This window comes from Myzus persicae, unplaced genomic scaffold (assembly GCF_001856785.1).
Source record: "Myzus persicae strain clone G006 unplaced genomic scaffold, MPER_G0061.0, whole genome shotgun sequence".
Taxonomy (NCBI): Eukaryota; Metazoa; Arthropoda; class Insecta; order Hemiptera; family Aphididae; genus Myzus; species Myzus persicae.
This window is the reverse complement of record NW_019101697.1, coordinates 1-144,179: the sequence shown is the minus strand read 5'-3', so window position 1 is coordinate 144,179 and position 144,179 is coordinate 1. Positions and strand designations below refer to the sequence as shown.

The window sequence follows — 144,179 nt, the reverse complement described above, 5'->3', positions numbered from 1 at the left end:
ATAATAAAAGTACTTATCAAACGGTGGAATAGTATATTTTAATGATGAGAGATATTGAATATAGTTCGTCGTATTAGCCTATATAGGTATTTAGTAAATATACTTCAAACAAGTAAAATAATGAGATAAAATAATAAATCGATGAGTAAAAATAATTATATTTTAACTCGGTATAGACTGAGTACCTGTTGTATATTGTTGTATAATCTTAAGATTTTTTAACCATTGTATATCGCACTAGGTGCCTGTTGTTATTGCATTTTACTTGTACGTGTTAGCATATACGTATTTACTATTCTATACTGGTTGCCGATTAACTATCATCAATTATAATGGTATAATATGCGTATTTAGTATGCATATAGATTATAGCCCATAGGTACTGTATTATATATTAAACTACCTGTAGAACTACGTATATTAGTGACATAGGGTCGTACAATTGCCTTGAGCTTTATTAAGTAAGTTGACTCAGAATGATTCATCATTATATATATAAGCAGATATATATTTGCATTTTAGTATTAATAATTATTATTGTCATCTTATAGGTACCATGAATATGTGATATGTTGGTTATTTTCTATGATATATAAATAGTTGTAATAAAGTAACATGAGGTAATATTGTTTTCTCATAATATTAAGTATTCCTAAAATATTGTTTTAAAATATAAACGATACCGTACACAGTTCTTATTGTATCCCCTCGTCATCTCTTTATTATTTAAATATTTTAGGAGTGCATCGAGACCGCCCCTGCGTCGTGTTTCCATCATGCGAGATCAACTGTGGCGCCGTCGAGACTGAGAGCACAATTAAATTGTGCCAAATCAAATTATACAAAATGCCACGAGATAATCCGATGAAGTCACGTTGTTGTTTGGCTATGGCACTGTGGTACCTACCTCACCCCTTCAGAGCTCGCGTATGTAATATTATAATTATATTACCGTGAAAAGAAATGACAAGAACATTTCTGCGAAACCATATATTTTGATGGCGACGTTCGTGGGTGCGATCGCAGGGAGTAACGACGGATGAGGCGGGTATGAGCAGAGGTGACGGACCACGGACGATGAAAAAATAATATTCTCCCAACTGTTTAGTTAACCGAGTCCCTTATGTATATCGTTGGGGCCTTATGTACACCAGCATATTCATTGCGGGCAAGTACATTCGTACAGGGTGTCTTTGGTATCAACTTGAAGTTTGTCAAATTTTCTTACTTGAAAGTTGAAACCTAAAAGTTTGTACGAGTAATTTCTGAGTTAGGTTTATTAAAATGTATATACTGAGGATACTATAGCCCTTAAAAATGGTTTTATAAGCATTTAAAATATAATATATACCTATGTAATATTATTTAATCTAGTACCTATACCTTCTTACATATATTATACTCGGATAATTTTTACAAATTATAAAATATTAATAGATAATAATTAGTAATTACTGTAATTTTCAAATCATCAAGCCTCCATAGTTCAAAAGTATTATCTTTAGTAAAGGTACACTAATTTAAATAACACAAAAACTAGTCTTTCGAATTTCGGTTTAGACATAAAAAAATTTTTATTAGTATACTACCAAGGTATGTATTTTTTTTTATTTTACCATGTAGGTACATAAAGTCATATTAATATATTATATTATCATAAAAGGTGTCACACCGTGATGGGTGTTTGAAAAGTTGGCACTGGGTGCCACTGACACATATTGCCTCATTATAATCAACAATAGGAATTAGCACAGATATAGATAATGTTAGCAACGATCCGTTTATCAAAACTATTACTGATAATTTATTATATTATATTTCTGGCTATAAAGTTTAAAAAACTTATCCCGGTTTTGCTGTGTCCAAATGATATTGAGTCATTAATTAACGTATTAAATAACACAAATGACCGTGCATATTTTCAAAAAAATAAAAAAAGCATTTAATAACTTGATAAATTTAAAAAATCGAGGTGGTCTTCAGCTAGCATCTAAAAATGTTTTCAAAATCGTCAAAGTTAACCGACTAATACTTTAAGTGTGTAATTATTGACAAAGGGCAATTATTTGTAAAAAATATGGATCAAAAAATAATGATAATGGTTCAAAACTCTCTTGTGCTATGTTCAAATTTACTTCCAGAAGCAAATGAATGTTTTGAAGATACTGACATGCATTCACATCCACACAAGATAAATATTATTAACCAAGTAAGCAGCATATATTTAAATATTCGTATACACTCTTACATCAACATTTTAAGCTCTTCAATTTTGAAAGCTTCTGTCCACAAAAGACAAAAGTTACATAAAACAATTTTGTTTAATACACTGTAGTCATAACCTTGTGTATAGCAGTAAAATTAGTTTTTCTATGTTTTTGGCTTTTTGAGATACCTAGATACTTAAATATTTGTCAAGTTTTTTTGATGTGTAAATAAACTATTATAAAATACAAATTCCTTACTCTAGATCAAATATTAAATTGGGCTCATCACATCAGAACTAAAAGATTAGCATTGAATTATCATCTTCGTTTGCTTAAACCCTTACTGAATAATAATTATACCTCTATAAGAACTAAACTGGTTGTTTACAAAACCTTATTGAAACCACTTTGGACCTACGGCCTTCAGCTTTGGGGCAGGTCGAAAAAGACAAATATTTTGAAAATCCAAACATTTAAAAATATTGCGCATAGAAAATGAATGAATGCTCCACCCTAAGTGTCAAATCATACATTCATACACTACACACAGACTTACAACTCACAACAATAAATTATGAAGCTAAAATTGTTTATAAAAGGTTCAATTTTCGTTTAAATAATCATCCAAATCAACTAATAAAAAATTTGGCCACTCCCACAATACCTGAAAATCCTCCGAGACGCCTGAAGTGTAAGTGGTGTCGTGATCTCTTTAACTAAATTAAACTAAATTAAAATAAATATAAATATTATCAAGCTAACAGAAATTATTATCATTGGGTGGCTTCTTTCATCAAAACCTCACGACATGTTAAATTTTATCACATGTTCTTATTGTGTCTAGTATAACGGATACAGATTGTTTAATCATTTAAAAAAATATATATTCATAAATATATATAAAATATAAATAATTAAGTTAATATTGTCAATATTTCTGATTTCATGAATTATGATAAAATGTATCTGTGAATAATAACAACGATACAAATTGATAAAATACTATACGTGATACGTCCATACTCCTCAAACAACACGGCGGAAATTGGCGTCGTCCGGCCCGCTTGTGTATTTATACAAGTTAGAAATCTAGTTTATTATCTATATCTGTGGTAATTGACTGGATTTTGATAGGTTATTTTTTTAATATAATATTTGTCTAGTGAGGTGATGTCTAATCGACGCACTTGTCACAATATAACGTGTTTGCCATTGATCATCATATACACACACCGATCTACCTATAGACCACTTATACTCTTTTACGCATCCTCTGCCTATTTTAAAACGTACCTACATAACTTCGTGATTGTCTACGTTAGTAATGAAAATTAGTAATTTAATTTTTTAAGTATACTAGTTACTTTAATTAATACTTATTATAAAAGAAATCCGAAAACACCAATTTTATTAATTGTTGTATTTCGAGTATCGACTGAGTACAGCTGGTTACCTACTAAAAATTATTATACGCGTTTGAATGTTAGAAATTCGAAGATCATTCCTAATGAAATCACACATTTCACAAAACCATATTTCAAAAATATAAATTAAAACAAAAACGGTGTAACACCCTGTACCTATTGTGCGTATTATATACATAGAAGCGCTGTCCGCTGAAGATCGTGTATACGACGGGACCGACTCGGCGGCGGCAGAGTAGGAAAATAAATATTGCCCTTACTCTGCTTGTGTACGTATATAACGTAAACGAATGTATATATATATATATATATATATTGGTACTCGAAGAGCCGGTAGCGGGACGGGTCCAAGATGCGCCCGAGTTTTGTGTTTGACGACCTCTTGGATTTGTCGGGGCTCCGGTCCGCCGGCGTATCCCGTGTAAATATTTACCCTGCAACCACTGCCCGCACCGCCTTACCATGTGTCCCTTATATATATAATATTATGTATTCTAGATTAATCCCTCCCCCCCCCCTTCCTTCCACCCGGTATATGGTTGGCGAAAACCTTTAAAATTTTCAAAATGTGTATAGTATAACCCACCATAAGTGTGCATATATATATGTACGACATACTCCGTGCTGCTGCTGCTGCTGTTATTGCAGCTACAGTGATCCGATAAATTCATATATTATTATTATTATTTATTATATACAGATATATTCTATACTCGTAGCTGTGCGGGAAAGGGTTAACCTTCGCCAGTCTTGTATATACATAAAGCGCATATATATGATGAGTACTTTATATTATAATATATACTTACATTTATACTATGTCTATAATTATTTATATACACTAATATACCCTATTATTATACGTATGCACACACACACACACACACACGTTGCTTAATAATATATACATAGGTATACAGTAATAGGTATACAGTAGTAGGCATACTTACGGAAAGTAAATTACAGCTAACCCCATACCGGCAATCAATGGAATATTTCATGGCTCGTATTATTAATTAGTTTCAACCCTCGTACACACACATATAGCCATGTATACTGCGCACTCTCACGGTCGTGTACCTATGGACTAATGGACGAGAAACAATAATAATAATAGTAATAATGTAATGATGGCATATCTATATTTAACTATTATTAGTATTGTGTTCAAATTGTTGTGCACTTCTGCGACAGTGCGACACATTATTCAAATATATTATGTATATTTAATTGAACAAGAATCGATAAATTTATCATGAAAAAAATATATTTGACAAGACACTTACGAATTTACGTCAGACATATTATTTAAAAATATATAATTAATCTTTTAATCGGAGCCTGAAAAATTATATTATTCTAGAATTTTGAGTAAAAAATGACTTAATATGCAAATGGCAAATGATTCTGAAGTCCCATTACAATGAATAGTTTGAAATGTTTGAATTATTACAACGCTATAATTTACGTAAGCAAATGTAATTTTTTATCAAGAATAATAGAAAATAATTTTTATACAATATAAGAAAATCTCATGTTAAGATACGGATTGATTACTTCCCTTAGCGATTGGTAAAGAAAATGTTGTAATTTTTAACGTAGATTTAAAATTAATAATAATTCATACTCGAAAAACTATAAAATATAATATTTCGACGGTTGTCGGTTGTTTTTTCTTACACTTGGGAAAAATACCGATTACTGAAAAAATAAAAAAAAGCTCTTCTAAAGTTACAATTATTCACGATCGAAAATAAATAATATATTTTGTATTACTATTTTCTATTTCAATGTGGCTCATTATCTTCTTGAAGAGTAAAAAAAATATATTAATAATAAACAATAGGTGTAGGTACATTTTTAAATGGTTCAACTGCAAAAATCGTAGTTTCGATTTATACACCACTTCCAGGAAATTGGGAACAGAGTATTAGTTATTAATTGCAATAACAACAATGAGTGATTTTTGAAGTAGGTTATGTTCAATTTATTGAGGGCTTCACGATCGGTACAGTAGAAAATATAAAAAATTGAATCTATGCACCTTCAAAGTTAAATTTGAGTATTATCATTAAGATTAATTCTGAAAAACAGTAAATAGTGTACAACATCTGTATTTTTTTTTTCATAATATATATTATAATTAATAGTAATTGTATTTTTTATTGAATAAAAAATTAAAAAAATGCACAAAGGACGTATTGAGGGATTGGTCCATTGGTAGTAGTACCTCTTTTTGGGCATTAATTATTTTTTTTTTTACCAATAACCTACATTACAATATTTTTATTTTTATTATTCTTATTTTTATAAGATTTACGATATCAATATTACATGGAGTACTTATTACAGGAATAATAAAATATTAAGGTTGTATTTTTATATGATTACCATCTATGTTTTTATTATGTATAGTACCTACTGTAATTGTATATAGAAATTAGTGGTTAAAATACTTTTTTGAGTGATAGTTCGTTTTTACTTTTATTAGCTGTAATAAATAATCTAGTAATGCTGTCCAGTGTCCAATAATTGTCAAACTTGAGTATTCTTATAGGTAAAGGGACTTATAAGTATACTCACTTTAAGTCAATAATTACTGTTACAGTGTTGCAGTGCTTTGCGGAGAATACCTGAATACCTATTATAAGAGGATTAATGATATATTATTGGTCGTTTATAATCAATGGTAATGTACTGTAGTATTAGGCTTCTTTCTGATGAATCTAGATTTTTACTTCGTTATTGGTTACAGTTAAAACATTTAAACAACATAAATTATATTTGAGTACATTTTTTAATTTTTCAATAATTATCACCTTTTTTTAATGCTATTACCTACTGCCCACTACCAAGAATCGCACCACTGCACTATTCTCTATACCGTTTTTACATTTTACATATGAAATCATTTTACTCTATTTAATATTTATGTCTGAACGCAAACTATACTTAATCGATTCTGGAATACATTAAGTCAGACTTCATAACGATCACGTCCATTGCCTGCTCTAAATGCAATGTACCTAGTCAAGAGTTCTGTAAACATCCGAGCTGTACATATTATAACGGGTAGCTCCCCTATATTTACGATTTATAATAATAATATTCTCTTTTGCCTGTCAGGGTATCGAATTTAATCCACTAAAACCTACTTCGACACTAAGGATTATTCATTGATATTTTAAGAATAATATCAAATAATATGTAATACTCTGAATACATTATACTAAAATGATTAAAATTAGTTAGGCATAAGCGTTGTTATAAAGTATATTTTGAATATATTCACTTTAAGAAATTAAGTTTATTATTAACATGTAAATATACTATACTGCAGAATGTTAGGATGTACAACTACATTATTAATATATAGTTTGTATAGAAATTAAATACCTATTGACTGTAGCATACACGTAACATAAATATTATTTTAATAATATTATAATTTGGGCTAATATTTAAATTTAAAACGTCAATTGCTTTAGGTGTCATCAACTATAATTTGTTTTAAACTATTAAATGTACTTATTTTTACTGTGAATAAGTAAATGATAAATGGTTTTTTATTTATATATACTATAATAAATATTATCTTAAGTTATTTTAGTGTTGATTAATCATATTTTTTAAATACAATAGTAACATAATATCACAAAAAACCTTTATTTTTGTCACAACTCACGTATTTATAACAAAAATAGTTCCACCAACGATGAAATGAAGTAAGAATAAAATAGATCCCTCGTCCTCTGTTCAAAATCTTAAATAAGTACGTATAAAAGAGCAAGAGAGTAAGGTCAGAGATTCCTGCTGTGGAAATGTGGTTTGAACAAATTATAAGCAACCATCATAATTGTAGAAGAGTTTAATTCAAAATCATTCCTTTGGAAACCATATTGCATCGTTTCCTTCAAGCGGATTCTTTTGGGCCTTTGTCCATTCTTGGTTTTGTGTTATAAATAAAAAAAACATCACCGAGGGTTACGTTATTTTAATCCGGGAATTGGTACGCCGTAGAAGTATGTTGTACCAGTGTACGTACCAGTCTACGCTAACGGAGATATAAGCATTATTTTGATTTTGCTTCATTAAAAATGTATTATATACGTATTATGTACAATATATTTGATAAGGCCTAAGAATACCCATTAGTAGAACTATGAATTTAATAATGTTGTACATATATCGATCAATTTCATTGTAAAATTCAATACTTATATTGAATATAAATAGATTGTATTTAAGACTTATATTTATAAGTGAGGTGCAAATTTGATTCAAGACATTACCTCGTTCTAAATACTAAATTATATTTTATATGTAATGCAATATGTTATAATGCATATAAATACAGTAAATATATATGTACTTAACTGTTTTTTTAAAATATTTTTTTATCTATCTTAAGAAAAAATATGGTTTTGGAGTTTCGTAATAGTACATATTTTTATACATAATATTAAAATATGGTATATTAGAATAAAAAGTTTATTTTTCATAAATAATTTAAAAAAATAGTTTTAGATTCTGAGCGGAGCGATGAACGTATTTTTTATTGTAATTTACAATACACATATAATTTTCAACATTTGGCTTTATACATTTGAAATATTTTACGAATATTATTTATATTCATTCGTACTTTTGTGAAGCCATAAATATAACTAAGCCGCGGTTGTTAGTACTTTTTATAAATAGAAGGTAAATAAATTCTGAATTCCTAATAATATAGGCATTAACTATACCTGGGCACCTGGCTACCTATATTGTATACTATTTTACAGTTTAAAATGTACGGTAAGTTTCTAATATAATGTACAGTCGTATGGTATAGATTTTGTAAAAATATATATCAAATACATTAATACTACTAGTACAAGTTTTATAAATATTTGAATGTTATTATATAGATATTATACTACATTTTTCCTGTATACCTATAAGAATAATAATTTTTTAAACATAATATTCATTTTTTATTCGATGTTTTAAAATCTATTATAATATACAAAAAAGATAATATTGTAGTTGATCTCGAAAAAAAATGTTTTCGCTTATGTACCTACATTGTGCATATAGTATCTACCACTTAAATGTTCATTTACCGTATACTATCCATTTGAGTACAATCGAATTTGTTTACAATTTATGTTTCGTTTAGTACGGGTACCTATAGTATTAGACCGATACTTAGTTTTGTATAGTTATATAGTAAATCTTATATTATTATACCTATAATATAACATTGTGTGTACACGGGGGATGTATCCGTCAAGTTTGTTTAGTCCGCGGACCAGGTGAGTTTGCTGTTTGCCATTATAGTAATCCACGTTCGAAATAATCGATGTTTATCTCTTTAAATTTGCGTTTTATTGGTAAGCGTGTTTCATGCATGTGAACTGAACCGGAACTGATCTTCGGATTGACAATAATCGCTGTGTATATTATTATTAGAACGCACGAGGGTCGTTTTTGTATACGTTTTTTATTATGGTTATTATTATGAATTTTTACTCTTCTCCAAATTTCCTTTTATGTGTCCTATATTGATGCCAAGTTTTTATATAGGCTGAAATGTAGTCAAAACGAAGAAGATAAGTAACAGCGGGCGATGACGAGATGATAATGCTTCGCGTACCAACTAAACATAACGTCATCAGCGTGCAGAAAAATACAAAAATAAAATTGTTTTTGTATTAAAAACATCGGCGGTTGCGCCCAAAATTTGTATAATCATTCGAAGGCCGAAGCGTCAATTATCACGAACGAAAACTCGCGAGTCACACGCGGGGTGCCGCAGTCAGATTTAATTTAAAAAGCATTTTTAAAAATCCTACTGTTTGCTCCCGGTTATTTTTATTTGTTTTGCAAAAACCCTGGCGCGTGTGCTCTTTATTAGTATTTGATTGGTGTACGGCCTCGCTGACATGCAATAATTGCCGCTAGCCCCACTGCCGCCGTGCTACACCCGCTACCCCGTACAACCGGTCGACCGTTCGCCCGCACATCCCAGAACTACCCCTTTTGTTTATTATTATTTCAAAAGTCGCGTGCGTCGTTAAGGCCCACCTAAATCGTTATAAGTCGACAACGCAGTAATCACTAGGGATTATAACTACCTCAATTTTTAATGCAGGCAGCTCCCGTCAATATAATGAAAGAGGAACATTTATTGACGGTATATTTATAATAATATAATAATATACGAGGGGCATACGCCGTGCGCCACGTCTATAGAATCGGAATTCTACATGATGTTAGACATACGAATGGAAATAATAAAACGGAATTATTTTTCAAATGATCATAATTTGCAGTCAAATGGATGTCATTAGATATACGAGTATATTACCGGAAATTTCAATAATTTAAAAATTAGGCATAATGTCACGTGATTTCAAAAAATATACCAAATAACGATTATTTTTAAATTGTAATATGACTATTCACTATGTTCGAAATATATTATTTTTTCAAAATCGAATTTACAAGTATAATCAATGTTTTTTAATAAACTTTACTAACTCACTTTTACACCTTTTTGTTTTTGTTGGCAAGGTGGCACACTAGTAAACATATTTGTACCTATGTCAATAGATATGTGTAATATTCTTATATTTATTATTCAATTATTGATCTCCGTGTCCTATCGGAACATGACATGGCAGCACTCTTGCCACATCACATATAACTCATAAATGCCATAATATTTAAGAAGCAATAAAGAACTACATTATTATTTTTCATAGGATGTGTAAGATTCTTTTTACCTCGAGCTACCAAATCCATCATACATAACAATAATCCTACAGTAGTTACCTATAATTACAACATTAATTTTTCCATAAATGTATAGTTCAATGCGTGGGTACCTATCTGTTATACTATAATTGTGTACTAACACTCATGAAAGTTCTGAAAATCGAAATAAACGTCCTCATAAATTATATAATTAATAATCATATGTAACGATAAAATAATTTTCTAAAATGCTACAAAGTCCCACCAATAGTCGCCGATTAAACACATGTCATGGAATTGTAAACGTTTATCGCTATGCCTAATCGTTAATAATCAATGATTTTACGAGTCAGTAGTTCTTGCAACACCATGGATACCATATGTATATCCGTAAGGGGCATAGTCAAATCCAAATTATAATTATAATTTATCAAAGTAACAAATTTTAAAAATGAAAACTGATGGCATGGGTAGGTTAAATCTATAATTTAACACGAATACCAAACAATTATATTACAAGGGCTTAATATATATGTAAAATGCAAATTATGTCACATCACTATTAAAGCGATTTACAAAAACAATATAGCATACCTACCTATTTACAACAATTTATCAAATTAAAAATAATTCCACATTCACGGTTGTCCAATACAATAGGCTGTTTTTATTTTACCGAAATATTAAGCATTAAAAAAATATATAATGTTGCTTGTAAGCTAAAAGGCATTCATTATTTATTAATTATGATTTACTTTTTCAAATTAACATTGCCACGCACATAGCGTTTTGGAGAATTTTCAGACTATAAGTAACAATTTTTAATGTGGATTTTTTTTTGAAGAAAAACATTTTACTATCAGCTAATCGTTCAATTATGTAAATAATATTCAGACTTAATTTGTAGTCATTATGCTTTTAAGCTTTAAAGTTGAATTTAAATTTTAAATGTATGTGCAATACTTATTAGGACTATTAACTTTTGCTGTGAAAATAATCTCGGAGTTCTTATGTTATAGTATTTATATAATATGCGTATGAGATCTATAGAGTATGATTGCAATATGTTATCCGAATAACTTTTAAAATATTTAAATTGATGTAAACAATTACGAGTAAGTTGTACCTAAGTACTGGTATTATTTGATTAGAAATAACTAGTAAGTTTTAAAATCTACAACGTCTTATATATATGTATAAGTACCTACTCTGCTATACTACGCATTACTATTTTTAATTTTCTATATTTTGTGAACAACGTAACCATATAAATATAATTACATTTAGCATACAATTATTATATATTCATATTATGATTTTCATTTTTTGTTTTAATTAAAATAGTTTTATTACCTAATTATTATATATTTCAAGGTCTAATTTTTCAAATAAATATTTTATTAGTAAATTTTAATATTTTATCTTTGTGTAAGCAATTTCTATACTATGCTTTTACTATTGGCGGTATTATGCATGCCAATAATTGCACATAGACCTATACATACTTCACTATAAGTTGATTTCAATTTGAAGTTTCGTGTAATTATAATTTATAATAATAATGAGTAGTTGTATTTATTACACTTATTACTTATATAATGGTGGTAAAAATTATACAGACTCAATACGTAGCATTATTATTGAAATTACACGATATCTGGTATGTAATTTGGTTTAACCAATAAAAAGGACGAGGTGCGGACTGATCAAGTTTCAAGTAGCCAAGACGGGTTCTTCGAGCAAAGAAAGAGGACACTCAAAGTTGGAGAGGTGCTCAAAAAGCTGCCGCTTTGTTGATGTTTCCGGGCGGAAACGGCACGCTCAAATAAATTTATTTCCTTTTACAAAAACCTCAGAGCTAAGGTGTCAGTTGATGAGAGGCTCTTCTTCACAAAGTACCCTATTGAATAATCGCCAAAGCTGCCATTGCTCGTTATAATACATTGACACATTTTCATCTTGTTAACATTTGTGTATACAGCAATATTTCTATGAATTACTTCGAATCATCAAAACACAAGTGATTTTCATGACGCATATGGAAAACGTGTATTGAATATGAATAATAATTATATAAAACAAATATATGATTATTAATTCAAATCAGTCGTAATTCTACAAATCGTATATACATAGAAATAACATCATACTTTTGTTCTTTCTTATATTGTTTTTACATCAACCGTAATAAATCAAACAGAAATATAATAAAATAAAATAAAATTACAGTTTTATTTTTGCTGGCTTTGCTGCAGGATTAACATGAATGAGATATTTGATTAACAATTAGTATAGTAGAATATAACAACTAATGTGTATAATAATATATGTACGGTTCAGTTGTTTAAAACCAACCTAGCTGATAATTAAAACTTTTTAACCGGACTACATAAGACTGCTTCAAAAACTGACTCATCCAGGCCTGGCTTACTTCTAACAAATGTTTCAAGGGCTAGTTCTGGTTGTCAGGTAAGGTTAGACTATACAGTGATGAATTGATTTATACCATCCATCTGTTCTATTGAATAATAATAATGTATTTTTCAGAATTTGTTCATAAATTGTAATTCCTGTTTATTTATACCTATATAAGTGTTGATGTCTTTTGTGCATTGAATTCAGTAGTAAGTAAAAATAAATTGGTTTCTGGGTCTCTGCTCAAATTAAACATCTGAATGTGATTAGACGTCAGTTCATCGGGACGGAAAATCATAAAAGTATAGGTTTGTAATAATATGTACACACCTATGGGCCCTATAATGGGTACGACACCACTACAACGATGTTTGGCGACATTTGTTTTATATACACATGTGTAATATAGGTAAAATGTAACTATATATAATATACATATACATGTCGGATATATTTATAAATCACCCCTTATATATAATATAGTATATATATATACCCGCACACGGGCAGACAGGTAGATACATATTAATTTCAGTCGGCTGCGATGTAACTGGATACCGATTGAAATGCGATGCGCGAGTCGGGGCGTGCTCCGCCACCGCCGTATAGTCGCGTGTCCCGTGATTATTTTTGACTGCTGTAAACCGGGAACAATGCGCGGGGGAGATTTCGTGTATAATCCGCCGTGAACTCGAAACAATTCCAATATAATATTATAGCGATGCAGAGCAACGGCAGGTGAAGTGGCCCAATAAAACGGTTCAAACGACTCTAATCTTCCTTGCCCCGCGATGCGGAAACAAAAGGTCGGACACGTCACGTATATATATATATATATATAAATAAATAAAATGCAGCGCATCTAATCTACGTATTTATATGGGTCGTGGATATGACTGCTCCAAACAAGCAAAACTAGTTTGACGGATATCGTATATTATTATTATTGTATAGGTTTACATGATTGGATGTTAAAAATAGTATATACTATATTTTAATTTGTCAATAATAAGTAGTTTTAATACGCGATGAAGTGCTGTTTTGTAATATAATTATATTATACAAAATATTATGTAATAATGTAGTTAATAGGACCGGTATTTCAATGCAGTGTTATATTTTGGGGTGCTCTAAACGTAAGTGCATCTTATGTACATCAAGCATGTCTCAGTCAAGCAATCTCAAGCATGATTCGTATCGTGCATATAAAAAATAAAAAATATTATGGGTACTTCAAATGTGAAACTTTTTTTTTTTCAACAGTTTTAGCATTTTTAAAATTGTTAGTACCTACATATTAAGACATAGTGCAAGCTTTTACTGTGAATTAGAATATTGAAGATATTATATCAAGAAATGTTGTTTTATAATCATTTTTTAGGTAATTTTCATCTACATCAAATATCAATCGTTCTATTTATGAATACAATAACGTCTTTTTTTATTTATCTACAGAAATTATAAGATGTGCCGCCTTACCGGACTTAAACAACATTAATAATTAATTGGTCGGTTGAAGTTACATTGCAATCTTATTTATTTCAAGTATACTGCTTATTTATTGCGATTGCCCAAGTTTGGTACTTTTTGTTATATTGTTAGTTTGGATCAGATTAAAAAGTTCAGAATTTAGAAAATTCTGGAAGTTTAACTGTCGTAAGTCGTTGTCCTTTCACTTGTATGCATATCAAATAAAATCTTCTATTTAGGTCGTGATGTTTTAAGGTTATAATTGCTTTAAAAAGTCATGAATAATAGCCCACCGATCAGTCTATGTCATCATAAGACCAACTGAAAAAATAGGGAGCATGAGGATTCTCAGTTTTTCATTGAAATTGCGCCCCTGTTATTATAGAAATACGCATTTCAGTTTATCCAGCTTATTTTCATGATTAATGCCAACACGACATGTTGAAACGGATTTTTGATAAGAAAAACCAATAAGTGGGTACCTATAATTATTGTAAACAAAAATAAATTTATAATAGATTGAGGCCAGTTGAAACCGTTTTATGGCTCGTATCGTGGACCCTGATAATAACATAAAAACTTCATAACTCCCCACTAATATGAATACATGATGTCATTATTTACTCGACGAACCACCCTGTATACATTATTTGAACGTTAAATAAACATCATAGTATAAATATCATAATATACAATAAATAGTTGAAATTCGTTTTTTTTTTATTATTTCCATGTAGATTTGGCAGTTTTAACTCCAACTATATGGTTGAATGGGTTTATTGAAAACGCGAGCCCCCTTGAAAAATTTTTAACATAACAGTGCCACTCGAAAGTCCATTTCTATGTCACCACAATGCATTCCGTTCGTCGATTAGTGATATTGCACCAGGTATTTTTTTTATTATTATCGTTTTGTAGTTCTAACAATAATAATTACACGTCCGGAGGAGAAAATGTATTATTCGAGGGGGGTATTTTGGAGTAGGTACTCTTAAAAACAACGTTCCTTATGCCCCCCATCCGTGATGTAACGGAGTTTTTCTAAAAAATGTACATGCTCGACATTCAAAACAATGGGCTCTCAAATTCTCCCCCCACCTATAAATTATAATACATCGGCATTAAGAAATGATTCTGAATGGAATTCATATACCTACTGAGGAATAAATCATGATGTTTTGTGATAAAAATCTTGAATATGAAAAAAAAGATTGACTTAAGGTTTATATTCTTTATAATGTATGGGTAGTTGAATTTAAGCGAGCATACTACTTGCGTTCCAAATTATTATTAGTAGGTGAGTATAAGTTATTCACAGCTAGTATACTATATATCATCAAATGTGAAAAGAACAGAAAGTTATAATTATTTTTAAATTATTTTTTTAACGCACAATAACTATATTATATAATGATATGTTTATTATTTGTGTAAATAATATTTATCGTACTGAAATAGCTTAATTAATATAATAATATGGTAACATTACTATGAACTATAAATCAAAATAGTATTTAAAATTAAGTAATTAAAAATGTTTTTGTTCACAAAAAAACTTGCTTTAAACATGCTTTAAACAAAGTGGGGAAGTCACTGTAAATATGTATAGGTTTTAAGTGTATACCTAATATACTGTGTTAATTTGAATTCAACATTAAAACATTGGCCATTGCATATATGTATAAACGATAAATTATCCTGAGAAAAAACTGTGTGGGTGAATGTAATTTGCTCCAAAACAAAAAAATTTAATTTGAACGATTTTTTAAGCTTTTAAATTCTTGCCATTTAATACCTAATCCGCCCATAGGTAATTATGTCGAAGAAATACAAAGAACTCAACAATTTTAATTTGAAAAAACAAAACACAAACAAAATATAATATAACCAAGCTGGATAAAATGTCTATAAAATATTAACAAAAGTCGAAAATTCTCGTTGTGCGTGTTTTGCCGTTTGTCCATACCATAAATAAGGTAAAAGGGCATTATGTAATCTGCACAATCTTCAAAAAATATTTTACATATTTTCTGTACACAATTATAAAATAAATTATAAAAGTCCTAACGTGCTCGATTTAAAATTACTTCTATATGTATAAGTTCTATTCAAGTTCTAAATTAAATTTAATAAAATAAAACGTACTATAATTTAATGTTTTAATATGGGTGGGTATAAGTGGTAATTTAGTAATATAACATTTCACATTGTAGAATTACGAGTATGTATATGTACTGAAATACTGTATCTGCGCATTAGATTCGTAACCGGCAGGTAATACATAGAATTAATTAGTAAAGCTATGAAATAATTATTGTATTTACAACATTACATAATATTTTATATGTATAGGTTGAACTCATTGAAGTGTATTACCTTAAATCTAATGGTGTGTATTGTGTACTTAGTACAGTTGTATCTATATATGGCTATGTATCATTGAAAAATAGATATATAAAATAGGTATGTATAATATATTATTATATTAAAATCAGTAATTTGCGTCATAGATATAGACATATGATTACTGTAGTGAGGTATGAATATGTAATTTTAATTGTTGTTGTTGAAACTTGAAATCCGCTTTGATGTTTATCAAGCACCGTTCAGAAATATTTTTTATACAAATCATCCTGTTGCAAAACAACGTAATTTGGATGTAAATCGGAACTTCCGTCCCATATAGATACCCTGCGGCGCACTTCTGCGTGATTTAGGTATAATATATATCATGACATAATAATATACGAGTCGTACGCCTACGAGTATATATAAGTACCTATACGCACATCACATCGACGAGGCGGCTTTCGGTTAACCGATTTTGGATTCTTCATTCTCATATATATATATTTATGTATATAGTTGAAGAAAGTGCAGTAAGCGTCGTATATATGGTGGAGGCGATACGATGCACTTGGCTAAGTCAAATGGTGTTGTCTTTCGTGGCGATAAGTACCTCTCGCCAGTACTCGTTTTGCGTGTAATTGATTACGCTACTTTGAGATGATGATGCTTCTAGCGCGCACGAGAGCCCCCCCCCCACCCTAACTACTGCTATAAAACCCTACTTTTCCCATCGGCCCAGAGTGCCATATCAAAACCAATCCTGTGCCCTTCGAGTATTTATTTTATACATAGGACTGTTATGCCGAGTATGTATACCACGCACCTATATAGATGTATAATATATACATATAAAGGTTTATACACTACCGGAAATATCGCTATTTTTATTGCACCCGGTAACTGTTTTTATCTCCGACCCCCACCCACCCCTTCCAAATCGCTACCGATTGTTATCTACGATTTTTACCCTCTGTATACGTATACGCGCGCTGCAGTGTAAAACTTTTTTCTTTTCTCTCTTTTTTCTCTCTTTCATTTTTTTCATCACAACCTTTCGCATTGTGTCGGCACAGGTACCGCAGCTATTGGTCGCCGTCGGCCACGCCTCCACGCGGTTCCGTCCCACGGCCGGTTGGGTTGCGCGGGGCCGAGGGGTTCCGCCACTCGAGTGCGGCCCTCGAGTCCTCTCGTCGACGTCGAGTAGTCCAGTTTCGAGTGACACTAGTTTCGGGTGGTGCTCCACACACGAGAGCCTCAGAGTTTATTTATTTTGCGCTATTATTATTATTGTTTTTCCTTTTTTTCTCGGCCTCGCCACCACACACGCGGATCGCGTTGAAAAAAATTCGGAAAAACCCGTTCCCCGCGATGACGTGATAGTGCAGTCACCGATTCCGCATTCCACCGGCGTCGAAAAATAAAAAATAACGGCGAAAAAAATTCGGTGCGATCGCGGCCGCACTGTTTTTCCGGGTAAAAATTTTTCGGACAAACCGCGAAAGTGGCTCTCTCGGTGACGGCCGCTTCGTCGGCGGCATCAGCCGTGTTCTCCGAGAGCTCGGGCGACCTGCTGCCGGAGCTCAACAGCGCTGACCTAGCAATGTCGCTGAGCCCCAAACCGCACCACCACCATCATCACAACCATCACGCCGCGCATACGACACCGTTCTCCGTTACCGACATACTCAGCCCAATCGAGGAGTACCGTAAGCTCGAGCTGTGCGGCTCGCCTTCTCCGTACCACAGGTCCAGCACGGCCGGTAGCACCGGCGGCAGTGCCTCCGGAAGCCCAGGAGCCATGTCCGGCGGTGGAGGTAACAACAACAACAACAACAATAACGTCCCTGGAGCGGTCCCGGCCGCAGCCAGCTGGCACGTGCACCCGCAATTCCCGGCGCCGCCGCCGCCGCCACCTCAATATTGTCAGCCGGACATGGTCACGTCGTACGGGAATTCGGCCACGTGGTACGGGGCACCAGCCAACGACCCACGGTTTGCAAGTAAGTTCATATTAAATAATAATATAACAAACATGTATTTATAAATCATATTATTAATAACCGACGATTGATCGATGCTACAGAGGCTTCTATTATTTAAGTTCAAATATTTTCTTTTACCCTATTGACATTAAATGTTATTTCTAAAAGCATATGAAAATTAAATAAATATTTCACAGTCATATTTCAAATTTACTTCTCCATAACACCAACAGATTTTTGTGCATCCATATTGTTACTTTGTTAGAGACTATAGACGACATGCAACATAGGTACAACTATATATATATAAATATATATTTAATATGCAATAATAAGAGACGATTTTAAGGCTTTTTATGCTGTCAATGAGTATTTGAAATCAAAAACAAAAATTGTCGGTAATACAAAAGTATAGATGATACATCAGTCCTGTATATAAATGTGTTACTAAAACTCTTCAATATTAAAACATATCCATTATTATAAGTATTTAATATTATTTTTGGAGTTCAAGGAGTACTACAATTATATATATATATATATTTATTGATGGATTTACCTAAAGCTATTATAAATATTAGGTAATTTTATAATTTTTTTGTTTTGTGATTAAGATCTATTTTTTTTTACCATTTAATGGTAATTGAGACCCGATAACTAAATTGTTAAAGTTCAACAACATAATATACCTACTTATAGTTTTATGAAATAATAATAAAACGATCAATTTACCAACTATTTCTCATTTTAAATTACGTTTATTATATGTAGCTCATTGTTATTACTAAGAATAAGATTTTATAACACTTAAAAATGCATAAAAATTAGCTATAATATTTCTTTAAATATTAAAAAAAATTGACAAATTATGCAAACAATATATTTATTGTATTACGTTAGTTATTTTATTTATTCAAATATTCAGATACAATAGATAAATTATTACTTAAGGGCTAAGCAGTTATAATATGTGTCTTGGTTGAAAATATTAGCTATAAGTCCTAACATATTATTCCTTGGCACCTTATTAAATATTTTTATGTATTCATATTGGACATATTATAGCAACAAGTCAACAAACATGCAAATAAAATGTTCAATAATCATGAATTATGCCCATTTATTACGGTATTAATGGATATAAAATTTAAATTTTGTTCTTAAACATGACATCGTATAGCGATTTGGAATTTGGTTTAAATAACTAAATTGTATATTACATATTTGCTTATCCCCAAGTCTCGAGAAATCATCTTAACGTTAACCCACAACATGGTAAATATGTAGAAAGTTTTTAGACCTGTAAATTATAATTATTATTAATAAGTTACCTATATTACTCATTAATCATTATTCACTAGTAGATACATAATATTTATAACTGCAGCAATGGATTATTTGAAGTTTAAAATAATATGTGCAAATATGATAAACATGTTTTCTATATAAAAAAATAAAAACACAGTAATGGTAATATATTAGTTACGTTAAAAATGTTTTCAAAAAAATGTGTTTTTTCTAATTTTGTTTTATGTCAAAGCTTTAAAGTATAATATACCAATGTAGACTCTTAAATAAATTTGACAATATAAAGTATAAATTAAATTAATAATGTATTTACACATTTTTATTCCAAATTAGACCTATAGAGATTTATTATCGTTAATCGAAGGATGTTTATGTTTTTTCACACAAACATGCCCAAGCGACCGTAAAATACGCTGGGGGTGTGCATTCAGGGTGTCATATTGGATTAGACCGGGATCCGTTTATACGAGAACCCCCTTTTCCGCCAAACATTTGCCGCGGGATGTACACTATCTAACCGGTTATTACAACAGTCGTTATAATGTCATTATCCCTCTTTTTATTATAAACCAACTACAAGAACAGCCCCACCACGCTTAATCGGTCTTGATCTACTGCCTTAAGCTTTTTATGGGCGGCCCTTGTATATACATTCTATAAACTCGCTAACCTATGCAGTGATGATTAAAATAGTATAGGATAAATCATCTGCCTAATATAGTATCTGGTGCATGTGTTTAATACTTATATAGTTATATGTTTATTATATTAGTATCCATCGATCCGTAGGAACTTATATTTTTTTTATAGAATACCCAATTTTTAACGGTAGGATTTTATACATTTTGGAAAAGAATGGATGAAGGATTGATATCAAAGGCTAAGATTTACTTCAGATGTAAAAACTATAACTAACATTATACCTATTAAAATTAATTTATAAAGAATTAATTCTTCTTCATTAACTTCTATTAAAAACTGTTTAATATTGGCTATGCATGATTTAAATACAGTAAAATTTTTTTGCATTATTCATCATGTTACATATTTAAATAATTAATTAGGTAGGTGCCTATCTTATTTTTGTATAAATCTATATGAAATCAACCAAACATATTTTTTTAAATAATTTAAAATTAAAATGAACATTTTGTTACCTACAAAAATGAAAATAATTTCACCTGCATACTTTTTTAATACTTCCGATTAATTACTTTCAAATATATGTCCATAAATATGTATCCATGTAGTATGGCTATCTGCTAGTAGATTACCGAGAGTCTTAGTATATTACTTAATGTCCAAGAATAATTGTACTAAAATATTATAAATAATTCTTAAAATACTGAAATTCGAGTACTTACGTGTATATTTATTAGCGTTAGTTCTATCATCGTTTGGTACTCCTTTATTCCTTTGTAGAATATACTATTTAATATTAATATAATGTAGAAATTAACTATACCTAGCTTCTATTCACAGATTGTATTAATCAATATTTAATAATTAGGTTTAAAAATTATTTTAAATGTTTATAAATTCATTCTAATATTTAATTAATGTTTTTAAAATCAAACAAAATTATATGATTATAAATGCATTAATTTTAAATTCAATAAACAAGTATAGGTGAACAAAAAATCAAATATTTTAAATCTTGTAGTATTGTTTTCTTAAACCATAATGAAATTTCTTTGTAATAAAAAATGTCTATCCAAACAATAAAATCGTGTTTTAAATGTGTGTTTTGTGCGTTTAGACATGAGAGAATATTCTAACAAGGCTATAAATCGAACGTCTAAAATAATACTATGACCTCCATATCATACGAGTAACAATAAAATCGATTGGTATAGTCATAATAATGTATATAGAGGTAGGGAAACCAACTACGTCTGTTGGACGTTACCAAGCACATTTTGTATTTGTGTTTTCCAATGATGTCCATCATATATATTATAATATTATGAATGAACCGTGCCTAAGCACGTTATACACGGACTATTGTGCGTCTCGTTTATTCCGTTCAGCATTAAAATAATATTTGTCACCCTGTATATAGCTTGTGCAGTGTTTGCCTAAGAAATATTTCCAAGGCCTGCTGGACCTGTATAATACCGACCGGCTACTGATGTTTGGCAAATACAAATACGGCGACCGAAACGAATTCCATTCGGGAACGAGTGATGACGACTGCATAAAAGGGGTGGGGGGGGAGACTCATTAAAAATTTTTATACTCCGTGGCTTCGGAAACTTATAAAAACATTGACGTAGTTTTGGTTTTGACAAACAGGTAAAAATATACGCTTCCCGGACGCGCACGCCTGACAATGCGCTTGTTATTGGTTTATTTCAATCGTACATAAACGAACCCTCTCCCTCGTCCGATAGCAATCAAGCTATCAAAATATTATCTTTTCTACCGGGGTTTTTTTTTTTGCTCTCGCTCCTCCTGGACGAGGGACACCCACGATGCTACAGTGATGTAGTAGAATGTTAAGATCACTGCAGCAGGTATACATCTGATGTATAATGCGTTTTAAAAAGAACCTTTCAACGCGTTAGTTCGTGTACACAATAAAATAATAATAATAATATAATAGCCGCATTTCCCGATTTGTCGACCAGATAATAATTTTCGTTCATTCAAAAATCGGTGGCAATATACGCACGTGAAACGCCCACTCGAAAGGTGCCGGATGAGTCAATCGCGGACGAAAAATGCAATACCCGTCCGGATATCCTTTATTCGATCGCGAATCTTATATTATGTTGTATAATGTGGTTTCACGCGCATTGTAAATACTAAATAGGTTTTCAATATCGAACAACGGTTGTTAACGCGTGTCTCTTGTGGTATAGGTATATGCATATATCATATGATAATATAATATATAATATATACCATACGTCTATAGATACCATACCGTACATATTATTACTATGCCATGTTGCCGAACCGATGGAAAAGGAAATGCGGAATTATTGATGTGGGCCATGTACGAAGGGGCGGCCATTAAAATAAATTGTGCTCGTCAAGGTCTGTCAAACCCGACCATATTGTTTTTTTTTTATAAGTATAAAACGTAGAACGGAACTCGTGGGATAATTGTACATTTTTCTTTAGGTTTTAATGTTTTTCTTAATACCGAAATCAGACAGAAAATAACGTGAGAAATCATGGTTTGTGAATAGGTATTATTTATGTTATATAACGGTAACACATTTTGTACCTACCTATGTGTAACAAAAGTGGTAATTTTTTTTATAGACGCACATAATAGTTAGTTTAATTTAAAAAAAAATATTGAACTCATTTAATTTTAAATCCAAATGTATGTAAATGAAATATTTGTTTTGTTATAAATTAGTGCAAGGGATGTCTTGACACTAAACGAATATTATAATATTTCATACAATTTTGTATCTTATAGTATAGGAACCTATATAATATAAATAAGTCAAATATAGTTTCAAAAGACAACGAGTCTATTTTCATAATATCGATATTTTTTATAGTTGTAATATTAGTTTGTTATCTCTTTTACTGTAAACGTTTTAAGGAAATATAATACCCTATTAAATTGTAAATGTAAAAACGAAACGTATACTTGCATAATATAAGGTGGAATTATAGATATAACCATGTTAATTATTAATTTATTATGGTCATACTACTTTTTGTAACCGTCGCGCGTTGGTCGACAAAAATATTGTTATAATTATTAAATAATAGAAAAATATTATCATTTATTCTTATGTATAAAGAAGAAATAAGTTATGAATGGTTGAATAATTTTGTAAAGAATAATTTTTCAATAAGATAATTTGTAAATGGTCTAGCGGTCTAAACCTAAAGAATAATATTGATAGTTACAAGAAGTAGGTATATTTATTATCTTTTGAACTTTTAAACTGTTCTTCAAACTTTTCTAAGTATGAATCCCAATAGTAAACATTAAAACATATTTTAAGCATTGGAAATATTAAAACGATAATCTTACAAGTTTCTCGGAATAACAACAAATTTAAACACTTACTTAAGTATACTCGAGTAAGTATAATATACAGATTTATTATTGTCTGCTGACTATTAACGCTGTAAACAATTTAAAAATTAACTTTAAAATAATTTTTAATAGGTAACTAATTAATTACTAAATCGTTAATTATATTGAATAATATTGCATTAGACTTGAACATTTTGTTGAGCTCGTACCTATTTATAGTAATATATAATTAGCAACTTATGTGAAAATGTTTTGAATACATTAACAATTTGTTTCAAAAATACTCAAATAGGAAAAATTTCAAAAGTCATTTTATTGTCCTTTAGTTCTCCAAATTAGTATATTAAATCCAATTGTCCAATTTGAAATTAAAACATCTAATAAGTGATTAACACAAAATGTAAAATTAATGTCATGTTTATTTACAAATGGGTTAATAATAATACTATACAACAAAATGATTTATAATAAATAACTACCTATGCAATATTGAATATGTTTACGTATTATTTAAATTTCAATGTGGCTTTAAAAATTAATTATTAAAATCTTAATTAAAAACTCATAGGTATTATTTCGTATTGTATAATATTGTAAATCTTTTGAAATCAAACGATTTCGTAATTTTATTAGATAGTTATAGGTAGTATTATTCATAATTAAGCTTTGGGGCATTTGTACAAATTATACTTTATACCATTATTCAATATTTGTATCCCTACAAGTAGATTTTAATTTCAACACATTATACAGTAGGTATACGTAGGATTATAATAATATCGCACGAAAAAGCAATATCACTCATGTGGCTGCAGACAAAAAAAGGTTCGGGCATTAGTTACCATGAAGCCTTATACGGTTATTACGAAAGTGAAAAAATGTCATATGGACATAATATGGTATTTGCTAGCCCCACGTTAACTTATAATATTGTAACTATTAATCCATACCAACTACTTTGGATACGACCTATATATGCGTAAATTTATTTCTAAGTTTATATCGATTATACATTTTTACATATATTCTTTGATTATTTTTTAGGTAGGTATAACTTGTTTTCAGTGTACATGATTAATATATTAAATTATATTATACTTATGGGCGAACATTTATAAATACATGATCATATATTATAATAAATACAACGTGCAATTACAGACGTACATTATACTATACACACTGCAGCGCACTCACACATTTCTGTTCTTATACCGACACGTGTCTTCGAATATATTATTGTTATATGTACAGGGTGTTTATCGATTCCTTAACCCCCTCCCCCTTCGTTTACCGAAAACCTGTCAAAAATCGTCTCTGGATAATGCGCGCACAAAAAGCTCGGAACCCATATCGCACGCTCCATTTGTAGTTGACAAGGCGCGGCTATAATATATATAGTGTTTGCTTTGTGACTGGCATGAACAATGTGCTTGTGTGTGTGTGTGTGTGTGTGTGTGTGTGTGTGTGTGTGTGTGTGTGTGTGTGTGTATGTCAGTGCGTGTGGTGGCTGGGAGGGTACATTAATATATATCGCCTGCTATATATATACGAGCGTACGTCCTGTCATCAAAATAATAATTGGAACCTACAGTACTTGATCAACACTATATTTCGTATACGCTTCGCCGTAATGCAGACGTGCAGTTGCAGTGTAAATTTATTGTACATCATTATTTATTATTATTATACTGAATTAATTTATAAAATAATAATATGATTATAATATACATCTTACTATATTATATGGGCTTATTAAATATTATTTGTAGGTAACTAATATACAATATTGTACTCCCCGATAATTTATAAGCCTACACCTACGTGAAACATATTTTACAGCGTAGGTCAGTGCGAGCAGTTTATAGACTGGTTTATTTATGAATCGTGAGTTTTATACAATATTATTATCATCTTATGTTCTAGCTTCTAGATGATTAGGTACATTTTAAAGTTATAAATTGTCCAATATTATTTTAATAAATAAATATGAATAAGTTTTTATATCATGACATAATATAATATTAAGTATACATAAATATAGTGGCGTAGAGGGGGAAGGATTAATATTATGCCATATATAAGACTAAATGTCAAAACATTTTTGCTTATGTTGTACAAGAAACATATTGAAGTACTCTTTAAAATGTATTTTTGAATCTTTAATAATTTTCTTACATATTATCATGTTTCTATTGAATAAAGTTCTAAATAGCCTGAAATTCGAACATACATTGTGGTGCAATCGTGAACGATTGAGGTAAGGAAATAGCATACCCATATTAAAATCAATACCTACCAAGTATTTTTTTAATGAGATGATAATACGTATCAATGCGATCAATAAAAGTACCCAAATAATCAACAAATTTACTTATTACTTATTTACTTACAATCAATACAATAAATGTCAGTAATCCATGTAGAAAATGTATAAAAAGTGAGTCAAGTCTCACGTAGATAAAAAGGTATTCGCTTGTTCAAATATACATATATATATATATTATACTATATTATATTATAAAATATTCATGAGTCAATAAACGAGCATCTTACAAGGTGGTTTAAAGGGGTGTTGCAGGGATTATTCGCCAGACCCTTACATATTTATATTATAGAGGTATAGACGTAATGAATTCCCAATGAGCGCTGTTTTTAGGCTGGAAAGTCGTTGACCTTTATTATACCATGCCAAAAATTCAAATTTAACAACGATCGTGTATTATTGCAGTATCCAGATTGATGGGCTCGTCAAACACCCCGATGAATGGTATGACAAACATGGAATGCGATATCAAACCACCTCTACAGTTTCCACTTACCCAGAGACGAAAGCGGAGAGTGCTGTTCACTCAGGCTCAAGTACGTAAAACTATATATATATATAATATGATGTTATTCTATATAGGTAAAATCGTGTAATTTTGAATACGTTTCAATTCTTTATGTTTTTTTATTTTTACGGATTCTAATTTTAACAAGTGTAGGGGAATTATAAGACTTTTTATTAGGAAACATTTTAATATTTAATTTTGTTTTAACTTTTATACATATCAATTATCATTATGTAAGAATCATACAATGAATATTAGATAAGTAAATAAATGTGTCTGTGAGTTTATAGTTGTATACAACTATAAAAAGCCAATATAATATACAATCGACAACTTTATAATATTATTTTTTCAATTTGAGCTCCATTTATTTTTTATATAAATTTGTATATGAAGTCGTACTTTAGAAAATAAAACATTTATCTAACATTCCGCCCTGTATAAAGTGTATTATGCTTTTATTTTTTTTAGTTTGCATTCTTATATATCAGTGCATGTATATTATATTATATGATCTTTATTTACGTGCGAGAACCTATTCTGAAACCCAAAACTATATTTACTATTCAAGTTCATAGATGTTTACAGCGCACTTAAACTGTCTCAAAATCCACATTTCTTGTATAAATGTAAACACAATCAGGCGTCACGTCAAATCCACGAAGGCATCGTTTTGACACGAACACATCCATCCCATTTGTACATTGTCCAAATATTCTTCCCCTTAAGGCTTTGGCTTGTGTATTTATTTCCTTTCCAAAATCGATGTCTTATCCTATACATCCTCTACCTTGGATGAAATAACCAATATTATAGTTATTGTATTACTTTTACAGGTTTATGAACTAGAACGAAGGTTCAAACAACAAAAATATTTATCAGCACCCGAACGAGAACATTTGGCTAGTCTAATTCATTTAACTCCAACACAGGTAATTCATAAGTATATTTATATTATAATAAGGTATTATCTAAAATAATAAATAATGAAGAACAAATTATTTATAGGCCTATCATTTAACTGAATATAAGATTAAGTTATTCATTAAAAAAAACATCAAATTAGTCGAATGATAAAAATTAATAATTTATCATAATTTTAGTCTAAACGCGTTAAATTAAAACAAACGTTAAATTAAAAAATTATTAATATCATAATTTTACAGTATTCAATGATATTGTTTCTTTTCAAATGTATTTTGTTTCCATTGTGTACTTATGTATTAATGTGTTTTAGACTTGATACACATTTTTCTTTTTCGAACAACCTCTTATAGCGCATATTTGTGATAAAGTGATGAATTTCCATAGCATAATCCATAAAAGAATCTGTAAGGACTGATGACCCAATATACGATCTACTCCTGAAATGATAAAATGACATACCGTAATGGTTCAATAGTATAATTTATTACTATATATTCGTTTTTAGCTGTTTTTCACTTCGAAATTACATCCACGTATATTAGTACATTAGATATTGTCGATTCAATTTAAATTTATTTTTACGATTGACGCAGTCACAATAATGGTTTTATTCTGTTAGACGCTATTAGGTCATGTTTAGGTTCGATCAATAAATAACAATAGTCAATACAACAATAATTGCTTGTATACATTTTATACTTTATAGTTAACAGTATAACAAACTATACAGTGTGCATAAATACACAATAACTGGCATGTTGTAATTTGCGTACTACATGACTAAACTATATACGAATTAAATGTGTTGGCCGCAATATTGAAACATTTATTCAGGTTGTATAAAGTTACTCTTAAAATGTATTGTTATAGTATTCACAATTACACAGACATAATTTTGGGTATTAAAATAACTCCATAAGTGTCATAGAGCATTCTAGCACCTCTATGAAGTATGAACAGTTAATTTGACTTACCTCAATGGAACAATGAACAGATCATTTTTCGATTTCATCAGTAAAATAAAGTTTTTCTAAGTGAAAATAAAATAATTGTACAGATATCGAAAACTCGTATTCCTAGCAAGTGCGGACTTATCTTAAAAACGATGGATTATTTTTATTTAAGCACTCAATAAAAGAAAATGGGAACGTCTGATAAAATATTTCAAACGTCTTCTAAACTATTTAATATATTAAGTACTGCATTGGATGTCTCTATTGAACTTAGAATCGTTTAGATTAGACGTTGTCGTACTCTGCAGATGTATTTGACACAGTACACTATTATCCTTCTCTGACGTGAGCGAAGCTAGCTTATTATTATAGAATATAGACTTTAATTTTTAGATTATACATCATAATCGTCTATGTTTAAATCTGTATTTATCCTGTTCTGCTGTAATTTATTATCGTGTAATTATTACTTTAGTAGATATAGACGTATAATACCATCTCAAAATTATTTTTGGGATAATATAATGTGAAAAGAACAAAACAGGGTATAATATAGGAAATGGATTAGAGGTTCAAACCTTGTATGTGCAAGGTTATGGGTTGTATATAAATATATAATATATAATTTTAACATTTTAACAACTACAACATTTGATGCTTTTGGAGAGGGTCAATGAGTTTGATTAGAACATTTGTACATAAAATCGATGTAATAATTTTTTGACCCGTAGCAGGACATAATACAGTTAAAATATGTATAGTTAATAAATAATAATATTTCGCGAGTCACGACTCGTACTGTTTCAAATATCGATTCGTTACTTGATGTCTTATAATAACACGATGAATTGAAGTAGTGCGATTTCCTTGAATCGGCATTATAACAACTAAGGGCGGTAATAACACACCCCCACGTCTATACAAAATGGACTGTTGGCGTCCTCATAATATAGTCATATACGATATAGGTACCTATGTAATAATATACACTATACAGGATACACTTGCTGTTTATTTATTATTATACAATTATGGGTAGGTAGGTACGTCTAATAATTATAAGTTTGTGCGTTGTTTTGCATTTGCGTTCCTCTAGTAGATGGCCAAATGGAACGGATACACCAAGGCGTATCTAGGCTCTTTAATAAGATAATGTTTGTTCAATTTATTATTCGTTGCTCACGCCTCTCTGCAGATTCTGCAGCAAATAAAAATAAACTGTGTGCCATAACAAGGTGTATGACTGGTACATATCACGTGCAGCATACAGTGGTACATTTAGCGCATAATATTGTTCACACTATTCGCAGTACATAATAATATTATTTTCAAAATATAGGCAAAAATTTGATTCTTGTGGGTCGATATGCCGTGTTTTGGCACTATAATATCATGAACCTAACGCACACATATAGGCGCGTAATATAAGACTTCGTTGGGCGTCACGCGGTGAGATTATCGCGGATCAAGCGATGAACTACGCCCTATTGTAACCCGGCTTAAACGGTCGGGCTGCAGCGTGCGGTTAATGAGGCTTAAACATTTTCCGGGGTTACGCGTGCGTCGGTCCCGCCACCGCTCCGCCGCCACCGCAGCGATCTCTCGTCGCGCGCGTACATATTATTAAACAATCACGATGATGCAGGGGACCGCTTCAGCGCGTATTATTATTATTATCGTCTCTCTAGTCGAGCTGGTTTCCTCTGTGCGCCACCCGTCGCCGCCCCCATTCTGATCGTGTATATACCATCATCACCCACCACCACCACCACCACCGCCACCACCCATCGCCGAGACACCAGGCTTTTATGTATTTTTTTTTTATTTTTTACTGTACGCGGCTTAATCGTACATATCGGCGGTGGTCGCTAAAATGTATTATTATATAATATTATACACGTATACTCGCAAGCGCACGCACGCGCACCTTATATAGAATGGTGAGCGCGGTGGTGCCGCTGCTGCTGTAGTGCTGCAGTGTTGCGCAGGGGGGGCACAAAAGCGTATTCATCGTGAGCCCTCCGAAAAACGTACGTCTGAAGTGGCGAGAGTATGTATGCGCGGCACCACTCGAGATGATGATCGGTATATACCCGGTGCGCGGTGGCGGCACAGAACAATGGCCGACAGATTGTGCCTGGTATATACACGGTATACGCGCGGTATATACGGGGCCGCCGGGGCGCCAGATGTTACGGCAAAGACCCCGCGAGCCGTACATATATATATATGTATGTGTTATATTTTATATAATCGCAGCGACTACTGTTTAGGTTTTTGAGCGCCCGGGGGAGGGGGGGCAAATCGTGTTTTCGGCGTACGCGGGGCTTATATAATACGCTCGTCGACCCCCTACCCCCCGCTCTGCACAACGCGAAATGTCGGTCGAGAGCTGAGTCCCTACGACGATATAATAATAATATATTTTGTTGTGTTTATATTATACTATATTATTATTTTTATTATCATTATATTATATTATGCACCGGGACCGGGCACAAGCGTCAGCATATACGCATAATAAAATACATTATGTATTATTGTTATAGTATTATAGTTCGACCGATTTCCTATTTTCTTTTGGGATGATGTCTTTTTTTTGGTTCGGTAAGCACGAGGACGTCCTACGCCTATATGTGTATTCTGTGAACACACAGGTACAGTACCTATAGTCATCGCTTATTGGACTCACTCTGGAACCAGAGTACTTCAAGTATTTGAGTTCATTAACCGAATAGGGTGAAAATTTCAAGAACAAGATATTTGTAAAATAAATTGTTCAAAGACTTCAATACTTTTCGATGTGACGAATTGAGGAAAAAGTAATATTATTTATCAAAATTGGTGAAATAGAAATCGGGGTAATTGATACATTTAAAAATACACATTGGCCCCCATTAAAAAAGTGCGGAGTGAGTCAATTAGACTAATTTTTTTCCTGTGTGTTAGGAAATGTATAAATTGGGACCAGTTTGTTATTGTCCATTTATACTTTGTCCAATAAAAGGTGACTACCTACTGTACCTGCAAGCTATATGTATACTAGAATACTATAGATCACAATATAATATTGTATAATATATTATAATATGTTATGCTTACGTCACCTTAGAGTATGGGCTACCGACGACGGTGTAAACATATAACCTGTTATAGGTAGTCTCGTTATTTGTATAGGTACAATATACATATTACATATAGGCTGCCAGGCTGGTACTAGCTATATTATATTATTATGTGTCATAGATAGGTAATATATTATAGAACAGGCCTTGTCCTATATGTGTATACACCATGTAGATAGTATATTATGGTAAAATCCTAAAGATTTTTAAGCATCACGATCAATAATGATAATATGTTGATTTCGTATACCACACCTTATTCGATATCACTTAGATTTGGAGGGAGGAGCTATTTTATTATGATGAAATCCTATAAATGTGTTTCTTAAGGTGTATATTTTTACAACGTGTATCTGTTTTTGGAGGGACTTAACTCTCTAGCCACCATTATTTCTGTCTATTTTCTTAGCTCTTACATGGGGCAATAGAGGTGATTTTTAAGACCGGTACCTAAACATTTTTTGTTTTGATATTTTATAATTTGTAGAATGCATTCAATAATCATGATAAAATTGGAATTGCACAAAATATAATATACCCATCAATATACCATATACGTGCTTATTTTAATTTTATTCTAACTGCCCGTACATCTTGGAACTTGTAAGTCAACCGGTGCACACTAATGAGTATTTCTTGTTGGCTATTGCCCAATACAATTTTAGTTCTATGTAGGTACTAATTATACTACCCGTTGGCCGTTACTAGCGAATATAAGGACATAAATGATAATGTGATTTATTGCGTCCTAGACGATGACTGTCACTCGATAGTCGATGTTTCATAAACATTATTTAATTATATTAATCTTTATGGTTTTTGACTCGATTTTTTATAATTTTAGTGTATCGTCGTAGTGCGCAGTTAAATTATCGTGTCAATATTTTCCGAGTCATTTGTGGGTACACCGATTGTATATTTGTACAGTGCTTATACTACCTATATTTGCAGGTATACATTCTTGTAGGTGAAAGTGGTTTATAAGTTTTTGTTATGTTCGGTCAATACCAAGGTCATAAAATATGTATTGTTTTAAATATTCAAAATAATTAAAAATGTATCTTGATTTGAGTTCTTATCATTTACAAAAATTTTAATTAAATTAAGCGTTGAAGTATAGGTATGTAAAAGGTATATTTGTTGTCCCGATATAAATTACTAGTATTATAATAATTATACTTCTCAATAAAGTATAAAATATCAAAAGTGTTAGCGTAGGTACCAAAATATCAAAAGTGTTAGCGTATGTACCAAACTGATGATTAGATGCTTGGATATCCTTATAGGGAAATAATTGGTACATTATACCTACCACGCTCTTTCATATATTATAATACTATAATTGCGCTGTTTTTGTGGGTTTTAAAAACATAAAATCCATCGCATCGAGTGGTTTATAAATATGTCTATACACTTGAAATTATACAGCTGTTATACTTTTTATTATAATACAATATCATTACGGTTAGTCTTTGGTGAATATTATATAATTTACCTACGCTCAATTTGTATTACTATAATATCTCTAGTACGGCGGTAATTCACGCGTCAAGCACGTACCTATTGAAACAGTGGTACAACAGCGAAGTACACTAATATAATGCACATAATTAGTGTACTCTTATGCAGTATATTTAAAAAACTCGCTGGCATGCATATACATAGATATTGTGATAATAATTAGTATCGGTTGGTATCGTCATTGTTTCGATTATCACCGAACGGCGGGTAATGTACTATAATAATATACACAGTACACAATAATATACGTACCTTGTACACAACTAATATAATATCATGTAATTTGTGTGCTCCTATACTCAGTGGGTATACACGTATATAATACACACATGGAAATAAAAAAACAAGAACCATTTAAATAACTGTCGGCGGCCGAGGCGGCGGCGGCGGCGGTACAGACGTAAAAATCTGCGTGAATGGCGCGCGCTCGTATCGTTTATATAATACACGGACAAGTAGCCAAGTAGAAGCCGAGTACTTTTGAAAAGTGAAGTGAATTTATGTAGGAATTATTCGCAGATACTCGTGGCGGCGGCGGCCTCAAGTATGCACGGCGGCGGCTGCGGATCCCGTTCGTTCGGTCAAAAGAGTTAGTCTTTAAACCGTTATCCAAAAGCCGCGTAGAGTGCACTCGGTTCGCGAGCACTTTTAAAAACACCTCTTCAACTTTATTTCCACTTCGTTCCCATTCACTGTCAATATTAATGTTGGTCATCTTTTGACTTTCAACAGCAACTTATATAAATGCTCAGTTGGATTCGTTTCTATTTATGTAGGTACTTTCCGCCTCGCTTTTGACAATGAAATATTGTAAATATTGCAGTGATAATAACAATTATGTATATCCATCTATTAATATTAACTGAAACCGCAGGAAATTCGAACCAACCGATCAGGCGATAATGTATAGGTATACGATCGCGTGCACCGCATATATTTAGCTTTATATAAGGGACATACAGTTCATAAATTACCCTAACATGCATGTACAAATTTGTTCAATTGTATACAGTTGTAGGGAACTTTAAATTGTTTTTTTAACAATTGGTATGTATATATTATACATTAGATATTTGTGTTGAGAGAGTTTTTGATTGTAGTTCATGTCTTTCGAATACTATACTTGATTGTCTGCAGACACACTAGCCATCTATATAATAATAAAATATGCATAAATTATACTATGCGCTTTTTATACGCACTTAAATAAATATGTGGTGGTATGTTATAGGTGAAAATATGGTTCCAGAACCATAGATACAAGTGTAAACGTCAGGCGAAAGAAAAAGCTATGGCCGAACAGAATGCCCAAAATCAGGTAAGATATTTTAAAAAAGAACATATTTTAATTTATTATTAAATTATTAATTTTAAGTATATTCTGCAAATTATATAAATAATAGTAACTAGATATTATTTATCAATTTAATTTTTACTTCAATCAAACCTACGAAAATGTCAAGTTTAAAGTACTCAAGTATAGTGCTAAGTACACATACTGAATACTAAGAGCACAAGATAAAGTTTTTTGTTTATATAGAAAAAAAGTATTTACAAAAATAAATTTTTTTATTTTAAATAATTCAAGTATAATTATTATATTCATAGTATATATATTCTATTGTGCATGATGGGTGTTTATTAACATATATATATAACTCAGAAAAAATCTTTGAATGAGCCGATTGTAATGTATAATAACGCACGTTAAGTCTTATTTAGTTTACTTTTATTCACAGGCCCAGAGTTCACCACGAAGAGTGGCCGTGCCCGTTTTAGTGAAAGACGGCAAACCGTGTTCGGGTACGTCAGACACGTCCGGCCAACAGCCTGCGCCCGGCGGCAACAATTGCAACGGCCACTGCCCCGCTATGCACCACGGTGGCCACGTACCAGTCCCCGTCCACCCCCATCACCACGGTCACCATCACCATCACGGGTCGCCCAACGTCGGGCACCACCAGCAACAGCACCAACCACCGCAACACCAGTTGCTGACCAACACCGCGATGCCGTACCCAAGACAGAACGTTGGTCAGCACCACCATCAACAGCAAAACATGTCATATTTATCCATTCAAGGACGTGCGTGGTGAGCTGTGGCCCGTTAATAATTACCTATATTATTAATAGGCAAGCATTACTTAGTGTAGACTTTCAAAAAAATAATTTCATATCGTTTTGTTTCAATGCGAATTTTTTTATGTAAAGATATTATAATTTATAATACATACGCACGCGCGCACACATAGAAAAATTATGCTTGTTTTTAAGTATTTAGACAATTTTAAGCATAACAATTTTGAACAAACGCAATTATATAGTGAGATATTAGAAAAAATTCATATATTATACGCGTATATATAGATACCTCTTTTTAAGCTCGTTACGTATAATCATGTGTACACATTTTTAAATTAAATTTTATCTTGGACTCTCTAAGTCAATTAAATTTTGTTTGTACTAGGTATGTGTATTAGTAATTTTTTTTTATGTTTTATAAATCTGAACGTTCTACCTCCAAGCCACGTATATACTTATCGATGTATGAAGTATTTTGAAACTTTCGTAATAATTATTGTAAATCACAAAAAATTAACTCTAAATCTAAGACACTCGACTTGTTTTTTTTGTTGTATCATTCAAGTCATAAATATAGGAATTTTTAGAAGTTTAAAAAAATGGGGTCATTATTATTAGTTGACCTTGGCACGTAGAAAAAATAAAATCCAACCGACGTTTTTATTCGACAAGGGGTACAGAAAGGTTTGCTATCCCTGACATATGCCATACACAAGTTCTTAAATTTTCTATAATATTTAGCAGGATATAATATTCAATATAACCTTATTGAAAAAATTCAATATTATTTAATAGAAAATGGTACCTATAGGTATCAATTTGTCAGTCATATTCAGCCTCTTATGTTTGTGAGAATGAACCTATATATTAATTTGATGGTCCGTGATAGTTTCACTTTGATTTTTTTTTATAGGTACATAAAATAATTTATCTATTTGTTTATTAAGAAGTTTTAAGTATATGTAATATATGTATCTATGCTTGTGTATAAACCTCTATTTTCAAAGCACTATAAATACCATTCTTAGTTGTATATTTGTATATAATTATTAATAATATATAGTTAAGAATTTTGTAAGTAGGTTCTAATATTACATAAAGAAAATAGACTGTTGAATACACCTATAAAAACACCTAACCTATCTACCTGAAGTGTTATTTAAACAATTCTTGTGTAAATTTACAATCGCTAAAGAGATGGTTGAATTGAAATGGGTGCAAAACATTTTATCAACTATATATTATAGTCTCAATAATTGTATAATGTATATTTATATATGTATACTTATAGGTATCTATACTAAGTCAAAGTATAATATTAAAATATTTTCAATGTATAAACTGTTGAGTACTAATCATCAAACGAAATACGAATCATATTCAAAGCTAAGAATCCGTGTTAATGATGACCTATACCTTTATTATATATATATACTATATAGTATATATACCTATATTGCAATATGTATACTTATTTTAGGGTGGGTATAATATATATTTACATTTATATAAGCTTATATTACTATATTATACGAGCGTTGATTGATTGAAATTTCATCATCAAAATTCAAAGGAACATGTCTTTTCTTTTTCTTTTATTTTTTTTTAGTAGGAAACAGGCAATTGTCTAAAATTAAATTATCAAAATAATATAGGTACATATATGTTATATATATATATATAGTATATCGGTATATCATAGAAGTGTATTGAAATGTATGTTACAATTTATGTTTACCTCTCCTCTTTAATATAATATTGTATATGTTATGTTCATTTGACGTTATATAAACATAATATTCTATTATACACGCTCGCATTGGCTTGCAATGAGTATTTCTCATATTGATTACATTGTTTAAAATTTTAATAGGCCCGAATATATACATATAAGTAAGCTGTTTGTATTAAGTGGAAATATCTTTTGCACGACCCCATTAATTACTATATATAATATACATTGCGCTGTAATTATACTTTGTAAAAATTACTTAACTTCTGTATAATTATTACTATTATTTTTTTTTTTTTTTGTAAAATGTGATGTATCATAATATATCTACGTGATTGTATACGAAATAAACAAAAAATATGAAAATAGTAAACGTACCTATACATACATATATACAATAAACGATGCGTATAATGTGATATGATTTGGTCCTTTATGAATATAATCGCGATTTTCCCGCAGCCGTCGTTCAAATATATACATCATATATCTACATGCACAGCGTCGAGTTGTGCAGCGACGAGCAAGAAAATCGTTTACGTCTTGTGTGTTCTGCGCATATCCTTAAGTCGGAAGCAAGCAATACCTGTATAATAATATATACATACATATATATATATATACGTATACATACGTCATACACACGTATATATAATGGATGTATGTATAGAGTCGTTAATGAGTAAACAGTAGCGTTATGCGGCACTGGGTATACCTATACAAATATATAATAATATGTATATAATAAAACACAAGAGAACCGCATATACGGCCAACGAAAATAGGCGGAACCACGACCGGCGGAGGACCGCGCCCCCGACGCCATGACAGTGCCCTCTATATAGTATATTATTTTATTATGTGTGTGTGTATTATTATTATTATTATTATTATTATTATTATTATTATTATTATTATTACGGCGCTGCACGCTCCCGGAACCCGGACGATCGTTTTGACGCACGCTGGAGGGGAAACACGATTTAATAAGGCACAAAATGTGTGTACAATAAAAAACCGATCGACCCCAACAATCGCCGGTGGCAAAAAAAATAAAAAAATGTTCATACCATATATATATATATATATACTGCATATACGAGAGCCCGCGCTTTGATTTGAATCCAATTATTATTGGGTAGCTAAAATATTATATAATAAAGGTCCTGGCAAAAAAGGACAAACATATGCAAATAAAAAAATAAAAAATGTTTGCTTTTTTCGAATTATCGTAATAATATGCAGTGTATATATAGGTAATCACGGACAAAAAAGCAAATTTGAAAACTTTTTAAAATTGACAATATACACATATAGCTCTATTTATGTACTAAACATATTAAGTTTATAATGTTGAATGAATTGAATTGATTATGCAATTATTATTATACATTTTACGGTACGTATGTATACTGGGTGATGCATGAGTGAACACTCATGTGACACACATAATGAATTCCTTAAGTAAAATGTATCACTTTGTATATCCACTTGTGTTAACCTTTTTATTTTTATATTCATGCAAGATCAAAACTAAATTATATATACATTATGTAATGAAGAAAATAAACAATTTTCTTTTATCATCCAGCGAGTGTTTCCGTTAAATAAAAATAATAAATAGTGCCTATACTTAATAATACGCGTTTAATGTGGCAGATATTTTAATTTGAATACCTATAAATAATTATAAGGTATACAGAGGAAAATGTTGAAGAAATTCTAATTAACACTTCACACGTTATACCTATAGTCTATAATAATTTATATTCTCCAAATTGATGTAGGTAAGTAATAAGTTAATATACAAAAATGTAAGTATTGCATTTTTATTTTCTGCAGTATATTATATATACCATGCAGATACCTATATGAATTATAAGCGTATTACTTATATTATATTTTAATTACAATTTTTATATTAGGTAGATTATGCATTATATTATTATAATAAATTACTGGGGGCCATTTGGTATTTTAATACGAATATTTATATACCATATTTATGGCTATGAGTATGTGTATACCTGCCTATTATAGGATATAATTAACTATATATTTATATATATATATATATATATATATACAAATTTAATTACCTACCTAATTGGTGTTTAATGCCCATAAGTAAAGAGTAAATAATAAAATCATTTCACAGCCGGTGAATAATAATAAACTATGTGGTAATACCTACCTACTGCAAGAACAACAAATATTTTATTAACTAATTTTAAATTAATAAAAAAAAGTGATGATGTTGATATATAAACCTATTAATGATTTATGTTCAAACTTTAAGCGATAAAGTTTTTACACACACTTGGTTTATATTTCGAGATTAATTATAATATGTGAAAGCTCAACAACATTTTATGTGAATCACGGCGTATTTAACATATTTATGTTATATATCTATAATACCTATAGTCAATTACTTTATGAGAAGGAAAATAAAGGATTACGTAAATAGGTTATATCGATTAGTATAATTAATGCCATTATATATTTTTACTGGAAGCTCTTCACAGAAAAATAATTATTGATAAATTATAATTAACAGAATTAATAATAATAATGAAAAAAAATACATCAACACTCAAACCGCTGCTATAACGAGTTCGACTTATTGAATTAAAGATGACTATATATATACTATAGTGTATTGAACTAATTTATATACTTTCAAAAAAACAATTAAATTAGAATTCAAAGTTGATCGAATAATTCATATTATTACCTACATAAATCACGAAAAATCTACGAGGCGCAATGTCTATAATAAATATAAACTGTTAATGCCCATGTAAAAACAAATTATAAAATCATATGCTTACACAAAATAATCTACGTTAACCATTATTGATGACAAAATCCCCGATCAATAACTCTCCTTGGCAGTCTTAAATATTGGTATTATTTATTGAAAACGTAGGGTGACCTGATTATAAAATTATGTACTCGTTTGAAGTTACCCTCCCCCATAGTAAAATCTACTCAAACAAATTGTAAATTATAGCACTTCAAAATAATTGTTATTCCATTCCCGGGATTTTTAAGACCTAACAATTTAAATTTAACTTACAATTTGAGTACACGTGATTGTTTTTTTTATTACTATTATATGTCTATCATCAGTCATCATTTTTTGGAGCAGTAAAAATATGTTGACCTTCATCTTCTAGTTTAGTTCCTTGGTTTAGACCTATAGTTGGTACTTTAGGGTGTCAAAAATAGAAAATTCTAATAACTTATTCAATTATTGTCAAAATCATGAATATTTGAATACCTGAAAATTGAATACAGTCGTTGCTTATTATAGGTGGTTTCTACCATCATTAAATATATCAAAAATGAAAATGCACAATTTTTTATATAGGCTTATTAAACTCAAATTTCAATGGATTTAGTATACTAAAACTAAAAATAATATTTTTTGTAGAACTTGACAATTTTTGCCATTACGTATACGGGTATACGCATCATGTACACAATTATATTGAAAAAATATTATTGCAACCTACAGTATTACTAATAGAAAAATATTAATGTAAAGTATTTTAAGGATTATATATTCAAATCATTGATTAAAAACATAAATACTAAAACTAAATTAATATATTGAAATTGTACTGAAATTAATACCTAGGAAAATTTTCTCGGCGTATTTACTCTTCTTATATATGCCTATATCTATATAGGACTCATAGGACCTTATAGGTATTATATAGTTTAAGTCAGCCGTTAGGCATTGGATAACTTTAATGAACTTTTTATCAATTTGTGAATCATTCAAGTTTATTGCGATCACCTTACTTCAAATTTTTGGTCACCTAACTTTTTTTCTCCACCCTTTATCATTTTTATTGGGCACACTGGAGAAATAGTTCGAATCGTGTAATTGTAATGCTTTTTATTTTTGAGGGTTAACTCGTTTCAATACGCAGCTTAATTATTTAATAATTTCGTGCCCATAACATTCAAACTTCAAAAAAGTTAAACAATTTGCTGTAATTATCCTTTTATTTATATCGAAAATCATTGTAGTGTTTCACTTCCTCCCTTCAAAACTTACAAGTATATGGATACATAACTATACATATAAATGAAATACATATCTATGTAATATCTGTGCCTAATGATTTTACTATTTTTTTTTTGTGTCAACAATTTAAAAATAATTATGCACACATAAATTATTAACACACATATATAACAATTAATTTAAATGGTTATAACTGTATACTTTTTTGTTTTATGTACTCATATGACATTAATAATCAATCACTTTTTTTAGTTTAATATACACAACACAAAAATAACAACATCATATCCGAGCTTAATATTTTAAACCGTTTGCTCGGCTTAAACATTACATTTATATTGAGTGGAGAGCATTTTTGAATTTGGAAAACTAATATGCATACATTTTGACTAGATATAGTTGCATACCTACAACAACAGTTTAATCTCCTCGTATACCTGCAGTTTGATTATAATATTGTATTTGTCATAATGCCGCAGTAAGTGCACATAAACAATTCAAACCGTAGGTATACACATGACAGACTTTTTTTTTTTTAAATCACGAAATTCGAAATCAAATGGTATACCTAAGCAAAAACTATTGGAGCGATTCGAGTCAAATGACCGTTACGCGATTTATCGTAAAATCGCATATTATGCATACGACAATACGGTGGGTATACCTACTACCTATATATATATTATATATATATATATATGTGCGTCGGAATTTTGGCAAGTCACGTGAAATACTTTCGCACAGGTCCTCGGCGTTCCCCCGCGGTGGTGCAATCGCCGCGGCCACCACCGCCACCGCCGCCGCAGTCGTCGTCGGCGGCGACGTGCTCGCTGGCCCGGACGCGGTACACATAACGCGCGGCACAGGCTCGCGCCCGGCGGTGGTCCGCCTCTGTACGCGTACGGTGGTGCGCGGGTTCCGAGCCGCCCCATTGTTTCGTCGTGTGAGTCCCACGGCCGCGTTACCAGACCACCGCGAAATCACTGAACACGCATTAAACATATTATACCACAGGTAAGTTAACTCGGAAGTGGGCATTATGCGTACAATAATAATAATAATAATACATATACATACCTATACACGCGTATATGGGTATACTATATTATATACGTATATTATTGTCGTGTTCTTCCCGCGTGTGAGAAATGGCGATGGTGATGCAGTCGCGCGCCCGCGCCCGATCGCGCATATTTTTTTCGAAACAACTCGATCGGAAATGAACAAACATAAAGTTCGACGACGAATTCCCACACGCGTAGAGATATGCAGACGTGAGAACTGCAGCGAACTATAATGTTATACACATAGTTGACGTCGTACACCGCGGCGTGCCTATACGGTATATAATATATATATATATACGGTAAAAGTGGATCAGTCGTATATACTTACGATATATGCGTACACGGTTTGATATGGAGGCAGTACTGCACCACACGTATGCCTATGTCATGGGAGAAAATTGCGAAAACCGAATCAAAACTATTCAAACGAAGCGGCCGTTATATGATGTTATATTAGTCCTGTATTAGGTAGGTACCAACATTTCGCAGATATAGGTAACTCATAAGTATGTGATGTACATGTACCATCTCTACATGCCTATATGGATACATACATATATAATATATATATATCTGCTTTTAAATCAGCTGATAGTGCAAACGTATAATTAAACCAAGGTCTATCTTCGTTCTATATAACAAACATATATAATATATGTACTATTGTACTAACATCACAGCATGGATCTATATGACAGCATCCTTGATGGCTTGATTTGGTAGTATAATATATCAAAATCAACAGATTTCTTGCCGTGCTTATACTATTCCAGTTTCCACCTTGGCCAGTTTCACAGCCAGATCCACAGCTACGTCGTGTGTCGTGTCGTGCGAGTGGCGAGGGCGTAGACGCGTAGTAACTATATGATTATAACTGGTAACCGCAATATGATTTTAAAGTTGAGCTGTAGTCAATTTTTGGTATACCCGGTTGCAACTTGGTTGTTACATAATACCAAAAAAATGATGTCCAATCATAATATGATTTGATCAACACGACGCGACACACGATGTAGCAGTGAATGCGCCTTTAGCCATAATCTGTTCATTGTAACCACTACTGTACGGCTATACCGTAAAATATACTACATATAGGCTTCTATTAATTCGCTTTTTATCAAAATAGCGTAGTACAGGAGAGCCTGCGATCACATTTCATTGTTCTTCTATTTAATGAACTCGTATATATACTATACGCAGTATAATATAGTATTAATTAATATAATTTACAATTCCCCGATATAAACCTTCTTCTCAACTCTGGTTATCTTTAGGCTTCGGGTACACAGACTTTATAAGACACTGTACAGGTTCTTATTCAAATCCATTTGGCATATACAGCTAAAAGTATAGACATTTTGCATCTGAGATACGATATGCAGTGATGGCAATAAAAATAACTCTCTGCTGCCGGGCGTTGTGCCGGTGTCGTCACACAGATTTGATTTAATTATATATATATATATAGGGTAGGGTATTTTTTTTAACATTTAGTGCGAGTGTATAATATTGTCAGTGTGGTATGGGCCACATAGCGCCGACGTCATTACACGCGGTCCGTATAGTCCTGTCCATGCCATTTTCGGCGGAGGCTGTGTGCAGTCATAAACACACGCGACCACGGCCGAGGCTATTAAACACGCGGCTGGTCTGGCGGCTACGTATACATTATATAAGTATATATATATATATATTTTATATATATTTTATACATATTTTTTTGTTCTTTTTGAGTTTTTGTTTTTTATATATATATATGGTAAGATCGGGATGGGTGTACGAGGGTGAGCGGCGGGGGCGGTGGAGTTAATAAAAGTGCGTTTAAACGGGTGCGCGCGCGTACTCGCGGGGGAGAGATATACTGTCAACGGCAGCGGCGGCGGCGGCGGTTGTATTACTGCCGGACAACAATGACGTTTTTGGGGTGTTAAGAATTTTCTGCGCGAATTTATCTTCGACCCCTGTCACGTGTCTTTGGCACCGTGAAATTCGAAAACTGGACTCGGGATTAAAACCGAGCCATTTAAATATGAATGCCAACGTGTATATATTTATGTATAAAGTAAATAAATATACATATATATATATACGGAACCAGGAACATTCGCACAACTGCAGTACGTTCATATCATTTAATACTATATATATATACCTATCTATATTTTGTATTGTGTGTGTATATTATACGTACGCCACCGTCCTTGCGGTCAGTGAACTTTGGAATACTTAATATATTTTATTTAATCATACGGTCCAGTTGCGACAACTCGAAAAAAATTTGACTACACCGACTTTCTTATAATTTCTCACTGTAGGTATATACGTTATCGTATTATTTCCAAAACGATACTATAATAATAGTATAGACTACCGCGTGAGTGGAGTCCATTCCACGTATAATGTAATTGATAATACTTATTTGACACGATTCCATCATCACACCATATAATATTATGCAGTCTGCGATCGTAACGATTAATTAAAGAACCTTAGAACATTTGCTATTAGATAGTACTGCTGATGTATGCTGATTTTCTGTTTTGTCGTTTTGGGTGACAAAAATGACCCAAAAGCATACAGATTAATCTTTTAATTGCAATTCAGAAAAATATAATAATCGCAGATTTTGAAACGGCCGAAAATTAAACCGAACCCCGTTGAAAATCATTTTTTAAACCTCGTCTTCAAATGTTCCCACTGCGCATTATATTAAAATAGTACCTATACAACGCAATAACGTAATATTTTTTTAGTAGTTTAACACAACCACGTATTATTATTATACTATCGTAACACGCTGGTGCGTTCGCAGCACACAACGGCGTGGCGCGTCGTCCGACTGAGACCGCACCGAAGGAAGGCGCCGTCGCGGCGGTGAAAGCGCCACCGCGAACTTGTGTCTTATTATTGTTCCTACACCACCGTACGTTTTGACTAGAGATTGTGGCCAATTTCCGAATAGACCCGACGAACGGCAAGTCATCGCCGTCGTGTGCCCGGTGGGTGGTCGTCCAGCGACGTCTTATATTCGTTAAATATGTGTAGTCGTAGTAGTCGCCGTCGCCGCACGTCAGGTGAATGACGGGCACCGATGGACTGAAGACTGACGTTTGCGTGTTGTCAGTGTGAGTTGAGTGTGTGTGTGTGCGTGCGTGTGTGTGTGTGTGTGTGTGTGTGTGTGTGTGTGTGTGTGTGTGTGTGCGTGAGGCGCTAAACGCTAAACAATAGCGACCAGCCGACGATAAGCGGCGGTAGTCCATTTTGTATAGGTGTAGGTATAACTTCATCGCGATTTCTTGTTGTCTTTGCCGTAATTGTGGTATATGCGTGTAGAGTCAACACCCCGTAGCTCCCTCTAGAAGTGATTACGTTTTTATACGATATTACCGATAATGATTTATAAAAGATTGTAAAACTATTGTTTTGTTCGAGATTCAAAAAAAAGTTGTGACAATGTGATGTCTATTGCTAATAGACGAATACCCAATAGTAATACGATTTACTGTGAACACCATTATATTATACACCACGAGGTAGACCACGATACAGGAAGTCAGGAACTGAGGAACATATATATTGGTGCATTGTATGTTTTTATAATTTGCTTTATGGATTTAACAACGGTACTTACAAAAATAAAGTATAGATTTTGCCAGTAACTGAAAAGTAAAAGCTGCTGTAACTATAAATAATAAGCGATGGTTGGCTAAACTGAAAGTGAGAAAAAAATTTTCAAATAGATGTCAAAATATGATGGATATTAATATATTAAATATATTATATTATACATACCTACTAACCATAGAATATAAATAAGCTGTTTCAAAACTTATTCATAACTTAACACTGTTTCCCAGTAATCAAAATGTTTATATTAAAGATAAGAGTCATACAAAATGGATTTATAAAAATATATAATATAGATGTGATAATATAATATTGGTTCTAGTGTTTATTATACTTGAACTATTTTTACAAATTATAAATGTTGATAGATTAACATTAATTACTAAAATGTTCAAGTCATTATAGCCCAATAGTCCTTTTATTCTAAAGTTCCAAACCCATTATCATGGACCTATAACTAACCTTAGCATATAAAGTTAAATAACTCAAAAACTATTAGTTCGTATTTTGATTTTGATAAGTCAATAGAAACGCTATCCACTAAATAATATACAATGTAAAAAGAAATTTTCGTTTGAAAAACAGAAATTTGTAACTCCATAAGACACTTCTTAAGTAGGTAGAACAAAAATCTCAAGAATTTTAAAATAGAGTTTCTAAGTATATTTCAAAATTCCAAATATCAGATTTTGAATAACTTTGAGGAGAAAAAAGGGGTGATTATGGTTGGTGGATCACCCTGTATATATTCCATAAACTTCATATCAAAATTATTATGATATAATATTACGAACCATATGTCCTAGTGTCCTACAACTATACTAGGTAATTAAATATAATATTTGTTTTTAGATTTGATGTATGAAGTATATTATGTAATTACATTTACAATATTCTATGATACCTATAATACAGCTATACTATTTTTTTTTAATTGTTACTAAATAGCTATCGTATACCTACGTGACATTCGATACCCATTCAAAAATTACATATTATAATGACATTAGTACATTACTATTACATCCACATGTACTTGCGTAGATGGTGCTATTTTTAAACCCCTAACGGACCCTAAAAGTTGTTTGTTGTTACAAAAATTATTATAATATCCCTATTCCTCACGACAACACGACGCACATGTCACGGTGGCAGTGACGCAATTATAGCGGTCGGTTCACTTTCCGGGTGGGAGCGTTTGACAACTAGAGTCCAAGGCGACGCAACGGTAAAATAAATAATAATAGTATAATACTGTATAATATTATATCATGTGAATTATGTGTTTTTTCAAGTACTGCGAATGCTCCTTAATTACGCCACACCACTGTCTACGTGCGTCTATAAATATTTGTTTATTTAAATTGTATATTAATACATGTGCCAGGTAATATCTGCAGGTGCCTACTAAAATAATACTCAATTTGCGAACATGGATGCGCACTGGCATCGTCAATGCCGACTTCACTGTCGGCCCCTCTTTATTTCATGTGCATAAAAATTATATTATCATCCTTGTTATAAATATTACTAATATTTTATACCTGCGTGGCTTTGTATATATTATATTATTGTTTACATTTTAAAACATTTTGTTTTAACTTTTTATTCGTTATTTCAAACCTCTCGTTTAAACCTTCATACATGCGAGTAATTACTAATTATTTTTAAATTATTGTATGCGTGTAGTAAACACACGTTTTTATAATATTTACCAATTAGAATTTTGTGTGTACCTATACGTCGTAAGTCGGTAGTCGGTAACTATAGATATACCTATAATATATTATGACTTGAAGATGCTTTTTTTTTAATTTGCACAGTCATGTACGTAAGCACATATATATATTTTCTTTGTTATCCTACAAAAATAAAATAGTATGAAATTCAACATTTTGCAAAAGTAAAATATCATATATTAATACAATATTTTATTATATTGAATAGGATGTTAGAAATTTCAAGCAAAAAGGAAAATAATTAGTAAAATTGTAAGTTTATAAAATAATTAATGATTTTAGTTTCCATATAAATACTATATCTATGTGGCTATGCAGTATGCACAGTGCACCCATCGTCCTCCTAGTGATCTATTATATTCGTGTACCTTATATTGGCATAGCGAATAGTGATCACTTTTTTGTAGCGTAAAATTGTATAAATATACTATGATCTCGTGTAAGTATAATTTGTATTAATAGCATATAAAATCGTATAAATACTATGATCCTGTGTAAGTATGATTTGTATATGTATTTGATCCGTATATAGGAACTACTCACAATGAACGAATGCGTGTCTCGTGGATAGATCATTAATTTTTTATTATTTAGGTGGCTATACAGTAAAACCTATAAATGCTATAATGTAATTATGTTATGTTTAAATTTTTTTTTTTTTTATTATTTTTTTTATGAAAGTTATTTCTAATGTGTAATATTTTATTTATACTTTACACGAAGCAAATACTCATTAAGCTCTATATTATATTTTCTTTTATGACATATATACCCATATTACCTATGTAGGTATATTAATTATTTAAGCGGAGTCCTTCTATGCTTCCTAAATCCTAATGGCACTTAATAAACTTTACAATATTACAACAATGTGCCTGTTAAACGTATACCTATTGCAATTATATTTTAAACTCAGGAAACTTAACTCACCAGTTGGCGGTAATTAGACCATTGTATCTTAAGACTTTAAACAAAATTGGATTTTGCGTCAGTTTAAGTAGGTATATTGTAAATATATTTTAAGAGTTTTAAAAGTAAGTTTTATCAGAGCTGCTGCAAAACAATTTTAAAACCCCTTTTAGTTATTTCAATCAAATATGTATTGTTCTTGAATATATAATACTATGTAGTGTAAAAATAGCATTTAACAGTTGAAGTACTTCCGAATGTATGATTACCCCTCTTCAGATTTGTATTACATAAATTTTATTTTTAATAAGTTATATTATATATATATTAGCATTTGGCACTATTTAAGTCATTAAATTCTGCGTAATTATGGAAAGGCGATAGAATTATGCACTTACCCAAGGCTAAGGAAAACGTCCGTGAAATAAAAAAATTAAAAGGATCCCGCGCATTGTATATAAGCTCTACGGAATACGGATATATTTATAGAAAAAAGGGGAACGTTTTATTGGCCATGAAAATATCGGTGTACATAAATTTTATCCCAAACACGTCGAAGACAATATTAAATAATTCATCTTGTAAAATATGACGGGTTTATTGTCAACGTCAAAGGTTAATCTGCCGCTAAGTCTTTTATAGATAACAACGGTGCAGTGGGTCTTTGACTGTCGGTCAATATAGGTGTGTGAACGGGTGGCGTGGCCGTATATCTATATACATAAAGGCTTTTCATATATTCATATATATATATATGTGTACACTCACACACCACGTTGGCATGTGAAGGGGTGAAGGGTGGGCAGGTGAGGGCGTCGCAAAGGTCGATCATACCACGGTATTACACCGTGTCGCCTGGCAACCGAAGTCCGGTCACCATGGTGACAGCGATTTATTCGCCGGCCACACGCACGCACCACGGTTCGGGTCAAGTGCACTCGAGTGTCGACCTCTTCCCCGCCCGCCCACGCCGACGCTGCCGCCACCGCACGTCGTTTCCCCTGCAACTTTCTCGGGACCACTCGACTTGATCGTCGTTGCCAATTTCTCTCTTTTCCTTCCACCACTTCTCCTCCCACAACAACCTCCCATCCTCTCTCACGCGTATACACACACACACATATATATATACAAGGTCTTGTGTTTTATTTTTTAATAATTTCACTCCCCTTCTGACTTTTTGTCTAACGCTTTTTTTCTCTTTCTTTCTTTCTTTTTTTATCATCGTCGCATCACACGCATAATAGCCCCGGAGGTCTCCTTGAAAAATGTTTTTGGCCTTGTCATCTTTTTGCGTACGGTATTTTTTGGATTTTTTTGTCGAGTAAGATATCCGAGTACTCTTAAAAAAGAATTTTAATCCAACGCACATCTGTTTTGACATTGTAATTAGGCTTATACATTCGAATACATATAGTAAGTATATAATAAACACATTTTTCATCTCTTTTGAAATGTACCTAGCATAAATGTATGAGAATAAGACGAATACTTCATTTTTTTCCCCAACATTATATGTTATGATCTTATGAGAATGTGCCTATATGCTTTTAAGTTGTATTTAGTTGTATTCCTTTAAAGTATAATAATAGTTAATTTTTTTTTTAGCACCCGTTTATTTTTAAAGTTTCGTTTTTAAATAATTTACAGTATATTAATTGATTGTAGATTTACTACCTGGATTATACGTAGGTACCCAAAGAATAAAAATACTTAATTTAAATATAGAAATAAGAAAAAATGAACGCCTTTATCAAAACCTTAAATAATATTTAATTAATTAATATTAAAAATGTTGACTATTTAATTAACTCAGAGAAGCTTCAAGAATAATGTAAGTAGCATTTTCTTTTTTTACGTCAATAAACTTAATATGACAACAAAGCCGAAATTAAGTTGTAATAATTATTATTGACAAATAAAAACTATTTAAGCAAAATAAATTGTCACGAAATAAAACAATAATTTAACAAAATAAATAATTATTCTACCGAAGTACCGAACACAAGTTATACTCTTTTAAATAAAATATGCAATAGTTATAAAAAAAAGTAGGTGTAGTACTATAAATTTACGTTAACAAATAATACGTAGTTTAATATACTAATCAAATATGAAATATGAAATATGAAATATTTTTTCATATGAAATACAGTATATTTAAAAAAAATGTAATATAGGTATTAGCTATACAATATACATTTCAAAGCGTATACATACATAATATTTCCATTCAATATTTTCAAAATTAAATTTTATATTTCTTTAAAATCAAAATTTTAAGAAATAGATGTAAGTCAATGCTTCGTTTATTATTATTGTGCTACCTAATATAGTTGACCAGGTAGGTATTTCAATATTTCATCTTTTCAGTTTATCTTATTATATTAATTGTTCGTCATTCGATTACTAAAATCAAACGAAAGCTATTTTATTCTATAAATAATGTTTTTGCATAAATACGTTAAGTCTTAATATTAGGTATACTAAAATATTGTTTTATATAATGTATTATAAAATATTATTACACAGAAATTGTTTATAAATACACTAAGTACGGAACCACTATATTCATTTAGAATCTATACCTGTACTCGTTTTATTCAATATTTTCTTGTAATGTCTATGGATAATTCCTATGATAATTCTAACTACAATATGTTTTTTAATGTTTTAACTGAGTTTTACTCAGTTCACAGGTGAAAGAAGTTCATCAATAATAATTAGTGAAAGAAAAATTAGTTAATTAGTGAAATAGTTGAATGACTAATAATCGTATTTCATTCCATAATATTATTATATCAATGTTTTATTGAATTACTATTTTATTAAAAACAATATACACAAAAAGGAATGTTAATTATTATATGATAAATAATATAATAACTTCACTTGGAATGTAATTTTATATTGCTGTTATACGTATACTTTATATGCAGGGTAAAACTGACTGAACTTCGAAAACAAAAACTCCTTTAACTGCCTTTATATAATGTACACGTTTGCATATTTTTATTCGTGAATAGTAAGTAATTTAGTGATATTAGGACTCTAATTTCAAAGTACGTAATGAATAATAACTTTTTTTAATTTAACAAATTTCATCCAAGCCAGGCTATTCATTATTCAACATTTATATCGAACTCCAGCGAACTTAGACAAATTCAAAAAAATATGGTATAGAATTATTGAACACAACATGGTGTTCAATTTCCTAGATAATTCGTATTTATTGTTTTCATTTCTTTCGCATAACTACTTAACACGTTCACTGTAAATCATATTTGAGTACCCTTGTCGTGGTACAAAAAATGCGTGGTTTTTAAAAAAAATTCATAAAAATTTAAAAGTTGAAATATCAATTATCAATGTACGACTACATGCATTGTCTGCATTTACTTATGAGAAAATATTTATAGGAGATGTAATCAAAAAACAATGAATAGATCAATCGTAACGCTGACCAAATGGTAGCACATCCAATAACAAGTTAAATTGACGCCATTCAGCATATATGCGAATAATGTTAAATCATGTCATTTGGCTTCATCCGCAGTGAACTTGCTGTTAAGTACATTTTTTATTAGGTAAATTATATTAAATATGTCATTCAAAATCAAATTGAATAATAAATATAAGATGTAATAAAATTAAACCATACATAAGTTATTAATTCAAACTGAACTATTACTTATTACTTATATTTTGCATTATTGGTATGGTTCGAAAATCGAACAGTCCGTAAGACCAGCAACCATAAGATATCTTCATTATATTTGTAATCTTTGTTAAGGTTTTCTAATAGAGAAGGTCCTTTTCTAAAACGATTCTTCAACGATATATTATTATATAACCATTAAACTCGTGTGATGACATTTTAGCAAAATGTGAATTTGATTTGTAATAAGTACTCATAATATCGTGTTGTTAAATTGTTTGATTTTAAATTATATACTCTTACTAGTGCGAAATAATTAAATAAATTATACGATAATATTTATAAACAAGCAGTACGAATCGAACGTGGGGCTACGTGAGACACAATTAATACATTAATATACGCAAAAGTTAAGTTGGGTATAAATGAAAGTGCGTTATCTATAATATTTCTCAATAATATATTATATCTACGAGTCCACAGACCGAGTAAACTCATATATTATATATTTACACACACATATATATATATATATATATATTTACATTGTACATGAACACTATTTGTATATTATATATTATAATACATATATTATACGCGAACAATGTGAAATGCGGTTGCCTCTATTATGTAAAAACTAAACCACGCACTCTACAAAGTATATATATAAGATATATAATATATATATATATAGTATATATATATACAATGCGCATCTTATAGTATATATATATACTGACGACGTACTTGAAAATATTGGCGGGAAACGCCTGGAGCACTACCACTACTACCGGCTTCGCACCGTACAATACAGCGACTACACAATTTACACACATTTATATCGTAGGTACCTATATACGGTATAAAGTCACGGCGGGGGTGAACTGCAGTGCAAAGGCTCTCGAGAAAGAGCCCAATTATATAAACGCGACGATAGACGCTTGTGTTTTACACGGTTTGTATATTACGTGACTGCCTACTAAAATGCCCTCGGTCACGTACAGCAATAATTAAACAATGCTGCAGCAGTGCGACCCCGAGTGTAATTATTATTATTATTATTATTATTATTATTATTATTATTATTATTATTATGATTGCGTGGTGGTGGTCTCCCTTTGACGGTTTGTCGACTGTCGTGTAGTAGTACGCGACGAGCACCGCGAGGGTTTTTTTTTGTTCTCGCGGGTCACTCGACAGCTGACGACGACGTTGAATACGTATCGTTCTGCAGCAGACGCCGGTGCAGCTTCTGACTTCGTATAACATAATATATATGTATATATCACGAGACGGGTATTCGAGTACCTACTTACTCGTTTTGTGACTTTCCGTTTTCGGAAAAGCGCGAGAACAAAAAGTTACCAAGCTCAAAGGGCGTGTTGTTTAAATTCTTTTAATGTCCTTTATTCATTTTTTTTCTGGTACCAATATAATAATTCACCTAGTGTATGTATAGGAACAACTGTTAATTTGCAGTAGTATGTGCGCTTCTACCTCATATATACAGAAACAATATAAGAGCATTATACGAGTGATGAAATATAAAAAAAAAGTGTCTCTATACGTACAAACGTAAACTGCATGTAATCTACCTTTACAGAAAATCGAACGGAGAAAGTCAGCTACGAAGTCGGGAGATAGTATTTTGCGCCAATTGTATTACTTGCATTTTGTGCCACAATTGTCTTCTAAAAATTAATTTTGGTATTTTGCGTCACGACAGAAAACGAAATACAGTATGTAACCTGCACTACACGTTTAACTTCAATTGTTGGAATTTACTATCATTTTTAATATGACTGATATTTATATATTTTTTTAGTAATCGAAATTTTACTTATTTAATATACATAGAGTACGTATACTTATATACACTTTAATAATTTTTTGAAAATGTAAAAATTAAAATTATTTTGATCGAACAATGGTTTAAAATACAATATGTTAAACTGTTACAAAAATTGTTGAATTATTTTAAAGTGGCACAAATTACGATCATTGACTGTTGTAGGTACAAGGTGGCTCAGATCACATAATAATCCCCTTTTATAATAATTATCCCCTTTTATTAAGTTGTATGTAGTGAAAACTACAACCTTAAAAATGGCGCAAATCATCAAAATTAATTATTAGATGAAACGCAAATTACATAAAGATATATTTTTTTTTTCGATTGTTTTTGGCTCAAATGACATACGCTCACGAAGTCTACCGACACGTCACCTGTACACCCGTAACCAATACGATATCGCAATAATTCATATTAAAGTAAATATATATTATTCAGATAGTCCCCGCCAAAAATACGAATAACCGTTGGTGAAAATAACCACGATGTTTGATGCTGTCCGTTATTGTGATTATCATTATTGCTGTGTGCGCCTAAAACACATTGTTCGAGCCACACGCATACAATCACAATTGTGCATCTACTTCTATATTATATTATATGTGGCGTGTATGTGTGTGTGCATGATGTACGTGTAGTTCTAAGCGCACGGACAAACGTGACTTGCACCCGATTTTTTTTCTCATAAGGGGACCGGCACAGAGCGTGATTTTGACACGTCGTTTTCCATTGCATTGTTCCGTCGACAGGTCTGCGGACACAAATCCCCGTTCTCGTAGAATGTGTAAAAATATATTATACTCCGCGTTTCCGATCGCCCACCGGATATGATATTATTATATTATTATCATATTGATTTTGTTTGAAATTTTTCGATTAACGCCACGCCTAAGGGTTGAACACGTCGTAAATAATGAATAGAAATATACATATGCGCTGCAGTATAATGTTTATATCTACACAATTGTAGGTACCAAATGTCGCACCTGTGCGCTGTACCTATGTAATATTATAACTAAGATATAGATGTTTATGACTTTATTGTTTTTGACTTTGGGACACCATAGACGATGATTTCCTAGCTTAAAATGTGTCTCAATAATATTCGTATACCTATATAACTAATTTTAATTATTACATTTTTTTCGTTTTCAGGTATTTTTTATGGCTTTTAAGGTAATTTTTCAAAGTTAACTTTTTTTTAACAATTGAAAGAACTACCCTAGGTATCATTAGGTTTATAATTATTATATATTTATATTTTCCAAAAATCGAATACACAACCATACATGGCATTAATGCATTTTTAGTGTATTTGTATAGATTTTTTAGGGCATCAAGATCCGGGCAATTATAACAGATAAACATAATATTTTGAGGTGATGTTTTGAAATAAAACATTAATCATTTAACAATACTTGAAGCTTGCATTTTTCATTTAAACATCTTCTGTTTATAATGTACTCACTACTCAGTTACCTATGATGAGTTACAGCCGTCTGCAAGTAAATTGTAAATTTGTGCGACACTTATAAAAAAAAAGTGATTTATTAGAACAAATGTTAATGAATCACGAATGGTTGCTTTTTAAAAGGCTATCGTCTAAACTTATGAGTACCGAAAAGATTACCAAAACGTTTTAAAAGACTGAAGTGTTATATTATTCACTATCATAAATTCATAAATATAGGTTCAAGAATATTTCTATATCTTTAAAAGTTTCAGCATTTAATAACTGTTCTGTAGAAAGGTTTTGTTTGTGATAAAAATAATCAAGAAGTATTTATAAGATCACGTTTTTTAACGCCATGCAATATATATATATAGTTTAAATAGTTTTGCTATGATGGAAATTAGTTCGTGGACGATCAACGTTGCAATATCCATGTTTAGGCTATCACCTTATTTGCAATGTACGAAAATGTTGTATATATCATCAATCAACAATTCTCAAACTTAGACCTACCAAGAAAAAATTTAATAATATTTAGTATTAATACTTATAGGCTATACCTAATATAATCATTATAAAATATTATTATTTCGATAATTATTAATGTACTTGAAATAAACGGCGACGCGCGGTGCGTATAGTTTTATTTATAACACGCAACGTATATTATTATAGTATTATTTTACTCGCATAGACGTACGTCTAATTTTTCTTTTGCAAATCGACCGCTCGCGGTACATACACTTCCGCCCGGAATCAATGGGCCTTCGTCGTGCACCTATACAACACATCGCATAATATGCCGTGTACTATAGGAAGGAACTCCACGAGCGTTTCCTGCATGTACGCTGTCGTTGTCGCCGTGTGCAATACGAGAGCCCTGCCAGCGTTTCCATTGTTCGGCGGCACGTCTCCTGCACACACACACACACACACACACACACACACACACACACACACACACACACACACACACTGCAAATACACGAGAGCGCACTCTGCGCAGCATCCCTCGTGCTCTATTCAACTTCGTCGCCGTCCCGTCGGCTTATCTCGGCCCGGCATCTACGACACGTACGCTCGCGCTTTTTAATTGATCCCCCGCGCCCGGCTGCGGCTCACAGCTATTATTATTTTCCGGCGCACACAACAATAAGCGAATTTTTTTTCTCCCTCTCGTTCTTTAGTGTCTTTTTATTTTTTTACTTTCGTGCCAGCCAGCGGTTTCGCGTCCTTGTGCAGTGCACACGCACCCCGAGGCCCGAAGAGTTTTATTTCTTTCAACGAGCCGCGCGCGTGTAGGACTTACGCTATACATATACGATATACGCGTCGTGGTGTATATTACATATTATATTATATATTATATATATATATGTGTGTGTGTGTGTGTGTGTGTGTGTGTGTGTGTGCCTAGCGTAATATTTGTAACAACGCCGTTTCGAGTGATGTGTATATAGTCTCGCTGCAGATGATTATGTTTGCAGACTGCCGCGCCGCTGAGTCTATCTCACATTCTTGCCATAAGATATATATATATATATATAGGTACATATTATATTATGCATATGACCCAATGTATATTATATTCGTGTACAAAGAACGAATACATTATAAAGAGTATATATACCCCACAGGGACATCCCAAAATTCACCCGCGAGCAGCGAGCCCTGCTTTGTCTTCACAAAAGACAGTCTTTTTGAAGTGGTCGAGCGTAATTGTGGCACAAAACAACTTGACCCGCACGACAAATGTGATATTCTTAAAGAAAAAAAACAATTTTTAGTCCGTAGTTATTATTGATATCGCCTTATAAAGTTATAAAGTTCTCCTGCCTACTATGTAATAAACATATTACACACAACACACAACTGTGTATAGATATACGAACCTATAGTATATACTACTTAATGCAATGCGCAGGGTCGCAATTTTAACTAAATTCTGGAGATGCTGTAGTAGGGAATTTTTTCAGTTAGTCACTATACATATATTCACAGATTTAAAATTAGTGAATTCGCCCCCCCCCCTCCATACACACACATAACTCATACAATATAACCACATATATTTAATAATGTCTATTTGTACAACAGTATGCATGTTAATTTATTTAAATTCAACATAATAACTATAATAACCCATAAATGGCATACATTTTGAGGGTGCTAAACTCAATGCTAGTGGTATTAAGAACAACCAATCCCCTCCACCGAATTAGCCTATATTAATGTGACACATAAACATGTCATTGCCTAACAGCATTTAATTATATTTAATTCGTTTTCACCAACCCTTGAACTTTCAATATTCAATACATAGTATATAGGTTTGTCGTTTGTATCTAAAAGTTTTACAGGATCATGTTATACACCTTGCAGCATGGTATAACATTTTACTTTAAATTTGCATAAGTACATAGGAATAGTTTCTTTGTAAAACTTTATAATTCATTGGTCTCATTGAAATTATATCAATCGAATTTAACCTTTCTATCTCTTTTAAAACCGTTTATTTCTCTTTCGTTCGCTCACTTTTAGAGTAGTTATTTTTTTAAGCATTTTAAAAGAACTGTCAATTTGAGAACCCGATGTATGCCCATCAATGCCCACACGATTATTCAACGATAATACAATTATCTAAATACCTACATCCGCTTTGAGTGTTACTCAGGCGTAAACCCATCTTTTTAATCCAAACTTATGGATGGCAGTGCCCCTGTTTTGCTATCAATATTGAAATGTAGATTTCCTGAAACTAGATTCCACCAAAACTATCGATTCCGTATAGGTTTTTTTTTATAAAATATTCGACCATATGTATAATACTAAAATCGTCCTATTCTACGAATTATGACCCATTTTATACTGATCTGTGATTTCATATTTTAAAAACTTATTTTATATCTCTAAGCTAACTACAATAAGTATCACTTAATTAATGTTATAACTATGTATCATGCCATATTACTTTTCTGTAAACATTGATGAGTTCGCCTTGCAAAAAGTCAATAAATAAATAAATAAATATTATTGAGGTATTTAAAAAATCCACTCTGAAATCAAAAATTATAAAAGATATTTATTTTTAACGATTCTGATAATATAGAAATGTATTGTAGCATACAGGGTGATTCACTGAGCATGCGCACGCCCATTTTTCCTTTAATAATGAATTTATCCAAAGTGTCACCGTGTATTTATACAAATACAGCCGAGTCTCGATAAATTGAAACTCAAAGAGAATAAAAATAAATTCGACTTATATATTTATCGAGTTATATAATATCTCTAACACAACTAAAAAAAACTTCAAGACACAAAAAAAAAATTGAATTATCGAGACTCAATTTGCAGTAAGTTCAATTAAATACAAACAATATTACAACTTACAAGCAAAAAAACAAATATTCTTATTAAGAAACTATCCTTCTAAGATAACCCAAACTACAATAAAAAAAAACATGATAATTTTCCAAAACAATTCATTACATAATATACTAGCTGCCCGACCTTCCTCCGGAAGAAATTATTTTTTTATAATTTAATTTAAAAACATAAGACTATTTTTTGGCTATACAAATAATACAACGATTATAAAATTAAAAAAAAAAGAAACAGACATCGTTATCGGTGAATATATGAAAATAATTGGTAATTAGTTAATTATTATTATTATTATAATGAGGTTTCAAAACCGGTTTCCTTCAACTCCAAAATCAAGTTAGATTCTTATATATATAGATTTTATTAAATAAATAAAATTGTTAAAAAAACATTCACTCATAGTAAGCCCAAAACAGCTAAAGAATATCTTTTTTTTTTTTATTTTTACAAGAAATTTACAATCTGTTCTTAACTAGAACAATAAGCAAATGTGCAAAAGGGTATTTACATATGAATATTTTGATGGAAGAAACCACCCATTGGTGGTACTACCTAATTTTGTGTTCTTAAGTTTTAAGGTAAGCTAGTTTTAGTTATTAGACAGAAGGTCTCGGCACCATCTTCGCTTAAGCCATCTAGGTGGATTACCTGGAATGGACGTTAAAGAATATCAAAAAACAAAACAGCAAAGTTATAATAATAGGTTCCTGCTTTAGAAAAATTAAAAACCAAGACAAAAAACATAGAGTTATGTAACCTTATTATATTGGTCAAAATATGTAGGTATAAACAAAATAATTGAATTTGAGTTATTAAAGATCAAAGAATGAATGGGTGTATATTGCATATTGTATACCAGCGGTTCCGAAACTGTTCATCAGTTAAGGCACCGCGAGCACTTTCCGAGAGCACCACGACTCATAAGAAATGATTTATAACTTATTGTAATGTTTGTTAATAACAAATTGAATCTTGTAAAAAAATGTATATCCTGTAGTCCGATTCGGACAGCTCGAATCAAAACTGATTATCAATGAGAATAAGTGTTTTTATGTACATTTTTCGAGATATTTAAAGCGGGGCACTGTGGCTAAATTTAGTCCAATTAAAGAACCCCGCCGAAAAAAAAAGTTAGGAACCGCTGTTGTGGACCAGCAAAAGTTAAAAATACATTAATAGTATACGCAGTACATATCACTTGTGCTTATAAGTTTATAACATACTTAGTTAAATATATTAACTCTTCATACATTTTCCAGCATGTTAACTATCGAGTGTCTAGAGATGTTTTATCTTATATCTATAGTACCAGTACGCATCTACATTGCAGAACAAATAATAATCATCATCGCAATATCACACTGCACCCGGTAAAATCCTCAAATTGCTGTAATGGTTCACCGGTAATAAATTACTTGATCGATTGAATTGTGTTCTCATGTGTGTATGACGGACGGGTGCGAGTGTCTATGTCTATATATGTATTACCTATACATATTATTACATGCGCAATTCAAGCGGGTGTGAAACATTCATAATAAATGATAAATGCTATTTGATATTTCAATTTAATTTATATAAACTGCTGTCAATCAATGAGTTTTCGAGGAAAAATTCATTTTCAAAATAGATTTACACAAAACATCGTACAAATAAGAAAGTTGAAGGGACTCACTTAGGTATCATTAGGTCAACTGACCCCTAATCCACAAGCGCGTTTAAAAATTTAAGAGTAATAAATCATAACATTATAATGTCACGACTTAATTTATTTAAATTACTTACCTATTATTATTTTTACTCAAAACACAGTAATCTTTGATGTTTTTAAATTAAACTGTTTATACCTCGATAAAAGGCTTACCTACGGTTACTGTGTATATGATGACGCACAAGAATATGGATAAATTGTATTACGGTTTAAGCATCGTGTATTTGAAATATTGAAATAATTATTGTCTATTTATACATTTTTATTTTATGAATAAACTGTTATAAGGTTTTATTGTAGACCTATATTTTGTGTTTTGAAGGATTAAAAAATAATATCGTGACAAATTTATAGTGCCCAATCCCAGAAAATCCTAAAAAAAACAAATTACTAGGTACATTCAGTTTAAAACGTATTTTTGTGCTCGCACTTGCACACTGCACACGCAGACAGTCACTTATCAACGCGTTAATTTTGGATATAGGCAACATTTGAATTCGATATACTAACTATGTATTTATGAGCATCCATATTAATGTATTATGTTAAAGATAGATATAGGTACCCGTTTCCCCTGTCGTCATACAATATGTACGGCTTACGCGCGTATATTTTGCCTATATAATAGTATTAAATAGAATTTCTGGGTTCCCGGTGAAGTGGTGGAAACGAATGTGTATGCAGGCCCGACGAGGGATAATGCAATATTACATATTAATATAATATAGGTACGTGTGTGTGTGTGTGTGTGTGTGTATGTGTACGCGTATTTATATATGTGTTGCACTTCCGGGTGGCCGGACGTTTTCTCTCCCTCAGCAGCAGCGCAGTCGATTTAATTGGGCAAATTCTCCGCGGCGGAGGAGGATTTGGAGTATATCCGCAGCCAATTTATCGACGTGAACAGAATGCATTTCGTCGCGTGCGTGCGTGTATATATATATACTCTAATGTACATATATGTGTGTGTGTGTGTGTGTGTGTGTAGAAGCCACTCGAGTTCGTACCGCGAATAAATCCATTTCTCGTGTGTGTGTGTGTGTGTGTGTGTGTGTGTGTGTGTGTGTGTGCGCGCGTGTGTGTGTGTGTGTGTGTGTGTGTGTGTGTGTGTGTGCCGGCGCGCGCGCGTGTGTGACGTGTGTGCTGTGCTCGGTACTTGCAGCTCACCCACACGTAATCACACACATACGCATGTACGCACACTGGTGTGCGATGAGTTTATAATATATAATATATTATGTATACAGTCGACCCAGCGGCGGCACGTACCTACTAAACTGTAGTAATTATACATACGTGTATATGTGTGACTATAATATATATATATTTTTTTTCATTACTATATCGTATCATTGGGTATATAATTACCACAGTTATTATAATATTATAACTCATAATTTATAGGTCTCTCTATTACGTATGTATAATTATTCTTATTGTGTAACATAATATTATGCTTCCCTTTAGAGGTACATGTTGACTGTTGCAAAGGCTCGGATTGAGAAGTGTGGGCCTCGCTAGTCGCTGGCGATTGGCTTGCAAAAGGCTGTAATTAATAACTACTGATGGTTTCTTTAATTTATCCAAAAATTAACATGACTAAATACACTTTAATGGCAACACTCAAAGCAATATAATTAGTCTACTAAAAAAAATTGTTTTTCATTTTTGTAGATTAATTAATTTTAATATTATATGCTAGTAAGTACGTAGGTATGTATGCCAAATGGGTAATACATTAATTACAGATTTACCTATACAAAAATAATAATATAAAAAAAATAATGAAAGTAAGAAATAAGAAAAATTATATTATAAATAGCATGCCCACATTTTCTTAGGAATTTAATTTAATCTGTTTTTATTGTTGATTCGTGTTTTTGCAGCAATAAAGTATAAACAAAGCGTGTTACGAAAATCGCTTACAAAAAAAGTTTTACCAATGTTAAAATATTTTATTTTGTAAATCACTGTTTAATTTTTCAATAACCTTTCAAAACACATGATAGTTGTTTATCAATTAAATATTAAATGTAAATTAATTTTATAACTTAGTAGCATTTTTTTTATAAATAAATTATAATAACAATGATAACAATATGTTTTATTAATAATTTATATAAATATATTTTAAGCACAACTATTTACCTATAAAAATATTAAAATACTTTCCAATGGCTATCTCTGAGTATAAGTACCTAGTTATTTACAATTCATATTATATTATTATTTATTTTAATTAGATAAATCGTGATTTAGTCTGCCTGCTTCATACTATAAATTCGATTTTAAAAACTCCAAGTATTAAGATATTATTTTAATATTTTGATAATGTTGAATTCAATAATCTTTATTCGTGATAATGATAAATTATATTTTGAAACGAAATATGTACCATTATGTACCGATTGCAAATGTTCACCAGACAATGGAGGTTTTGCATGTACAATAAACATTGTACAGTTCTAAAAATAGATACTCCCAGAGCCCGAAGTTCCAACCGATACGATCATATTTATGAGAACTGATAACACAAATATGTATATTGTCCCTTATAAACCTATCAAAATAAATAGGCACTTGTGTGTAATTGAATATAAATCAACAGTTCATATTTTACGTTTTAAAAATTAAAATTCTGATTTCCCCACACTAGTATAGGTGTATATCTACAGGGTGTTCCGGGTATTCCAAGGCACGCACCCTGCATGATTCGCTGTAGCCTGAATAGGGCCCATATTTGGATACAATTGTACAAAAATTAATTGAATAAAATGCATGTGACACAAGTGCACAAAATACACTTGGTTTCCACCCTCCACCTCAAAAGCTATATGCCTTTGTTTATTGTGGTGATATTGATATAGTTTATACAGCTATGCTTTTTCGTATATATTATATACAAACCTATGTATAATATCATAAATATTTTCATCTTAAATGAGAAGCATCCGTGAATCGACAGAGAGCCCAATTCAGGTATGAGGGCACACTCGGTGCTGAATTCCTATCCATACGAGGAAACCTCACTGGCTATTGCCAGTCTATAGTGTAGGCCACTCCGACCCTGCGCCTATAGCGCGTAATGTTCTTGCTGCAGCCGAGTAATTTATGACGTTTTTTGCTATTGAATAGTATTGTCTGTTATTATTGGATATCGTTCATGTACTTAATGTAACTTAATTTTCAGCTACTTTTTAGAGTTTTCGAAAACATCCCAATATCCCATCACGATATGATATATGGGTAGGTACATAAAGACTTGCGGTGCAGTTTATAATTGACGATGGCACGCGTGAGGCGTGCAGTTAAAAATATGAGTTAGACTTGCTATATTATACATTCGACCGAATTGGGATACATCGATATTCACTACTATTTTATGTTATTATCATTCATATATATTATAATAGGTACTATTCGTGCAATCGTGCATAGTGCATAATATCTACTTTTACACGTATCTCAGGCACATTATACATAGGTATATCGTATATATATAATACATACGAAAAAGCATTGCTGTATAAACGATCGTCTATATAATAATATAGCCCCTGGATAAATGTTTGTACTACGGAACAATACGATATAATAATATTATATTTAAAGGATATACATGCGCGTACGTGGCTGTTACCTGCTGCAGCCCGCACGCACAATATACATACGTGCACATATATATAATATGCGGGGTGTGATGAGTGCAGCGAGTATACGAGTGGTACGAAGGTGTATAGTAAATATATTGTATAATAATTCCAGCCGGATGCGTGTGGTCAGTTTGACGAGCGGTGACAGTGATTCGTGCGAGCACCTGAGAAAACACGCTGCAGATATATATTATTATGAGTGCCTGCCTATACACATCGGTGTACAGAGGCCGTGCGGTAGACGACTACAGGAGTCATGTCCATTTTGGATCGATCAAAAAAAAACACCTCTCACACGGGCCCTGTTTGAACAATATCGGCGTTTGGCCGCAATTCGATTTACTTCTTCTCCTAAGGCATACTGCATATTATGTATATACGATATTATAATAATAATAAGTGGTGCATCATTGTGTCGACCACAATAAACGCGTTATATGATGACGGTTTTCGCACGTATTTGGAATACGCAGTCTGTGGTTTACCCCCGCCCCCCCCCCCCCGACCCTTCCAATCTGAATTAAGTATATATACTTATACGTCCCCGTGGTTTAAATACACCACCGAGTATATACCTACTCGGTTAACACACACACACACACACACACGTCACACCAGCATAGATGAATGTAACAAGGCGATTTGGATGTACACGATTATTATTATATAATATTATGTGAGTGTGTGTGTGTGTGTGTGTGTGTGTAGGTATATACATTTTAGGATAGGATGTACCTATATACTTGTGCGGCGTTATTCGTTGTCGTCACCTGCGGGGCTGCAGGAAACCTCGCGGATTTGTCTGATGGATTACGAGTGGGTTTCATTCATACGGAATAATAATGATGGTAAAAAAATAAATACGTTTCGACGACGATTATTTTTCCTTTTTTCAACCACTCGTAAAAATATATAATAATATATATGGCGCGCCGAAGTTCTCACAGTCCGATAGACGTAGTCCCTCGCGCTCACTGTTCAATAATATTACACTCCTTGCTAATCGTCCACCGTCTGCAGAACGTACCTACATCATGCAAACTGTCTGTATACAGTGGTAGTGTATACAATAATAATTTTCGTAAACGCGACTTTTTTTTACGAGCAAATAAAATACGAGAACGAAGACTAACCTCATACATAACGCGCATGCGATTATACTTTTTATGTACTCACTATTAAATATACCATACACCAATGCCTTCGCGCTCCGTACACGATTGTTTCCAAACATACATTGTACGATAAGTGCCAAGTGGTCTTTATATTATGTGGCATCCAGAATAATATGACTGTAATATTATATTTATGATCACTAGATTTTCACACTTTCACACCTGCATATTTATTACGCAATAAGCTGTATAATATGTCTCTGGAACACCGCAAATCCGTCTAGACCGAATTAAAATAGAAAACAAATTGCACACCTGCCTGGTATCTAGTATTATCATGTTGGGTGATAGTCACCGAATGACACGCATTCAATCGAATTTCGAGTTTATGTCCGAGGTTTACCTTTAAATATTAATACAAATGTAAACGATAAGTAAAAAATGAAATAGTTGCAGCCTTGCCATTTTCGCCCCTGTTAATTCTATGGTTAGCTATGGTGGTCAATCGTCAATGCTGTATTATTGCTGGGTAATAATTAATGCAGTTGTTATGATAAATGTATGCAAATGAAACTAATATCGTAACAACTAACTTCAAAATATTTTCTTCTACGCTTTATACCTACCTAAGCCGTAATTCAATATTAAATTATAAATAATAATAAATTCATATTTTATACCTGCATGCGATCATAAACCAAATTTAAGTCATTCCGTTGATTTTAAAGGACATAAGTTATTTCTATAGAAATATATCAATAAATAAACTGAACATTTTTTTCGTATTTTATTTAACATCTATAATTTGAAGAAATTTTTAAAAATGACGAACGAGTCGTATGACAAATGTTTAGAAAATACGGATACCTCCATAGGTAAAACAGTTTATATTTTTATGAGTAAAAACTAAAATATATACAGACTATAAACATTATACAATAAGAAATTGATATACCTATATGGGCTATATGAATAGTAATATTATTATTATTAATTATAGATCAAATTATTATAATCATCATAGTTATTCAGTTCATAGGAAATCACCTTTCATAATTAATTTTTCCCATATAGGGGTGAACTTAGATGAATATGGAAAAGAATATTTATCATGTATTAAAAATATAATTCATTAGTTTTTCTGTCACAAATGTTATTGATACATAATTTTATTTTATTAACAGGGCTTAACTCGTTTTCAAAAAAATAGATAATCGGAAAGTTTTCGAAAATCTGCTATTGTCATATTTTTATATTAATATATAGGTGAACCTTAGTTGCGTCCTGTAAAAAAAAATATACAAGAATTAAGTCCCAAAATATTAGCTAGGTGGTACTATACCACTGGCATACTTTTTTTAGGGCTCTAATATTATGTTGCGAAATATATTGTACATTAAGATAAACATAATACTGATTTTGTTTCCCGAATAATGTATATCTAGCTCGATATGAAAAATTGCAAAACAAATCAGATTAAAAACAATTAAATGAAAATAAAACAGTAAAGTTGGACTTAGTAAAAAACATAGGTATAGGTATCAAAAAAGTATAAACCTATTTTTCTACTAATGTTTGATTGATTTATGGTTAATTTTTATTAAGTTTGTACTTATTTATTGTTTTTTATTGATTTTTGGTTGGATTCAATACAATTCAAGTGATTTGACGTATATTTTATTTGTTGATACATTCGACTTACGAATATATATTTTATACTTTTTATTTATTCATTACCTACTCGTATACCTATTATATTATTGATCATATTGACATTTGATTAGATTCAACGATAGATTTACTTTTTTATTACATCAAAATGAATTGGATCCAAGATCCAACAGACATATTGTTGTTTATTTAATTATTGATTAATGATTGTTTAAGAACTTTTGATTAAAATATACAAATTGATTCCTGGATCTTTTGGGGCGCAATTCGTGTGTACCTTTTTACGGGACGTGACTCGTGCATAATACTTTCAATGAACAACTCCAGTGAATTTTAACAGATAATTTTCTAAAGCTGCTGACTAATTATTTTGGTTACCTGTTGGCTGTTACAGGTTTTCAATATTTTATTTTATTTTTGATAATTTTTTTAGAAATAAATATTTATTTATTATCATTATGATATAAACATTGGCTTCAAGGTCCGGCGCCTAATGCGTATCACCTTGCTCCAACGATCGGTATGCCTAAGAAAACTGACCCAAGTTTTTGGCAATCTCCTGCATACTCTTTAAGAGGCAAAATCGATTTTCCAATTTATGATTCAAGCCCCGGACCAGTGTACAGAGTGGACCGAACGACACGGCATGGCCGATACACGAACGCCAAGATCGACATTGGAATAATTCTCGATAGAAGTGTGTACGCAAATCTGTTCGATTAACAAATAAATAGTTCATATAGATACACAAAAATATATAATAACGTCGTACAACCCCGCTGTAGAGGACAACGCACAGAGTCCGGGACCAGCTGCCTACCTGCCATGCTATCCGAATTTGAAACGGGCGCCTACTCCAAAGTTATTGTTACCCCTAACAGACAGACAGAAAAATATTGTTCCATCGCCCAACGCGTATATGTTGCGCAACGAGCATCGATCGTCGATCAAGAGTAGACGAAAAGGCTACACAATGTAAGTCTACAATGCACCTAGCATATTATGCACTGGCATCTGCAGATAGTCAATTATACCGCCTACTCGATATAATGCATATCCGAGATGCAGCCGATGCATGTGTATTTACAGTTAACTGCAAAAAAATACAATAATCGTCAATAAGTAGTTGTTAGTGGGTTACTGAATGAGGAATGTTAAGTAGTGTTAGTATAGCGTGAGTGAGGTACTGAGGTTAGGTATCGTTTACGCACCTTTAGTTAATAGAAAGTCGATTCTTCATGTCATCGTGAGCACATTTTTCTTCTTAGGGTGACCACGCGATAGCTAAACAGAAATATAATTTTGGCGGCCTAAGCCTTTCCCACCATTATTGTTACACCAAACTGCGTCTCTCCATATCTATTCATCGTGTACTGGCACTTGTAAGGCATATATAACATCGTTAGATAGATATAAGGTTTAATTTTCTCGTTTCCATAGAAAATGGAGAACCAAAGTTTGTGGCACCGAGTCGGCGAATGCCGGAAGTCCAGGACCCGCGGCTTACAGCTGGACGGATGCGGACGTTTATAAAAACCACTCACCAGCCAAGACGTTCGGCCTACCGCCTGTACCACCAGCCAAGGGCAACAACACCCCACATGCGTACCTCATTGTGTCCGCCGATGGGTGTGTTGAACGTTGCAAGCCGAAGAAATTCACGTTCGGTGTGAGGCGCCCGTATAAGCACCCACCCTACGTGATTCCAGCCGACAACTGTCCTGCAGTATGACTTATTTTGGCAATAATTTATCATATTATATGTAATGCGACGACGCTGATAATGATATGATACTGCTGCAGTTTGCGTGATATTATTGCGGGTACCATCTCACCCTTTTCCGCCAAAATTTAAATTACCACACGCATATTACTTAAATAAAATTGGTGGTATAGGTACTTATCCGTTATCCTTTCGCCACTCGCCAGTACTCCCGAGATTCCTACTCTCTTTTTAAAAATATGAAATTGAAGTAATACAATGAAACATTTAATAATACCAATCATATTTTATAAAATAAAACCTTAATTTTTAAAAAAAACTTGTGAAATATTAACTATATAATTATATATCAATTATAAAATATCAAAACTAATCTGCTAAGACTCGAATAGGACCTTCAAAACTCTCAAGAACACATTTCCGTGATTGGATTGGTGCCACATAAATTCAACTAAGTATACGAGTGAACAATAAGTTTTTGTGTGAATGTAAAAATTGAATTGCTGATTCGTCAATGGTAACGGTATGAAATAATAAAATTGGTATAAATGTATTGTTACGATGTACCTATCATGCATCAACTCCCTATTCGGAGTACGGACATATTATGAATAGGCGCCAGGTATCAGCAAGTAAAGGGAAAATATAACCGATAGATAAACTATAAACATAGACCAGCGTATACCTATACTGAATTGTTTCCTAGCTATAATCTAAATTTATTAGGGCTACTCTAAAATATAGCGATAGCATTGAATATGGATGTTGATGTGAGTTTTTGGATGATGACAACCTAGATACCCTCCCTATTTATAATTATAATACATTATAATACCAAAAATATAATCTTATCGCAGTAGATAGGTATTACAATCATTAATAGTCACTGCAGTCTGTAGGTGAATCGGATCGATTTAAAGGGTATTAAATACGAGTATTGCGCACAATATTGTATGGTTATTATTATAATTATTAGTTGTTTCCTACTAATTGGCTGGAAATCGCCGTGCGTTTTAACTCGGGTGCGGAAATAATTGATCCGAACGCGACCGCACGCCCTTCCCCCGCCCTGCATTATATTATAATATATTATATTGTGTTGCTCGTCGACCTCGCCGGACACCGTGCACGAGATCACCCCTTGGACATAAAGGGCGTTTAACGTTACGGACTTGGACTTAATATAAAATCTCTATATATATATTAAATAAAGTTGGTACACATTATTCTCGCAAAAGCGTCAAACCCAGAGACGACCGGTTGAAGATTTATGCGGCCTGCGAAAACTATACAACAATTATATATTATATATTTATATATATATACATGGAGTATATCACCCATTCGGTACATATTTTTAAAATAATATAAGCCTTATACGTACAGGGTACACCGAATATTATATATATATAAACATATAGGTACATACAGTCCATAAAATTAATACAATTATACACTTATACTTATATAAACATAATGAGGTTACAAACGATCTGCGATCGAATTCATTGTAATACAGCTGCAGAAATATATCACGAATAAGTATGCTATAATACTTTTATTGCTACAGCTATGTGAAACTACATAGGAGTCAATTTACAGTACCTACTTAAAATATACATGCTAATTTATTGAAAAGTCAGTGGCGATCCTATATAGACTAAATAAGTTACCTATATATAATTCATGATTTAGTAAGAATATTTTAGTAAACCTTTTCTTAATAATGCAATATTTATATTTCTGTGGGTCATAGGTATTATATAATAAAGTTAAATATTATATTTTAAAGAACCACACTAAAATATTTACAAATCGCATACCTACGTCCTGAACTATTGGGCCAATGCACTCACGAATTAATTTACATACCTACAGTTTATACAAACATGTAACCTTTACTCTCCCGTCCGCGTTCGAAGTTGCATTTTGGGGACGGGACTCTTTTCGCCCAAATATATTAAAACTATTGAATTTATAGTTTATAATAAATAAATGGCATTGATTTAATAAAATCATACCGATTGATTGTTCCTGTTTTATATTGTTGTACTTTTTGATCATTTTTTCGATGTCGATCTATATTTTTTTTATCTTTGGGACAAGTTTGTAAATGAACACTGTTTAATTTAATGTTGACCTCAGTTTGAATTTCATTTTATAATACTCAACAAGGCACAGACCATGGTAGACATATACTGGACATGAATAATTTTAAGAAAGTGTTTCCCAAATTATGAATTATTAAAATGTGATCAAAAAGTGCTATAATATTTTCGAGCGAAAAGGGAACGTAGTTTTAAAATATTTGGGAAAAAAGCGAAAGGTCGTTTTTGGGCGAACAGGGTCTTGCCCAAAATTAACCATCGTTTCCTAATAATTAAAAAATAACCCTATAAATAGGTGTACGCAAACATTGTCAGAGGGGCAGTCAGTCACAGAATTATTTATTGGACAAGCATCGACATTCGACAACCATGGCCATCAGCACTTAGTGGGGAAAAAGGTTTGTATTAAAAACATATGTTTATTGCCTTATGGGATGGTTTGTCACAAAGAATTTGGGTGATCACCATAAACGGCATAAACTGGAATACAGTAATCACTCTATGGTGATCAGTGATCACCTGCCCATCCAGAAGCTTGCGACGAGGACAATGCACAATCGCAGCACACATTAGTGGTTGTGGCCAACCACTGGGCCACACCAAATTTTAATGACACAATTTGTATGACTAAAATTTAAAAGTTACATACATTAGTGTATTTATTCTTAAAAGTAACAAAATCAACCGAATAACATTTTAAATCCCAATTATCTATGACGTCACAGGACACATTAAAAAAAAATTATTTATTTATTAATGTTTTCATTGGTGTGTTTTTAATCAATTAATTTCTTAGAAATAATTATTAATGAGCTTGCAAAACTAAAAAGTTTCATGCAACATAAGGTACCTGGCTGCTAGTATCCGATAAAGACTTACACGACAGATGAACAATGCCGCATAGTTGACAACGGAACAAAAAATAAAGATATGGATTTGTGGTAGAGTCATTGATGTTATATTATGAAATCAATGGTATCCAGATTCCATAATCTTTATGTAATAGGTGAAAATATCACTATTGATTATTTTAATTTGTTGAGTGGGCCAGTTAAGGTGTTTAAGAACTTATGCTTAAATATGTAAAAATACTTCAAATGTGAGTAATACTACAATTATAAACTAAATATTTATCAAGGTGCAATAATCAACATCAAATAAATAATAATGCTATCCTATGATACCTAAACTAAAAATAACCATATCTCATAGCGAACTTAATATGTTTTATATTTTAATTTATGTTGCAACTTGCAGGTGTTATGACTTAGAAATTATTATTAAGACAACTACAAATTTACAATAAGTTCTTTAATTAATAAATTACAAAAGTTAGTACAAGCTATATAAAATAATATATTATAAAATAACCATATAAAATGAATATATACATACATTAAAATAATTGAGTGCCGAGACAAATTAATCCAAAAAATAAATAAATTGATAAGAGTTGGTCAAAAAATGAAACTTAATAATACATTATACAGGTGTATATTAAAAAGGCTGCTTATCTACATTACCATTTTTCAATTTATATTATCCTTAAAATTTATCGTATGTTTCATTTGCTATGTCGGCTATTGTGGATAATTCGGTTCTAAAAAATAAATTGTTAGATTAATTATAAATATTTCTGTTAAAATATTGTATGTTTATTAGTTGCTTGTTATCACCCCAAGACCAGTCGATTGCACAGCCATTTTTATGTATTAACAAAACTTTCAAATAAAAATAATTAATTAATATTTCATAATTAGTAATTACGTATAATACAAAAAAAAAAAGAAATTTTTAAAATCCTTTAAGCATAATTTCTTGGCCATTTTTATACACATTTTATTTGTTTAAACGATTTGTAAAAATTGACAGTATATAACTTTAAAAATTAATTAGTAGTGTTTTGTTGTAACATAAAGAATAATTTTACCTTGAAACTACACATCATATTAAAATGATTATAATTTATAACAAAATAAATTTTCAAACATTTTAACGTAATAAGTATTTACTTTTTTTCTATCAATAGATCCCATACTAGACTTACCTACATAAAAGATAATATCTAAATATTGAGAAATATCAATGATTAAAAAGACAGCTGACATCATTTCCTGGTGGTGAGGTGACATTTTAAATGGCTTGGCAGTGGAGGGTTATCCCCCAACCAACAAATTACAAATAAATAATAATTTACAAAATACAAGAAATAGAATTATAATCATTAATCATACTAACTTGGGTTTTTTAAATGTTTGGTTCATAACATTTTCTAATGGTTCTTCTTCTTCTTGTATGGGTTCATGTTTCTGTAATAAAACATAAATACATTTTTGTTTAATTATTATAATTTAGTGTTTATATTTAATTTGATACAGTGACACAACTGGCGGAATTTTAAGCATTTTATAAAGATTGACATTTTGTCCCTAAGATGTGTGTGTTAATAAATTATTAATATTAGCCTAACTCTTTTTAAAAAAAATGTCATACTTAAAAACTCATTGCGGAAAATGGTTGATTTAATATGTCATTAGCATCACCTTTATTCCATTTCTTAAATGTCAGATGATAAATTACAAGACAAACCTCAGAATACATGTTTTTTATGAACATTAAACCAAAATTAAATTAAAATGGCAAAAAAACATTACAATATTACTGCATAAATTGTAGAATTAATTTGATTTAAATTAAGAAAAATATTAATCTCCTTATGTTTAATAGTTAAATGAGCAATAAAATATTATCTGAACTCATATGACAAGACTTACAGGTGAATGTCTATTTGTACACACAGCAGCAGAACATTTACAATACTTGGAACATGACAAATTCTTTTTTTGGCACATACAAATATTTTTTAAACAGTTTTTGATACATAGACACATTGGTTGTCCTTCAGCATTCCTTTTTAAATTCAAGCGATTTTCACGTTCTTCAGAAGGTTCAAACATTCTGCTCTAATTGTTTATAATAAATTTAAATTAATTCTATTTCAAAATAATAAATGATCTTAACTTACCTCTCGTTTTAGCTTGTTCAAACGTCGACGTAATGGTGTAATATCTACACAGTTCTCTTTGGTATCATCCACCTCAGAGTTAGTCTGTAACAATAATTATTGATTATGAATCATGTATAAAAATAATCACAGTTTTACCTACTGGAGTTATAGGGGAATTTATATTTTTAGATTTTGAAGATTTTGAACGATGTGAACCAATACCACTGTTTACAACTTTTTGGAGATCTGATATTAGCTTGTCTTTTTGATTTAATTCTTCTCTTAGCTGTTCAAATTTACTAAGTTGATCATCATAAATCCTGAATCGGTCTGTAAATTCACTACCGTTACCTCCATTTAATACTCTCTCTTTTTCATTTAATTGCCTCAATAAAACTAGAATCTAAAATTAAAATATAGTTAATAATTTCTGACGAAATTACATTTAGTATTATATTATTACATTGTCTTCATATTCTTTTTGAAGTTGTTCTACTTGCTTTTGATGTTTGTTCATTAAATCTAATATTTTTTTTTCTCCACTTTTCACAATTTCTTTCTTTTCAAGTAAAGACGCCTAAAATTAAATTATCAAAAATATAACCATATACCAAAGTTTAAATCCAACATTTTCTTAATTAGTAACTACAGAAGTGTTGATTTGAATTCATCAACCAAGTAGTTATCTTACTTTAAGTTCCTCAATTTGATTCTGTAATTCTAACATAGCTCTCCTATTATCAGCAGCCACATGGAATACATGCTTTAAAGCAGTTTTGGTATCAGCAATAGTTGTTAGATGATCAAAACGATTTTTTTTCATCAATTCTGTAAACAAATATTATTTAAAAAATTCTAAATTTATATTTTATTTAAAATTTCAAAGAATAATATAAATATCTTCTACAAATAATTAATAAGATGGGATTGGTATTTTTTTCCAAATGGCAGTGAGTTAATATTTTAAAAACTACAATTAGTAATAGAATGGAAAAGAAGAGAAAAATTTGGGAGCAAATGAATGAGGATTAAGTTGTGAAAAAAACATAAGAAATTTAACAAAAACGCTTTTTTGGCAAAACATTATGAATATAATTTTTTAAAGACAATAATGTACCTGCTTTCAGGTAGCATAAAATACTACTTGTGCAAAGTAAAAAAATGAATGTCATCAATTGGTGCAAACATTGTACTATCAATTATTATTTATAATAATTACAAATGTATAGCTAATAAAACAGTTATTTTCAAAACATGACTAATACCAAAAAATTAAACTAACTTTGAAGTACATATATTTAATTTTAAATATTACCTACCTTCATTACTATCAAATATTTTTTGTCGAAGTTCCATGATCTGAGCATTTCTCAACTGTAATTCTTCAGTTATTTCATTTTTATCCATTTTCAAATCATATTTAAATTCATCTGTGAGTCCAGTTGTTTCTAGTTGTTCCTAAGAAATTATCATTAATAGACAATATAAAACGTTTGTACTTCATAAATATTAAATTTTTAATTACTTCACATCTCTGTATCATTTTATATATTGTTTCTCTGTCTATTTCTAATTGCTCTAAAGTTTTTTCTGCATCAACGGTACTCATTAGCACGTCCAACTCTTCATTTACCCATTTTTGAATACGCTGAGCTTTTGGCATAAATGCTTCATCTCTTTTAACCTCAATAGCTTTACGAACTGCAAGAGCATCCTAAATAATAATTTATAATTTAGAAATATACGTTAATTATAATTATAAAAATAAAAAGACTAATAATTATTGCAAACTTATGGTTATATAATGATCAATTAAATTACTTTAAGCCTTTTATTAACATTTGCAGCTTCCTCTAATTTTCGTTTTAGAGCCGCTTGTTGCCTAACGTGTAATCGTTCCATACGAATCATTTGATTTTTTTGTTTACGTTCATTTTCTTTTAAACGACAAAGTTCCCGATCACGTTCTAACTTGAACTGTCTGAACTTTTCATTTTCACTTTTCATTTGCTGAATCAATTTTACTTTCATAACTTTAATGCTCTAAAAATAAACCAATACCATAAAAGTAAAGAAAGTAAGAAATTTTATTTAAACTTAGTTTCAAATATTATTCTACTCACTTTTATTTCATTGTTTAAGTTTTCTACTTTTTTGTCATTCTTAGCTTTCATCTTAATAATTCGATCTTGTTCTAAACACTTCTTAGTTAAATTTGATATTTTTTGCTCAAGCTCTTGCAACTTCTTACGTCTTTGTTCAGACAACCTGTATGTTCAAAATTTTTTTTTATAAATATCACGATTGAATCATGTAAAATGAATAAAAAACATACTTAGAATTAATATTATTCGTTTGAGCAGCTTTCAAAGCTTCTTCTAATTGATCACGTTCTTGTTTTAATTGTTCAAGTTTGTTTTTTAATTCTTCAGTATTTTCTTCGGGGCAATATTCACCAATATGTGAAACTGATTCAATAAGTTTAGCAGCTAAATGTTCTTTCATAGCTAGTTCTTTATTTAGTTTGTTAAGTTCACGATTTAACTGAATAGTTTCCATAACCATTTGCTCTTTAGTTTGATCAGTTTCATTATCTGGCTCAGACACATCATCTTCATCCATATCTTCAGTAGCAGTAACATAGTCATCTCCAGTTATTTCTACTTCCGTTCTATTATGCTCATCCTAAAGGTACATGAAAACATATTTTCATATTTGTAAGTATCAAATTCCTATTATAGTATTAATGTAACATACCATAATTGAGCCAATTTTATGTTTTATATTATTAAATTCTTCTAAATTATTGCATTTCAGTGCATTTTCAAAATCCAGTTTTAATTCTTCAAGATTTTTTTTCATTGTATCACGTCCAGTTTCAGCCTATTAAAAAAAAAAAAATTATTAATAAAACAAATACCTAATTTAATAAAGTATTCAATATTTACTAATAACGCTTTCATGTTTAGAGATGCACTTTGTGTCATGTATTCACTCAATACTTGACTCATAGCACGCATCTTCTCTTGTAAATCTTTATTAGTTTTTTGCAATGTAGAATGTTCTGGTGGACAACTAACAAAACCATTGGTTTCCATTGCAACTATTTTTAATTTCAAATCGTGATTCTAAAAAAAAAGTACTTTTTAAGTTATTCTTTTTAAATTAAAATTTAAATTAATTACTTCTTTGGAAAGTGCAGAAATTTGGGCAGTAATTGGATCCTGGTTTATAACGGGCTTATTTTTAATCTGTAATGCTCTATTAGCATACCTCAGAGTACTAACAGTTTCGTCCATATTATAGTCAGCAGGACTAATACATGCAATCATCAATGTAACAGAATTACCACCCAAAGAGTCTGTAAACATTAGTTCAAAAAAAAAGAAAAATATTAACACTTTCTAGTTTCATTTAAATTAATATTTACCTTGCAATAAACGGGTAAGTTTACTATCTCTATAAGAAATATGAGCAGATTTCTCACACAAGGAAGTAATAACATTTCCTAAAGACAAGAGACCTTTATTAATATTAACACCTTCTTTAAATCTTTCACCAGTAGCTTTTGTTTTTTTGCTTCTTTCTGATCCAGCCAAATCAACCAGATGGAATTTAGCAGTTGTATTATTTCTAAACAAAGTTTTATTAGTAAAAAATAATCAAATTATTAAGAAAAATATTTTACCCGTTTTCTTGCATTTGACTTATTGTTAATGTAAATATACAATGACTACGAGATGATTGAGCATTCATTGCAGTTGCTCCAGTTGCTCTACCACTAGAACCCTAAAACAAGTATCATAATTTCATAAATATATCAAAATCTAAATCATTAAAAATAATTACCTGTACTAAACATTGGAGTGTTGAAGAAAAATCAGTTACACTTATTTCAGTTAATCCTGGAATACAAATTCCACGGCCATCTTCTCTAATATCAAGAGTAGCTCTATTAGGGGATAAGAGGTCATACACTTGTTCTTGATAAAGCTGTGAATACATTTTTAATTATTTAATATATACAAATAGATAAATTTAAAACACAATATTGTTATAACCAATATAATAGTTATAAATTATACTACCTATAAGCAACTACAGAATAACAGAAACTACAAGATTTAAATGTTTTTGGGTTTATTGAAATTTTTTTTTTAATCTAGCACTAAGTACAACTAATCCTAATGCCACTAGTTAAGTATACATCACTGTGGCAGTATGATAATACTTAAATAATTAATGTAATATGTACAATCCATCACCTGGAAAAGTATAACCGGATCATCTTCAGGCCAACCAAAGATGAAACTTACGGAGATTGAAAAATGTAGCCAGGGATTTTATTCCAAAGTACAAATATATAATATTAAATAAGAGAAGTTTATGTTCAAGCATATGCTAAACAACTAATAAAATCAGTGGTGGGGTAAAATCGGTATTGAAAGGTAAAGATGGGAAAACCCAAAACAAAAATGAAAATATAACAAAAGAATGAGTAAGCTCCAAATTAGAAAAAAAGAGAGATAGAGGAGGATGTGTATGAGATGGGGTGGTCCTTAGAAGCCTAAAAACCAAAGAAAAAAGAATTACAATGAAATCAAAATCATACACCAAATTAGAAAATTATTATTGATTTACAAAACCTTGGGCTTGAAGTCATAAAATTAAAGATATTATAATTTTTAGGGTGCTTTTAGTAAAAACGCCAAACATTTTAAACATCACTACCTATTACAAATAATTAAACTTAACTTTGCAATACTGTAGTCTTAAAAATCATAGGCAGTGCATAATTAACTTTAGCATAAGACTTAACTTTATATTTTTTCCCCATATAATAACTATTCATAATTTATAAAAAAGTTTTAAAAAAAAAAATTAGGTGATCATTTTAAATAGTTCAATTTTCAAGGAAAATTTTTTGGGTATCAAATGACACTTGATAAAACTCAAATAATGGTATAATTATTAGATATAAGTAAATATATTTAAACAAAATAAAATACTTCGATAAATGATGCTTTAATTGAAAATTTTGCTTCTTCTGATTTATTTTGTACTTCATTGAAAATATTTTGGATAGCTCGTGGAATAATACCTTTCTCATCTTCATTTTCATCATCCACAAAATTTGTACCCATTGAATGAGTTTTACCGGAACCGGTTTGACCATATGCCAATATGGTAACATTATATCCTAAAATAAAATGATAATTGGAACTTATTAATACAAAATAATTATATAATATATAAAAATGTAAAAAAATAATAATATACTTACCACTAAACAATTTTTGAACTAAATCTTCAACAGCCAATTGATAAACTTGGCTCTGGGAATGTTCAGTACTAAATACATAGTTAAATGTAAATGTTAGGTTAGCATTATTATTCACAATTATCTGCTGATTAACGGAATCTGCTAGCACACAATTTGAACATCCACGATCCAATTCAGATTTTACAAGAGGACGAACACGAATTGCTACTCTTATGGAATCCATACTATTAAAACAACTGAAAATATTAATAATTTTTTTAAGTTATTTTTTATAGTTAAACAATGACCACCAACTTAGCTGATGACTAACAAAAATGTTTTTTGAACTCAAATGAATTCTTAATTGTAATTTGACTTTATATTTTGTTATAAAACACAAAACCAGATGGTCGAAAACAAGAATTAATACTTAGATTCCTGTGAGCATGCCCCTGCAGATGTAAACTAGTCATTCATTTTCTCTCTGGGGTTCAGCGCATTATAGCAAATTTGAGTTTAGCTAAACCATTTCATGATGTTTGCTTAAATATTTTAGCACCTTAGGCTAATAAGTTTATATTCCTATTTAAATTATAAAATAAATTATGATCATTATATAATTTTAACATATTAAATAAGGATCAATTAAAGCCTAAGAGATGTCCTAAGCAGATATTCTTAATTTAAATTTGATAACTATAAGATAAAAGCTAACAACACAAAATTGGATCTGCTGAACTCAAATTTGATATGTTGCCCCTTGCACATGGATTAGAGAAAAAACAAATAAAGGGCTGACATCGTCTTAACTATATGATAAAAATATGTTGATTGAAATGATTTACTTACGTTTTCAATTATTATTCAAAGGACAGAAACTGATAAATTGTATATATTACAGACGAAAAAACGACACACACGTATTACTTTGTAGACCAAATTTAATGTTAAAAAACCACTACACACTAAAAACCGGTAAATGTTAACTTTAAGAAAAATTAGTTATTGAAATTACGGGAAAATTGATAACAAAATGCAGCTTGAGGTAAGTACACTAAACTGTAACATTATTTTATGGTAATATAGACTTTATTATATGAGTTATAACTTATAAATTGTAAGTAGTAACTAATAACTTTTAAGTTAACTAATGATCACTATATACCTATCATTATTATTTGGAATCGTTAATTTGAATTTTCAACTTTTTCAAGAGTGATTACAGTTTAAACGGACAAATTTAAAATGAAAAGTGTAGGAAACTAGGAAATACTAGGAAATAGAAATATTTAATGTTACACAATTCCAGTATCCGATGACTTTCGTGTTGACGATTACAATTTACAAGTACAAAATACAATTTTCATTCGAATTCGAGAATTGACAGTTACTCCAACAGTGTGACCAACCACACGATCTATACCAGCACAGAACAATACCAGTGAGGCATTGTGATGATGTAAAAAATTGCGGGTTCATTAAATCGTTTTTATTCAATATATGAATCATAGATAATTTTATAATTTTAATGTTAGATTAACAAAAAAGATTTAAAAAAATCACAGATTAGCTAATTATTCTCAGGTTAGGTTATCTCCATATACTTATATACTACAACTACACTCATTATTAGATCATATTATAGTATATAATATATAAATCACTAAGATCTTAGTCCGTGATATAAATGCAGGGGTGAACGCAAGAAAAAATTACCCAGGGGGGGAGGGTGAATTTATTTTAAATATTCCTAAATGCTATACTATTCACACCGTATTATACTATTTCTCTTTTACATATTACAATATATATAAAAATTAATTATTACAGTTAATGTCAATTTACAAACCACGGGGATCTTTTAAATAACTTAAATACATTTTTTTTATTTATTTGTTAGTATTACATATTTTGTAGGTCAGATAATTTTTTTTTAATAAGTAGGTTATCTATCAAAATAACTCTGTATAATAAATTCTGTGTTTATATGGTATTAGGGGGTCTATTCTTACTCTATAGTCTATGGTCTATCATGACTACATATATTCAGTCAACATGGGGTCTATCGTCTATGATATTATTAACTTTAAACTTAGATCATATCATCTATATATATAAGAATCTAACTTGATTTTGGAGACGAAGGAAACCGGTTTTGAACCCTCATTATAATAATAATAATTAACTAATTACCAATTATTTTCATATATTCACCAATAACGATGTCTGTTTCTTTTTTTAAAATTTTTTTTTATTTTATAATCGTTGTATTATTTGTATAACCAAAAAATAGTCTTATGATTTTAAATTAAATTATAAAAAAATAATTTCTTCCGGAGGAAGGTCGGGCAACTAGTATATCATAATATAAAAGTCATACCACGGTCTTAGAAGACAATGGGTCATACGAGTGAACACTGAACGGCCACCTAGGTCCCATGATCCATATGACACAACCAAATTAAACATAGGGACTGGCGGGGAGCTCTTGAGCACTAGCCACTAAGATGCCATTAAGGTGGTTTTACATGACAAGTTAGTGGATATTTTCGTTTATTTTGTCCGAACGCTGAGCAGCGAGCAAATGGCCACAGGGACATCACTAAAATTTCGACCCCTGCTATAAATCGCTAACCATACGTCGATGCGAGGAACACTGATCATTTTATTGCTGCTATTTTTATCTAATGTCATTAAACCCCTATTGTATCTCTCGTACATTATGTTCTATATATATCCCGATAACGTTTAACTATCTAGCATATCCATTGTATTTTCAGCCGTTGTTTGCTTAGAACTACTTCGCCGAATCAACGATTGTAGTATATTTTTGTTCGTTTGTTCGACGAATAGTTATCAAAATATGTTATTTTTTGTTCGTTCATGTGACGTATCATTATAAACATTAAACAATGGTAATTATTTGTCCAATTGGAATAAATGGTTTTATTATACATTTTCTAGATGGCGCGTGAAATATTAGATGACAATGATATAGTGAAGGCACTGGCAGTACTAGAAGAACAAGACAATGAAAGTGAAGACATAGTAGAAGATTGTGAAGACGATAGTGACGCTGACCCCGACAATGACTCATATCCAATCGAAGAAGAAAATTTAGAAGAAGCCATTTTAGTAATTGAAAATCCTTTAGAAAAAAACAAAAAAGAGGTCCAAAGTAAATAAGCCAATCTACTTCTAAGACCACTGCTAAAAACATAGTTCATATTAGACCTGGTCCAACAAAAATGCTATTCATGCATCATAGCCACTAAAATGTTTTTTATTATTTTTCTCGTCTGATATTTTGAATAAAATGATTAATCATACAAATAAAAAAAATGTTCGTCCAAAAACAAAACTATGCATGGAATATTAAAAAAAAAAAACTTTACAAAATATTAATTTAAATGAATTTAAATGTTTATTGGGTATTTTAATCTCATCTGCTGCGATGAAAAATAACCATTTGTTGGCAAATAATTTATTTAACACCTTACTTGTGGCTATAGATATCGTTCTACAATGTCACTTGCCAAATTACATTTTTAATAAGTTGTTTAAGATTTGATTCAAAAGATACTCGAGAAAATAGAAGACTACTAACTAAATTTGCTCCAATTTCTGAAGTTTGAGAAATTCTTATTAAGAATTGTAAAACATTATACCTATAAGCCAAGTTCGTATCTAACTATAGATGAACAGTTAGTATGTTTTAGAGGTCGTTATCCGCTTAAAATGTACATACCATCCAAACCAAATAAGTATGGTGTAAAAATAATAATGATGTGTGATAGTGCGACCAAATATATATGGCAGTTCCATACCTATTGCGGTAAGGCAGCGGTTCTCATACTTTTTTGTTCGCGGAGCCCTTATGTTCCTAAAAAAAATTACGGAGACCCCAAAATTCAGAAATGTCTATTTGAGACAACAATAATTCATAGAAAATGATGTTGATTATAAAAAAATGTGTGGATTTATAAATAGTTTACAGTTTTACACTTTACAATAATACATATTGGTACGGGCCAAATAATAATGAATACAAGTATAAAAATTAAAAATGTAACTAAGAAATAAAATAATAATTTAATAATTTGAATTTAATTTATACAGATAACATATGGGAGCCACGGAGCCCCTAGATTACTCTCGCGGAGCCCAAGGGCTCCGCGGAACACAGTTTGAGAACCGCTGCGGTAAGGGAACTGTTCCGACTAATGAACCTGCTGCTGATTACTTTGTTAATCGTTTAATTTCATCGGTAAAAGAATCGAACCGAAATATTATTATGAACATTTGGTTCACTAGTGTTCCACTGACACAATAATTACTTACTGAATACAAACTTACTGTAATTGGTACAATAAAACGAAATAAACGAGAATTTACAAATGAATTCACCGATCTAAAATATATCAATCGAAAAGCATATACATCGTTATTTTTATTTGCCAATAATTTGGTAGCTGTGTCATACAAAGCAAAACCAAACAAACTTGTTACTTTAATTTCTTCACTTCATGATGATAACTCAATAGATGAATCAAATAAAAAAACCAATTATAATTATGAACTATAATGAAACAAAAGGTAGTGCCGACAGCTTTGACCAAATGTGTCAAAATATGAACTTTGGTAGAAAAACACAACGTTGGCCATTATGTATTTTCTATAACATGATCAAAATAACATAAATTAATGCATATTGCATATGTTATTTATTTACATAATTTTTTGAAAAATAATACCGTAGGCTCGAAACCATTGTCTCGTTTTCAATCCATGATATACGTAACAAGAACAATTAACTGAAGATTGGATGAGATCAAGACTTTCTATTCCTATATTGCCGACAAATTTGGGGGAAAATATTGAAGATAGTTTAGGAATCAAAGACACATTTCAACTTCAACATCGCAAGAAACAGAATGGAACATCAACTAACAAAAGAAAAATTTGCAACTTTTGTAACTATAACTTATAAGAAAAGACGAATGACAAAAACTCAATGTGCAACATGTAAAAAACATATTTGTGGAGAACATCAAATAGTAACTTGTCCAATGTATAATGCAAAATATCCTGTGTATACCTGTACCTACATTTGTATAATTATGTTGTACTTTTATGAAATTATAATTTATGTTGAAATTTAACAAATTTATATTTTAAAAATGAGGAAAAATGTTTTTTTTTTCTTACATTCTTACAATAAAGTTATCCAAAAGTTTAACTATTATGTTTTATTAAATTATTGTTATTTGAATTAACGGTTTATCAAATTTAACCAATTAAAAATCGTTAATTGTTCATAATATTTATAGTATTCGACATATTGACGAATGATTAGAAATAAAGCCGGATAAATAAGGTTAGTAATCTAGCCAATCTAGGGTTAACTGGATAGTAACATAAGTAACCTAAGCCCTAACTCCTAAGGGATCTAGTTAACCACAAATCTCGTCATCTCGATGACGCGGGATCTATTTGTCAGCATACTCAGGGAATCTAGATAACGACGGGATCATGGGATCTATATGTTGATATAATATAATGAAGTTGGATAGTAGGTAGTAATTAAATGTAAAAAATGTGGTAAAAAATAATCATGAACATGTATATCTTAATATATAGGCCTGTCAATTTGTATAACTTTCATTTTTATAAATACGCGTTTAAACGTTTTAAATTATTTTATAAAATAACTTACAGTAGCTAAAAATAACTTATTTATACCTACTTTATAAAAATTATGAATTAGAATATTTTTTTTAATTTTATCATAATCTCGACCAGACTCGACTTACTCCCCTGCGAATCTTGTCGTTAAATGCTATCAATCAGTATAGGTAATAATTATTCAAGCATTGCATAATTAACTAATGAAACACTAAATTCCTAATAAACACATTTTAAAAAATAGGTAGCGATTATTGTATCTTTTCATTAAGGGGGTTGTGGTTAAGTTTGAGTAATATGTGCAGTGTATGTGAAGTGAGGATTCATCACTAAAAACCCAAGTGGTCACCACCCATCCGGGAGGTATCGACTCCGGCCGATGCTTGACACAGATTAGAGACTGAAGCCTATTATTTGTATTTATTCCATAATACATTTTATTTTTATTTTTAATGATAGTGTTTAAAATAACAAATATGAAAATTACATATAAAAACCTTAATATAATTTCAGACCAGTAGCTTATTTGTTATACCTAAACCCAAGTAGGTATTTAAAATTTATATGAGCGGAGTAGAGAAACAACATTTTTGCCTGGAGCACAACATCCGCTCATTAAAACTAGGAATACATATAACTCAACAAGTTAAAGCTCAAATTTGACACAAGTATCAGTATGCAACTTATATGTATAGTATGAGATTTGACTATTTGAGATTGTTCATTAAGCATGTACAGGGAAGTTACCTAATACTTCAATAAAAATTGTTAACATTTCTATTGACCATTAGTGTGTATTTTTGTTTAAATTTTATAGGTACTTTTATTTGCACCTGCCACCTACCTAAATAAAAAAGTAATACAATTTTTTTCTTATCAAAGTTTAATACAAATCAAAAAGAATAATTAGAGTAAATTTCTAGTTACCTCAGAAAAGCAGCCCGGGTTTTTTCGGGCTGGGCTTTTTCATGCCAACCCTGGTTTAAAGTGTTTAAAGTAGCAAGGTGTACGTAGGTATCACGGCTTTAGATACTAGTATTATATATATATAATTCAAATAAAAAGTATTTATCTCTTATCTTTGTCTTGACAATTATTTGTCGTATTATCTTTATAAGATAAAAAAATACTTAATACTTATCGAATTCCAGACACTGGTAATTAGTAATTACATACATTTCAATAGCATTCAGCTAGATTTTATATAAATTCAAAAAACTAAGCTTAGTACCTATCTATCACCTAATTCCAAGCCACGAACACTGCTATTAATGAGTATTATTATTAAGCAATAAGTATACAAACATTATAACTTAGATAACTGCATTTATGAATTATGTTTTCGTCATTAAATGTAAATGTTAATAATTACCAATATTTTCTTGCTTGTATGTAATATAGTCAATAGGTATGTATATTAAAACGATATACTCTATCTCATTCGAATAATACAGCTGTTGCCTCATTGGTTTAATTTATCAATGTTATTGGTAGGTACCTATACATTCAAAACCACAATGAATAACATGTTTGTTCTCGTTTCATAGTTCATACAGTGTACACTTTGAATTGAATTGGTTTAATAATGGTTTCTGTTTTAGAATTACAATACCTATATATATATTTTTTGAAGTCATATCAATGATATATTTGTTATTAAGAGCTTTAAATTGTGTCTATAGAATAAAACAGGTTTAAATACCAATAACAAATAAAATAATTTCCAACAAATTGAACATGAAAACGCAGGTATCCATGTAATTTTGGCCAATTCTGTTGTGGGAGAAGTTTGGGCATTTAATTTCGATATTAATTTATGAGTTGTCGAGTAGGTAGTAAAACACTACTAACATTATTATACGCCGCTGATGGCGAGTGCCATATTTTGTATTTTTGTGCAATGTAAATTTCAATTTGGGACACATGTATTCATGTAAATAGTTCGATTCTTTTAAGTTATTTAAAGGCATAAGACAATTTCGAGTTTTTTTTATTACTGTCGAAAATTTTTTTTCTTAAAATACAATTCAATAAGCTTAATGTTATTTTAGGTAGGTACCTAACAAATTGTTTACTGCATATGACATATCTACAAGAGTTCATTCGTTATTTGATTGAAGTACTCATTTATAGAAATCCTGTGGTATTTGATTTATGTAAAACCCATTGAATTTTTATCCTGTGATTAAAACACATCCTACATAAAACCTATGTAATCTCTATATTTTGATTACACACGGTCTTGAGACTAAAATGTTGTTAACTGTTGCATATAAATGTATACATTAACCATGTTGTAGTAATTTGGAGCAAAGGTCGACGAGCTGCAAAAAAAGCATAATAAACAACTATCTAAAATACTGTGCTGGAAGATAGGTTGAAGGAGAATAGCTGATTGATTTAAATCATTTGTCAGATTTTATCAAACTGTTAAAGTGCTTTAAAATTGTACTGGCACCCAACACATAGGTGGCACTTGGCTGTAGTTGGGCAGAGGGCAACTGCCACATCATGACCCACCCAAAAGCCACTTATGGTCCAGCATATCTCCTAGTTTCTGGTGCCACAACAATTAATATTGTGATTAGTGACTTATATGCTATTTGGAACTAAATTCATATGGTTTGTCAGAAATTAGTTTTTTTAAATCTAAGATTGAAGTAGTCTCTTGATAAGATTATTCTATTAAACTCTGAGTGGAGCAATGAATGTATTGATTTTATAATGTGTCTTTTTTTCAATAAATTGTTATTTTTGCCTATGTTAGACCAAACTACCTTTTAAGTTTTGCGTCTTAGAAATTTTTTAGTCAAACCTATCAAGAGAAATATTATTCACAAATTACTACAATTCTAAGAAGTATTATACTCGGATAATGGTTGTACTCTGGGCTGCTTTAAAGAATTTAACAGCCTGGTATAATATTACAATTTGTCTATATCTAGTGTGAATAATCTACATAAAATTGCAGCCTGGTGCAGACTTACTGGTTGCCTTTAATGGCATAATTAACTGTCAAATATTCTTATAATCTAATTAATTTTAATATATTAATTTGAAAAAGTCTTGATAAAATATTTGATGCCTACAAATAATTCCAATACACATTATCAGTTATTTTTAAATGCTTAGAAAAACCCTCAGTCAATAAATCAAATAATTATGTTTGGCAATGGGTCACACACAAATAAAATATGCATAGTTTTTTTTTATGAACTTCAAGTACTAATCCAATGATTTTTTCAGTTTTGATGTAATTGATTAGGAGAATTATTTTAATACCAGATACCTAGTTAATTTAAAGACAATACATATTAAGAAACCTTCTACAGGAACTCCTTAGCAAATTGAAAATAAAGGAGAATTCATTATTGTTAATGAATTTAATCATTATGTTTGGTTTAAACACGTAAATATACACAGTGTATTTTCAATATAATATGTACACCAAATTTATTTTCTTATTTGTTGACTCTTAACATAATACTAATAACAGGCGCTGATGTATGTAATATTATATATATATATTTACTATTATATATATTTATATATAATATATACATATATATTCAAATACCATTTATTATAATATTAAACAATCATTTTAAATGTGCTCAATGGTTTTGGTCCTACATCAATTGTTTGAAACATTCACTGATAGAGCACAAATTATATCATGCATAGTAACATTAAAAAAAATACTTATAAGTTAAGTCTGGGTCTAAAAATTACTTAAATTGTAAATTTAACTTAAAATACGAATCACGTCAGACATATAAAAAAAAGGAAAAATAGGTTTTTCAAAAGAGAGACAATGAAACACTGCAAGACTTACAGTTGAATATGAAAAATAATGAGGGATCTAAAGAACACAACGTATTTGAAAGGAGTGAAAAAATGTAATGTTACACACACCCAACTGCGGCAGCTGCTGCCGCGGCGGTACTCTTTTTCTTCAAAACTATGTCCTTGATGTTCAAGTGTACCTTTTCTTTGCGCTGTGGAGGTACTGACTGCAAGCAAAACCGCTTAAATTCTTCTAATTCTCGTTCATCATCATCCATTTCCCCATCCTCCGGGTCTATGTCTTTTGGCTCGAACACGCTTTCTGCAAACGGCCACAAACACACTCATTTTTGGAGATTTACTTTCTCGATCTTAATTATATATATATATATAAGAAGCCTACAATTTGTTATATTTAATGAGTCTTGCTGTTTTTAAAAGTTAGATTTATATTCAAAAAAGTCGTAGTTGTGTTCGTATCATACATTCATGATATGAAACCCATCATTTTAGTTTTTTTGTTACAAGTTTCGCAAAAAGGATAATACCATTGGCAGGAACAGATAAAAAATGTTACATTCTTTGGTTTGTACAAGCTAACGATCGAGAAAGCACGGTCCAAATTAATTTGGAATTAACTTAATAGACCCCACACAAGCAATGTGCTTTATGAAATTGTACAAAAATAATATATTTATAATAATATATAAATATCAACACGTGCGAGTGTGAAATCCAAAACCATCAAGCAAATTATATTGTATAAAGGTTGTTTTTTTATTTTTTTTTTTTATTTTTTTTTTAATAGCTGTTAATTATTTTATAGGAAAATGCTTGTAAGTAAAAAAAAAAAGCCTACTAAGAAATAAATAGTAAGAATACTTTAAATAAATATATATAATTGTCAACAATTATTTTCACAAAATGGATAAAAAAAACAAAAGAAAAACTCAACTCGTATCTTTGATACTAACAAAATAAAAGCAGACCTCTAGAGCTACCTAAAGAATAATGATTTTTGTTTGTTTATGTAACAATTACTAAACATAAAAAAAAAAATAAACAAAAAATGTATAAAATAAAAAACAAAATAAAATCATATTTTGAATATTGGACTGTTATAAAAAAACTATTATTTTCTGTTTATTTAAGTACAACAAAAATATAATCAAATAATTATTTTTCTGTCCAATGTTCAAACTTCAAACACTGTGAAATAAAAATAGTATAAATTGTCATAACTCATAGAAAATTACACAAATCATCTAAATACAAATTTGTATATAAAAATTATTTAATTGTTTAAGCAAATCAAAACACGAGTAAAAGCAAAAGAAATATTAATTTAAAAAAAATAATAATAACAAAGCTGCAAAAACAAGCATGCAACAAGTTTGGATCTTAATTATCAGGGCTAAAACTGCCATCACCATAAAAAAGCAGCCTATTTCAAGTATAAAGTATTTACATTTCATTGGACGTATAATTTGTACTCTTTGTTAAAAACTTAAAATTATATAGGTTTATCACATAAATGAGGTAGATATTATACAAAATTATAGTAGGTGTTTATTCTTAGTATTAAATAATTTAGTTATTAGTGGACATTCCATTTTATAAATTGTAACAGTTATATATTAATTTGAATACACTTTAATGCTAATAATATTTTCAGTTAATTGATGGATACTTTTTTTAAGTCGAAAAGCTGTGTTGTGAGTTTAAACATTGTAAACACAATATTTTAACAAACTATAAATTATAATACATTAATCACATAGATCGGAATTTAAAAAGTAAATTTTGTATATTATTATTATAGTAGCAGTTTCATATCCACTGTTTAGTTGTTTTAAATGATATTTATTTATTTTACAACAGAACTGTCTATATAAAATAATTCACATGGGTAGCAAATAAATTATGTACGAAAAACGTTTAATTAACATTCAAAAGTATCGTTTGTAAATTTCTCATGTGAAAACTATAGTATTTAGAAAAAATTTAACATGAAAATATTCTTCTATAAATTATATAATACATTAGGTTGATCCTAACATTGATGTCTTATAGAATTTAAACCATAAGTTGATAATACGAAATGATAATTCAAATTATGAATAAAAAAAAAGGTATAAAATATATTGCCAGATCTATTGAAATAAAAACGTTACGTTAAAGAAAATATTAAACTCTGTTGATATTGAATAAGAAATTTTTTTAATAACATGTGTATTTTAATTATTATGATAATTGTACAGATAGAATGAACTTCTTATGAATTTTTAATTAAAAATATAAACAACTAATAAAAATAGTGTTTTAATAAGTACTTTAGTGCTCAGAATTTCAAAAGAATTAATATTTTAAAATTTCCATTGTCGTTTTAATTGTTGTAATTTAAAAGTTAAGAAATCACATAAACACAAATTTCTTTACAAAATAGGTTAAAAAAATATTTTGGGTGATAACTCTGTTTTATACAAGTGTAATTTACTTTGTAGTCATATGAATTAAATTTTTAAAAAAAAGCTTGATGCTATATATTTCAACATAGGAAAAAAAAATATGATAAAGGATTTTTCATTTACAGGAAATTAGGGAAGACATCAGCAAAGCTCACCCTCAACATCCGTCTGTTTGGAGCCGCCCTTAACCCGACGGCGACGACGTCTTCGCTTACCAGACGGATTAGCGTTGTCGTCGTCGCCACCGTTAACTTGTAAGTCTTTATTTTCTGTCAGAATGGCATCATCATTGCGCTGGTACAGTGGATTTCTTATAGTAACCATACCACCATGCCTTTGAATAATCACTGGCAACGGCATAGTTCGTGGTGTGTTAGTTGGTATTTGTCCAGCGATGGTCTTACCTTCTGCACTACATGGATCTCTTGTTGATGATTTGTTAGTAATTGTAAAACCTGGGTGAATATTTTCTGAGTTTGCGTCATCTAAACTACCATCATTGATTTTCTTACGGCGTCTATGACGTTTACTAGCGGCACCACTCCATTCTATAAGTAAAGGTTTGATTTATATAAAAGCAGTAAATAATTAAAAAGCCTAACATTTGTATTATTTTTCAATCATTATTATTTTCTATTTTTGTGTAAGTAAAAGTGGGTTTAAAAAAATAAAGAATCAAACAAAAATAAGTAACTAATAGAAAATTATTGTTCAACTTATACATTAAAAACTATAATAGTGAAAACAAAAATTATGAAGTAGCTAAAATAAAATGGTTAATTATTAATTTTATTCAAACAATCGAATATGATTATTTGTATCAGTATTTATATTGTTCATGGGACGTACATCATAATCATTGATCTAATCAATCCATCTTTTTAAGCATATTATTATATACACATTAAAATTATGTTAACTTATCCGACGTTTGTCATACCAGTGTATATCACGTCATTAGTCTTATAATTTTCAAGAATATGAAACATTGTTTCACACATTTTTATCAATTTTCTTAAAACAAAGTAATATGTCATACAAGACAATAAAATGAAAACTTTTTACAAAAAGATACTCCCTTATACATAAAATGGATAATATTTATAAAAATAGGAATATTGGAGTTTTATTTAAATGTGTGGGTATATTGTAAGTTGTTATATGTATAAATAATTAAAATATTTAGAATATAAGACACATATTATATATGTTTTAATAAATATTTATGAGGTGTAGTAGTTTTGACCACGGTAAAATTAACAGAGGTGGTTAAATGTTGGCAATTATATATTTCATTGACCGCAAATAATTATCAGACTATACTTGATTATTTATGTTATTTGCTTAGTAAATAACCTACAGAGAAACTTATTAAAATAAATGGCATTTAATTATAATATAAGTGGCATGACTTTTAATATTATATTCAACCTAACACTATGTGTAATGACTAATGAACATATTTTTAAGTCAATTACATAACTTAGAATTTAAATAATACATTTTTATCAAAAATAATTACCAGTTGATCCTTCATAATCATATCCATCAGTCTTAACAACCACAACATTGTTTTGAGCATTTTGCTGCATGGTAAATGGTGTCATTGCAGCAGGCGAGGCAAATGGAAATTGTTGTGACGATGATGCAGGTTTTGACTATAATATTAAAAAACAAATAAATAAATAAAATATTGCATGATTAATATAAATATAATAACACGTGTTAGGTACATAATCAAATGAATTATATCTTACCTTTTCAGTTGATTGTTGAATATCTCTTGGCGGTTTATAATCACATGGGTCAAGTTTAGTAATTGTAATTCCAGGTGGTAACTGTAATTTATCAATATCAATAGGAGCTGATGATGCAGATATTTTATTAACAGCCTCATTTATTTGTATAGCTGTTGGACTTGTAAGTGGCATTGGCTGTGACGGTGGTGGCAGAGGGCGTGTGAATACTTGATTATTATTACTACGTTTTATTAAAACTGTGTTAGGTTTTGGCTGAATAGAATTTGAAGTACTTGGCACTGGTGTGATGTTAACATCTGGCGAACAATACCACTTCATATTTGTTGGTAACTTTGGTGCATTTTTATTGGTAATTAATACACTTTCTACTGGTTTTGAATGAAGTTGAGTTTCATGTTGTTCAGGTTCAGTTTGTTTCTTTTTACGATTCCTGCTTCTCTTTTTACTAGGTTTATCTTCTATTATATTTTGAGGTTGTTTACTTTTATCGCACAATCTCTGAATTGCTTTAATAGCTAAAAATATAAAAGATACAACATATAAGTTATTTTAGATACAAAATAAAAAAGACTAGAGGAAAAATGAATAGTTAATTGTGATATGCAAAAAAGAAAAAAGTATTTATAGAAAGAAAATTATAACTTAAAGAACTACAATTAACAGGACACTACACCTACGTGTGTTGTATCTGCCTTACAAAAAAAAAAACAAAAAATGTACAACATAGCAAAAACTGTTTTGAGTGAAATAGAACCATTCAGGCTATAGTGATAATTACGACTTCAAAATTTATATACAATATAACTAGGAATATTATGTGTGAAATATCTTTTTTATTTTTTGGATATCACTGTTCACTTATACAAAAAGTCTTTTGTTTAAAAATCCATTATTTTCAAAAGTGAATGATATTTTTTTTGTAAATACAATATAGAAAAAAAAAAAAAGATATTTCACAGTCTAAGTTCTCCTTTTTATGGGGTGAAGATTTTGTTTTTTAGTTATGACTATAACCTTCTTCGTTCTTTCCCTCACAAAACAATTCTTGCTATGTATTACATATGTAAGACGGATACAACATATGCCAGTGTTGTTTACTTAATGCAAAATAAAACCAGGGAACTTGATTTTGTGTATGAAAGGTTTGAGTGTACCTTTTTTAACCTACTTGTTAATCTAATACATTTGTTCAATTTGAAGTCAATATTAAACATAAACAGTTATCAGTTATTAAGAAACGTACTAGAAATTTCTCCATTTTTTACACCCTTAAGTATTAGATTAAATTTGCTACCTATCTGTATGCGCCAAAACATACATCATATTAACCTTTCTTTTGATCAGAATCTAAGACTTTTTTTAAAATTGTTATTGTTGAAATAACAAAATAGTTAACTATAGAATAGTAATACAATATAAATAAAAATTGTATTAAAGTTATTACAAACGTTCTCACCTTCATTATCATATAAAGTACATAAAACATCATCTTCTACTGCTCCTCTAAAAGTAATGGTTACTTTAGAACTATCTGAATCTCTCTTAATTGTAACCATTTTTGCACCCTCAACATCATCTTTTTTACATTTTTCATCTTTTTTAATTGATACAGTTTCTTTATTACTATTTCCCTGAGATTGCTTGTTTTTCTTTTTAGAAGGCTGAGTATTCTGCTGTACTTGTTGCTTGGTAATTTGCTGTGTTTTAGAATTAGTAACTTGCTTTTGTTGCTGATTCTGTTTTTGCTGTTTATTTTGATTTTTTGATTTCTTCTTTTCTTTTTTTAATGCTTCCTCGCGCTTCAGTCTTTCTAATTCTTGTTTTTTACGTTCTTCTTCAATTCTTTTCTGTTCGGCTTCTTCTTCTTCTTTTTTTATTCTCTCCATTTCCTCCTAGTTAAAAAAACATAATTTAGATACAGCTGTTTATTAATTTAGAATATTTTAAAACTATACTTTTTTCTCTCTACGTCTAGCTTTTTTCGCAGCTCTTTTTTCATTGGTTGCTTTATTGCCTTCGATAAAATTGACTATTTCATCAATAGGTTTTTCAGATAGTTCTTTTAGAAAGTTTTCTGGTAAATTTTCACTATTATATTTCATTTTTTCGTTAATAACTTTTGTTACAATTATTGGCTCTATTTTTTGTTGTTGAACACCGCTAATAGCACCTAAACATAAAATAAATAAATAATATGATAACTACTTTATGTGACCTTCAGAAACAGAAGAATAAACCACAATAAATCAAATATTAGGTTTAAGTTATATATTAATAGTGATTAGCCAAAATTTAAACAAGTGTCAAGGAAAAATTTGTTTATTTTTCTAAAATACATAAATCATTTTAAATGTTATTTATATTTGAAAAAAAAAAATATTTAATAGCACTGAATTGATAAAGAAAATAAATTAAGTAAGATCTTTTTGATCAATTAACTTTATTAACAGCAGAAGTCCAGAAAATATTCTAATTATCAGTGGAAACCAAAAAATAAAAAATAAACTTCATTTTATATACCAACATAAAAATTGTTTCATTAACTATTCGATATAGAAGCTATAGTTTAAAATTGTTTACATAATATAATATCTAATAATTAAACCACAATTTTCATTTAAACCTGAAATACTTATTCGTGTACCAACACATGTTATTTATAATCAAAAAACCTTAATTCATATTTTTGAATTCAAAGATTTATACTTTAGGCATTAAAGTGCTGATTTAATCCATTGAAATACGTGTGCTCATCAGTCAGTTATTTACGAACTATCAAATTAAGTCAGTCATATTCAAATAAACTAAAATATCATCTATACACGAAAAGATAACATGTATAATTTTTAAATATGGGTAAAATGTTCAAGTCTTAAATTTTAAGTGATTAAATCAATTTTTTTAGAACTATTCTCAAGATTAGTGATTTAGATTAGGGTTGACGGTATTTGGCACCGGTATGAAACAGTATACCGCAATACCAGAAAACCGTGATACTGGAAAACTGAAAAACATTGAAATAATATGCTGAGTTACTGAACAATTTTTATATTAGTATATAATATATATTTTATCATACCCAAAAAACTGTAACTCCACTAATATATGGTATTACGGTTTTCCGTTCAGTGGTATTCGGGCAAAAACCGATGTACCCGTATGCCAACAATTTTTTTTCTTCTAATTTTCTAATTTAGATAAGCTGATAAGTTCATTTTTATACAAAATTATAAAAAAAAATTTATAAAAAGACCACATGTTATATATTACAAGCTAATTTAAAATCTAAGGATAACAAGGTAAAATATAATTAAAAATATAAATAAAGTATGCTTAAAATGTTAAAAAACTTCATATTTTTACTCACCAGTTTTATCAGTTACTGATTGAGGAAGATGTTTGGGTGGATGAACAGGAAGTGGTCTATGCACATTAGGTTCTTTTTGTTTTTGTTTAATAGTTTCATTAGTTTGTTTGGCTTTTTTTAACAAATAAAGATTTCTTAACCGGTCTCTCATTTCTTGATAATTACGACTAACAGGTGCAACAGAAGGCTAAAAAATGTTTATGAAATATTTACTTATGGCATTCAAAATGTACCAATGTAACAGGCGATTAAAAAAACTACTATTAACAGTTTTTGAAATATTTTTTTTTTTTTTTCATAATATTAGGTGTCGTTATAAAACAAGATTTTTGGGTGAGTATTGTATGTTATAACAAATATTTAAAATGAAGGTGAGCACAAAAGTACCCCGAAAAATATTGATGCATTACTCTAATAATCTCAACTTCAAATTATATGATAATATAACTTACTATTTAAATTACTACAAGACCAAAATTTCAGTTTTATATAAAATGAAAAACTCCAAACAATAAATTTGCTTTGGAATAATATGAAATCAAAAATGAATGTTATCATCCAAATAACCAAAAACCTTGAAATATTGCAAAATAATGTTGTTTAATAACGAGTTAAAATTATAAAGAAAATATTTTTAACCAAGTTAATAGTTCTTTGTTAAATGAATCACCTAGTATAATTTATGATAATAAAATTATCCTTAAAAACTTACAACTCCATGCCCAAAAACTTCACAATAACAACAGTCACATTGCCTTGGACTTGAAGAAGAACGTTCTGAGCAGCTATCATCTTGACTTGATCGGCCTGAACTACATTCTGAAGTTTCATCGTGATGATGCATACGTTTTACATGTTCAGTATGTTTATGACATGAATGACCATGCACCGGACGATTGTTTGGTTTAGCTGTTGGTTCTGCAGGTTTACTTACATGAGGATAAGGGTATCGTCTTTTAGGTAACTGTTCTATTTCAACTTTACATGTTACATTTCTATCAATGGTTGACGGACATTTTACATTAACCACAGGTTTTGACTTGATTTGAGCATCTGAATTAAGTACCTAGAAAAAAATATCAAGTATGTTTTTTCATTAGTATAATAGAATTAAACAAAATAAGAAACATTTTTAAAATTGTAATTAAATAAATACCTATTAGTTAAACATTTTACACAGTAGAACACCTTGTGTTGCAATAATGTTTACAACAGCTATATATATATATCTATTTAAATATGTAAATATTTAAGCAAATTTACATTTATAATTTTACCAAAATAAATTGTTATGGATATTCAAATAAGTAGCAAAAGTAAAACTATTTTCAACACAAATAATGAAAGCAAAATTTAAAAATAATAAAAAAAAATATTTTTACCTTTTTTCCAAGATTTTTAGTTATATTTCCTGTAACTGGCTTTTCATCTTCATCAGTAAATGTTTCACCACTATAAAAACATAACATTTTTTCTTTCATATTAGAATATGAAAAAGTAATGGAATTAATTTCTTCAGTTTCTTGTAAATTTGTACATTTTCCATTCTGCACACACTGATCAAAATCCACCGAAGAATTTTTTCGAGTTTCCACCTAAATTTAACATATAGTTATATTACAATTTTTAGTTAAGTGACTTAATATTTTAAATGAACAATAAAATATATAAATTGATTAATTACAGTATGTATGCAATCACAGTAATTAGAAACTCCATCATCATCTAAATCTTCACAATTATCATTGTCTACTCTTTCCCTAAAAATTCAGAAAAATTATTATTATTAATGATTTTGAATTTCACAAAAATATAATTTAGTTAAAACTAACTGATACTCAGGAGCTGGTGATTGAGGTGGTGTTGGGATGGTAAGATCTATTACCAAATCATCGTTTGGTGGCAGTGAAGAAGAAAACAAACCATTTTCTTCTTTTGGCATAGTTTCTTTATACTTCATTGCACCCATTGCCCATACTTCATTACACCTATTCATATAAATAAATATTAAATAGTATAAATTTAAAATATCATTAAATATTTAAATAAAATTATTACTTGATGTTATGAATACATGTCCTTGCTTCTGCCCATTCTGATATATTAAGTTTTACCTCCTTTACAAATTTTGTATAGTCATGAATTAAACTTGCACTCAATAAAGACTTTGACAATATTGGTATTGATAAAATCTAAGAAGAAAAATATGGTTACCATTTTAATAATATAAAATTAATTGTAGGAATTAAAACATACTTGCTCTACAAATGTAGTTACAAGATGATATATTGTCCTATCAGCATAAAGTCGACTGTGATACAAATATTGATTCATCATTCGCCATGATAAATTAAATTTTGATAGATGATATTCTTCAATAGGTTTAATAACATCTTTTAAATGATCAGTAGCAGCCATTAATCTTCGATAGCTGTCTAATAAACCTAGAATCAAAATAAATATGTTGATACAATTTAATAAAATAGTTTTAAATAACTTACAAAATACAAAAACTTGAGGCATTTCTGGTGTTTCTTTATTCTTCTTTTCTAGTATTTGTACTTGTCTTGACCTTGCTTCTAATACAAATTCCATAACAAGGTTTTCGACATTTTGAAATACATGATAAGAATCACAACTTTTAGATCTAGAAAATCGAAAATTATAATTTATTATTTTTTCAATATTATGTATTTATAAATAAGTAAATTTTACTCGTAAGCGGCTTCTTTAAATATATTATGGGGAGGATAGCGTTCTACTTCAACACCATCCATAGCCATTCGATATACAGTACGAATGTAAGACATAAGAGAATTCCATTTTGTTTCCCATTTTTGCACTTCATTTTCTTCACTAGTGGTGAAAAAGTTATATAAGTAACATATTAAACACATTGAAGCATATAATTATCTTATTACTTTGACTCTTTGTTTCTAATAAAATCACGGAAGTTATAGCAACATTCTTTGTCTTTTTGATTTAAAAGGTTTCTACAATCTTTTTCAAGCTGAAACCCAAATACATTCATTATTAATATACTAAAAGAAAAAGTAAAAGTACTTTAAAAACTAATACATAAAAATTATATTAGACACATATCTAATACGAAAAAATGTAAAAAGTACCTAATTATTATTTAATATTAATTGTGTAGGTATTGAATTTGTAGGAAATTGTGATTTTTTGAAATAAGTTTGTTACCTTTCAAGCACCATCAAATTACAGGTATATATGTGTTTCGATCTATTTAACATCAACATATTTTATAGTATTCAATTTGCAGGATTGCAGATACAGTGGTCGCTACTTATCATTATCACAATTAGTGTAATCGATAAGTGTAAGTATAGACTGTATTACGTACATACTTCAATTTTTGTTTAGTATTATCAGTCACTTTATATTATCCATTTTGTTTAGTATCAAAGAGACTACTTTAAGCAACGACCACTATATATTCTTAACGATAACGATAAGTAATAAAAATAACAAGTTAGTTAAGTTATAATGTTCAAATACTCAAACTAGGAATAGGTTACTTTTTTATTTTTTAAATGTTGAAAAAAAGTATCTTCATAAAAATTTGTAACTCTTATTAAATGCAGTTAATTTAATAGAATTTGTTTAATCGAAAGTATTAATTATTCCGTATTTATAACACTACTAATATATGGATGTTTTTTTAAACGTCATTTACCGTCACTTTTTCTAAATTTTATAGTTGAGCAAAAACTAATTTATTTTTAATGCTTTTAGGTATATGATGTTAGATGTGAGGTGTTCTATTTGGTTTTTAGATATAACATTTTATTAATATAAATGTACAACATTTTTGTTTAAAAATAATATTTTTAGTTGTGCACAAAAAGAAAACTAAGTTTCTTAGGGCAAATATGTCCTTAAATCGACCACTAACAATATGTTTAAGTTGTAGCATAAATAATGCCTTAATATAATATATTTATATATGAGCATTGATGGTCAACATGCTGTTTCAAAAACATATTACGGTTTATGAAGTGTGAAGAAAAGAACTTAACCTAAATGATGGTTAGGTATTTTTAAAATCCTAATTTCATAAATATATATATTATATATTATATATATTATATATATATATATATATATAAATAAATATATATATATATATATTTATATGTGTACATAGATTTAATATGTTATGTTGATAGCTATTATGAACCATATTTATTAGATGAAACAACCGTAAAATTAAAAAGCTTAAAGGGCTCAAATATTTTAGTAGCATTTTTTACACAAACTGTACAGGAATAAACAAGCTACAAACACCAAACAAGCCTATAAAAGATTCAGTAAATTTAACAATAGAAATTTAAATTTAAAGTAAGAGTAGAAACATTAAGTTTGAACAATTTGTCCTCATAAGAAAATCATACAAATGTTCATTAAGAAAATACCCTAACTGTGTACTGTTTCCGACAAAAATATAATGGTGCGATGATCACCACCATAAGTTATTGGGTATTGCAAAAATTAGAACACATTATTAAACTTTTATAAATTATACGCATGGGGCATCATCGATAGTAACGTCAACAATCATACTTATTGTTACAGGCCAATACCATGTTATACCGAGGAGCACCTACAAAAACGATCGGACGAAATAAAAAACTTGCACGGTCGCCGATCAAATGTCTAATCATCAGCACCATATAGGCATCACAGCAGTTGTACACGGCACATGGGTAACTCGTTAACAAACATTGTAGCTCACCAGACAACAAGAGTGGACCCCAATTCAACTAACTCGTCATCTGGCTAAAACAACAATTAATAACATCTCAGAGAACACTCGTACCTGTTCGTGTTGTAGTTCCTTGTTTTCGTGGACAAAAACGGCAGTGTCGTCGTCGTCGACGCCGATGCCGACTCCGCCGCCGACGATGCCGATTCCGTTGCCGCCGTCGACGCCACCGTTGTAGTCGCCACAATTGTTGTGTTGCGCCGCCGATTGACAAACGGCCGCTTGCGGACCATTCGCACTGTCGGTCGCGTTCACCGCAACGGTAATGCTCATAGTTTTCTCTTAATTTTTAGCAGAAAAATAAATACTATATCTCTTATAACGAAAAAAAAGGATCTCGAGACTCGTATGCGCGCGCGCGTCTGTGTGTGTGTGTGTGTGTGTGTGTGGTGGTCGGTGGATATGTATATTGTATGATGATGATGATGATATCGCGTCTCGGGACACACACGGCCACACGGGGTAAATGGACGCGATCGGTCACGCACGCACAACAACAACGCGTCGCATGCCTGATAACAGAGACGGAGTTAGCGAGCGGCTCTGGCCTGCGGTGGCGGAGGGTAGTGGTGTTGTTGTTGGAACAACATTACGACTCCTCCTCCTCCTCCTCCTCACCATCATAACGACGGTGCTGCACCGACGACGGCGTTGATATTGTGCATTTCAGGATTTGTGCGCCCGACGGCGTAGTGCAGACGGTGCGCCGACGCGCCGTGCGCGCACGACACTGCACGTCGTCTGCACTGCACTGGCCGTGGCAGACACAGCCACCGCGCTTCGCGCTCGACATGATATTTGTTGTCGTGAGTCGTGAACTCGTGACGCAACATTTGTTTATGGGATTTATTAATTTATTATGTTTATTTGGTTATAAACTTATAACTTATGTCATAAACGACGTAAACTCGTAAGATAGAACCCAAAACAAGGAAGGAATAATGATTATGATATTATTGTTGGACAGAAACTTATCTAGGTATGTGTTAATTTACAATCGAGGTGTAAATGGTGTAATTGCAATCTGACTTTTCTCGTGGATTTCGTACAACATTTCAAATGTTGTAAAAATATGTTGGTCGGCTAGTCGACTCCTGGACCTTTAAATGGTTAAATTAATCAATTAGTTACTAATTAGTATTCCTAGGGGATAGGATAAACCTACGCAGAACGCAATAGTCCTAAATCAAAATAATTATTATTATGAATATTATATAAATAATGGTTATGTTGTAAACATTGAATTAATATCCAAAATGTAGATATCAAGGTTTATCAATTCACCTTGGTAGGTAAAATATTAATTATTTTTTTGAGAAAAATTTGTTCCACTAGCTATTTATGCCACTAATCGACTAAGCAATTGCAACACTTCCAATTTTTTATGCCCATTCTCGCTTCCGAAATACGAACTATATTATTTTATATTTATTCCAATTTCCAATGCTGATTAATACCAATGCCTTTTTTAGGGTTAATATAATATAAATGATCTAACAATAAAGGTAAATATTATCTATAGTTTCATTTCCATACAACATTGTTTTAAAAAAAGTTTGGAACAAATCACCATTGGAGCAAATGTTTTGTGGACAAAGTGGTTAGGTAATAGCATTGATTATAAAATATACTAGTAGTATTTATAATCAATGGTAATAGGTACCGGAAGAAATATTTTTTGGAACAAGTAATGATATTACTGGAAGATGTTTTTATGGACATTGGAATAAATAATATAATTGAAAATCAGGGATTTTAAACAACGTTGTTTAAAACGTTGAAAATCTGTTGGAAGTATATAGCTTTTGTGGAATAAATATATTATATTTACACCTAAAGTGTTTTGGTTTAAAAAGTATATTTTGTGCTATGAAGCACATTTTTAACTTTTGTAGTTTTATTAAACAAATCTATGCTCCATAACAAATTTTACCAAAAATAAGTAATTCCACAAAATATTTCATCCAAAAGACATATGTGTCATGTACTTTGTGACCATCATTCAGTATGGTTAAATAACTAAGCAAATTATAATATTATTCAATTTAGCGGGAAGTATGAATCGTGCCTCAGTGTGCCCCATTTCTCACTGTATCCTGGTTTCTCCTATATTCGTTTTTCCATTTTTCAGCTACATAATTTTTGTAAAAATATTAAAAAATTTGATAGCTAATAAAATTTTACGAAAATAGGTACCTACTACCTACCTATTGGCTATTATAAATGTATATAGTATACACATTGTATAAATCGTTTTCAATTTTCCATTCCTTCAACTGAAAAATCTAATAAAAAAATGTATCCCCCCTTAAAAAATTAAAGTCACTGTAATAGTTCTTATGAAACTAGTCTTATATTAGCTTGTATTCGCTCTAAAGAATTCAAACATTTCATTATGATTTAAACAGTAATTTTCTGATCATACACAGAGAACAGCCAATAAATACTAACTCATTATGAAACTCATTGAAAGTTGTTGGTAAGTGGTAGCAATTATGTAATATAAATAGTTAAAATAATAATAAAATAGTTATAATGATAAAATATTACATTTATTTTTTTGCCATAATTCAATAATTTTAACTAAATAAATTTAATTACTGATTTCTGTCTGTTCGTGTATTAGGTAAGCCAATGTTCTTGTTTCTTGATTTACCTATGTGGATTCCCAAACCTCTTCCAATTTGTTTTAATGGCCATTGAGGCATTAGGTATTTAATAAATTCATTGTTAATTCAAGTTTTTTTAATATGTTAATTGTTTTTTCACTTCTTAAAATGCATTTCCCTTTGTGCCTCTTCCTTTTCATATTTTTTTCATATATAGTGAAACCTATTGATAACAAACAATTGAAGTTGGAACAATGAACCTGTAAACCTACGAATTATGATACCTTAAAGTCGTTGAAGAATCTCATTCGGTTTGATATAAAAAATATACTTTAATGGTGCTTTCTTTGGTATCTCCCAAGTCATTGATATGGTTTTCATGCAGGTATACCCATGACTTAAATATACAAGGTTATTGCACATAGCCAAATTGTTATCAAATAAAAATAAAATGGCAGCGTAAGGGTACGGTCCATATCATAGCATATAATATCATAATATAGCCAGTATACGTCGTCCCCTTACGCTGCCATTTTAATTCCTTAACGTGATAAAATGATATAGTGGGGGTACTATTGCAATAACCTTGTATATTTAAGCCATGGGTATACCTATACTTTAATAATTAAGCTAAAATGCCTTCTAAATAGTCAGTACAATAAAATTTTAAAATTAAAATCTTACCTACCAATCGTTTTTCTCAGTGCGTGTGAGCTTCGCTATTTATAAATCCCACATCAAGCATAAATTACAGAGTTCCTGATGGTGCAGTCTACGCCCCATTGTTTTTAATCTATTCATCTATGATCATCCAAACACGAATCAAATATTCAAATATCCTACCGTTGGTAATTTGCTGATTACAAAGCTAATATAGCATTAACCACCAGCACAGACCATAACTTAGCTTCGCTCTGTACCAGTATATGCAAGACACCTCCACCTTCTTAAAACAAGGTACATGTATTGGGTAGACAAAATGAATGACACCAAGTCTATTCACTTCACTATAACTTCACTCTCCGAGGAGAATATCCCTGAACTTTTTTTCTCATGGGGTGATGCGGGGAACGTGCTTAAAAAATCACCCTGTATACCTGTATATAAAAATTATTACTGATACCTTGATATTTGTTGAGTATTATTTTAATAAATTATGAAGGTATAAGCAGTGTTTATAAATCGTTGGTACATATGCGTAACTTATTGGGATAGTTATAGAAACATACAACCATTTAAAAAACTACTTAAGAAATGTTTGGACAAATAAATTGTAGATAATCCTTGTAAAAGTAGTAAAATAAAGATACACCACGTGACCTAAAAATAGGTGTGTAATTACCAAATCCAAATACTAAAATAAAATATAAAGGTCTAAAATTAATTAATTAATCTGCAGATATGAATCTTCTTTTTAATGATATTATATTAAAAATGTACGGAGTTTCGACTGCGGGATCTCAAAATATGCGCAATAACATTTTTGTTTATTACCCATCATAGTTAATTAAATTTTTCCTTACTATATATTTTACCGTAATGGAAAAAATACTGAAAAATATTATAAAATAATTGTTAATATCTAAAAAGATACACAAATCAGAGATCTACTCTCCCCCTTTTCCAATCACCACCTAAATATAACACTGGCGGACTATGTGATACTCAAACATGATACAGTATATAAAGTATAAGTCGCAGTTACTCGTTAACACAATGTTCTTTACAATAGGCACACAAAAGATTTGTAGATTTTAATATAACTAATTTAAAATTAAAGTTAAATTATTTTACAAGAACTTTTTAAGAACCTACGTATTATTCAATTTTATATTTTATAGCTATTAACCATATAGATATTAGTATATATACTATACATTTAGTACCCATTATAATAATTCACAATTAAAAAATAATAGATCCATTAAAATTATTGCAGTTAATAATTTAATATATTTTATGATATATTGGTATATATAGAGCATTATATCCATTATACCTATACTTTTACAAATTAAAATATAAATTAAATTAAAGTTATCATTGTTTTTTTTTTAATTCACAAGTAAATCTAATTAGGGTATCAAAAACCATAAATTTATCAATGAAATTACCAAAGTTATTATAAACGATAAACGATCTAATAAGATGGCCAGTGTTTTCCAAAATAAAGCATTTTCGTCTCTCTGAGTATTGGGAGTCTCCTCTTCCACGTTTTTTTCAATTAAAAGTTCTGCTCCCTAAAATTTAAACACTATTAATATGGAACTATTATAAAATTTAAAGTTTGATTAAATTATGTATTTTACCTGGGTGTTAAAATTAGTTAGCATAGAAATTGGTCTTTTATTTAAAAGAAATGTCGATACAGACTTGAGCCATTCAGGACCATTACGAGGAAAATCTTCAGTACTATGTTTATACATTTCATTACTAATAACAGTTATAATAATTGCTACTGCTGTTAAAATTAGTGAGTTGCGGTACAATAGAACTGAAATGTAACACATGGTTTTGACGTATCTTTTATAATACACTTTACTTTTATAGGTATATAATAATATGATTAAGATAAGTATCGATTTACCTAAAATATTCATAAGTGTAGATATTTATAGCTTACCTATGAGTACAGTTTGTTTGCCATTATTTGGTAATTTCGTGTCCAAGAATTGTATGTACAGAAATTCGGAAATGAAAATTAAGCATAATAAAATTAATCGATGGGTGGATTCACGTCCCATTAAAAACGTAAACGTTCTCATCAATGATATCACTAAAATGTCAAGTATTAATAAGGAGGCAATTCAAAATATATAACTTTATATTATAACGTATACAAAACATCTAATTATTTATCATACCAATTGCCGGAATTATAATGGACGAATAGTACATGGATGAGAATCGGGCAACATTTATTTCGTATTGTAGGATGCAATGAAAAGAAGAATTTGAATTTGAATTTGAATATCTTATATTCATACACTCTTGATGTATAGTTTTAACTTCCCATTCTCTATCAGGTTTATAATAATCCATATCCTGTAAAAGTAAGTAATAAAAAAAAATGAATTAAAATCGTGTATAGTAACGCGGCTCTGTTCATATATATAATATTTCAATGAGAAATTAGGTATTAACAACCATAAAACATAAAGATTTGGTTTTTTTAACTCTGATAATCGTATGATTTTATGTTTATATAAAAAGATAAAAATTAAATGAGTTAGGTATTATTATTTCTTCTATGTAAATTATATTATTACTATATTTTATTAATCAAAACTACGATATCCTTTTTTTATAGAATAACCACCATACATACTATTTACACTTTGTATTTAAAAATAATGTAAAAATATATACTCACATAATATCCATCTGAAAATGTATAGTTTACGTATGTGTTGGTATATACAGGAGATCCTATGAGAAAAGTGCAGTTATGGGAATCAAACGGCCATTTAGCTATATTGGTTGAACATTGAGCATTTAGAGTTATACGGTGATTATATTTAACCAGTCCTTTATTAGATATTTTCACCATACTTGAGGGTAAAAAGTAAGAAAAATCTCTATTATCATCACCATTGAATCCCCTAAAATATATTTTCATAAATTATTAGAGTATGAATTAAAAAATATTATTTTATTATACATATTGTAAAGATTATATAACTTAATAATAATCGCTATAATACACACTATGTCACTATATACAGTGTAGTAGTGTATAGTTCCGAATCCAAAAATGTAAAGATTATAAGTCTTATATTATTATGTTTATTGAATAAATTTATTAAGTTCTTTATAATTTCCAAACGTTTTACCCTGAAGCGAACCGTATAAACGATCAACTACTATATTACTATAATATTAATAATTATATTATATATACGGAATGGTCAATTTAACGTAATATTCACACATCATTTCAGAATACAAAAATATTTGACATTCAAAAAATAAAGTATAGACATTTTTTTTAAGACCGCTTATTAAGTTACGTAAAAAATATTTTCAAAAACGCTTATATTTTTTGAAATAATGAACGGCACGTTAAATGGATCACATATTATATGATGTACTACTATTATAAAATAAATCTATGGTACAATAGACAGCAGAGCTGCAGAGAGCTTTCACATAAATATATAATGTATTAATGTAAAACAACCAATTCCATAGTACTCCCTCACCAAAACATGTAGTATCTGGTCAATATTACAATGAGTTTCTAGTTGAAACAATGACAAATGTGTTCAATCTCAAGAGACAAGAGTAAAATGGTACCGATAAAAAAATTGCTCTCCAGCCAATTTAATACATATTAAAAATTCAAGGCTTGGAAAGTTTGAACTGAAATTAAAAATACTGTTATTTTAACAGGAACCTTTTGAAAATATTGAAACGGGAAGTTCACTGAAACCCTTTTTTGATTTTCATAGGAATATAACCAGGAACTGATATTTGTTGGAAGGGAATTTTTCGGTTTTTTTCAGTTCCAATTTTATTTAACTATTTTCTACATTTAGGTAATAAATAAATGATAATAATTATACTGTTGATTTATAATAGTGTTGATGTTGTAAATGTATACTTGTATTTAAAATTGTAGTTCCATAAATCTAATAATTCTAGAAAACTTTATAATATGAGAAGTTACCAAAGTAAAAATATATAGATAATAAATGTTTAAAAAAAATAATAAAATGATTATTAAAACGATCAAAATACGCATTCGAATAAATTGTTATCAGATTTTGATTTGTGACGTGGACTAATAAGTAATATTAATTATTAATATACTCGTAAACACCTATTCATTTATAATTATAGATACCTATAGGCAAATAATATTAAATATAATATTTGTAAACTGTTTCTTATAAAAATAAAATAGACATAAAGGTGATAACAATTAAGTTTTACTTCATTGATTGGATTCTGTTGAGCAATAATGGTTATTTTGTTATTGATATTTTGTATTTTGGTTATCTTGTTCAATAAAAAATTAAGTTCCTACTACCCATATATATCAACAATTAATATAAAAAACAGATTTTAAGAGTTTAGGGTAGTATGTCGCGGCAGAGTCACATTAATTCTCAGGTGTTTAGTAAGCAAACAAGTGATATAAACAACTACAAAATTAGTAATTTGGCCACATGCCCACATATGCCAATATAATACAAAAATCTAGACTATTATTTAAATAAAATCAGATCAAAAGTATTGTATTAAACTATACGATGGAACAATGCACTGGAACCACTGACTTTTTCCATCAAGAGTATTTTTTAAAATCTGTTTTGTATGTTTTTAAAACAAAATAGCAAACTTACTTTATTCCTTTTACCCACACAGACAGCTATAATTTTAATCCTAGCTATCCATAGGTACTATGTTTCCAAAAAAGTAAATTGTACATTTGTAGCCTTGTAGGGACCTTACGCAATCAGATTAAAACTCATCTACCCAACTATAATATATTATACAAGCATATTGCATATAGTATTGTCATATCGACTTACATATCATATGACATAATATCAGGTAACCAAATATGGGATGATTCTTCATACACCTTTTCAATATTGTCATATTTTGAAGAATCCCAAACTAAAAATTCATCTTTCCATTCCTATGTGAAAATGTTTAGTGTATTATGTTACTTTTAAACAATGACTGACGCAACTAGGCAAAAATTGTATTTTTATTTTTTTTTGGTTACAAAGTAATATTGTCATAGTAGGAAAATAAGTACCAATTAATAAACTTAGTATAAAACAGTATGCCTAAAGTCACACGGTAAGTGTAAAGTGCAGAGGTGCTAAAATTTGATATACATAAGTACATAATCAATCAGTGGTGTGGAGAAGTTACTTATTTTATCGAGCAATTTATTTTTTGAACCACTTTGACTAATGACTACTTGGGTGTAGTTATAGTATAATTATACTTATTATTGAAGTTATTATTCTTATTAAATACCGTATTCAGATGAAGTTAGTTTTGTAGGTACTACAATTTTTCACTTAATACAGTATTCATACACCTGTCCCCCACCCACCTCTTTGTAATTATCGGATAACTGCCCTTCAAAATCACCACTGAACTTATAATAAATTGTATAGATTTTTTTAAATATGCTTATTAGATCAATAAAACAAATGATAAATATGATTTTAAATTAATGAAAAAATGTTATAAAAACAGTAATCAAAATAATTTATTCAAGATTAAGTTTTCGGTTTGAAATAATGAAGTCACTATATTTCTTTTCAAAGTGATTGAAAATAAAAAAAAACCAAATCCAAACCACAATTTTAATGATTGTTTTTTCAAGTGATTTATTAAACTATTTGGAGAAACTGAGACTTAGTCACTTGGAGTAATAATTTAAAAGCAGGCTCGCTATATATTTACCCGTGAATACATCCAGTATTTAGGGATATCTCCTTTTATCCTTAAATAATACAAATTTTATTAAATTTCTGAATTTTTTTAATTTTTAAGTATATACATTGATTTTATAATATATTATAAAATCAATGGTATATACTAATAACGATCATATTTTCAAATACCTACTTGGATTTTTTATACCACTTAAGAAGTATCTTGTGGCAATACAAATTCCAAACATATTTCTAATGGATATATAATTAAATTAATAATTTATGAATTGTTGATTAAATGATTTGTTTTAAAAAATTATAATAAAATCAAAATTCAATTGAGTGCCTATTTTCAGTTATTAAACATTTGATTTTAATCCACAACAATAATTTTAGAATTTTACGTGATATATATATTATATACAATATAACATGTAACATTTAGTTTAGTATGGACTATAGGACATAGCTTCTATAATAATCCGCATAATATAATAATTAATTTAATATTGTTTAGCCCTTAGGAACTATTGTTACCTATAGCTGTTGCCTGTTACAGTGTTACGTATTATTAAACCATTAACTTTAGATTTTTAGAAAAATTCTAAATTTATACATTTTGGAATTGAGAATATTGAAGAAGTTGTACCTAGTTGCGTCATTTAATAGTACTTATAATTTAAAATTTAAGTTATTATACTTACCATGATTAATTGAATACTCATTTGTAAAATGTCCCATTTTTCGTTCTAAAATAATAATAATTTTAATAATAATTAATAATGATTAATATGAAAATTTTCGGTGGCTAATAAACTATGTTAAGAATTTAGTAACGGGAATATCTAGGAATTTATATACTCAACCAGTGTACATGTTTAAATTACTTATTATAAAAATGTACAGCTATTGCCTTCTGTTCAAGTTAAGAAACGTAGTCGACGGCCGACTTGTGCTCAGGGGCGTGGCAATACTACACGGCAAGTCTACAGATAATTGACTGAAAGGTGATGAGTGATGACAAACGAGCGTTGCCTGACTACGTTTCTCAACTTTAACAGGGTGTAGACATAAATAAAAATATATTAATTTTGTTTTAACTTTGAATTAAAAATTTTTTTTTAAAATAAAATTAAAATCTAACAAAACCGGATTTGGATATCCATATTAGAATAATAAGGATATTAGAATATTGTTACCATCCCCAATAAAGATATATACTGAAAAATACGGATAACTAGCTTAATACAGGTACACATATATGGGACAGCTAGGGGTTCTCCTCTCCCTCTGAAATGTTTTGAACAGAAATATTTCTTGTATAGACATTATCCACATAGACTTTTATGATATTTAAAAATATCGTTGTCATACAGCATTGTGATCAAATCATAATTCGAAACCATAAATAATTATCACCATAATCATTAATCATTAACGATGTATAATTAAATGTATTTTTTTTTTACCTATTAACTCTTCTCCTTGAATTTGTTCTGTATTTATAGTAGGTATATATAGGTACGAGGTACCTGACTAAGGTTTTGCCAGGTAAATAGGTAATATTACAATTAATTGTATAATGTATAGGAGTAGAACATTGTAGGGTATAGGCTTAATAAATTAAAATTAAAAATTGTATTTACCATATGAACATTGAAAATGTAAAATTTGGTCTCGACAGACGTCTGAGACGATTGGTTCATTACAGGTCTTACGTTTCTATCGTAAGAGCAAAACAAATCATTTGAGAGTCTTACAGCAGCAGATGAACCAGTTAAATCATTATTGCATCCTTCACTGTTTTGACTGCTCCCTAAAAATACATAATTGATTCATAAATCGTTATAAATACTATTTTTATAAAAAACAAAATTTTCAAAATGAATGAAATTTACCTAGAAAAAATACCACGCATGTATAAAATAAGGCCACTTTAAAAACACCCATCGTGTTCAACATAAAACTAAGTACCTATACTAACTAAAGCCGAAAGCTGTAAAAGTATATAATGAACGCCCACTTAACATTTTAATCAGTCGTGTTTGGGTGTCTGTGGAGTATCATTATGCATATTATTAATTTTATATTTAGATTATGAGATGTGACAATTTCAATAATTTAAACCTTATGGCTCGGCAGAAAAAGTTTCTTCATATCTATATATTGTACATATTGTGTCTAACTATTGTCAAATGCATGAGTCTGCATATGGTCAAATGTTTTATTTTAGTATATTCATGAACATATATTAAAATAGCATATTTAAAATTTAAATACAAGTATCCCTCACGCCATAAGTACAACTGTTGGGTAGTTCCTTACAACTCATGTAAACTCACGTAAAAACACATAAACACCGCATATATGCCTATTGTAAACTAACCTTACAGATTGCATATTTTCCAAATAAATGTAAAAAAAAAAAATACAAGTATAAAACTTCAAATGATAACAATATAATATATTTTTATATTATAAAAAGATATTGTTTAATTTTTTTTACATCTTTTGTTCGGCGATATCCATCAGGGACATAGCCAAGTGAGGGAAGGTCCAGGCTGGTCCAGCTGTCCGTAGCCAGCAAATGTATTAATATTTAACGAAATTTTAAATTGGAGGAGGAATGGACTCAATTTTCATCCCAGTGTTATCTCTCTCGAGCATAAGACACCACAATGGCTCTTAAGGAAGCAAGTAGCTCGCATTTACATGTTGAAAAACCTTTGGTGTTTTGTGTTAGCACTGTAAAATGTAAATACCGAGGCATTAACGGTATTTGGGCGTTTCCCCATAATTTGTTGTAGCTAGAAATTATAAAAATAAGTTGAGCGTAAATTCACAATACATTTTTAAGAGCGACTGAAGTTCAAATTTTGACAAAATTCGTCAAAACCATGAAAAATAAAAAATAATTTTTAATTAAACCCCGCCCCCCTCCTTAAAAATTTTGGATTCGCCCTTGATATGTTATTGAAACACATTTTAAGCATGGAAATCATAGTCCATCATGTTCCAAAAAAGATACAAAAGTAATGAACATCCGGGCTTGTTACTTTGGTATTATTCAGTTTCTGTTATACTATAATAGACGTCTTAGTAATATTTATTACTCATATTGGCCTATTGCTGTCTAATTTGTTATTTTACAAATTGTGAATCTTTCTGTGAGAAAAAATTACGATACCAACTTTTTTTTTTAATATTCAATCCGTAGATTGATCTACAATAAATGTTCTCTCCATGATTTTATTGTGCTTCTTCGTTGAGTTATTTGTACGAATCAACTCTTGCATCTCTGATTACTTGACTTATATAACACTTTCTTGGCCTACCTCTTCCGCGTTTCCCTTCCATCAGACCTTCCAATATGATGCTATGGAGTTCTTCGTTGTGTCTTATCGTATGACCTATCATAATCCAACGTCTTGATTTTCAATTATTTAGCAATGTTCTTTTCTCTGTGACTAAATTTAGTACTTCTTCGTTTGTCTTCGTTTCCGTGCATTTTATTTTCTCCATTTTACGCCAACACCACATTTCTAAAGTTTCTAGAGTGGTATATTCATTTTTGTTCAACGTCCATGTTTCACTGCCATACAATGCTGTACTGCATGCATATGTTTTAATTAATCGTTTTCTTGTTCTTAGATCTACATTTTTGGCTTGCCCTATTCTACTTCTTATTTCCTTTTTTGATATTCGATCATTACTTATTATGCTTCCCAAATATTTAAATTGATTTACTTGTTCTATTGTTTCTTTTTAGGGATATATTACTGTTTGGTTAATTTTGTTTACTACATACCATTATTTTTGTTTTTTCCGTATTTATATTTAATTTGAAATTTGAAAATACGTCATCCATTTCAATAAGTGCTGTTTATTGTAGATCGTATTCAGATGCAGCGAGTAAAGCTATATCGCCTATATCATCTGCAAATCGTATCATTGATACTAGGATACCTCCTATTACTATTCCTATTCTTCTAGCTTTTGCTTTATATCTCTTGTTCAACGTAGACATTAAATAAAGAGGGTGACAGGTGGGCATCCTTGTATTACTCCTTTCTGTAGATTAGCTGTCTTTATTGTGGAATTAATTTTAATTTCAGCTTCTTGTTTTTTGTTTATTGCATATAGGATATTTCTATCTTTAATGTCTATTCCAACATTGTCCATTGTGATATTATCGTACTGTCAGGCACGTATACAGGGGGAGGGGGTGGGGGTTCAAACCCCTCCTTAAAATTAATAGTTGTGTAATTTATTTATATCAATCATCGATAACTACAATAACTGGTCGGTGATAATTTGCTTATGACCCCCCCCCCCCCAAATTTTTTTTTGTGTACGTGCCGGCATACTGTGATTCATAAACAATTATTTATAATTTTTGTCAATTTCAAATTGAGTCTTGTAACGAAAAATGTATTTCGAGTATTCCGATTCGGACATTGGATTCGATAATAACCACGAAAATTCTGATAACATAATATGCACCACTTCTGGGATTTTTCTAGAAAAATTAATTGATAGAGCCATATGGTTAAAGTAATGTTTACGGGTCGTACCTTTCATGACCTAATCATGTCAGTCGTATTCTGACAAGTTTGAAATACTATATAGTTATGATAATTTTAAAAATAAGTTTTAAGCGAAAAGGCAAAAACATAACTATTACTATTTGCCACCACTTATTTACGTGAATTTGGATTTTTGGCTTATACCTTTTTTTTGGGTTTATCCAACGCGTTTCTAATACAATTTGGAATTTACTCTCTAAAGCACCAGCTACTGCCACATCGGAGCATTTTCACTACCACAAAAGTTGATGGTAGACAAAAAAATTGCATTATTGTAAAATCATAGCTATAGGTGAGCTCAACATTTAAAATCAATTTTGTTGAAAACTGGTTTTGGGTAATAATGTAATATTAAAATATATAGTATTTTATGCTTTAGATACTCAAATTTTAAATAAATTTTAACTACAATATTTTGATAAATTAAATGCAGCATACTCAATAATCAAACAAATTCATACAGAATACATACTTTTGGAATATAGTTCAATAATACATTTTGTTTTAGGTTTGAAAGAATCTTTTTTTAATTATATACATGGAAGACACAAAAATGAAGAAAATATACATTTTCTAATTATATATAAATAAAACAATTTAACATGATATGTATAAAGTTATCTCACAGTAATGTTTCATTAAAATTTTCACTTGTTAATCGTTTTCTTTTCGGTAAACTTTCCGTGGACGAGGTACATTTAGAGAATTGTAATTGGTCATCCTCCAAATCTGAAAGTAATGACTGTGTGGATGATGCACTGGTATCACCAAAACTGAGATCTACTGGACTAGCAGTCAGTACACTTTGACTGAATAAATAATCTCGAAATGAACTGGACAGTGAATCTCCGGAAGTCATTAAATAATAGGGATTAGATGACACAGAGTTTAGACTTTGCCGGCTTTGCAAATTTGAAATACTTGAATCACTGTTACAAGGTTTCATTTTGTGTATGTTTGAGTTTGACAACGCTACTACAGGTTTACGACTCCTCGGAGTCATCATGGTTTCCTGAAAAAAAGTTTGGTGTAATATGTTTAAATTGATTCAAACAATATGAATAAATACAACTTGGAATAAGAGGTTAATTTTAAAAAGCATACATTGGTATTTGTGCATATAAAAAAACACATCTTCACTACCTGCATAGATTTGGTCATTTTCTGTGCTGACTGCGTAATTGGAGACATATCATCATTAGGATGTTGCTGATGCGGGGTAACAGCAGATGGTGTACTAGTACAACGTTTAATACGTTTAACAACATTGGGTGTAGAAAAACAATCCACTGGTGTGTCAAGATCTAGTTTAGGTGAACAATGGTCTTCAATCTTAGAGTACTTCATTTCTTTAATTGGTAATTTTTTTGTGCCTTTTTTCTTAATTTTAAATGAATCATCCTTATTTTCTTTATCTGAAGAAGTAGCTGCGGATGATTTGGATTTTTCTTCTGCAAGCTGAGCACATACCAATGGACACAACATGCAAAGATTAGTATTATCATGCAATTTTAAGGAATAGGAATAGCAAAACACAAAAGCACCATTAACAACTAACATCAATAATTTTATATTGGATTTTTTTTTATAAGTACACAGTACCAACACTTTTTGATTTAGGCAATTTTAAAATGGATTAATTTTATTTTTTTTATTAATTTTCCAAATATTTTTTTTATCTCTAAGCTGTAAAGATTTTGGATAAATGTTGATAAAATTCAATTTAATAATAATTGAAAGATTTTTTTTCTAAACTTAATTATTTTAATAGGCAATCTGTTACTAAGTAATCGAACATTCAGCTTAATTGATATAATAGTTCACTCAAGGAACAAAGAGTGAAGGGGCCTACTAGTGGAGGCACTTTGTAAATGTGTAATTTAATAAATTATTTTTAACCCTTTGAAGAGTTAAGACAAAAAACTCGGTCATTCAATACAGGACTCTGTAGAAGAATGACATATATCTCCGCAAACTGTTAGTAAATATATTCTGTTAATTATTATTTCAATATAATTGATAAAAATATATCCAATTGTAATTCAGAAGTTAGAACTTAAAAAAATAAAATTACGAATTCAATACCCCAGTTCTTATTTTAAGAAGTGTATACATTTTTTACAAAATATAAATTAACTTTTACTTTTTAATACTTGTATAGTTAACTATATTGAATGAATTATTTTTTGGAATAACTCAATAGTTTCTAAAATAAATTCTATGTAAACTTATGTATGCTACCATTATTTAGTTATGCACTTCAGTATGGCACGGTTAATCAAATTATACAAATAATAATAGTCAACAGTGTTGTTACTGTTATACATGTTAGATATATATTCTTATAGTTGTTTGTATTAATATTTCTGTACTTAAGTTGTTATGTTATTGTTTTTAATTTAAAATAATTTATTTTAGTAGCTTATAAAATAATTCAGATTTAAAGTAAAAACATTGAAGACTTTTTGTTCTTGAATTGCCTTCTTTTTTAAAAATTATATTTTAATATGTTCTAATAAATCAAAACTTATTATAATTTAATTTATAAATAATTTTTATTAACACCAAATTATCTTTATTTTCTTTGGTCAAAAAGTAAATTGCATAAAAATATATTTTGTTAGTAACTACTTATTATGTTATGTGGATACGTGTTATATAATAATTTTTACTATTCATTAATAATATGTGACTTATTACTTTTAGTTGCTGTCGTTCTGCAGACTTCATTGATCCTTGTTTAAACTTTGATCCTTTTTTAAAAATGTGTTTCTAAAATATAAAACGTAAATTTTTTTTTAAATATTCAAAGTATAACATTAAAATTACATACTTTGATAGAATTTGTAAGACTTCTATTTGGTGTAATCACTGAATTGTGATTGCTAACACGTTTAATAAACATTCTACGCTTTTCTGCAGATTCTGGTAGATTATGTACATGAGCATATAATTCAGCCAATGCTTTAACTGTTGGATTTTCTTCATTTTCTTTAGTGGTAGTTGTACGGTCAGTGAATGAAAATACTGTTGTAGCAACTGTACCTTCCTCCTATTGATGCATTGTGTAATTAATTATAATTATTTATACACAAAATATTAAATAAATAAAACAAAGTCATACCTTAACGGGTTGTAAAGTTTTTTTGGACCAATAAGCTCTAATGTCTACTGACAAATTTGGTGGGATTTTGAATAAATCAAATCCTAATTTAATCATATAAATGACAATATGTGATAGATTTTGAGTTATCTGATAAAGTTCTTCTGCTGGTAACTATGTATTTTATAAATACATTAAATTAATTTTAATTCAATTTACTTATATATTTTTGATAACAATGTATGTAGATGTATATAAAATTATAAGATTAAGTGGCATTCTATATACCTTTCTAGGAACAATTAAGTGACCAGTAAATAATGTTGCTAAATTGTCCGGTGGCATTCTGTTCTTGTCTGAATGTTTAGCAGTAAAGTGAAGTAATTTTATGATATCTTTTAATAAAACTAAATTATCAAATGGCAATAACAACAACAAAAGTTGTAGAGCTCTTAATAAACGTTGACTATTATTGTTTATCTCCATTTTTTGACAGAATTCTAAAATTAATAAATAAATCATGATAAATGTTTGATGTTGATAGGTTGTTGATTTAAAGGTACCTGATATTTGACAATATGCTGGGTAAAATGCTTCTGTCATTATTGGTTCAGGTTGTTCAGCTAAAAACGATTTCAAAACGGTTGCACAATCATGTACAGTGAACTGTCCATTGTATAAGTCTAATGTTTGTCCTTGGTTTAAAAGTGATTTTAGTTCTTGTTGTCGGGTGATTGAACCATTTCTACGAAATATACCTTCTTGCATGACATCTAAAAATATTTATTTAAGAATACATTATTATGTAGCTAATATTTTAGTAATCAAATGCACAAAGCTAAAATACAAAATATAGGTACATACTTTCTTCTTGAGACAAGAAATCAATTAGTTGATAGACTTGACAAATTCCTTCTTGAGTAATTGGTGCTCCATCCATAACACCTTTTACAGAACATTTGTCTTTTTTCATAAAAGACCATTTAATAGGCTTAATTTTTGATTTTTCTTCAACTGAACAATCCCCTCTGAACATTAAAAAACATAAGTGCTGATATAAAATTGAAATATTGAATGTTTAACTCACTCTTTAAGGTTAGACTCTAGTATAAATGACAAATGCATTCGAACCAAAGTGTAAAATTGCTCAGAATCTTCTATTCTTAGTTTATTAGCTAGTTTCCAATCTTCGTTCATGTCCAACAATTCCATTGCCATTTTGATTTAAATGTAGGATATTAAAACAGAGATGAGAAATTTGCAGTACCTACCTATAATATGTATTTTTCTTAATCTAAACAGTAGAATATGAAATATGAATATATTGTTAGATAACGATGCGAACACAAAATAATATTTAAATACCAGAAAAACCAAAACTTTTAATGGACACAGCGTTGTAATCATAATGTATTCCAGAATAGTAAAAAGCCATATGATGTAATATCGGATTGAAAAAAAAAGTAATTAAAACATTTTCAAAGTTATAAAAAAATTTATTAATCGATGTATTACACATAGCTACACAAGTAAACGAGCAGCATAATTAAATATCTTTAAAAACACTTTATTAAATTCTCTTACACTTCAACAATAAGTTAATCTAATGAACTAATTTAATATTTAGGAAATTATAACGGTTTTTATTCTAATGTTTTCGCTTTTTTCACGTAATGAAAACGGAAGGTAGGAACGGATAATATCGTGTTAGCAGGGACCCAGTGCGGGATCACCATGTGGCGGTAGTGTTCCCGTCATCTGGCCACACTGCTCGCTGCTGGACGACTATTAAATATCATTTTTATTATTATTATTTTTAATATTATTGTTTTTCAATAATTATTCATTATTTTTTTTCCCTAAAAGTTGAGTTTTTTGGTTTTGGTTTTTCGTTTATCTGCAACAGTCGAGACCCACCGCCTCACCAGCGTTTACTATAAACACGTCGTTGCGTGCCGTCAACGCCGCTGCCCGCTTGTCTCCGGCCCAACGACATGTCCTCCGAGACTTCAGCCGCTTGTAACACGTTGCCCGCAAGTCCTTCAGCGGGTCCGGGCACTTGAAAATCCCCTTAAAAGTTCCCAAGTCCTGGTTTTCCGGACACCCCGCTCGGCATTTGGGCCAGACGACCGTGCGCCCCCGGAGGCCAAATCCCTACCCACACGCACATCACTGCGACGACCTGCGTGCCACAGCAGCCGCCGATCCGTCGTCGTCGCGCGTCTGGGCGGAATAGAAAAAAAAAACAGTGGACGGGGCCGCCACAAATCTCGTACGGAGATTTCCAATAAAACATGGTCAAGGACGTCCGGTACTGCTGAAATCTCATCCCACAGAAAGCAGCGTTCACCTTGTTGACGTCATTTTTCACAGGCACCGTCGTCCAGGCGTGGTGAGGACAAATATTATATTGTAGTCTCGTTTTTGTGATATTTTTTTCCATGTTTTGATTTTTCCTACGGTTAATATTTTTGCTGCTTTTTTTCGACGAGTACACCCGGCGATCAATGTTTCATCACACTAGTAGTTACAATCATAATCATTATGTCTAAAATCATTAATAACAATAACAATTTTCGTATATTTTAATTTTTTTATTATAATAATATCATTCGAAAACTACGTTATCTACGTTTCCAATAAACAGGTGCGATAAACCACCCAGGTACTTATTACGTACATCGTCATTGTACCTAATAATAATAATATTAATTACGACCAATGTAAATGTAACAGAGATAAGAAGATATGTGTCATTACTCATTTGTGTAGTGGTTTATTTTTTATGTATTACTCGCGTCGTGTTTGTTTCTTATTGCAATGATTTATGTATATGTGAATAGTTGAATGTGTGCCGATCATTGATCGTGTGTATCGCGAAATTTTTTTTGAATTTTTTCTTCACCTTCCAGTTGCAGGTGAGAAATTGCTACTTCTATATTGTCCAGTACTTATGGTATGTTGTAACTTGCAAGTTAAGCCTAGGATCGAGTATGTTTACACTGTTGTGTGTATATACAGATAAACCAGATATATTATTCTCACCATTTTAGTTTCTATCACCATGTGTATACGACAAGTAGGTATTAGTAGTTAACTCGTTTTACCTAAACCTAAATTTATTTTTTGAATTTCTTCTGACTAATATGAAATTATTGATGTTTTTGTTGGTGCTTAAATCTTTCTATATTTCTCACACTTATTACCTAGGTTCTTATTTCATATGAATTATATCTGATATTTGTTACTTGATTCAAAATGTATATTGTTATCTATTCTACCTATCTCTGATTTATGTTAGTAGGTAAGTTATGTATGTATATACATTTTTAAAGAATTTATCGTAGGTAGGCTTTAGACCTTGAGAATCAATTTTGTTCTAATGTGTGATGTTTAGTTGTCTGTATAATGTATTATACTAGTTGCCTTACTGATTATTATTATTATTTCAACAATACCTACTTAAAACTTAGATATTTTGTACAAACAATAATTTACCTAACCTAATTATGTTAACAATAATATATTATGATACTGATACATACTTACATCAATTGTTGTTTATTAAAATATCTATTTAGGTATGTATGTTAAATAAATGTGTTAAAACATAACCTATATTTCTGACGTACAAATAATACAAATAATATTTGATTATCTACTTCATACACAGAATTTATTTTATACCCATTGAAATGTTCAAAAAAAAAATCAAGAATACAGTAGTGTCGAATTGTTGTACGTAAATTATACTAGGTAAAAAGTTAGAAAATGAAAAACTATTTATATTTTCATAATTTAGTATCTGCATATCAAATTAATACGAAAAACCGAACTGGGCCGTATGCTAAATTGGATTTGATATTAAAAAAATTAAATTATAATGTGATGGACAAACATTTGTTCCAATGATAACACTTGAATCTTAGTAAAAACCTATTGTACATATTTATAATTAATGATTTTTAAATTTTAAATTTAATTTTCTTGTATCACATTATAAGTATTTGATATATTATTTTTAGTTGTTTCTATTGATTAGAATTTTTTTAAACAGACATATAAAACAGGTTAATACTATTTGCGCTAATAGTGGCCTTGAACTTTTCCTGAGCTTAATAGTTTTAACGGTATTATGTATTAAATAATAAACAGTATTTTTGATTAACACTCAGAATGAAAATAACATGTTAAATAAATCACATTATTTGATACTAACTTGGTTAATTTATACTTATATGCTTAATTTATTTAATATATTGTGTTCCTTTTTTTATGGAGCATAAATATTTATTTTAACATTTTACGGAATTTTTGTTTTTGATATGTTAATAGGAAATGCAAAATTTGAGAACTGTTGGGTCATGCGATCCTTACGAGTACATCATCCTGATTGATTCTGACATTGTGTAAAGGCATTATTAAAATGTCGTTTTTGAGTGGCCTCAAGAAAGTGCTTCATTTAGGTAACAATGAAGCGAAAAAGAAGAAAGTATTCAATAACATCCACATGGATTGTGACGTTGACGATTTTTGGGAAATGATTGGTGAACTCGGTGATGGAGCTTTTGGCAAAGTCTACAAGGTAATTTTTTCAAATGATGTATTTACTAAGTATTAATTATCAATAAGAATAAGTTCATGGATTACACAAATTAAATTAACATTTTGCTTAAAAATGTAATGTATATTGTTGTTTGTTCCACTTAAAATATTCAGTTATTACCTAGGTATTTATTATTATTATTATAATATATTATATTTCTATTACAACTATTTCTTTTTTTCTTTTGTTCTATTTTAGAACCTCATGAAATAAATAATTTAGAAATTATTCCAATATAAAACTGAATCTATAATCTTTAGTTTTTACTTATTATTTAAATATTTTTTATTGATTATTGTTGATAGTTTTTTCTAAATACTAGAATTTGTTTGACATTTTAGGTTAATTAAGCAAAATTGCCCTAATTATAAATAAAAATTGTTCCTGTAAAAAAAGTTATATTTTTGTTGTATTATTATGTGTTGTTAAGGCTCAACATCGAGAAACTGGACAGTTGGCTGCTGCTAAAATGTGTATCTTAGAAGGTGAAGATGATTTAGCTGATTTTATGATTGAAATTGATATTTTAGCCGAATGTAAACACTCAAATATTGTTCAATTATATGAAGCATTTTTTGTTAATTCTAAACTTTGGGTAAATTGTTACAATAAGTTATTATTTCTGTTTGTATCTAATTTTTAATATATTCAATAGATGCTGATTGAATATTGTGATGGAGGTGCTTTAGATTCAATTATGGTGGAGCTGGATCGTGCATTAATTGAAGAACAAATAGCTTATGTTTGCAAGTATATGTGTGAAGGATTAGCATTTCTTCATAAATGTAAAGTTATACACCGTGATCTTAAAGCTGGAAATGTTCTTTTAACAACTAGTGCTGGTGTTAAGATTGGTAAGTTTTAAAAATATTGTTGACACATTAATTTCAAAATTTGTATTATTATTACATATTTTACAGCTGATTTTGGTGTTTCTGCTAAGAATAAACAAACATTACAAAAACATGATACTTTTATTGGAACACCTTATTGGATGGCTCCTGAAGTAGTTTTATGCGAAACTTTTAGGGATAATCCTTATGATTTTAAAGTAGACATTTGGTCTTTAGGAATAACACTTATAGAATTAGCACAGATGGAACCTCCAAACCATGAAATGTCTCCTATGCGTGTATTACTTAAAATACAAAAATCTGATCCCCCTAAATTAGAACAACCATCTAAATGGTCTAAAAATTTTAATGACTTTGTAGCACATGCTCTTATAAAAGATCCAGTTCAAAGGCCAACTGCAGATGATCTTCTTAAAGTAATTTTACTAGTTAAATTACTTATATTTAACTTGTTATTAATTTGAATTTTTTATTTAGCACCCATTTGTCAATGGAGATATAGATCCAAAACCAATCCGCGATTTATTACTTGAATACAAGGCAGAGGTGGTCGAAGAAGAAGTTGTCGATGAAGAGCCTGAGGTAAAAATATATTTATTTACATCTTGTGTATTGAGCTTAAGTCTAGCACTGTCGTGTGTATCTTATTATAAAATTGTAAATACATTTCCTTATAATTTGATTATTTGTGTACGCATTCATGTATATTTACATTGACATAAATAAAATGTATTCACATATTTATTTCCATGCTTACGTAGTCTACACGTGATAGGAAGTACAGAAAAAACAGGAACTACTATCAAAGGGTTGGTGGTAAGTTATCCTAACCCTTGTGTGCACAGTCCAGTTATATATTTTATTTTTGGTTTAAGCATTTCCACCAAGTAAAATATAATTTTGTATAATAATGTATTGTTCATATAGTATTAAGATGTAAATAAATGTTGAATACCTATTTTGATATTGTACATTTTCATAGGAATCACCACAATCTACACAGTTACCTCCCCTGGACTTGGATGCAGTCGAAGATGACACTGTATCAATTAAAAGTGATCCTGAAACTAAAGGTAAAAATTTAAATGTCAAAAAAAAAAGCACTAAGTCTTATTTTTAAATGTAATAGTATGGAATTTAATGTTAACACGTTATCTTTTTATACTTAAAATATGAATTTTTCAAGCAGATGTAGCTGAAGTGAAACAAAAAATACAAAAAAAACGAGAGATGGATGAAGAATCATCAGATAGTAAAAAAATCAAAACAGACGAAAAAATCTTAGATGTTCGTGAATCCGAGCCAATTATTTCGTCAAAAGAAATTTCTTCTAAAAAAAATGTATGTTAACTTTACACAGTAAAACCTTGAAACCTTTTTTGGGACTAAACAAAAAATTTGAGATACGAAGCTTCCATTGTATAAATATATATTTAAAAATTTATTATCGTATATTATTATGTAATTTATTTACACTACTTAGATAACTATTACAATTTATTTAATTGTATAGGTTGTAAAAAAACATTCGGAAAACAAAGGTCCAGCACCACCACCGCCACCTTTACCAACACCATCTTCAGTTGTTAAATTAGTGCCAAATGAAGAGTCACTGAATATACCAATTGTATTAAAAGTTCAGGATACTAATCAAGAAAAAGAATCAGTGGTTGAACCTAAAGAACTTGAAGTACCAAAATCTAAGAGTAATGAGTATTCAGAAATGCACGATTCTATTAACAATAATTCTGAAACAGAAAAAAAACCTATTGATATTGGCGTAGAGGAAAACCCTTCTGTATCTATTCAATCAATACAATTACGTAAACATGATATATCCAGCTCTCGACCTATATCAGTAGCTGCTAGTAATAATGGTCCAATTGTAAATTCTGTGGAAGACTCTCAAATAAGAACTAGAAGACGAAGTTCGTCTGCTTCTAATCGTAATCAAAGAAGACCTTCCCCACCATCTTTAGATAAGGTTTTACAAATGAATCAGAATGTTGAAAAAAATAAAGGAAAGATGCCAACTGCTGTTATGAATGAATTGACTGGGAGACTTCAAAACAACCAAGATGAGACTGATCGAATACACAATAAAGATAATAGTAACTAAATTGATTTTATTCAGAGTTCAATAAAAATTAATGTAATGACTTGGCATAAATAATTCATTATTTTTCTTTTATAATTCTAGTTGAACAAAATGATAATTTAATTAATGGCGGTACTTTGGTGAGGGTAGGATCTTTGAATGCAATTGATTCAAAGGTTACTGTTGTAACTACCACACATCCCCCTGTTCTTCAAACACATCCTCCAGGACTACATACCCAAGTGATTATAGTTGCTGATACAAACACTAAGTCACAGGTATATTATCTAAAGTTAATTAACTTGCTCTTGTAGTCTTAAAATAATTTCTAATTTCTATTTTATTTCAAGATTGAGAAAAAAGATGAGGTTGTTGTGATAAATTCGTCACAAATTGACGAAGAAGAATTGGATGCTAGTCATGTGTCTGTTATAACAGTAGGAGAAGAACCTTCTGTTAAAGAATTAGATCCATGGAATAGTAAAGAAGAGGTTGAAGTTTCTAAACCTATTTGTGTACCTGTAAATACAGATAGCAATAAAGTGAAAATGAATGGACGGGCTACAATGGTTAAACCCAGTGATCCAGCAGAAGTATATATTGTCGTTAACAATTCAACAAATGTACATAAATCGGTAATTATTAAAAAAAAAATTTAATTGGTATTATTAAAAAGTATAATTTATAACTTGTAATTTTTTAGTCTAAACATTCTGATGGAATTGTGGTGAATAATAAACACCATGTTTCCCCAACACGATCTACATCTCGTTCACATTCAGATAGTGGATCAGTGTATAGTAGTGGAGGCCAGCGAACTCCACCTTCAGCTGCCAGTACACGTACATTTGATAGATCAGATGCGGAGAGTGTTTCAACTACAATTAGTCATGATAGTCGGAGTAGTAATAAAGAGAATAATTTGCCTCCTCGAGAATATGAAGATGAAGTTGTATTACGTAAAAAACCAGAGTATAGCAGAGTACGTATTAACTCTTTAGAAGGCATCTGTCTTACTAACATATAACATGGCAACTTTTACACTTAGAAAAATTATTTTTACCACGTTATGCTTAACAATAATTAATTTTCTATATATATTTTGTATGACAGTTAGAGCATCACAAAATTTACAATTTTATTTTTTAAATTAACATAGTATAAATATATGAATATGAAATAATTAACTAAATAGATTTTATGGGATAAAATTCAACACGGAATAATTATATTATTGAGTTTACTGCAATCAAGTTAAGACAATGACCAGATAACTATCTAAAGCTTGTTTATCCCATGTTGACTGATCATTGTTTTGAATTGGTATAAATTAACAAATAAGATATACATGAAAATTAAGTTAACAATCATATAAATATTAAGAACTAGAGAGATCTATATGGTAACTCGAAGATATATGGAATATAAATTAATGTTCCGGTTTTGTATCCAATGAACTTTATACTTTTTAGCTAAGTGAATATAATTAAACCTGGATCGGGATTAATAATTACAGAGTAAAATCCAATGTCAATTCACCTATTTAAAACTGGATTATTCTGATTATAAAATTTGCTATTTTATGTGTTAGTAAAATGAGATACACTTGTAGGAACAACGCTTAAACTTGATTCAAATATTCATAATTGTTATGTATCTTATAGAACTTTTGTTTTAACATCTAATTATCATTATCATATTAAACAGATGTTTTCTGTCTTCAAATATGATAGGATTGTTAGGTGTAGGGGAGTTCAAAATTACACGATTTTCAGTAAAATTTTCCATTCAATACTTGTAGTGTGAGCAGTATTTTTTTCAAGGTGCATCAACATTTTCAATAACAATCTGATTAGGATTTAACATGTTATATGAAGTATATTTATTTTGCGAGATGTGATCCTGGTTATCTACGTTTTTACTTGTACTTGAGTAGATTTTCCTGCATGTAAAAATGTTTTTTTCCGCTGTCTAGCTTCTATTGTGAAAAGCAAAGCTTCTTGTGCAAAGCTGGACAATTATTGTCACCATTAAACATATTATGATGTAAATATTTTTTTTTTGGTTTTTTAGTTTTCTTTATTTTTTCTTATCCCCCTGAGTTAAGCTGAATTAAACTAATCAAAAATTCCCTGATATTTTCAGGTTTTTCAGGAGCTTAGAAACTTTTTCAACAATCTGATACTTCTGTTTTAATTTACTCTTTTTCTTATTGTGTACGTCTTTGTGCCATATAAAACTAATTACAAATGATTTTAACTAAACTTATTATTATTGTATTAACAATGTGTAAATAATTTTTAGGAAATGAAGAGGACTAGTCGAAATATAAGTAAAGAAGAACTAGAAATAAGAAACATGAAAAAAAAGACAAGAAAACGAACAAGAAAGTTTGAAGTAGATGGAGTAGTTGTGACAACAACAACTAGCAAAGTAATTTATGGTGATGAAGATTCCAGTCATGGATACAATGATCAGATATTTAGAAAACAAGAACTAAGAGAACTAAAAATGTTGCAAAAACAAGAACAAAAACAGTTTCAAGATTTATCATTTAAGGCAGTGATATCTAAAGAGCAACAAGATAAAAAGTTTGAGCAGGAAAGAATGACTTTAATTAAGCAATATGAAGCTGATTTAGATACAATGGTTAAACAACAACGTCAAGCTGTCGAGAGAGCTGAAACCCAACAAGAGGCAGATTTAAGAATGACTTCTAAAAAAATTCGTTTAGAACAAGTAATAATAATTTTAAAATATAAATTTGTATTTACTTTTGTGACTGATTTATTATTGATTTAGGAGCGAGAATTAAAAGAATTCCGAGAAGGTCTAAAACAAGAGTTACGACTATTAAAGCAAGAAGTAGATTTAAAGCCTAAAGAAAGGCGGAAAAATTTATTTAAGGATAAAAAAGAGAAGTTAGAGACTGAACATGAGGAGAGAGAAAAATTATTCCTTGAGAAACTAAATGAAAATCATGAAAGTTCCTTGAGTAGACTGAGTGATGCTCATCAGGAGAAAATTGCGCTAATGGAACGTCAATATTTACAACAGAAACAACAGGTACTTATAAACTGTGTGCATGTATTTAGCAAAGGTTAAGTTTTATATATTTCATGTATAGATTTATACAACACACATAAATTTTTTTTATGACATTTTGTTAATTTATTATTATTTGTTATGTACAGTAGAGTTTTGCTAATCCGGACTAGATAGGACCGGACTATCAAAAATCCGGATTAAACGAGATGTCTTTTTTTAACTTACTAATAAATATAAACAAAAAACACCTTATGTATCCATACAAATATGAAATTAATTGATTTACAATTTTACATTACACATTATTATTGTTATTATTATGATGTATGTATTACATATATATCAATACAAATTTAAAAAAAATAAGACTGAACTCGCTTGAAAAAATAATACTTACACAATAGATATGTAATCGAAACAATAATATCTTAATCATTTGTATTCCCAAATATAAACATACATGAGTACTAAAGCACGAAATATAGATAGTCCAGATTAGTGATGACCGAATTAGCAAGACTACTGTATTTAATAAAAAATACAATCATAATATTATAATTTATTTTATTTTTGTATAACATTATAGTTAATGCGAGCTAGAGAAGCAGCTTTGTGGGAAATGGAAGAACGGCAAATACATGAAAAACAACAGTTAGCTAAAAGACAGCTTAAAGATGGTTTTTTCTTGCAGAGGCATCAAGTATATTAAAAACTTACTTTTTTAAATTTCTATGACTAATGATTTATTTTCATTTAGATGTTAATAAGACATGAAAAAGAGTTGGAACAAATGAAACGTATGAATATACGTAAGGATGAAGAAATGCAAAAACGTCAAGGTGTTGAAAAACGATCTTTGCCTAAACGTATTCGTTCTGAAATGAAAGCACGAGAGATGATGTTCCGTGAATCGGTTAGAATAAGTATGGCAACTAATCCAAATCCAGATACAGAGTATGAACGTAACCGGCTTAAGAAATTTCAAGAAAATGAAAAAAAAAGATATCGTAATGAGACTCTTGCATTTGAAATGAAGCAGCAACGACAGCTTGAAGAGCTCAGAATTGCAAATGACACCACTATTAGGGAGCTTGAACAGCTTCAGAATGAAAAACGTACTACTTAAATAATTTTTCTTTTAATTAATGTAAATTCAAATAATTAAATTTGTCTTAATAGGTAAAATGCTGATGGAGCATGAAACAACTAAGTTGAAAGAGCAAGAAGAGTTGTATGCTCGTGAGTTGAGAGAATGGAAAGCTCATCTCAAACCTAGGAAACAGGTAATTTGTGAAAGTATTACATTTATTAACATTATTTATGTACAGAAAAGTTAGTACTTTGATATAATATTATTTTATTTTTTACGCCAATGGATGTAGTTTCTTGAGTTTGAATTATCTAATTAATAACTAGTCATTTGCTATTGTAGATTATTTTAATTTTCGTGAAAGTTCTTCTCTTAATATGTTGGTCATCTTATTAAATTATCCAAATAATTAAATAACACTATAAATAACTATTAATTTTTAACCCATTATAGAAAAAGGGTAGAGTAGTTTGAATTTTACATTTAAACGTCCACCAATAGTTTATATTTTTTATCAGAACCTTGAGATGGAGTTGGCGAGGCAAGCCAAAGGAAATTCATGGAACAGTCGCTATTCATTACCTCCATCCCCTGGCAACACGTTGCTCAGGCGCGAATATTCGTTTTCATCACTTCTCTCTTCTCCTCGGTTATCCAGTTCTTCTTTTCGTTCTCCTGGTTCAGGATTTCTCCCTAGGCGATGTGTCAATCAATTTCCTAATCATTCGAACCAATCCACAATGTAATAGTCTTGTATCCCGAATGAGCTCTAACTAAAAGGTGGCATTTGAACAAACATTATAGTACTATTCCAAATGGTGTTTACATGTCATCATTTGGTTAATGGAAAGTGTGTTCCTAACCTGGTTTATATTATTCCATATATTAAGTAATTTTTAATTTAAAATAGATTTATTTTAACAAACATTGTCCTTTAAATATAAATCAGAAAATATTTTTTATTTATTTGTGTGGATTATGTGTTGTACATATGTAAAATGCTTTATTTAAATGTATTAATTGTATAACATTTGCACATGCCATAGATATTTATATATAAGTATACCAATATACAATACATTTCATTTAAAATGTATAAAATTAATTTTCTTATAAATACTTAATATTTTTGTTAAAGTAATTTGTTTCTTATTTATTATGTTGTAAATATTATTTTAATTTTACTTAATTTTATAATACAAAAATTTATCTCAGTGATGTACCAGTTATTTAACTTTTCTTACTTAAAAAACAGAATTTAAGTGAAAAGTATAAAGGCTCAATGGATATTTTCCTATCAATTAATAGTTAGGTTAATAATATCAAACAATCTTAGGTTCAAAAAAGTTTATGATTTTCTTATGGTATTATCTGTTTTCTGTAATAATTATCAGAATTTTATCATCAGTTATTTTAATTATTATTCAAAATATGATAATTAAAAATACTATTATTTTCAATACTTGGTAATATTGTAATAATATATTATTATGTATGTATCGCTGTATATTTTTATTGTCACTAAATTTGAGAATTTTCTATATCAAAATTTAAAGACTGACGTAATTTGCCTGTTATTCATTATTGACAATCATTTTAAAGTCAAGTTACAAAGTGGTTAATCATCAAGGTACTTATAGAAAATATGTAAAAAGTAGAAGATACTTAAATTTAAATTTAAGCATGACAAGGAACAAAACTTTGCTTAGTATTGAACTCAAAAATTATACATTTGAAACACATTATTGCATTTATTATTATTTACTTGCACCGATTATGCTTATTTAATGGTTATAGAAATAATTTCAAGCTTTTTATAATAATTATTTTTTATTGTATACTACAATTCTATATTTTATTATTATTTTTAAACAATGATACTAACTGACTCTTCTGATATTTTATATAATATATTAAAGTTATTATAACCCATGTAATAACACCATAAATTGAATGAAAACACGCTTAATTTATTTTGCATCCTCTATCCTTGCTTATTCCTGAGTGCTGCTACGATAAAATTTTTATGTAAGTAACACTTTATTAATTTGTTTTTAATTAAATTTTAAATTATTAATGCCTGTTTTAAATTTATTCATACATAATATATTTAGCATGAATTATAATTTTAATTTTATATCTGTTGAAAGCCTATCAAGCAAGCAATGTTGAGTTTTGCATTATAAATCAGATTAAATTTTATTATCTGTGTGTGAATTCTTTCTTCTACCTACTATAGCCAGTGTGCTTAATGTAGAAGGAAGAGGTATGCACATCACTATAAACCACTTTACTACACTATCAAATTTCATTTCAGAAACTTGAAGAACAGTTTGCTGTACAGTTAGAAGAACAAGAAGCAATATTTGGGCCGGCAAATAGTATGTTGCCTATAAATTCTAGCCCGCCTTCTCATCATCGTTCTTATCATCACAGAAGCTCCACTCGCAGTAGTCTATCATCTATGTCAGCAGATTGACTCTTCTGTACATACCATTATGTACTATATATTTATTTTTTTGTTGATTTTTTTTTAGCCATATGTGCCAACATTGCCCTCATACCCTGTTGCTATTAATTATTACAATACAATGTATATTTCATTATTCTTAAAAATATTAAGTTTTGTATACACAATGAAGTTAATATATATAATATTTATAGATACTTTTTTAAAGAGTTTATACGCTATAATTTGTTTTTTTTAATTAATGCAAATATTCATTTGCATATTAAACAAACAATTCTTTGTTGTAAAATAAAAAACTGTTACATTTTTTATTTTATTTAATAAAAAAAAATACATAAAAACGTAGAATTCTAACCATTCATATATTCAGAAAAATCATGAATTAATAATAGTTATAAAGAGTACATCATTTTTTTATGGTATATACAAAATGTACAAAAATACATTTGAGGATGGGTTTATATTTTTGTTAAAACATTCAATTATTAATTTAAACAAGTTTTTTAGCTTCAAAGAAACTTTTTAAGTGACGCATTTGCCAGAAACCCATGATCAAAAGTATGAATAACTGTGAAAGTGACCACCAGAAAACTCGTTGATGGGTACTCTCACTGGTTTGACGAAATCTCTCCTCCCGGAACTGTAATTATAAAAATTATTGTTATTAATATTAAAATAAATTAAGATGGCTAAGAACTTATGATAGAGTTTAAAAATAATATATTCATACTAAAAAGATGGTATTGAAAAATATGTTAATTGTTACCAACAAAATTAATTAATTCTGTATTTATATTTAAAGGCAGGTATGTGAATTATTTTTGTGCTGATCTATATCCACTCAGTTCTAAGTTTAACATATGAAGTGTAAAAAAAATCAATACATCAATTTATGTATTTTATATTTTAGTTGTTTCTGTCTTTAACATTTTTACTAAAAGTTTGTTGATATTATCACTATGTGTATGGGACTGAAGATTTTGCTGCCATTTACTAGCTATCAAAGAACATTTTGTTTAATAATAAATTCATAACTGCTCCCTAACAAATAAAATCTTTTTTAAATAATAAGAGTCAATTTATTCATAAAAATATTCGCTTTCTGAAACAAAAACAATGGACTCAACTAAGGCTTGATTTCATAATCTGAACAGCATAATCTATATCATACAAACTCCCACCGCTGGGAAGCTGAATGGGGTTTTTTGGTTTCAATACGTTTTAATTTTGGGAGTTTGGTAATACAGCTTTACTTTGTTCAGGGAGGACACATTGGTTCTGTGTATCTCTATGTATCACCCTAACATCAAGACAGATTCCATTAAGCAGGGTGTTGCGTAAGAACCGATTTTTGGATAAAGTCCCTTTTTATCTCTGGATGAAGTATAATATAGTGTCTATATAAAGCAAAATGGTAGTAGTCTAGTATACTACCTTACAAAAAACTGTATGCAACGTTTTCTATAATATATAATAACTTATAACTATATTATAAAATACTTTACTACAATGATCATCAGTCATCATTGTTACTAATATTGTTGTGAATTTGTTGTTAATCAATAATCAGTAGGTAGTATGCTACACCGACAAAGTAGAAGTGGGTAGCATACTGTACTCCGCAGCATGAGAGAAGTAAACCATGTCCCGACCACATTGCAGTTGAATTCACGCATATTTAAGGGACAAAGTGGAGGAAACGGAGCCTAGTAATGCTCACTGCTGTCAGTCTGCATGAGCAAAACGGAGAATAGACGAGTACCAACAAATGCTGCTATCATGGTGAAATGCAATGTCACTTAACATATTATCTTACATGGGAAATTACTAATAAAAATATGGAACTGACGGCAGACAGTGTAATACACATTATAGAATTAAATAAAGTTGAATATATACAAAGTATAATATATTAAAACCTTAGAGTATGCTATCTCAGTATTTATTTCCTTTCTCAGGCGCAGACTCTTAACATAGATAAAAAACATTCATATAAAATCACCTACAATAATTATAGAGGATTATATTATCTAATATATTTTAGAGTTTTGCCATATCAGTTTAATATATTATTATTGTTTCATTTAACAGATAAGAATTTGTTAATTTAAATGGAATTCAGTTGCTTAGAGGCAATATTTAGACACATTTTTACGTTTACCATCAAAAATATTTTTCATTATAATTTTCTTAAATAATTAGCTAAAATTGTGTACAAATAAATTCCAATTTTAATAATAAAAATTATTCATAAAGATTGCTACAGTAAATAATAGTAGGATATTCACATTAAATTAAGGTAGATAATATCCACTCCATACAAGAATCCCATGTCGATATAGAGACAACGAGAATCAAGTAGAAATTTTTGATGAGGAATGATACTGGTTGTAATGATATACTAAGTGTAATGACCTAAAATTAAAGGTCTCCGCAAAATTCCTGTTGTATAGGTATTCTAATTGGTTATTGTTATGTTTTTTATGTTATAATCACCATATAGATGTTATGAAGTTTATTTTAAGATGCAATAAATTTAAGAATTTAGACAAATATTTTAACGATTATCACCACACAATATATCGGACATACAACTCATACTATCAACAGTTTATGATAAGAATACATTTCAAAATAAGGCAAATTATAAAAAATTCAGCATCAAATTAAAAGGCTATTAATAATAGAAGTTCAAAAACAAAATGTAAAAATAGAATCGAAAATGCAACACAATTTTTATACTAAAAAAAATTTGCTACAATCAAATTTAACTGATTTTTTTAACATTACCTATGTAAATAATAATAATAATATTTTACCATTTAATAAATATACAATACACTTTTTAATTGCATAACATTATTGAAGTCTATGTTTTATGATTATAATCTAGTATTATCATGTAGATGTACCATTTTGTAGAAACTTATTTTTTCAATTTTAGTTGTTAGGATTACCAGTTATTATGACCTATTTATCCTAGTTCTTACCTAATACTTCTATTATATATAAAATGGTTTAGCAATATTAGGTATTCAAATAGTTAAGTACAATTGTCAGTTATAGAAGGAGATGGGTACCAACGAGTACTATCTTCCTAAACTTCAACAATTATTTATAGATCATAATGTAAATTAGGTCTATAAATTGACAGAAATTGCTCAGGTATTTAAATGAAAAATGGTTGATTTCTCAATCATTATTCTTCTAATAGTTTTGGATTTATCAAGTTTCAACTACTTAATTTTTAAGTTCTAAAATTAACTACTTTTAATTTATACATTTAATCATATTTACTCTTTGATAGCTTTGTTCCTTGATGATCTGTTCAACTTGTTCCACTAGTTGTCTGATCCTGAGTTGTAAGTCTGAAAGTTTTTCTTTTTGAGCTACTTGAGCATAATCAATAGCCTGATCACCAACTTGGATATCCAAATGGACTCTCTACATTAACACAACTGATTAATAGTAACAGAAGTATTAAAAACATAGTAATTGTTTACCAATTGTGTTCCTCCAATCCATGCAGTAGTATTGGAATACAAACATATAATGTGCTCACCAGGTATGTGAGATGTAAATGATATTTTACCTTCGAAACTGTAAACCTATAAGAAACAAAATATTTTAGTGTTATAACGACGCGATACTGTTTTTTTTACAATGATTAGCCATTAGCTATGATACATACCCGGGATAAAATTATTTTCATATCTGGATCTTTGACTTCAACGTTCATACCAATGCCAGGGGTTGGTGGAGTGAAACCACCGGTCCTCACATCAAAGAGTTCTACTTTATAATGTGCTGAAAACGAAGTGAGATTATTAATTAAATAGGTACTTATTTAATGGTTCACTAAAATTTAATAGACCAATAATGGGTCACTAAATTAAGGGGGGGCATTAACAGCCACTATTGACTCATTAAATAGCTAGTGGTTGCTTATGCGACCCTGCATAAATATGGAATGTGAATTGTAATATGTTACTAACAGACTACGGTGGTTTCATCAGGAATCTCTTCGATGAAACATTTACGTTCTGTTTCGCCAATATGGAAATACAAACATTGAACTGAACTCAACAAATATGCACTTAATAGGAAAAAGGGATAGTAAATCATTTTCTTTAAGCTTTAAGCCTAAACATCAAACTAGAATAGAATAATAGGTATTTCAACAAAATTAATTTATACCTAACGTAAATGAACGAATCTTAGCTTTGTAGTTTTTACAGTAATTATTATTTCGGCGGTGTGTATACTATGAACTTAGAAACAATGTTGGTTATCGAGAAATAATGAATACGTCATTCAAATATTTTTCGTTCGTAACATTGAACTATTGATAATGTCCGTAATGTTATGGTCGTGGTTCAGGACGTCATCATGGACACGATTGTAGTATTCGTAAATCGTAATCCTGGCAATGTGGCATAGACCTTATACTAAGAAACGGGAGTACGGGACGTTGTTGTAGTTCCGGCGTCCAATCGTGAGGGCGCTGTTCAAGGTGGTACATCGTATACCACACTTGCGCACTAGATGATAATAATAAACTATGTTACTGAACATAATATATTACACATATATGTAACACAAACTTACTGCCATGACCGCACGAGCCACAATTAATATAATTATTTATTTTTGAATTACGGCGAAAAATGGAAAAAATATGGTTTAATAGAACGACAGAACATTATACCATGGAAATATTATCTGTATATGTATTTATGACGTACCTTTGATAAGAATATCACTAATATAGTGATATAATCATGGCCCGTTGGCATAATAACGGGGAATGGTAATTGTAAATTTGTAAATTAGTTGTAATTTGTAATGTTAAATAAAAATAACTTGTGAGACTCGTAAGTAAATGAAATACAACTGAGTGCGATATTACGTCTGTGATAGTGGTGGTACTAAAAATTAAGTTATGAGTTTTATCTATCTTATGAGACTTAACTTGGAAGCGAAGTAAATCGTTAGTATTGAAGTAAATTACTTATCTTAATATTTTTTGTACGATGGATCTGTTTGTTTTACTCTCAATATTCTCCGCATCTGTCATTGTTGGGTTGTTTGGTTTTATATTTCGATATAAATTTTTTCAAAGTGGGTTCATATTAAAGTACACTTGTATACTTACATATTTGAGAGTACAAAAATAATCTTATACAACTGTTTTAGGTGCACCTGAGCATGTTGTACAAGATGATCCTGTGGTTAGACCTAGACCAGGAGTTCGCATGCAAAATCGTAACACATTACGTCGAAACAATCGGAATGTAGTAGGTAAGCCTTGTGATAATATTAAATTATTGAAATATAATAAATATTGTTGCGTCAGTTATATAAATATAAATATGTAAAAGTGTAACCTAAATGATACCTAATTAATTAAATTTAAAAAAAATGTATTTTACAATCTTAATTCAGAACCTAGAAATGAAAATGCTGAAATTGATGACGCTACAGCCGACCCTAGTGTCATAGTTGCTATAGATCCAAAACTAGGAGCTAAAAAACGAGCAAAATTGGAAGCTAAAGCAGAGAAAAAAGCCAAACGAGAAGTTGGTTTCAGTCTATAAGCATATTTTTAATTAGCTGCTTAAACGATGCAATTTTTTTTAGGCAGATTTACAGGAACGCGAAGATCGTAAAAAAAAACAAGATGCAGAAGAATCAGAAAGGAAAGCTAAAGAAGATCACGAAAAGAGACAAGAGCAAGAGCGATTAGCATTAGAAAAGAAAATCGAAGAAGAAAAGGCTAAAAAAGAGCACCTAGAGTACATACAATTGAAAGAGACTTTTGGCATAGAAGAAGAAGGCTATGAAGAAACATTAGAGGATGAAGGAGCTACCTTAACTCAATTCATCGAACACATTAAGGTTAGAAACCTTAATTATTAATTTCATAATAAACAATTTCAATGGTGGTAACTTGCTCAAAATATCTTAGACCTGATGGACATGTGTTGTATCGATCTCCTAATTTACAATGTCAGAAATGTGTGTTTTATATTGCGATCAAGTTAAGACGATGACCAGTCATGGGACAAAACTGGTTTTACCAGCACCTATCTGGTTATCCTCTTGGTCGCAGTATGAAAGAATTCATTTTGTGTTGTTAATTTCAAATTGCAATATTTAATTAGGTAATTGATCTATTAACTAATTTAACATGTTTACTTCAAATAATTTTTATATTCCTTGGTGGGTGGACCAACTAATAAACAAAAAAAATATAGAAAAATTGTGATATCATGCACACAAATTCTATAACATATATATATTGGGTAATGCTAATGATATAATAAGCTTACCTACTACTGGCAAAATTATAACTAGTTGAAAAAATGGGAGGGGGGGGGGGCCACAAAAAAAGCCTAAAAAATTAAATACACAACAGAAAAAAATGTCCCTGCGAGTGTCATACAATTGTACTATTTTATATTTTAAAAATATTTTGTTGATTACAATTCAAAAAACCATAATACAATAATATTAAATAATGTAGATAACAGAATATAATCATAAATAATAACTAATGGCCTATTGGTCGATGTTACTCTGATCAATTAAAAAAAAACAGCATGTCAATTCCCTTTGTATTGAACTTCAGCGATTAACTAATATTATTGGTGCTATCACCTGTGATATATTGACTTATTATAATATTATTTTTATAGTTGTGTAATTTTTGTCTAAATGTAGTATATACCCAAGACCATTGAAATAATAGTATATTATATTCTTATTATTAATGCCAAGACTGATGTTTTTTGACATTATGAAATTCTACACATCATTAACAACCCTATGACTTAGTACACATCCTCGTTTTTTTCCCAATTCATCTTAAACATGAACAACGCTTATATTTTAATGAATTTGAACGATTTTTAATTTTTTTTAGCATTTAACAAATACATGTTTAAAATATATTGATTAATTTTACTGTAAAACAATATTGTCTTATTTAAATTTCTATTATAAAAAACTAAAAAAATTAAATTAACAAAATCATTTGAAAAAACATGAATGTGAACGTGGACAAATTCATTTTTTCAGTTAACTTTCCAAACACTGATTATGTATACATGTGTTCATATTTGTATTTAAATCTTTTTCTCTGGTGTGTTTATTTAATTGGGCTTTTTTTCACGATTTATAAAATTATATCCAGAAAATGTGATAACGAATTATGTAAATAAGCGTTAATCATGTTGGACTAGGGGTTCTTACGTACTTTTACTTATAATTGCTCCCAAAGACAGTGGGTAGCCAATCATAGAGTTATTAGCCATTGCCGGGGGGAGACAATACATCATTCAGACCATTTATTCACAAATTCGGTATACTCTTATTCTGAAGAACCTTAGTACTCTATAATCAACTGAGAAATGAAATTTTAATGCAATTAATGGGAAAAATAACAATGAATTGACTTTTTTTTAATTACAGGAAAATAAAGTAATTGTTTTAGATGAGCTCGCTTTAAAGTTCAAATTAAAAACTCAAATTGTAATAGATAGGATTCAAAGTTTATTAGAAGAAGGCTCATTAACTGGTATGTGGAATAAATGTGTATTATTGTTTTTTAATATCACATTAATTATTATCTTAATTTTAGGTGTAATTGATGATAGAGGAAAGTTTATATATATATCACAGTCTGAACTTAATGCAGTTGCTTCATTCATCATAAAACGTGGAAGAGTATCATTGACGGAATTAGCAGAACACAGCAATAATTTGATTGTTCTTGACAAACCTATTTCTGCATCATAAAATATATAGACAAATGTATCTTGGATAAAATATAAGTCTTTATTTGAATTGTTAATTAAAAAATGTAATTCATTATACATTTGTGATTTTTTTTGTAAAAGTTTCTGTCTGCATATTATTCATTTATTAGTTAAAAATAGAATATTCAAGTATTTTCTATACTGAGACCTATGTCCCAAATAATTCAATATTTGAAGAATGTAAACAAGACTTGGATTATTTTTATGGCATTTTATTTCAGTTACAAATTTTAAAAAAAATACTCAGGTACTACTAGCATCTTCCATTTCTGAATCATCATCACTTGTTATGTCTGGATCATTTATTTGTTCCTCACACTTAATACACCGACAAGTAAATACATAGTTTTGTCTAAGTAAAAGAAATTAAAAGGTCATTCAATTGCAAAGGTAATGTTAATATAAATAATATAAATAAACATACTGTAAATATTTTTGCCTAGTATGCCTAGAGTGGTCCAATTCACACGGAGCAATGTAGCTTATATTGATTTCATCACCTGGTTCAATCGTTCTAATAGCAACCAATCTTAGAACATGATTACCATCAAAAACACTTGCTGCATTTGGAAAACAGCTATGATTGATCGAACTATGTGTTGGAAATAAAGCAGAACCTTCATTATCCAAAAAATCCACTCCAACAGCTATTTAAAACAAAAATCAACACAAAATAATGTAGTAACTATACATCAGACAAAGTATTGAAGAATGCAGATACTGGAGGTAAGGTATATTAGTGAGATAGTGGCCATAATTATTTAAATGTTAGATAATTTTATGGAACATGTGAATATAATTATAGATAACATTTAAATATAAAAATTAAAATACAATAATCCCATTAGCAGAGACCATAATTAATGCATAACAATTTTTTTTAAAAAGAAAAAAAAACTACCTTCTTCCATTGCATCATAAGCAGTTTCTATAAATTGATCAAATAACTCCATTTGATCAGAAGAAAGGCATTTTCTACAATTAATTGCCCATTGATGAAAAACACTCGTTCCAACACCTTGTCCATTTGTTCCAACCAATGCCAATAATGATTTAAAACCAGTCGGAGTAAGCCACTAAAAATATTTTATTATAGAATGAACAGAATTATTAGTTGAGTATTGTTTTATCTTCACCTGGCTAGATTCTCTGACTGGCAGAGATTTGAGAACACCAAAACGAAGTCGTTCAATTTGCTCAACAAACTTTTCTCCAAGCATTTTATGTACTAAATGTTCATTTTCATTTTCTGTTCGATGGCAAAACTATGTAAAAATAATATTGAATAATTATAGTTAAGACATAAGGTAAGTAATAGAGAATTTATTTACATTGGAAAGTGTTTGATTAGCTTGTTGTGGTGATGCAGATAATTCAATTGTTGCCAACAAACGACACAATAACATGATGTTGTGGCTTTCAGGAGGATAATGCATTGTTCTATACATCATAATAAACAAATAAGTAATTTTATAACTGAGACATACAGTTACATGAAGCAATCACCAACATTAAATGAGTCAAAAGTGAACTAATAGTCCTTTAAACATAATCAAGTGGCCCGTGAATGGACAGTTGAATTAATTAATTTTTGATGCAACCCAGCATCAACTACAAAAGTTCAGTATAAGTAGTGTATTATTAACTTTACAAATGTATCTTTACTTGAAATTATATTTAATGAATAGTTATTATACACTTTTACTTATCACAAATGTTTCTTCCTTTTTAGTTGTATTAAAATAAATTGGACATAAAAAAATGTAGTAATTTAATTACCTCCATAATTCTTCTAAAGAATGTAATGAATCATTGCTGTCTGGTCTGCAAAGAAGCTGGTGATATCGATTATATGCAGTTTCCAAACATGTAGAACTGCAATACCAAACCTAATATCCATCAATTATAAGTTTGTTATTTACAACCTGTGCTGTCATGCAGTAAATTAATATATAATTTATACAATTATAAAACACAAAATCAATTAATTTAAGGAAAATATTTAGTGGTAATAATAAAGAAAGTAATCCTCACTTTACAAGATTCACATTGCACATAGTTATGTGTTTTATCTTTTACAGGACAATGTTCCTCAAAGGGAACCTCTGTTATAGCTGCATTTGTTAATCTGAGAATATTTTCTGAGACAGTTTCTAAAGGGCTGCATAATTAATATTATAATTAAGTGTAGAAACACAATAACACAATAAGAATGTAATATTTACCAAAGACAATGATCGCAAGCACGATAACCATATAGACTATTCCAAGAGAATTGACAGGACACAAATGGTTCTTCTTCAAAAATTACATCATCTACTTTAAAGTGTTTTGTTGCAACAAGACACTTACCCTAAAATAAATGTATTGTAATTTAAAAACAAACTCAATTTTAGTTACATTGTAACATATTACAGCTTATGGGTAGGGAAAAATGAAGTTTAACTCTAAATGTAGACGTACAGTACCAAACATAAAATGTCCTTAAGGTCTATTTATCTTTTACATGGTTTGGTCATTATTCATAAAACAGCATCTATTGTGTTATTATTTTCACTTAAGGGCTATGATAAATCTTTGGAACGTTCACTAAAAAAATGAATTGGTTTAAGTTTAGTCTTTAAAAAAGAAACTCATTCAAGTTCATGTATTTTTCAAATGAAGACGTTCAAGCTCACATTCATTGGAAAAATGAATCTGTTCACTACGTCATTCATTATATTCTTTATAATATGAATAGAAATTATAAAAAGACAATATTATCCTATAATATAATTATTAAATAGCAAATAAATTGAGTGTCTTAAAAATTATTCAATTACAATCAAATATAAACTTCATTCTTGTTCAATTTAAAAAAATGAATGACGTTCACCATATATGGTGCCTATATCTCGAAATTTCATATTTTGTTGATAATTAATTAATAATTGTATTTTTTCTGACTTTTTGACCTATAGTCAGTACTCTTTTCCCTTTTTTTCTTGAATGTCAGGGGTTTATATTCCGAGATTATGTTGAATATACATTTATCATAAATTATTATATATATAGTACGACTTTATATAATCTGACATTAATTCAACTAGACACATTATTAATGCCAAGAAGATGGTGATGAAATCGCTATCTACTTATAACATTGCATACACCACATAATAACTAAATAGGCAATAGATTATAATAAGTCTATAACCACAATAACGTGGAATCTACTTACTTTGACAAAGTCGTGGGTAATCGTGTACCCTTTGTCGTCGGTATCCATTTCGACTTTCTAAGTAACGATTTTACACGCTTTTCACCGATACGTACTAGGTTAGGTTTGGCGTGTTAAATGTATAGTATGTACTTATCGGTGGATCCGGCGTCCGATCGTGAGTGAAGCCGGTGTTCACGCCGATATGACAACATTGAAAACTTCTAATGTGCTTGTTGATTGTTCTGTACTCCGAAGTGGTTCTTATCACACGCACTGCAGCGCGGCGACGGTCGCGTCAGGAGTTACTGACCGCCCAGTGCATGCATGAGACCATGTTTAACTATGTTATACCATATAATATGTTTGTTCTTTTTGATTTTTTGAATTTGAATTAAATATGAATTATGAACTATTATTCATTAGCTGGCTTTGTTAAAGTATACCTAAATATACAATTAAAATTCAAAAGGATTTTCGTATAAAAAAGTTTTAAAATGATTCTACTTTATTAAAGTCATTGTAAGTTCCTCTCATTATTGATGTTCTTGTTAATTGTAAGGTTACTAGAGCATAATTTTGTTTTATTATTACAATTATAGTTAATATAATAATATGTTATTAAGATTCTAAATTATTATATTTAAATGGTAATTATAGTGTGTTAAATTAAAAACCTTCTCATGTTCTCATGTTTTTCAATTATTTGTTATACCTATTACCTATTATTTGTTGTTTAGTAACAAATAAGCAGTGTTTGGAAAGAACGTCGTTCATGAACGCACGTTCACGCGTTCACGTTCATAAATAGTGAACGATACGTGAACGACGTTTATATTTTTAATGAACTTGATCGAGTTTTAAGACGTTTAATTTATTTACCATTTAATAAATATATTTTTTAAATATTTTAATTAATCATATTATAATAATATTTTCCATTATAGTTCCTATGATATCGAATTTTAATTTTAATTAGTAATTACCGGGGAAAGAAATTAAATGAACGTCCAATAAACGCGTTCATTTTACTGAACGAACGTGAACGTTCCGAACACTGCAAATAAGTAATTCTGTTTTAGAATTCGTAATAAATGTATCACATTATTACAAACTGATTTCGTTTGTATAATCCAGCTGTTATGGGGGGTGTTACGTATTTTATATATGACAGACGTAGGTACACACACGAGCATTGACAAAGTACGACTGTTTATTTTATTATTACGCACGACGGCGGACACACATAATAATCACATATAGTTATATATATATATTTATCGTTACAACTTACAGATAACGTATCGGAGTAACAGACACACCGTACAATGTACATACATGCCGGGTCGTAGGCAGTCGTCCGAAAA

The 144,179-nt window shown here is 29.9% G+C and overlaps 10 protein-coding genes across 24 annotated transcripts; 4 read left to right on the top strand and 6 right to left on the bottom strand.

Annotated features, from left to right (window-relative positions):
- The first annotated feature begins 18,209 nt into the window (after positions 1 to 18,209).
- LOC111030172 (homeobox protein Nkx-2.1-like) lies at positions 18,210 to 37,264 on the top strand. The gene is made up of 5 exons (XM_022309552.1): positions 18,210 to 18,609; positions 26,643 to 26,773; positions 27,582 to 27,677; positions 34,503 to 34,589; positions 35,011 to 37,264. Exons 1-5 carry the CDS (start codon positions 18,210 to 18,212, stop codon positions 35,365 to 35,367), a joined length of 1,071 nt encoding a protein of 356 aa, XP_022165244.1. The 3' UTR covers positions 35,368 to 37,264.
- A 30,227-nt stretch (positions 37,265 to 67,491) lies between these two features.
- Positions 67,492 to 67,948, top strand: LOC111030166 (outer dense fiber protein 3-like protein 2). The gene is made up of 2 exons (XM_022309544.1): positions 67,492 to 67,666; positions 67,755 to 67,948. Exons 1-2 carry the CDS (start codon positions 67,492 to 67,494, stop codon positions 67,946 to 67,948), a joined length of 369 nt encoding a protein of 122 aa, XP_022165236.1.
- A 4,373-nt stretch (positions 67,949 to 72,321) lies between these two features.
- Positions 72,322 to 85,733, bottom strand: LOC111030175 (chromosome-associated kinesin KIF4). Of its 3 annotated transcripts, none has more exons than XM_022309557.1 (21): positions 85,683 to 85,733; positions 79,092 to 79,327; positions 78,817 to 79,007; positions 77,657 to 77,800; positions 77,496 to 77,596; positions 77,238 to 77,440; positions 76,993 to 77,168; positions 76,756 to 76,935; positions 76,565 to 76,690; positions 76,143 to 76,492; positions 75,931 to 76,075; positions 75,629 to 75,850; positions 75,333 to 75,521; positions 75,127 to 75,265; positions 74,499 to 74,635; positions 74,271 to 74,384; positions 73,968 to 74,210; positions 73,826 to 73,909; positions 73,575 to 73,763; positions 73,039 to 73,109; positions 72,322 to 72,400 (listed from the first exon to the last, which is right to left on the bottom strand). In XM_022309557.1, the coding sequence occupies exons 2-21, from the start codon at positions 79,312 to 79,314 to the stop codon at positions 72,346 to 72,348; spliced, it is 3,282 nt and encodes a 1,093-aa protein (XP_022165249.1). In that variant the 5' UTR covers positions 79,315 to 79,327; positions 85,683 to 85,733; the 3' UTR covers positions 72,322 to 72,345. The 3 variants fall into 3 exon arrangements, with proteins under 3 accessions (XP_022165249.1, XP_022165248.1, XP_022165250.1); XM_022309556.1 differs by lacking the exon at positions 85,683 to 85,733 and adding an exon at positions 79,920 to 80,428; XM_022309558.1 differs by lacking the exon at positions 85,683 to 85,733 and adding an exon at positions 79,920 to 80,428 and having other exon boundaries at positions 79,092 to 79,315.
- A 2,588-nt stretch (positions 85,734 to 88,321) lies between these two features.
- Positions 88,322 to 101,590, bottom strand: LOC111030174. Of its 2 annotated transcripts, none has more exons than XM_022309555.1 (17): positions 100,980 to 101,590; positions 99,058 to 99,146; positions 98,852 to 98,992; positions 98,638 to 98,783; positions 98,393 to 98,580; positions 98,195 to 98,328; positions 97,969 to 98,124; positions 97,821 to 97,896; positions 97,519 to 97,731; positions 96,849 to 97,202; positions 96,137 to 96,323; positions 94,725 to 94,939; positions 94,226 to 94,661; positions 92,767 to 93,284; positions 92,532 to 92,667; positions 91,414 to 91,557; positions 88,322 to 88,863 (listed from the first exon to the last, which is right to left on the bottom strand). In XM_022309555.1, the coding sequence occupies exons 1-17, from the start codon at positions 101,196 to 101,198 to the stop codon at positions 88,661 to 88,663; spliced, it is 3,555 nt and encodes a 1,184-aa protein (XP_022165247.1). In that variant the 5' UTR covers positions 101,199 to 101,590; the 3' UTR covers positions 88,322 to 88,660. The 2 variants fall into 2 exon arrangements, with proteins under 2 accessions (XP_022165247.1, XP_022165246.1); XM_022309554.1 differs by having other exon boundaries at positions 91,165 to 91,557; positions 100,980 to 101,198.
- Positions 101,591 to 105,523: 3,933 nt separating this feature from the next.
- On the bottom strand, positions 105,524 to 111,959 carry LOC111030176 (neuronal acetylcholine receptor subunit beta-2-like). The gene is made up of 9 exons (XM_022309559.1): positions 111,837 to 111,959; positions 111,585 to 111,754; positions 110,643 to 110,687; positions 109,072 to 109,181; positions 106,908 to 107,136; positions 106,399 to 106,579; positions 106,158 to 106,310; positions 105,844 to 106,028; positions 105,524 to 105,774 (listed from the first exon to the last, which is right to left on the bottom strand). The coding sequence occupies exons 1-9, from the start codon at positions 111,898 to 111,900 to the stop codon at positions 105,610 to 105,612; spliced, it is 1,302 nt and encodes a 433-aa protein (XP_022165251.1). The 5' UTR covers positions 111,901 to 111,959; the 3' UTR covers positions 105,524 to 105,609.
- Positions 111,960 to 115,078: 3,119 nt separating this feature from the next.
- On the bottom strand, positions 115,079 to 119,504 carry LOC111030178 (rho GTPase-activating protein 19). 3 transcript variants are annotated; one of them, XM_022309568.1, is made up of 10 exons: positions 118,993 to 119,501; positions 118,715 to 118,921; positions 118,492 to 118,655; positions 118,191 to 118,400; positions 117,916 to 118,127; positions 117,649 to 117,801; positions 117,358 to 117,576; positions 117,225 to 117,296; positions 115,668 to 115,982; positions 115,079 to 115,536 (listed from the first exon to the last, which is right to left on the bottom strand). In XM_022309568.1, the coding sequence occupies exons 2-10, from the start codon at positions 118,843 to 118,845 to the stop codon at positions 115,147 to 115,149; spliced, it is 1,866 nt and encodes a 621-aa protein (XP_022165260.1). In that variant the 5' UTR covers positions 118,846 to 118,921; positions 118,993 to 119,501; the 3' UTR covers positions 115,079 to 115,146. The 3 variants fall into 3 exon arrangements, with proteins under 3 accessions (XP_022165260.1, XP_022165262.1, XP_022165261.1); XM_022309569.1 differs by having other exon boundaries at positions 115,147 to 115,536; positions 118,715 to 118,898; positions 118,993 to 119,502; XM_022309570.1 differs by lacking the exon at positions 115,668 to 115,982 and having other exon boundaries at positions 118,993 to 119,504.
- Positions 119,505 to 119,565: 61 nt separating this feature from the next.
- Positions 119,566 to 131,980, top strand: LOC111030177 (serine/threonine-protein kinase 10). Of its 8 annotated transcripts, none has more exons than XM_022309560.1 (18): positions 119,566 to 120,019; positions 121,963 to 122,212; positions 122,664 to 122,828; positions 122,889 to 123,087; positions 123,154 to 123,503; positions 123,565 to 123,669; positions 124,070 to 124,160; positions 124,274 to 124,428; positions 124,601 to 125,198; positions 125,288 to 125,463; positions 125,536 to 125,820; positions 125,889 to 126,167; positions 127,490 to 127,924; positions 127,988 to 128,251; positions 128,820 to 128,933; positions 128,991 to 129,348; positions 129,413 to 129,516; positions 129,842 to 130,396. In XM_022309560.1, exons 2-18 carry the CDS (start codon positions 122,054 to 122,056, stop codon positions 130,067 to 130,069), a joined length of 4,065 nt encoding a protein of 1,354 aa, XP_022165252.1. In that variant the 5' UTR covers positions 119,566 to 120,019; positions 121,963 to 122,053; the 3' UTR covers positions 130,070 to 130,396. The 8 variants fall into 8 exon arrangements, with proteins under 8 accessions (XP_022165252.1, XP_022165259.1, XP_022165257.1 ...); XM_022309567.1 differs by lacking the exon at positions 129,842 to 130,396 and adding an exon at positions 131,641 to 131,980 and having other exon boundaries at positions 119,567 to 120,019; XM_022309565.1 differs by lacking the exon at positions 119,566 to 120,019 and adding an exon at positions 120,059 to 120,274.
- Positions 131,981 to 132,141: 161 nt separating this feature from the next.
- LOC111030165 (transmembrane emp24 domain-containing protein eca) lies at positions 132,142 to 136,163 on the bottom strand. The gene is made up of 5 exons (XM_022309543.1): positions 135,789 to 136,163; positions 135,485 to 135,600; positions 135,297 to 135,401; positions 135,091 to 135,237; positions 132,142 to 132,433 (listed from the first exon to the last, which is right to left on the bottom strand). The coding sequence occupies exons 1-5, from the start codon at positions 135,916 to 135,918 to the stop codon at positions 132,284 to 132,286; spliced, it is 648 nt and encodes a 215-aa protein (XP_022165235.1). The 5' UTR covers positions 135,919 to 136,163; the 3' UTR covers positions 132,142 to 132,283.
- Positions 136,164 to 136,418: 255 nt separating this feature from the next.
- LOC111030164 (DDRGK domain-containing protein 1) lies at positions 136,419 to 139,693 on the top strand. Of its 3 annotated transcripts, none has more exons than XM_022309541.1 (6): positions 136,419 to 136,603; positions 136,990 to 137,094; positions 137,239 to 137,372; positions 137,434 to 137,691; positions 139,267 to 139,372; positions 139,436 to 139,693. In XM_022309541.1, the coding sequence occupies exons 2-6, from the start codon at positions 137,049 to 137,051 to the stop codon at positions 139,591 to 139,593; spliced, it is 702 nt and encodes a 233-aa protein (XP_022165233.1). In that variant the 5' UTR covers positions 136,419 to 136,603; positions 136,990 to 137,048; the 3' UTR covers positions 139,594 to 139,693. The 3 variants fall into 3 exon arrangements, with proteins under 3 accessions (XP_022165233.1, XP_022165232.1, XP_022165231.1); XM_022309540.1 differs by having other exon boundaries at positions 136,419 to 136,783; XM_022309539.1 differs by having other exon boundaries at positions 136,419 to 136,914.
- A 111-nt stretch (positions 139,694 to 139,804) lies between these two features.
- On the bottom strand, positions 139,805 to 143,039 carry LOC111030163 (SET and MYND domain-containing protein 5). Its single transcript, XM_022309538.1, has 9 exons — positions 142,834 to 143,039; positions 141,839 to 141,966; positions 141,648 to 141,774; positions 141,393 to 141,502; positions 140,945 to 141,053; positions 140,750 to 140,878; positions 140,515 to 140,689; positions 140,038 to 140,260; positions 139,805 to 139,965 (listed from the first exon to the last, which is right to left on the bottom strand). Exons 1-9 carry the CDS (start codon positions 142,879 to 142,881, stop codon positions 139,857 to 139,859), a joined length of 1,158 nt encoding a protein of 385 aa, XP_022165230.1. The 5' UTR covers positions 142,882 to 143,039; the 3' UTR covers positions 139,805 to 139,856.
- Between the last annotated feature and the right edge of the window lie 1,140 nt (positions 143,040 to 144,179).

What these genes read in the sequence shown, in the direction of transcription:
- LOC111030172 (XM_022309552.1), top strand. Translation starts at nt 18,210, where the DNA reads ATGTCGCTGAGCCCCAAACCGCACCACCACCATCATCACAACCATCAC. An exon ending in CAACGACCCACGGTTTGCAA is followed by an intron (nt 18,610 to 26,642) that starts GTAAGTTCATAT and finishes GTATTATTGCAG; the next exon opens with TATCCAGATTGATGGGCTCG. An exon ending in TTCATTTAACTCCAACACAG is followed by an intron (nt 27,678 to 34,502) that starts GTAATTCATAAG and finishes GGTATGTTATAG; the next exon opens with GTGAAAATATGGTTCCAGAA.
- LOC111030166 (XM_022309544.1), top strand. Translation starts at nt 67,492, where the DNA reads ATGCCTAAGAAAACTGACCCAAGTTTTTGGCAATCTCCTGCATACTCT. An exon ending in TGGAATAATTCTCGATAGAA is followed by an intron (nt 67,667 to 67,754) that starts GTGTGTACGCAA and finishes ACCCCGCTGTAG; the next exon opens with AGGACAACGCACAGAGTCCG.
- LOC111030175 (XM_022309557.1), bottom strand. Translation starts at nt 79,314, where the DNA reads ATGGATTCCATAAGAGTAGCAATTCGTGTTCGTCCTCTTGTAAAATCT. An exon ending in CACTCCAATGTTTAGTACAG is followed by an intron (nt 77,597 to 77,656) that starts GTAATTATTTTT and finishes TACTTGTTTTAG; the next exon opens with GGTTCTAGTGGTAGAGCAAC. An exon ending in TTTCTGCACTTTCCAAAGAA is followed by an intron (nt 76,936 to 76,992) that starts GTAATTAATTTA and finishes CTTTTTTTTTAG; the next exon opens with AATCACGATTTGAAATTAAA.
- LOC111030174 (XM_022309554.1), bottom strand. Translation starts at nt 101,198, where the DNA reads ATGAGCATTACCGTTGCGGTGAACGCGACCGACAGTGCGAATGGTCCG. An exon ending in GCCTCAAGTTTTTGTATTTT is followed by an intron (nt 98,581 to 98,637) that starts GTAAGTTATTTA and finishes TTTTGATTCTAG; the next exon opens with GTTTATTAGACAGCTATCGA. An exon ending in TCACCAGCTCCTGAGTATCA is followed by an intron (nt 97,897 to 97,968) that starts GTTAGTTTTAAC and finishes CTGAATTTTTAG; the next exon opens with GGAAAGAGTAGACAATGATA.
- LOC111030176 (XM_022309559.1), bottom strand. Translation starts at nt 111,900, where the DNA reads ATGTTGAACACGATGGGTGTTTTTAAAGTGGCCTTATTTTATACATGC. An exon ending in TGAGTATTCAATTAATCATG is followed by an intron (nt 109,182 to 110,642) that starts GTAAGTATAATA and finishes ATTTTCACATAG; the next exon opens with GAATGGAAAGATGAATTTTT. An exon ending in CAAACAAACTGTACTCATAG is followed by an intron (nt 106,029 to 106,157) that starts GTAAGCTATAAA and finishes GTTACATTTCAG; the next exon opens with TTCTATTGTACCGCAACTCA.
- LOC111030178 (XM_022309569.1), bottom strand. Translation starts at nt 118,845, where the DNA reads ATGGCAATGGAATTGTTGGACATGAACGAAGATTGGAAACTAGCTAAT. An exon ending in ACTTAATTGTTCCTAGAAAG is followed by an intron (nt 117,802 to 117,915) that starts GTATATAGAATG and finishes TAAAATACATAG; the next exon opens with TTACCAGCAGAAGAACTTTA. An exon ending in GTCTTACAAATTCTATCAAA is followed by an intron (nt 117,297 to 117,357) that starts GTATGTAATTTT and finishes TTTATATTTTAG; the next exon opens with AAACACATTTTTAAAAAAGG.
- LOC111030177 (XM_022309560.1), top strand. Translation starts at nt 122,054, where the DNA reads ATGTCGTTTTTGAGTGGCCTCAAGAAAGTGCTTCATTTAGGTAACAAT. An exon ending in AAATTTCTTCTAAAAAAAAT is followed by an intron (nt 124,429 to 124,600) that starts GTATGTTAACTT and finishes TTAATTGTATAG; the next exon opens with GTTGTAAAAAAACATTCGGA. An exon ending in ACAGCTTCAGAATGAAAAAC is followed by an intron (nt 129,349 to 129,412) that starts GTACTACTTAAA and finishes TTGTCTTAATAG; the next exon opens with GTAAAATGCTGATGGAGCAT.
- LOC111030165 (XM_022309543.1), bottom strand. Translation starts at nt 135,918, where the DNA reads ATGATTTACTATCCCTTTTTCCTATTAAGTGCATATTTGTTGAGTTCA. An exon ending in TGATGAAACCACCGTAGTCT is followed by an intron (nt 135,601 to 135,788) that starts GTTAGTAACATA and finishes CTTCGTTTTCAG; the next exon opens with CACATTATAAAGTAGAACTC. An exon ending in AGGAACAAAGCTATCAAAGA is followed by an intron (nt 132,434 to 135,090) that starts GTAAATATGATT and finishes TTATAATTACAG; the next exon opens with TTCCGGGAGGAGAGATTTCG.
- LOC111030164 (XM_022309539.1), top strand. Translation starts at nt 136,827, where the DNA reads ATGGATCTGTTTGTTTTACTCTCAATATTCTCCGCATCTGTCATTGTT. An exon ending in AAACAATCGGAATGTAGTAG is followed by an intron (nt 137,095 to 137,238) that starts GTAAGCCTTGTG and finishes ATCTTAATTCAG; the next exon opens with AACCTAGAAATGAAAATGCT. An exon ending in AGAAAAAAGCCAAACGAGAA is followed by an intron (nt 137,373 to 137,433) that starts GTTGGTTTCAGT and finishes AATTTTTTTTAG; the next exon opens with GCAGATTTACAGGAACGCGA.
- LOC111030163 (XM_022309538.1), bottom strand. Translation starts at nt 142,881, where the DNA reads ATGGATACCGACGACAAAGGGTACACGATTACCCACGACTTTGTCAAA. An exon ending in TTACCCACGACTTTGTCAAA is followed by an intron (nt 141,967 to 142,833) that starts GTAAGTAGATTC and finishes CATTTATTTTAG; the next exon opens with GGTAAGTGTCTTGTTGCAAC. An exon ending in GCTTGCGATCATTGTCTTTG is followed by an intron (nt 141,775 to 141,838) that starts GTAAATATTACA and finishes TTAATTATGCAG; the next exon opens with CCCTTTAGAAACTGTCTCAG.